Here is a 136,236-nt window from a genome sequence, read left to right on the forward strand (position 1 = left end):
CTCTACAAATTCAAGACTGTCTTAGGGGGGTAGGGGGGGTGGCCAGAGTGGCACTGGGAGGATGAGCTGTGTTACCACCGGCCTTCAATGGTCATCATTGTCCTGTACCCTGCTATCACCTCCTGTACCCCTCAATCCTCACAGAACCATCTCAGTTGGAAAAGCCCTTGAAGCTCCTCCAGCCCAACCATGACCCTCACTTTGACCCTTCCCAACTCCCCCAGATCCCTCAGCGCTGGCTCAGCCCGACTCTTCAACCCCTCCAGGGATCCCGGGGACTCCCCCCCTGCCCTGGGCAGCCCATTCCAACGCCCAACAGCCCCTTCTGCAAGGAAATCCTTCCTCAGAGCCAGCCTGACCCTGCCCTGGGCAGCTTGAGGCCATTCCCTCGGGGCCTGGCGCTGGTTCCTTGGCTCCAGAGACTCATCCCCCCTCTCTGCCCCCTCCTGGCAGGGAGTTGCAGAGGGCCAGGAGGTCTCCCCTCAGCCTCCTCTTCTCCAGACTGAACCCCCCCAGTTCCCCCAGCCGCTCCCCAGCAGACCTGTGCTCCAGACCCTGCCCCAGCTCCGTTGCCCTTCTCTGGCCACGCTCGAGTCATTCAGTGGCCTTTTTGGGGTGAGGGGCCCAAAACTGAACCCAGGAATCGAGGGGCGGCCTCACCAGTGCCGAGCCCAGGGCTCAGATCCCTTCCCTGTCCCTGCTGGCCACGCCAGTGCTGACACAAGCCAGGATGGCATTGGCCTTCTTGGCCACCTGGGCACACTGCTGGCTCCTGTTCATCCGGCTGTCAATCAACCCCTCAGGTCACTCTCTGACTGGCAAGAGAGATAGAGGCCAGACAAACTGTGGCTCTTGATACAGTCCATGTCACATTTGTTCATAGCCATGGTTAAGGATCATGCCAGTGGCTACAGGTACTGCACCTATGGGAACAAGTACGAGATTTTGAAGCTTGGGCAAGTGGGACTTTGAAGCATCTTCAAGACGACCTGCAATAGTGATGAGAAATTCATCAAGGACATACTTTGATCTCCAAACCCTAGAAAACAAGTGGAACACCCTGGAACACAAAGAGGTCTGAGATTGTGCTGAGGATGAAATATTGGACAACCTGGCAAAGTGAACAAGTTAACACGGCAATGAAACTAACGTTTGAGTGTCCTGTAAGTGAACTACCCTCATTATAATACTAAAAACCACAGACACACGGAGGTCAGAAAGATTGCTGCCCAGGTTGAGACCCTTTCCCTGAGCATGTGTAGTAGTAGAAGCATGACGTAAGCTGTATTCTAATTGTATGTTAATCACTAACCAATCAGTATCTGATAGGTGTATTTGGAAAAACCTCTGATTTTTGTGTATGTAAGAAGCACAAAAACCTGCTCTTGGTGTGCTTTATTTGTGGAAAAGTCCACTGAGCACCCAGGCCTGAATAAGTACAGTTACTCTGGTGAGCATGTGAAGGGGTGTTTATTGAGCAGCCATCCCCTGGGCGCTGCATGGGGACGCCGCCCCTTCAGCCTGGCAGAGAAGCAGCATTGTAGGACGCTTTCTTCAGGGACTCCAGGAAGAACTCCTCATTCTCTAAGTAAGCGTGGTCCTGAGAAGAAAGGGATGGATGGAAGAGGTATCAGAGAGTGCCACAGAAGGGGGCTCACAGTCCCAGGTGTCACTCATGAGGGAGGGAAGCATCCTAAACCCTCCTTCCTGCAGTGAGCAGTGGGCTGGTACCCATCTGTGGTACTCCCTGGGGTGTGGGGCTCCCCCCCCCCCCCCAAATCCCACAACATCACGCTCCAAGCAAGACCCACAGCAGAAGCCTCAAAGAGCAGCCCTGCCTGGGGAAGGACCCAGCAGGGAATCGGGGGACCGATGGGAGAGGATGGGGACACTGTGAAGCCAGAGGCCAGCAGAGCTGGCTTCTCCCACCCAGGGACAGGGCGAGAACAAGGGCAACCCCATGGAGGATGTTATCCACCAGCCTGAGACCAGCTGTGAGGATCCACCCGTCCTTGCTTCTGGCATCACTCCTCTAGGTGCCCGGGGATTCTACAAGCCCGCCCAGCCCCACAGCTCAGTAATGATCTTAGACTCCCCAGACTGTGGCTATCAGGCTCAAATCAGGCTTCACCCAGCCCTGCTCCCACCCAGAGGGTCTGAAGCCCCTTCCCACCCCAGCCTCCCACCACCTCACCTGCAGGGCTCGGAACCTCATCATCGCCAGCGTGGCACTGAGCTCAGCAGAGCTGGCCACGGCCAGGAGTTCCCTGATACCTCCCGGGCTCCCCATGGCAGGTGGAAAGCCTGGAAAAGAAGCCCGAGTGTGTGGTGCTGCCGCTGTCAGAGGAACTGCAAATGGAGACAACAAAGCATCCCTTTGGGTGCTGCCTGCATGTCCCAGCAGCAGGGTCCTCCCCACACTCCCAGTGCAAACGGGCTTTAACCCACCGGCCTCTCCCTGCCTGGCCCCTCTGCCCTCTCCTGTCACTGCCCTGGCTCAGAGCTTCGCTGAGCTCCTTCAGAAGACAAGGAGGCCAACTCCCATCTGAGGTTTATATACAGGGGAACTAAAGAGCCCCCAGGAACATCCCAAGCCTCCTGAGAAGTGGAATACAAGTGCATCTTCCACCCAGCACATCCCTCCCCACCAGCAGCAAGCACAGAGCCTTACTCAGCATGCTGGAGAAGCCACTCGCAGGGGCACTGGAGTCCCACCCTGCGGTCCGCAGCATCGTGGGGTTGTTGGGCAGCTCCTGCCGCAGCTGTTGAAGTTGGCTCCTCTGCTGAGCCATGCTCAGCCAATCCTGCCCCGTCCCGGGGAGAAAGGGAGAGAGAGATGCTGTTGGCAAAGGTTCGAGCCCTTGGCACGGTGGCCCCAGGCCCACAAGGGAAGCCAAGGGGGTATTTGCCTGGTAGAGATGCTCTTCCTGCTGCCTGAGCTGCTCCAACTGCCACTGCAGGGCCTGCAGCCTGGATTGGTGCTGGGACTCGACTCTTTGTGCCTCCTGCAGGGCTCGCTGCCCTTCCTCGTACTTCTGGGAGGAAAGCTGCAAGGCAGAGCGGCTGGGGAGGCTGGGGACAGGGACTCCCGCTGCCCTGGGGCAGGACTCCTTTGGGCACCCCCTTCCAGGACAGGCTTTCTGTCCCTGCTCTGGGGGCTGTAAAAGCCCAGCTTTGCTGCCAGCCCGTGTGCAGCTGGGAACGGCAGCGCAGATGCTCCGCTTACCTCCGTCACACTTTTCATCTTCTCCTCCTGCTGCCGGATGCGCAGCGCAGCCCCATTCACCACCTTCTGCTCCAGCTTCAGCTCCTGCCAGGCCTCGTCCAGCAGCTCTTTCTCCCTCTCCAGTTGCTCCTCCTGGGCTCTCAGCGTGTGGACCCGCATCTTCACCTCCGCCCGCTCCTAGGATGGGCACAAGGGAAACCAACGTATGACCTGCTCCATCCTGGACACTCTTGTGTCTTCCCAAGAGATGGGAAAGATCTGCCCCTGTTGAGCTTCTCGTGTGTGCCAGTCTGGGGTGCAGAGCAATACAGGTACTCCAGCAGCACCCCCACCCCCCAGCCTTGGGGAGCAGGGCCTGGCAGAGCTGGGACTGTACAGACACACACCTCCTTCCCTGGAAAGGGCTGAGCCCCTCCCCATGTTGCACATCCTACAACATGGCCAAGGCACAGCACTTTGTCAGCAGTGGAAACACCCAGACTGAAGGGTTATTTTCCACTCTGGTTGCCCTTAAAAATGCAGCTCTGCCGCACTGCCTGTGCCACATCTCCCCTCTGGACAGCCCCAGGGGGAAGCACAACTGGCTCTGCACCCATATCCATGGCACGGGCAGCTTTTCCTTAACTCACCAGGGGGGTTTCCTCTCACCAGACTCAACGGAGGCGGCTGCACCTGCTCTGGCTGACAAAGCCCTCACAGGCAGCCAACATCTCCAACAAGCTGGTGGAGCCTGTTCCTGGAACAGCCCAATTCTCACCACCCCGAGCAATGTCTCCACCTTGAACAACTCCCCTGTAGGCAGGACCCACTCTCAGCCTGCCAAGGGGGTGCTGGAGGCCATGGGAAGGGGCTCTGCTGGTACCTGGGCCAGGCTCCTGACAGGGCCCTCTCCCTGGGATTCCACGGGCAGTGCTCGGGCTGTGTCCCGCTCCTTCCTCAGGGGCTGCTGGGTGTGAAATTCAGCCCACTCAGATGTCAGCTTCTGCCACTGCCCTGCACACCTCTGCAGCACCGCCTTCTGCTCCTCCAGCAAGGTTCTCTGGAGAGCATCGCCAGAGTGGAAGAGAGAAAGCACTAAGTCCCTTTTGCTGGACCATATTTCTCCTTTAAAACTATCTCTGCCACTGAATCTCGGCCAACACCTAGAGGCTGCTTCAAGCCCCTAGCACCCGGCGTGAACCCTGCACGGAAAGCTCTGGCCCCATGCTCCTCAAGAAGCTGTAGCACCGTGCATGCACACAGCAGCCTCTCACACCCATGTGCTAGAGGGCTGCTCTGCTGGCGATTCACCGTGCAACTGGGTGTGGGACTGGGGAGGCAGAGGAAGGATGCTGCAGCCCAGCACCCAGCTCTTTCCTCCACCACACACTGCAGCGGAGCCCCGTTCGGACTCACAGAATGTGTGAAAAGCACCTGGAGAGTGCTAAGGCTTGGACAACAGGCCCAAGCCAGAGTTGACCTATAGCTGAATCCTGTATATTTGATAACTGAAAACCATTGTGCTAGTTGGTACTGTACTAAGTTATAACAACCCACTTTTGCTGATGTAAAGAGTGCTAAAGGGTTGAAATACTGAAGCTGAACAACAGGCTCTGAACTGAAGCTGCTAATTTAGCATGTAGTCATTAAGAAAGAATGTAAACTCACCAGTGAAAGATGCAGCTTAGAATATAATCAGTAGTGAGGATGAAAGGCTGAGAGAATGTATCCAACTTGCCTTTCTAGGCTGAGAACTCAAGTATTTGGCCTCCCTTGATTTCCCCCTCTGAGCCCTGGCCAGGCTTTGGGTGGAATCCAACAGGAGAATGAAACCAGAAATTTTCCACTCAAAACAAAGGCACCAGCTGTTCTGGCTTGCTGATTTTTGGTATATAAGGCTGAACCCACTCACAGCGACTGGATACCTCAGCTACGGGTGGATGCACCGCGTAGGATTTCCCACTTGCAGGGAAAGGTTCTTCAAATCCCTGCTGCACCCGGGGCTGCCCAGGGACTGCAGGTCTGGACAATGGTAATGGGTGCAAGGGGTGAGGGATCTTTCTTAATCACTGTTCTCCCCGTCACGTAGCGATGATTTGATGCATTACCCTGTATTTTCCTATTTGTTGATTTAGCTGCATTATTCTGCCTTTTCTTACTGCATGTTTTCTGTATTACTCTGTTACACTATTTAATTATCACCAGTAAAATATGCCTCCTCTTTTCACTCTGGTGTCCGAGTTTAATTGGTATCCTTAATTACCAAAACACTGCCCCACCTCACCTTCGCCCTCTCCAGCTCTGCTCGCTCCACGGAGAGCTGCTGGGTCAGGACTCGCCGCTCCTCCTTCAGCGAGTGCTGCAGCGATTCCATCCTGGAGTGCTCCGCCAACACTCTCTGTCGCTCCTGGGTTCCGACACAGAGGACAGACAGATGCCATTCACAGGCTCCAGGCCAAGCACCTCAGGAGGGCTGAGCCAGGCAGAGGGCACAGGGTGGGCTCACCTGCTCCAGCAGCAGAGTCTGCTCCCCCAGCCTGGCCTCCAGTTTAGCCACCACCTCCTGGAATCGGCGCCGCTCCTTCTCCGCCTCCCTCTTCTGCTGCAACAGGCTGTCCTGGAGCACTGGGGAGAGGCAGCAGCAGGGCCATGAGCAGCATGAAGAGGGAAGCCATGCTCTGTCCACACCAGATTCACAGAAGAACTGCATGCATCTGTGCTCATCACCTTCTGCACATCCCCAGAACACCATTTGAGAAAGACCCTGAGATGCCCAGTGACCGAGGCAGGCAAGGCTCTGCCAGCCTTGGCTCCCAGCTTCTGGCCAACTCGGAGCAACTTCTCCCTGTTTCCTGGGTATCCCCAGCCCTGGTGGGGATCCCACGGCCATTTCAATGCAAAGGAACGACAGACATACCCCTGAGCTGCTTCTCCTGCTTCTGTGCCCCCACGGCCAGCTCCTGGGAGGTGGTGTGGTGTGTGGCCTCCACCCTGTGCAAGACGTCACACAGGTCGCTGGAGAACTTCTCCATCCGCTCGATGACGCCATTCAGAGTCCTGCGGAGAGAAGCGACGGGGGGGTCACCCTGGGGGGACACGCGATGGAGAGGGGGGCATGTGGTGGGCCAAAGGTACTGGAGCGAGTGCAGTGGAGGGCAACGAGGCTGGGGAAGGGCTGGAGAATCAATCCTGTGAGGAGCCAGTGAAGGAGCTGGGAGTGTTCAGTGTGAGGAGGAGGAGGCTAAGGGGAGACCTCGTCACTCTCTACAGCTCCTGACAGGACATTGCAGAGAGGCTGGGGCTGGGCTCTGCTCACAAGCAACTGGTGACAGAACAAGAGGGAACGGCTTGAAACTGCAACAGGGGAGGGTCAGACTGGACATCAGGAAAAAACTTTTCCCAGAAAGAGTGGTCAGAGAGTGGAATAGGCTGCCCAGGGAGGGGGGAGTCCCCGCCCCTGGGGGTGTTTAAGAGCCGTTGGGATGAGCTGTGGGGGATGTGGGGTAGGGGAGAACTTTGTAGAGTCGGGCTGAGGGTTGGACTCGGTGATCCCGAGGGGCTTTTCCAACCCGAGTGATTCTGTGATTCTGTGAAAGGCCAGGCAGCCCTGCCCCGAACCTCTCTGGGACAGAGCAGAGCAGTATTCCTGCATCAGCAGAGCTCAGTGGCCCTGGCGGCAGGGGCTGGGAGAGGGGACAGCCTCTAGCGCTACAGTCCAAGGCTGGTTCCCCGTAGGACAGGGAGCACTGTGGCCAGAAACCAACGTGGGGACATGACACCGCCCATCGGTACCTGGTGTGCGAAGTGGCGCTGGTCACTGCATCAACCTCCTGGTCCTTCAGCCGCTTCAGCCGCTGGAGCTGCTCCTCATGGTCCCTGCGCAGCTCCTGCACAGACACCCTGCAGGACATGGGCAAGGAGCCCACCATGGGCTGTTACAAACCAGGGCTCCTCGGGACAGACAGTGGGCAAGAGACTTGGTCAAGGGCCTGGGAACCAGGTCCCAGGAGCTAAGCTGGCATGGGGGTCTGTCCCGGGGCATCCCACTGACAGGCATCCACATTTGGCACAGACCACAGCTAGGGGTGATGGGCTTCTCCATCAAAAACTGATTTCTCATTGACCCCAACTATGTGGACGTCAGTGACTCACTGACCTGGATAAAAGGGATTGGGGGGAGATAAAACACTGGGTTCAGCACCTTTCAAAATACAATGCATTCACTCTGAAATGACATCTCCAGCCACATCTCCCTCTGTCCAGCAGCAAATTAAATTGCCATTCCAAGTGCCACCCAACTGCCCACAACCCAGTGCTTCTGGAGTCTCCTTTCTCCTTTCACAGAATCATCTCAGTTGGAAAAGCCCTTGAAGCTCCTCCAGTCCAACCATGACCCTCACCCTGACCGTTCCCAACTCGCCCAGATCCCTCAGCGCTGGGTCAGCCCGACTCTTCAACCCCCCCCAGGGATCCCGGGGACTCCCCCCCTGCCCTGGGCAGCCCATTCCAATGCCCAACAGCCCCTTCTGCACAGAAATCCTTCCTCAGAGCCAGCCTGACCCTGCCCTGGGCAGCTTGAGGCCATTCCCTCTGGGCCTGGTGCCTGTTAGTTCATTAAAGTACTTTCATCGTGTCCCCAAACCCCTCCCCAATTCCTCTGCCATAACCAGCAGCACCAGCCCCACGCCTGCACCGCTCGTGCCACTCTCACCTCTGCAGCTCTCGCAGCCGCTCCAGCTCCTGCATGCTCCGCTGCTCCAGCGCAGCCAAGTGCTGCTGGTGCTGCGCCAGCAGCTCTGCCCGTGCCTGCTCCGCCTCCTGCCTCTGCGCCAGGAGCTGAGCCGCCAGCTGCTCCTGCTCCTGCCGCAGCCTCTGCAACCGCTGCCTGCAGGTCTCCTCCACCACCTTCACCTGGGTCCTGCCCGCAGAGGTCACGGCCAGGAAGAAGTGGTACTTTAAGGGCAATAGCCAGGCATCTCCACCCACAGCACACGTGGGGATTTCGGAGCTGGTCGGCAGCGCTGGGTGTGCGGGGAAACATGCGGGCTCTCTGCAGTCGGAGCCCTGACAGTGCCCTGGCTGGGGATGTGCTCGCCGTGGGACCAGCTTCTCCCCCACGGGACGGTGCTGGTGAGAGCAGACCCCCCCCCCGGCTCACCCGTGGGGCTCCTCTCTGCCCCCCACCAGCTCCACACCCACACGGCTCTGGGCCTGCCCACCCCAGGCAGCACCACAGCGCTCCTCCCCACCCCGGGGAGAGGGACAGGGCTGTGGGCAAGGCCCTGGCAGAGGAGGGCAGCCTGTGGGTACCTGTGGGTGCTCTCGAGGAGATCCAGGTCCTCCTGATGCCGCTGCCGGAGTCTCTCCAGGAAGTCTCTGTCCTGTGCCCGCACCAGCTCCAGCGTCCGCACCTGCCGGGCACCCGAGGAGAAGCTCCTTATGCCGCCCAGGGGACAGAGCTCCCACAGCATCACTTGCTAGCCGCAGCCTTCTCTGGACAGGCAGCTTCCTCCTCTCTGCCCCGTCCCCCCGATGCCATTGGGAGCAGGCGTGGCCTCTCCTCCTGCCCCTGGCTCACCTCTGCACCCCCGTCCAGCAGGCCATGGGGCTCACCTGGCTCTCCAGCTCTGCCACACGGGCCTGGGCGCGGAGCAGCGCTGCCTGACAGCCTGTCACATCCCCGTGGGGCTGGGCCACGGCAGCCCCCAGCCTCCTCTCATGCAGCAAGCCCAGGCCTGGGGACTCTACCTACAGGGACAGAGAGAGAAGACCCAGGTCCTTCAGGATCAGGGGCTTTGTGGTGGTGTAGAAGAATTTTAAATATAACCTCTGATATATCTGAAATAGATGTTAAGACCTAGTGAAATGTGTTCAGGACTGAGCTATCTTGTAATATCACCAAGGCAACTGAAACACTGATCAACAGGCCTGAAAAGTATTCCTAGCCTGCTTCTCGTATAGTCCCAACCCAAGGCTGGTTTAAAACCCAGTCAAGCTCATCATACAGAGACAGGTGTTTTGCTAGATTAAGAGAATCTGGTATATAGAAACTGTTTGCCCTACTAAGCTTTTAATAGAACATCTTGAAGTCTCTCAGAATTGTGTGAGATGAAAACTAGTGGAAGATGAAGAAGATGATGACCCAAAAGATGACCCTGACACTGAAGCAAGAATTGGAACAGACCGATGAGAATCCGCTGAAGCTGTAGAATATAAGGGACTTTTGAAACTGATGAAGAATTAAGAGCTGAGAGTTCATGGGAAAACACCAGAGTTTTGTACTGCATAATGTTATGTAGAATCATATCTATAGAAGGCAGTTTTTGATAGCCACTGCCACTCCCTGAGGTGCTGGCCCAACTCTGAGTTGTTAATAAAGCCGACCTAGAGATACCCACAGTCTGGCAAAATTCTTTAACTGGTGGGGCCACCAGCCCCCAAAGGCAGGCACGTTGCCTCGCCGGCAGCTATGCCCTGGCTGTGCTAACCTGCAGAGACACAGTGATGCTCTTGGGGAGGTAAAGCCCTGGGGAGAGCATCTCCTCCCAGCCTGGGAGTGATGACCCAGCCCCAGACTCCTGCAGTCCCTCCTCTACCCATCTCCAGCCCAACCATGCTGCTCCCAGGTGACACTCGGCAGCCCCTACCCCAGACACAAGTGTGCTGGGCTCTTCCTTCTCTGGGGACAGACTCAAGGATAAGACAGTGAGTCCTCTGGGAGACAGCCTGTGTCCTGCCACCAGGGCCGGACCAGGAGGCCCAGCTCAATGACAAATGGAGGCTTCGAAGACCAAGCAAGAGCTGCCCTCCCTGTCACAGGTTCCAATTCCCCTTCAGTTGTCTAGAAACAACCTCAGAGCATCTTCACCACCGTACTGGGGAAAACCAGCTGAAGAAAAAGTCCTTCGTCAGCTGGAGGCTCTGATGTCTCATTAATTGAATAGAGGGATGCCTGGGGAACTCTGTCAACACTGCTCAGGCAATGCAGGACTGTCAATGCACACGATTTACAGAGCAGCCACAGCACACACACTTTGGCCTAATACAACTCATGGCATCTCGGGGCTCTCCAAAGCCTTTGCCTCCATGGACACAGGCTCCCAGGGGTGCAAAGCGGGGCACAGCCATCCTCCTGCCCAGGGAGCATGGGCAGAGCTGGATGATGGTGAGTTAGCAGGGGAGGACTCACGATCACCACCCCGATTCTGCACCTCTCGGGGGCACAGGCCCAGCACACCTACCTGAGCCAGCGGGGCAGGGCTCTGTGTCTCTTGCTCTCCCGGGAACAAGGCTGCGGGGACTGAAAATGGAACAAGTCTGTGATTCAGACAGGCCAAGGGGAACCATTCCCTCCCAGAAGGACAAGGGCCTGGGTCTCCTCTGCAGAACGAGAAGGATCCTGCCCCACTCTGGCAGCTGGGGATGGAGGCTCAGACAGGCTTGTCCAAACCTGCACCCCTACCCCACCCCACGCACAGTGTGGGGGACTCTGCTCTGCAGAGTAAGTCTGGGGGTAAAGCATGGCTCCTCCTTCATCTCCATCAACTAGGGAGGAGGCTGGGTCCCCTCAGCCACTTTCAGCGGCCTCTGAAGCGGTGCTCAGCCTCAGCCTAGGGCAGGAGGGGGTCTGCCAGCACACAGCACTCGTGGGACGAGCATTGTGGCAGCAGGAGGGAAGAGGGAGAGAGAAGGGGCAGCACAGACTTAGGCTCACCCATTGCTCAGAGAGAGCAAGTCCCCGACAGCCCCCTGAAACCCCACAGGCACACTGCGGAGCTCAGTGTGCCCCGGCACCGTGTCCCCACTGCACCACGACACTGGCATGGTGGCATCCTGCAGCCTGGCAGCCCTCTCCAGCAACGGCTGAGCAAAGCCCACGCAGTGTTCACATGGACAAGGGTGATGCTGCAGCTCCTGGTTTTTTGGCTGGTTGTTTTTGCAGGGCCAGGGGGACCCTCTCTGCTTCCCGCTGCCCAAACCATACAACTACACGAAACGCACCCGGGGCGCTGGCGTCTCTGGAGGGATCCCCGTGTGCTGCCTCTGACGGGTGAGCTGAGGCTTGTTCCGCGGTGCCGAGCCAGGGGAGCGGTGGCCTGTGTGGGCACAGAGACACGGGTGATGCGCAGCAGTGCCGCAGCTCAGGGAGACATGCGCAGACATTCTCCTGCTCGGCCTTTCGGGGAGTTTTTAAACTTCAGAGCCACCTGCCCTCCCACTTACAGAGGTGCCAGGGCACTGTGATCCCCCCACTGGGTACCAGCCCTCCCTGTTGCCCCATCTCCCACACGCAGCTGCTTTCTGCAGGACACCCCTCCCGTGGAGGACGCCTGAAAGGCGAAGGCAGCCTTACCTGGAGCTGTCTGTGCTCACTGCCTCGGCTTGCATGGTGGCTGCCTGTGGCCGTGCTCCTGGGGAGGCTGCTGGCTGGCTACAAGCAAAAAGCATCCTATGTGGGAGAGCCAAGGAGGCGAGGAAAGACAAGATCCTCTCCCCCAACACCAGTTCCTGCCTCTGTCCCACTCAGCTGCAGCAGGAATCATCAGCCTTTTGGCTGCAGAGGAAGCAAAGACACCTCAAAACCTTCATCACTGCTCTTTCTCCTTGCTGCATCCACCCCCTTCCCCTGGGCAGCAGCAGCCCCAGCTAACACAGCCCTGCCCCTGCCACAGGGCTCTGTCTGCAATTTGCTTCCCAGTCCCCTTCAGTAGCACAAGTCTGGACCTGGGTCCGTGTCAACTCAGCTGGAGGAGGTGGTTTGCCTCAACTAGGAGGAAGAAAGGGGAATGAAAATGAAAGGGAATGAAAGGGCTCAAATGAATTTCTGACAATTATTGAGACTAAAACTGTGGTGATGTATGAAAGCTTTGCTTCTACTCTGCTTTGTTTGTTTCAAAGCTTTGCTGGTGTTCTGCTTCATTTGTTTCTCCAGGACTGCTGACTCTCCAACTGTTTCCCTTAGGCCTCTTTGTTTATGTAAGCAAGGAGCACAGGGAGAAGAAGCTCATGGGGCTGTGCTGACCCAGACAGCTCCACGGGACCCACGGCACTGTGTGCCATCCCAAGATGGCTACAGCTGGAAGGAGAGCCCAGACGTGTGATGGGACTGTGGGCTGGATCAGTGGGACAAAGCCCTGCATTCTTACCCCAATCTGAGACAAGACAGTGCTTAAAATTAATTTCTCAGATTGGAGCCTAGGGTTTCGGAGAGCTCCTGCTGGAGCAGCCACACGTGGAGCAGACGGGAGCACTGCGGCCATCAACCATGCCTTTACCTGACAGGAGAGCAGGGATTCAGCCCTTCACCTGGGGCCTCCGAGGCCTTAGCATTCCCCTCCTGGGCCTTCGCCTGCGCTTGGGCTTTTTTGCGAGATAAGGCAGCGCTCAGCCAGTCCTCCTCCTCCACCACGTCAGGTTTAGCCGCTGCCTCCTCTGCAGCCGGGAGCTGTCTGGAAGGGCCGGGCCGCCCAGCTGCGGCAGGGCTGGGGGAGCTCCCTGCAGGACCGGCCTTTGCTGGAGACGACAGCTCCAAATCCATAAAATCTTTGTCTTCCAAGCCCAGCCAGTCACCTCCAGTCCTGCAGCCCCGCACGGGGCTCTGGCTGGCTGAAGGAGAAGCTTTGGAGTGGAGCTCTGCTTTTGGTTCGCTGCTGTTCTCAGCTGAAAACCTGCTGTGAGGAGAAGCAGTCGCATCCCTGCCCGCGAGGGGACACTGGTGTGACCCTGCCCACGAGGGGACACTGGTGTGACCCTGCCCGCTCCACTGCGGGGGCAGCATGGCCAGTGGCTGGAGCTACGGACACACAGAGAGCACAATACCTCACAGGCTGCCTCCTCGCCGGCTGGCCCTTGGCTGTGGAGGCCACTGAGGGCTGGTAAGCTCCAAAGACAAAATCCAACTTGTTCCGACCCTCTTCCTTGTCTGTTCAGACAAGCGGCCTTGAGTCAGCACCCCTAGGAGCAGCCGGCTGCAAAGACACCAGCCCTCCTGCTCCCCCCCCCCCCTGCAATTCCCACTGACAGTGCTGCCTCTGGGAAAACACCACTGGAAACCTCTTGCCCAGAAATCGGTGAGCGAGGGGCCTCCTCAGGGTGGCTGGGAAAAAAATTTGTTGGGAATCAACCCACAGCCAGAGAGAACCAAAGTTACAGCTCCTGTGCAAATGCTGCCAGGCTGCCGTGAGGGCACAAAAGGCATTTCCCCTGCAAGGACAGTAGAAATCAATCTTGCTCTCCCAAGCCAACGCTGCCACCTCTGCAGCCCTTCCCAGTGACCCTGGCTGTGCTCACCCGGCTGCTTTTCGTACTTCTTCTCCAGTTTGAACTCCTGGCACTCTCCCAGGCCTGGCTCTTCCAGGATTCTGGCCACAGAGCCTCGTCCCAGCAACTCGTCCAGCTTGGCGCGGGCTGGCCGGACCTCCTCTCTGCTGGGGACACAGCGGCAGATGGGTTTCTCTCAGAGACAGGGCTGTTCCTCCTCCCACAGCCTTGCCAGCCTGCTCTGGCTCTTCTCTGGGAAACAAGGCTGCTCTTGCCCCTTTCTAGGACCCACAGGCAGACGCTCAGCATCCCCCACCCACCACGGTGGCACCATCTCAAGACACAAGCCATCCCCTCCTTTACTCCCGTCACCCCTTCACTGCCCTTACTCTTCTGCCTTCTTGCCCTGCTTTTCATCGCTTCCTGGGCCACTGCCAAGTCCCAGTGCAGCCATCAGGTCGTCACCATCATCTTCAAACATGAGCTCCTTCCTGCTCTGAACTGGGGCCACAGTGCGCAGGGGCATCTGGGCTGGGGGCGGCTCTGTGGGTGGGATCACACATGGTAGGAGGTTTGAGCTGGTCTTGTCTCTTTTTTTAATTTTTGTTTTCAACAAGAGATCAGAGCAGCCTTGCCTGCTCTTATCTCTCAGGACCATTTACAGAGTCATTTTTTAATAGCCATTTTCAGTGACCAAATCTCGTAGCAAGTGACAAAGCGGCAACATGCTACTGCCTGGTCCGTGGCCACTGATGGGACATTGCTGGGTGTCACTGACACTGGGGTTTCCAGCTCTGGCAGACACCAGCAACTTCTTCAGCTTTGCAAATTTCCACTCAGATAATTCCTCCCCGTCTTCGCCCAAAGTCCCTGTTCCATCAGCGCACCTTAGTCCTTTCCCCAACCCACCAGCTGCTACTCATGTCCAGAGTGGATTTATCAGGGTGAAAGGAGGTGCGAGGGGACTACCAGACCCACTGGCATCCTTGCTGCAGCAACAAGAGAGACAGACAAGTGCCTGTAACATGGTCACACTGCAGCTGGATCCCACCCAGAGGTGCAACTGTGCTTTGGCATGGACCAGTGATGCCCTCAGCCCCCCAAATCCTGACCCAGAACACTGGTTCTCATCTGGCAGCATGCAGAACAGGCTGGATGAGGTCCAAGGGAAGATCTGAGACTCCCAGAAAGAATTCCCAGAAAGGAAAGGTCAGTTCTGTAACCTGTAGCACACTGAAAATATTGAGCACTCAGGGAGCTGTTACCAGCTGTAACCCCACTACCAAGTTGCACTCTAAAGGGCTGTACTGGTTAACAAGAGATGCCACTAGCTGGCTTTCATTTAACATTTGGGCATCACACAAACTCATCCAGGCTGCTGATTCATTTAATACAAAGAGGACGCATCAAGCAACCCTGCTTACCTTTCTCTTTGCTCTGTTCTGTTTTTTTCCCAGAGATGCTTTTAGTGCCTGTTGGAGATGGCTTCTTGGGAGCATCCTGCTCCTCATCGGACAAAAGCCCTGACAAAGGAACATCTAAATCTGGGAATTACCCCGTAGGGGCAGAAAAGGAGAGTAATAACAGTAAAACCAAACAAAACCAAGGTTATTTAGAACAACGGTTCTGTGCTAAGGCAAACCATGTGCACATGGGGACAGGAGATCATCTCTGCCCAAAGCCATGAACGCAGATTCTGCACCTGGGATACTCTTGAGTATCTCAAAACTGGCGTGCTATAACTCTTGACCACTCTTTAGGGAATGACAAAGGGGAGGAGAAAGCCCACCTAAATCACCTAAAGCCAATTAGTGGTTTGAACAGAGCTGACCTCGATTAAAGCGCAGGCTCTGACAACCAGATCTCAGCTGTGCCAGGAAAACAGCCTGCCTCTTTGGAAGGGGGACAGAATCCCCCCCTCCCCGATACAAGGGTTTCCAAGTGCTACAGACAGGCATTAAAAACCAAAGCATGGCTGAAAAAGTAAATGCCCTCAGGAATCCTCTCCCAGCCCCACCCTGGGGAGAGCCTCCAACACTAAGCAGTCTTTGTTTTTTTTCCTTTGGTCACCTCTAAGGGATGAGGTTGGCACAGGCATCGCAGGGGTGAAGGATGCTCTATGTCATTAACCAGCCGAGCCTTTGGGTGACAGAAGAGGCAAGCTACGGGCAAAGAGCAAGGACAGAGTCCCCAGCTGCCCCCACACATCAATGTGCTAAAGGGAAGCGACATCCTACCTTCCAAGTCAAATTTCTTGTACTGTTGGGAAGCAGGGAAGGATGACAGTGGCTTCTTCTCCATCAGAGGTCCAGACTCGCCTAGAAAGAGAGGCCACAGCTCTCACAGACAAGGTACTTTGGGGATGTCCCCTTCCCACCCTGGCTGAAGGTCACTTTTCTGGTTGCAGCCCCCTAAAAGCATATCCTGTGGGACACAGTCCCCTCACGGCCCTGTGGGGTGAGAATCTCTCTGGAGGGGCCTCCTTGCAGACAGAGAAGGAGAAAAGGGCTTGGGGAATAGAAGGACAGGTTGGGGACAGGCACATCTTAAATGCAACCCCCTGGCTCTCCTTCCACGCAGACCAGGCAGATCCCTGGTCTTTGATCTGCACCAGACAACAGCCAAGTGAGGTTTGGTGGGAGGCAGCAGCGCATGGCAGTGATGTTATCACAGCATGACAAGGGATCAACCAAGGGACAACACATGGCCAGGAAGACATTCTGTGGCTGGGACAGCCCCAAAAGGACCAGGTAAAAAGATTTTAGGGAACAAATCCACTTTCCATTCCCTATCGCAGCAGAAAATACACCCTGCTCGTTTGGAACCAGGCTATGACAAGAGCAGAATCTCCTTCTTACCTTTTCCAGGAGCTAGCAGCTTCCCTGCGGTTTTCACTGCTTCTCCTGAGGAGTCACATTTCCCAGGACCTTTCATGGCTGGCTTCCCTGGCCGAGAACTGGGTCTCGATATTCCCAGCAGATCAGCTTCCAGGTTGTCCATGTCCTGCAAAGCAACAGGATGATGACAGGAGCAGGGCAAGTGCTACTCCCGCCTCAGCACTGATTCTCCCTTCAGAATTTGGTGCTGGGGGCCACGGCTGCAGCCCACGCGGGGTTCAGGTGAAGGGTATTTCTGCACTGACCTTCAGGGTCTGCAGCAGAGCTTGGGGCTCTCCGCCGGAGGCACTGGATCCCTGCGTGCCGAGGAGGGCAGAGATCAGAGACAAGCAGACTTGGGAAACTCCTCACCCCTTGCTTCCATACTCCAGCCCCTGGTTTTCCTCATTGTTTGGAATGGGAGGATACCTGCCCAGTCCCTCACTGGAAACCCCCCGTGTCTTGATTCCTTTGCTGAGATCCTACTGCCTCTGGGAGAAGCGTCAGGAACACCCAGGTGGGTGCTTCAGGTGAGGGTCCTTCCTGCGACGCTTCCCCAGAAGACACCCAGCAGGGCTGGGCTGCAGCACAACGTCCCCCCCCTGCTTTGCTCCAGCTCACCCAGGGTACCTGCAAGCCCTTCTCCCACCATCCACCCACTCCCCTGGCCCAGCTCCCCCCCAGCCATGCCAGAGAGGGGTCACCTCTTCAGCCAGACCTCATGGTTCCCCCCAATATCCCACTGCTGACTTGGCTGGGCTGACACCAGGGGCAAGCCTGGCCCCTCTCAGTCCCAGCCCTCGGGATGCCCAGTCTCTCTCCCAAAATTCAGGCTCACCTCTGCAGCTTCCACATCCTCTGCAGGGAATCTGCTGAAGAAATCCTCCTCTGCAAAGGACCTGCAACACAAGCCCCGGGGTCAGCAGCAGCTCCCGTGAGCTCGGCCAGGGCACACTGGGGACAGCCAGGCCAGGTGGTGGCAGGGGGAGGGGACTGCAGGGGCACACCGCAACAGCCACGTCGGGCGACAGAAAAGGAGGCGAAAATAGCCCAGGCATAAAAGATGGGAGTGCTGTAGATAAGCAAGCAACTCTCCTAAGGCAGAGGTACAGAAGATGTTCCAGCTCTCGCTGGAAAGCTTCAGGCTCTGGGCTCCCAGTTCCCAAAGGCATCACCGGTAACTCGCCTTCCCGGGGAGTCGCTGTCAGGGCAGGGAGCGAGGGGGAGAAGCCAAAGACGGGGCAGGTCACAAGGACCTGGGGAGCACAGAGAGATCTCCAAGAGCGAGAGGCTGTGACTGAAAGGCACTCACTTCTGGCTGGCCTGCGAGCTGGTGCCCCAGGCTCTCCCACTGCTGCCCCTGGCCAGGCAGGAAGTTCTCACAGAATTAACAGGGCTTTCGTCTGGAAACAAGACAGGGAGATGTGAGGATGATGGATATGGGCATATTCCTGACCTAGGCACCCCAAAGGGGGATTTGTTGTCTCCCCACAGGCCACAGAGGCTTTTAATCAGAGATGAACTTCACCCGGCTCCCCAAGCTGACGTCCAGTCTCTTCAATGGCCTCTGACTCTGGGAAACCCTGCTTGCTGCTTTCTCCCCGCTCACAGCTGGAGGCCCCTTGGAGATGACTGGCTGCTGCACCAGCACCTCCTACTCCCAAGAGCAGAGTAAGAGGACAAGGACACTGCCCTTTCAGCTGCAAAGAAGGTTCCTTTTACCGTCAAATCCCAGGAGGTCACCAAGCACGTCATCAACAGACTCTGAAACCAGACAAATTAAAGTGTTGAGGCAGGTGAGCTCACCATGCAGGTGCAGAAAAGCTCCCAATTGGCTTGCTCTTTTGAAATCCCCCAAGCACACAGGTTTGGTCTCAAGCACCACCAGTGTAAGGCCTTCCTAGAGAGAACTGCCAGGACTTGACCCAGTATTTTGTGGATCAAAGATTTTTCTTCACTTAGCCAGAAAGGAGATCTCTTTATCAAGGAGCCAGCGGCTTCCTATTCAGTCACTGGCCACAAGCAGCCCTTCACCTGGGAGCTCTCACCCCACAGTGTCTCAGAGTCCCTGGGCAACCCCAAAAGCGTTGCTTCAGTATCAAGGGCTGCAAGAGGCCCCCAAACAAGCACCTGGGGATTAGATGAGGCGAAGAACTGAAATCAAGGCAGATATTCTGCCCTGGATTGGGGAAAGCCATCAGGAAAGGACTGTAGGACCCCAATAAGCAAACCCACTCGCTGGAAGAGGCAGGTGAATATCTCTGGTTTGGGAATGAGATGAGGCACTCAGCTGCATCTTTCAGACAAGGACCATGAAGCATCACTGTAGCCAGGACCCCCACCCGATCCCGCTGTCCCCCTCCTCTGTCCCCATGTTCCCAGCAGAACAAAGCACCTACGGACAGCAAAAGGAACGCATGCCAGGCTACGTACCTCTTAAACCTCTCTGGGGTTTTGCAGCCTATGGAGAAAGACAAATTTCATTAGAAAATGAAGCAGGTCTGGCTTGGACCTTCTCAAAACACGGTAAAGCCAGGGGCAGGTTTCTCCAGAGCATCCCATAAGCAACAGCAAAGCCCCCCTCCTCCTGCCCACACTGTTTGGCAAATGGCACCTGAAACGCCAGGAACCACCGAGAGATTCACAACTGCAGAGCCAGCAGCGAGCAGAGCCCCTCCTGCCCGCCGGCTGGGCCGAAGCCCTCGGGGTCACTTCTGCCTCCAAACAGAGGGGCTGGAGCAGCAAATCGGGATTCCCCAGGGCTGCCTTTGCACCCCATCGCACTCACCATCGCGGCCTTCCCCTGCAACCGAGTTTAGAGATTCCTCCGGCTCCACGCTGCGGGATGCTCCGCCGCCGCTGATCACACCCGCTCCAACCCAACCCGCAGGGAAGGGGGCGCTCCTCGGCTGCCGGCCCGGCCCGGCGCTCCTCTCTTTACCTCCTCCCCTGGCGGGGCCCCTCTGCTCCTCCGCCCCGCCAAGCCGCTGGAAACAAGGCCCGAGTTGAGTCTTAACCCCCCCCCGCCTTCCCCAGAACAGTCTCGCACTGCAAAATAACCCAAGAGGGAGCAAGTCCCACCCGCCGCTGCCCCCCGGGGAGCCCCCACCTCTCCGGCCCGCTGGGCACCCACCGACGGCCCGCACCCGCTGCCCTCCCGACCCCTGATCCCCCCCGTCCCCGCCCCGTCCCTGCGGTACCCCGCGCTCTCGGCGTCCCGGGAAGGCGCCCGCAGGCCCCGGTCCCCGCGCCCGCAGGCCCAGGCCCAGGCCCAGGCACCGGCAGCACCGCGAAGCCCCGCCCGCAGCACGGCCCGGGGAAGCCGCAGGCCCCGGCTACCCCGGCCCGGCCCTTCCTCTCCCGGGGCGATGGGAAATGTAGTTCGCGGCGGGCTCGGGGGTGGGCCGGGACCTGCAGCCGCGGCCCTGCGGCTCCGCTCCACTCCCCGCCCCCCGTCGGAGCTTGCGGGGAAAGCTCGGGCGGTGCGAGGTGCCCAAAGGCTGCAGCTTCCCCCTCCCGGACACCTCGACCCCGCCGCAGCGGCCGGGCAGGAGGGCTGAGAGCAGCCGCAGGCTTGTCCCGTGTCACAGAATCACAGAATCACTCAGGTTGGAAAAGCCCCTCGGGATCACCGAGTCCAACCCTCAGCCCGACTCTACAAAGTTCTCCCCTACCCCACATCCCCCACAGCTCATCCAAACGGCCCTTAAACACCCCCAGGGATGGGGACTCCCCCCTCCCTGGGCAGCCTATTCCACTCTCTGACCACTCCTTCCGGGAAAAGTTTTTTCCTGATGCCCAGTCTGACCCTCCCCTGTTGCAGTTTCCAGCCGTTCCCTCTTGTTCTGTCACCAGTTCCCTGTGAGCAGAGCCCAGCCCCAGCCTCTCTGCAATGTCCTGTCAGGAGCTGTAGAGAGTGACGAGGTCTCCCCTCAGCCTCCTCCTCCTCACACTGAACACTCCCAGCTCCTTCAATGGCTCCTCACAGGATTGATTCTCCAGCCCTTCCCCAGCCTTGTTGCCCTCCTCTGCCCTCGCTCCAGCCCCTCGAGATCTCTCTCGGATTGAGGTGCCCAAACCTGGACACAACCCTCCAGGTGTGGCCTCACCAGTCAGAGCACAGGGGGACTGTCACCTCCCTGTCCCTGCTGGTCACACTATTTCTAATCCAAGCCAGGATGCCGTTGGCTTTCCTGGCCACCCGGGCACACTGCTGGCTCCTGTTCAGCTGCTTGTCAATGAGAACCGCCAGATCCTTCTCTCCCGGAGAGCTCCAGCCACACTCCCCAAGCCTGTGGCCATGCAGGGGGTTGTTGTGGCCCAAGGGCAGGACCTGGCACTTGGCCTTGTTGAAGCTCATCCCGTTAACATTGGCCACTGATCCAATCTACCCAAGTCTCTCTGCAGAGCCTCCCTGTCCTCATGCAGATCGACACTCCCGCTTCACTTGGTGTCATCTGCGAACTCACTGATGACACACTTTATATCCTTATCGAGATCATCAATAAAGATGTTGAACAGAAATGATCCCAACACTGAGCTCTGAGGAATAGCACTTGTGACCGGCCGCCAGCTGGATTTAGCTCCACTGACCACCCCTCTCTGGGAGCATCCAGCCAGCCAGGGCTTGAGTGCCACGGGGCCTTGGGAGTCTCCAGGTGCCCAAGAACACCCGGGGGACAGGGGGTTTGCTACACCCCCAAAACCTACCTTTAAAGACAGCAAGCTGGCTTGGGCACAAATAATCAGCCCTGCTGGGCTTTAAAGCCCTGTCTTGGTGTTTAATTGATAAAGGACAATCACAGTTGTCCTTTCCAGGCACCCAGAAGTTCCAGCAGGAGGCACATGCGGGAGGCCAAGCCCTGCAGTTACAGCTCCAGCCCAGGTCCTGGGAAGCGCCGCAGCCGCTCTGCAGTAGGAATTAGAGCCTGGGCCCAGGAAAAGCCCCCAACACCCCTCCTGACACTGCCGTGAAGCACAGCCCCGCTGGAGCAGTTCCCTGCAGCCCAGCCAGGCCTGTTCAGTCATTAATTGAACTTGAATTAGTGACCATTGCTCCAGAGGGGCAGGATTTAGCAAATGCAACCCCAGCAAGCTCTGCAGTGTGGTGCACTGGCACTGCTGGTAGATGGTTGATTGGAAATGTTACAAGTTCAGGTTACAAAAAAGCTCATATTTACCAAAGCTAGGCACAGGACAAAGCCAGTGCTGCTCCTGCCTTGTTTGCTTGTACTTAAGTTGTTTTTTCCAGAGAAGCCCTGGGGAAATGTCTGCCTTTGAGAATGTTCTAACCCACAGGCCCATCTGCTGTGGCTTTCACCATGTGTGTTGTCAGTCCTTAACCAAAAGGCAACAGTTTTAGGAGTCTATTGTCCAAATCAGACTGGAAACCACAGGTGACAGAGTGCTCCTTGCTGTACACTTCAAAAACAGTGCTGGTCACAAGTGTCATTATTGACACAGAAATCACTTATACGGGCGCAGAAGAGGCTCAACACTTACAGAAAGAGGATGCTCTTGGAGCAGACAAGGAGCTTCTGGCAGCTCACCATCCTCTTTTCCCAAAGCGGAGGTGAACCCACCGCCCCGCAGCTCCAGACCTTCATGGGAAGCCCCAGCAGTGTTGGGGTGGGTCCCCAGCGGTGGCATCCCCAGGCCCTGCAGGTCACCCTGGGACGCCTGGCTGGGAGAGCCCGTCAGGAGTGCCTGACCCCGAGGGCCTGGCTCGGGGCGCTCTGGGATGCCACCAGCCCTCCAAAACGGCCACAGCTCCCCAGGGACACGGGCACAGCGGAGGTGGCCCCACAGACCCTCCTCAGCCCATTCCTCTCTGCTCTCTCCTCCAGAACCCCCTGCTTGTGATGACGAAGACCACGGCCTTGTCCTCGCCCGGGAAGACATCAAGAAGCAGGGGCTGCTCCTGAAGGAAAGCAACAAGAAAAACTGGCAAGAAGCAGCAGGTGCTCCACGGGCCACCCGTTGTACGCTTTTTCCAGCAGGTTTCAGAGAGCAGGTCTTTGTCGTTCCTCCCAAGCCCAACAAAAGCCCGTCCGGCTCCACGGCCAGAGGCCACCACTGCCCGTTCCAGATTCATTTTAGCACGAGAACAGCTCACAGGCACAGGCTGCCCCTTCAGCCTGCAGAAAGCATCGCCACGGCCAGAGATACCTCCTATACTGTTAACAGAAATAATTATTTTATTTTTCTCTGTACCTATTGTACATAGATAGATGATAATTCATTTTTATTAATATAGCTACATATATGTTACAAATAAGTTATTTGCAGAACATTTTTTATATGGTCAGCAAGTGCTGTTATATCCCGTGAAGGAAACCTTAAAATAAGAGTGGTCCTTTAAAGCACTCTAATTATCAAGCAGCCAATTCCAGAGGTCAAAGTCAGTTTTCATGCTGCCAGGAGACTGGTTTTTAGACAGGACCCGCACTTGGCACCTGTTTAGAAGGGAAATGCAGCTCTCTTAGCTTAAGGTTCTTCTCCTGACATACAAAACCCACCCCTCCGTGCCCTCTGCAATCTTCCCCTCAACACTGACAACTTACAGTGAAAACGATTGGCACTGCATCAGTCAGACACTCTCCCAGAGCAACCTCAGTGTAAACCAAAGCCAGAGGGACCTCCGTGTCACGCCCCAACTCAATCCTCATTCGGGCAACTCTGACACAAAACGTTCCTGCTGGCAAATGCATTTGGAAACCAAGCAAGTGTAAAATGATACAAAAACCCACACTGCATGGAAAAATCCCAAAGGATTAGTGTCAGAACAGATTTGGAAGCAAGAGATTGGAAAAAACAGGAAGGCCTAACAGAAGAGTGGCTGATGCCAGTCAGTCCGTAGCACGGTGCTGAAGTAGAACGGCTGCGGGAAGGTTTTAATTACTCAAGCTTTTCATCTCCTTCCTCCACGTCTTTCAGACTGAGCACTTCCAGTGTTCCTTTCCCTTTTGTTCCGCTCCGGATCAGCTCATCAATCTCTCTGAAGCAGCCGGGGTCAATAAGGCACACCTGAAAGGTTCCACATTTCATAAGTCAAGCAGTAATCCTTGATTCTCACCAGCCCCTCTTCAAGGGCTAACAGGAATTTTCATTTTAAAAAATACATTGTTTGGTTACTGAGAAGGACTTTGCAGAGCTGATAAGCAATTTCTAAATAACTAATCTGTCCACAGAAGTTCTGCAGTTTCGTTCAGCCAGGCTGGACGTGTCCTTTGACAGTTGGGACTGCTAGATTCTAATCTGTTCTCGGGAAGATTTCTACTAACACCAAATATTGCTCTACCATAGACTAGTTTTTCAAAAACTCATTAACCACTGTCAAAATACAGGCCTGACCCACCAAATAAGTAAGAGTAACATTCCATATAGGCAGAGAAACTTATCAGTTGTAGGATTCCAGGAGAAATGGCACCGTGATGCTCCTCAGCTTGAGGCAGCGTCTCTGTATAATGGAGGAAGCTACTTTCAAGCTTCCATCAGTAGCGCTGCGTGAAATTAATAAGTGCAAACCACACCTCTGATTTAGAATCTCTGGTAAACTTGCAGTTTATCTAAACCACTGCCATTTATTAATTCATCTTCTAGTAATCTGCACAGCAGTAGCCAAACCAAGCATGAAACCCACGGACTGCTGTATTGCTTACAATCTCCAGCTGCTCATGGAAGTCTTCGCTCTCAATAACTTTAATCAGTGGCTTGAGCTTCTCTTTCAGTTTCTTGCCCTCCTTTGCTGGAAGAATAAATCGCAGCCTCATGTGAGCACGTTCGATTTGCATGGTCTCCTTTAACTGCCTGATCACTTCCAGTGCCTGCAGAGACATTAAGAGCACAGAGCATTCACACACCTGCTTCAAAAACACCACACAGCTCAACATCTCAAACCCTCTGCAGTAGCTTCAGACACATTTCTCAGTCCCCATCACCGCCACTCTGATGCAGGGAGTTTGCCATTACGCTGTTTTGACAGATCAACAAAATAAAAGCAGAGTTCTTGCTGCTTGTGATCACTTCCAATACTTCAATGAAGTGTCTGAAATAATGTTAAATAGCAGATACGCTGCAAACAACAGAAACCCACGCGGATCAGATGCAAAGCCTGATTTACTACCTCAGCTAAAATAAACGATAAAACTTGTATTTCTGTTCCACGCAGATCAGTGTTGCCGCTTTAATTTGTTTCTTTCTTTCTTTCTCCCTTCCCTGAATTGTTGGAAAACAAACCTCACGAGTTTTGGAAGCTGTTTGTACCCAGCCTTTAACTGCCAACCGGCTGAGTAATCACTCTGTGGGCTTTAGAGCACAAGGCTTTTCTGTTCCCTCCGTGACTGCCAAGAGAGAAATTACCCTTAGAGACAGCACCTCTGACCAGAAGCTGATGTTGCAAGCAAACTAACCTGCTGCTTCGTGCTCTTGTGTGGTTTGACAGAATAGTGAATGTCCTTCATGGCTCTTTCTATAAGGATTACTGTGTACGGCCTCTTGGTCTCAGGATTCACACATTTGTCAGCCACAATAGTCGCGATGTCTCTGAACATCTGCTCCAGCTGTGTGTGTCGTTCTTTGTCCGACACCTGCAGCTCCCCTTTGGATAAAATCTGTACAGTCAGAAGGAAGAAACCAGGCGATCAACATCACAGATTTAACTAAAGAGCAAAAACTCCAGTGACCTCATCCAATTTAACAATTGCTTGAAGGGTTGCTTAGAGGTGAAGTGCAGAAAAAGAATATCCGTATTCATAACGCACATCACCACGACTGACAACGCTGGAAACACTTCAGACAGGAATCCCACCACAGAAGCACTGAACTACAAAAACACAGGCGCAGATTTACTGGGATGCTCATCACCCCCAGGCCCACAGTGCATCTCCCACCGGGAAGGACAAGTCACATCTGTTCTGAACCCTGAACTGAAATGTCTCAAGTACGCAACGGTGCCCTTCTTTTCGCTGCGTCCTTAATAACATATCTCAGGTGAGAAACTCTTCAGCGCTGTTGAACCTTTTTTCCGTCTCCACGAAGTCGGTGCATGAAGCCGCGTGTGACACAGAACCCTCCCAGCTCTCCTCGGCCAGACGCATAGAGACAACGTGAGGCTGTACCACAGAGGGACCCCTCCCGGCCACCCATTCCGGAACAAATAAAAGCCCTGTCGCCCACAGCAGCACTGCCCTTCTACAGCAACTTCCCAGGAGCAAACCAAGCGGCCGCGTCTGCGTGCCCCTTACGAAAACACACGGAAAGGATTCTGCCGGCTTTTAGAGAGCCGAGCGTGTGAAACCCACCATCTTACAGATTTCTGTTTGGTCGTCCGTCCCAAACGCTTGGACCAGATCCTCCTTCTTCGCCACCTGGCCTTTGGAAACGTTGACAAACACCGTGTGCGTCTGCAGGACCTCGTCGAGATCTTTCTCGCTAGAGGCGGGGACAGGGTTAGGAACGGGCCAAGGCAGCGACGCACGCGGAGCCGCGGGCTCGGGGCTCGGAGAAACAAGCGCTGCCGCTGCCAAGGGCTGCGCCAGGGGAGCCCGGGAACTTCTGCTGCCGGAACGGGGCTGCCCGGGGCCGGGCAGCGGAACCGCACAGCGCCGCGGGCCGCTCCCCGCTCCCGGTCCGCCAGGGGCCGCCCCGACCCCGCGGGCTGCACAGCCGGGTGCCGCGCGAGCTCCCCGGCTCCGCAGCCGGGCCCGACGGGGGGCGGCTGCTCCCCGGCTTCCCCCGCAGCCGGGTCCCCCCGGGCACCCCCCGCCGCAGCCGGGCACCCCCCCCCGACCTCCCGCCGCCGCGGCCGGGTCCCCCCCGGCCTCCCCCCCCCGGCCGCCCTCGGCAGGCCCCGGCGGTGCGGCCCGTCACTCACGCCCCGCTGCGCCATCCCATGACCTTGTTGCGGTAACAGGCGATCTCGAAGCGCTTCCCGCCGCGCCGCGCCCGCACCACGGCCACGTTGGTGAGGCGGATCTGGTTGGTGGGGGTGAAGATGGACATGGCGGCGGCGGCGGCCGCCTCTGCGCCGGCGGCGGGCGGGCGGCGGCGGCGCCGGGGGGCGGGGCCGGGGGCGGTGCCTGCCCGCGCCGCCGCCCCATTGGCCGGCGCTAGGCCGGGCCCCGCCCCCCGTGGCGGCACCGAAAGGCGTCCGGAGGGAAACGGGGCGAGAGGGCGGGGGCGGCCGGAAGGGGCGGGGGGCACGTGGCCGCGGGGCCGCGTCGGTGAGGGCGGCGGGACGGGGCAGCGGGTGTGTGCGGGGCAACGGCCGCGAGGGGAGGGGCGTGTGTGAGAGGAGCGGCAGTGCGGGGGGTGTCACGGGTGGGGGCTGTGCTGGGGGGAGACCCGAGAGGGGGGGTGGCGGGGGCAGAGGGGGCGGCGGGGGCGCGTGTGAGGGCTGGAGCCGGAGCGGGGTGACGGGGAGGAGGCGGGTGCGGGGAAGAGTTAAGTGTGGCGGGGCGGGGGGCAGGCGGGCAGGCAAGTGCTGTGGGTTTTGTGTCTGAACTCTGCACATAGAAGCTCGCAAGTCTGAGGAAAACTTGTGCATTTCAGGGTTATGTCACAGACGCTCCTTCATACCCAGAGTTACCTGGATTTGAAATGTACCTGACAGCTTTCAGCACGGGTTTTGCAGATGTCAGTGTAACTCCTCTGCGTGTGGGAGATGGAATAGCAGGTGCTGCCTTGTGCGATATAATCAGTTCGAACGATTTAGGGTCCAGCTTTGATCTTTTTTGCAGGCATGTGTTGCCTCTTGTGGGGATCACTAGCAGATGAGACAGATGTGCACTCACCGGTAGTCATAATTCCTCGTTGTCCTGCCTTTTATGGGATGGCAGAGGGAGGCTGTGGAGGTGAGTGTGTCTAATGAATGTTTGCTCCCGTCTCTGCAGGTGATCTTAATTTAATTTTGCATCCATCTCCTGTTGCTTGATTTGATGGAAATCAAGGCTGAGTTTTGTTTTACAGCTTTTTTTTCCCATATGCTTCCACTTCCTTGTACAAAGTATTGCCAGAGGGCTTGAGACAGGTGCTGGATTCCTGCTGTCATTTGGATCAGGCAGATGGATTCAGCAGTTGAAGGTGAATGCCAGAACCTCTTCCTGGTAGAGCTGTAGCTATTAGGTACTTTTCCTTGGAAGAAGAGATGGATTTTTAAAGAGCTTGTGAGGGTGAAGGTATACGGTTCAGGGGGATGGTGGTGCCTTCTGAGCACTGGATCTGAGCACAGGAATTGGCACCAGGAAATCATTCAGCTAAATAAAGGAATGGGTGATAAAAGGTGAATTCCACCGTTTGTTACGAAATGTCATACTGTGTGGTGATGACTACTGGCTAGTGTCTGGGCTAGATTCTGATCTGTACTACTCTGGCTCGGAATTCAGTGTGACCCTACATTTTAAAATAAGCTTTAAGAAATATCTGCTTGGGGACTACTTGTAGCCTTAAAATCTGGATTTGTCACGGGGACAATTCACCCTTTTCCTGTGTTCAAATCTTTCTTCTTTGAACTTTGGCTATTGAAAAGACATTACAGTTCATAAACAACATTACAAGGGATCTTGAGACTTGCCTTTTCTCTGTAAGCCTTGGGAGTGCTCAATGAAAAAGAGAAAAAACAAAAAATTAATTCAAAGGTAACCTCTAGCTGTACATTCTGTCTTTGACGTGTGGTACGGTACTGGCTGCCTTGATGAGCCATTGTAAAGGGCTTTGTGACCCATGAATGAAGACTCTTATTTTTGCCCTGGGTGGTAGATGGCATATCCCTTGCTGTTCTTTAGCCTGTTGTAAATTAGTCAGTAAACAGGTAGTGAAGCAGAGCTGAGAGGTACGAGAAATTCTGGAATTCTGAATTCCCCCCGAGTGTTGCGCTTCCTCTTTATTTGCAGCCTCCTCTTGTCCACATCTGCTGTTGGAGATGATCAGGGCTGAGCCTGCAGCAGTCCAGCCCATCTGCCTGCTCTTTCTCACTAAAGTTGTGCAGCGTTTCTCAGGTATGTTTCTCCTGTGCATTTTTTGAAGGTTCTTGCCAGGCACATAACACAGTTGAGCAGAAGTCCACAAATCAATGCACAGAGTAATTATCTGCTGATGGTAATTGCTGGGAGAAGCATGGAGGAGGTGGCCTGTTGATGTCATTGCTGTATCCAAGGAGAGAGCAGCACCACGATGTCCTGTGGGAGTGCAGCATCTGTTGCTAAATAAAGATGTTGTTTGAATAAGGTGTTTTGGGGTGCAGCGAAGGTGTCCCTGTTCTGCCAGACAAACCCTGCAGGTCGGTCGTTCCGCAGGCGGCTGGCAGTGAGCCTGCCCACACGCAGCCTCCACTCAAACCTCCCCATTTGCTGTGGCTGCCCAGTGCTCAGTGTGGTTCGTCAGTGGCTCTCAACTGCAGAAGCATCCACCCTGGCCTCGGTCGGTGTGCTGTCCCGGGGGGTGAGGGGCAGCACTGGTTATGGACCGTGGGAGCTGCTTTTTCTTTCCCGTTATGAGATGAGCCACAGTTTTGTTTTCTTTCCTGACACTTGGGCTGCCAAAGCAGGCAAATACCGACCTTCCGTTGTTCATGTCAGAGCTGATATTCTGCCGTCCCTCTTCTGCCGTTGGTTGCAGAGGCCTGGCACAAGGTGGGATGGCGTTTTGCTGGGTGCTGTGGAAGTGCAGACGAGATGGAGCCTCTCTAAAAGCTTTCTCAGCACAAGAGCGTGGCGTTAGGGAATGGAAGGAGCATTATCTCAGCTCTGCAGAAGGAGCTGGGTGCTGTAACATGGCATTAACCTGTTTTTGTATTCCACAGAGTACTTACACCTGTGCCAAACCACGCTGGGAGTTTTTCCTGTCATGGCACAGTTAAGCTTTGTCATGAGGAAATGATGTTCCTCTTGCCACTGGCCTGGCTGGAGCCTCAGTGCCAGCGGGTCATGGGAAGGCGTGTGTGCCTGCATCTGTGCCTGCAAGTGCTCCCCGTGTGGGGGCTCATTCTGACCCGGGTCACTGAGGCTGGTCCCTGTGAGGGCCAGCGCTAGCGGAACAGCAGTGGGCTGGTGGTTTTTAGGAGGGGGGTGTTACACATCATCTGCTGTAAACCAGCGAGCAGGAGACCCAGGTGTGAAGCACGAGGCTTTGCTGGAAAGGCAGCTTGTGTGGTTGTGTGTATGGAAGTGTGCTTTGTGCCCCTTGAGAAGGTGAAGCTCGGAGTCATTTCTGACTCTTCTTTGGCCTGTACTTTTGGGAAATGGGGCTTTGGGTCCTGAGGGCCGTTCTGCAGGGCTCTTGGACATCTGTCTCAGTCTGTTTCCCTGAGGGACTGGTTTACATTATCTTACAGTCAATGAGGATTGATTATGGTGGAAACCAGGCAATTTCCTTGTGACTTTAATAACATATTCTTATGATGATCTTGTGCCTCTCATCTAATAGTTCTGCAAAGCTGGTTGATGTCTCTCACTGAATGGGCTACAGACCAAAACTGTTAATTTGGGTGCTTGGAAGACTTGTGTGTAGCTCCCACTCTGGCAGAGGGCAGGTGGGGAAGGGGCAGATAGGGACTGTGCCACGCAGCTCTGCAGTTAGCACTGACTTCTGCTGGGGATGAGCTTTGCCAAAACGGTCTTCCTGGGAAGACTAACCCAGGTGGGGAGTTGTTCTTAGTTTCTGTGTTCAGGACCTGGAGCACATCAGGGTGGCTGCAGGTTGAAGATTTTGAGTTACAGAAACTTACTCTAAGCTGGTTTTGCCAGCGTGGTGCTGGGAAGGCAGTTTCCTTCTAAAGCCTTTCCTGCAAATCAAACGTTTGGGATTTTCTCCGGCAGAGGGAGCTTGGTTTTATTGATCACCAAACACACGTACACTTTTGCCTTTCCTGTCCTGTCGCAGCTCACAAGGATATACGACGCGCATCAAAATAAACGTCCGTGCTGGCAGCTGGTTTGTTCTTGCCCATTTCAACCGGGGTGTAACTCCCTGCAGCACCGTTTTCTGATGCACTGACATTTCCAGAGGTGTCTCTAGGGAGCAAGGAGATGCCTCTAGGTATTTGAAACAAGCTGGCAGCTCCCAGGAGAGGTGTACCGAGGGGTACAGGTGTGCAGCTGTTTTTGCCAAAATCCTCCTCACGCTGTGTCTGGTGGGGCTTGGGGGGCTCCCCCGGCTGGGCAGGTTGCAGCTGCCATAGCGCCGGCGATGGGAAGGAGAGCGGGGATCTCCCCTGCACGCCCTGCCTTCGGCTGCCCGGAGAGCTCGGGAACTGATTCGGAGTTCACCTGTTCCGTGCCCCAGTGATGGTTCCCTGGGTGCGAGGAGCTGGGCTCCACCGACTGCCACAGCCTGGGCTGTCCCCAGTGCACCGAGGGGCTGCGATGGTGCCACGCGCACGGCGGGGCTGAAGGGCCGAGGCAGGAGCACCAGCTCCATGCAGGGCCAGAAGGCAAAGCTCAGCCAGCACGCCCAGGAGCTGTGCACCATCATCACCGCACAAGGTGCTCCCCTTTGGGCTTTGTGGGGACAGCCCGGGTGGGTGTGGGCTCTCAGGCCCCCCATGGTCCTGTCTAGTACCAACGGCACCTTCGTGTCCTCCAGAGCAAGACAGGAAGGTTTTCCTGCTCACTTGCTCATGGGGGTTCCCGGCTTCCCTCTAGGTGTTGTTTTACTTGTACCTTCTGGTTGATGGACGGGCACTGAGACCTGCTGCTGGTTGTGGTTGTTCCCTCAATGATTCCAGGACACTTCTGTCAAGGCCCGGGGCATGCAGAGGCTGCAGTCCCTGGTGCAGTGTGTGGCCATCCTGCCCCCGACAGCCACAGCCTTGACAAGGATGACGAGGTGCTTGCGTGGGGGCTCCATCCCTGCGGTGGTCTTTGGGGACCTGCACAGGGCTCTCCCAGGTGGCCCATCTCAAGCTGTCCTCCCAGCTGGGAGGGTGGAGGTGGCCCCAGGGAAGAGGCATGGAGCAGCTCAGCCCCAAGTGGCACTGGGTGCTGCAGGGTGTCCCCCCTAAAGGGATGTGGGAGTGGAGCACCCCTGGGCTTGGAACACCCCCCTCCCTGCAGCAGTTAACCCAGGGTGTCTTTCACAGACTGTTGTGAAGGTCAGAAACCTTCTGGAGAAAACCATGGTGGATGATCCCCAGAACCTGAAGATTTCCTTGGAGAACACAGAGTAGGAGAGCACAGCGGGGGACACATTCCCCAGTGACTGTCCCAGCCCCTGCCCACAGGGGGTTCTGAGTGTCCTCACCTGTTTCCCACTGCCCCAGCAGACCCCGACCCAGGAGTTGCCTCCAGACCTTGGGGCTGACGTTGGCTGTCGAACGACGACAACTGGTGGGGTGGTAAGTACTGAGGGGCCCTCGTCTTCAAAATCTCCTTTGCTAGTTGTGAGGAAGAACCAGTGCCTGGCTATGCCTGTGGCCTCCTCTGATGGGATGCTCTTGGAGCAGACAAGGAGCTTCTGGCAGCTCACCATCCTCTTTTCCCAAAGCGGAGGTGAACCCACCGCCCCGCAGCTCCAGACCTTCATGGGAAGCCCCAGCAGTGTTGGGGTGGGTCCCCAGCGGTGGCATCCCCAGGCCCTGCAGGTCACCCTGGGACGCCTGGCTGGGAGAGCCCGTCAGGAGTGCCTGACCCCGAGGGCCTGGCTCGGGGCGCTCTGGGATGCCACCAGCCCTCCAAAACGGCCACAGCTCCCCAGGGACACGGGCACAGCGGAGGTGGCCCCACAGACCCTCCCCAGCCCGCTCCTCTCTGCTCTCTCCTCCAGACCCCCCTGCTTCTGATGACAAAGACCACGGCCTTGTCCTCGCCCGGGAAGACATCAAGAAGCAGGGGCTGCTCCTGAAGGAAAGCAGCAAGAAAAACTGGCAAGAAGCAGCAGGTGCTCCATGGACCACCCGTTGTACGCTTTTTCCAGCAGGTTTCAGAGAGCAGGTCTTTGTCGTTCCTCCCAAGCCCAACAAAAGCCCGTCCGGCTCCACGGCCAGAGGCCACCACTGCCCGTTCCAGATTCATTTTAGGACGAGAACAGCTCACAGGCACAGGCTGCCCCTTCAGCCTGCAGAAAGCATCGCCACGGCCAGAGATACCTCCTATACTGTTAACAGAAATAATTATTTTATTTCTCTCTGTACCTATCATACATAGATAGATGATAATTCATTTTTATTAATGTAGCTACACATATGTTACAAATAAGTTATTTGCAGAACATCTTTTCTATGGTCAGCAAGTGCTGTTATATCCCGTGAAGGAAACCTTAAAATAAGAGTGGTCCTTTAAAGCACTCTAATTATCAAGCAGCCAATTCCAGAGGTCAAAGTCAGTTTTCATGCTGCCAGGAGACTGGTTTTTAGACAGGACCCGCACTTGGCACCTGTTTAGAAGGGAAATGCAGCTCTCTTAGCTTAAGGTTCTTCTCCTGACATACAAAACCCACCCCTCCGTGCCCTCTGCAATCCTCCCTATGGAGGGGCACACCCATGGCTGCAAAGGCAGCCCCCCGCCTGCCCAGGGGCGCGCCCCAGTCCCCTGTGCCCCTTCTCTGTGCACTGTAGGTTCTCCCCACATTCTGCCTCCCATCCCTCTGATCCTAAATATCAACAACGACTGTGCTCGCCTCTGCTGGCACTCACACCCTCCCCTTTTCCCTGGCCCTGCCCAGGTGTCCCCCCGTCCCTTCCTCTTCACCCCCGACCCCAGTCAGCTCTCTTCCCCTCTGCAGGGTTTTGCTCCCATCTGTTCCTGCCCGTCTCTGCTCAGACCCTGGAGCACTGCGGCCAGCTCGGGGGTCCCCAGCACAGGGCAGGCAGGAACCTGTTGGAGCGGGTCCAGAGGCGGCCACCGAAATGGTCCGAGGGCTGGAAGAGCTCTGCTAGGGAGACAGGTTGCCGTGTGGGGCGCTGCCAGCCCCATCCACCGCCTGCTGCACTTTCTGCCCCGGCTGTGGGGGGGAGCTGGGGCAGGAAGCCACCCCCATGGGATCCCTCCATCCTTTGCCAGCGCTGTCTCAGTCCCACCTTGCTCCTTCCTCCGTTTCACAAGGATGCTGAAGCCTACCTGTGGCTAGTGATGCCAGCCCAGGGTATTTGTCTGGCCCAAAATCACCACTGCAGACATCAACCCTCTTAGCATCAACATGGAGATGTCAAATGTTTGTGCTTCCTTGGCTGGAAGCAGTTCTCACCGCAGAGGCTGGGATGCGTGAACCTGCCTCTTCCCACATCCCACCCTCGCAGCTCCCAGCACTCCCAGACAGACCCCCATGTTGGTGGCCCTGCCCGCATCTCCCTTCCCAGAACAGCCAACAGAGCCTCTTGGTTTGGCCCCAAACTGGCTGATTTAGCCTGGGTCCCCTTCTCCCTTCATCCTCAGGTCCTCCTCCAGCTTCCTGCACCAAACACACTCACATCCCTACAACTTCACAGGGGTGCACAGACACCCCACACTGGTTGCCACAACTGCTCGGCTCGCCCCCCGCGCTGCCCGCAGAGCAGAGCTGTTGCCTGCAGCCCCACTCCCTGCTGCTGGTCCCACTCCCACGCCAGGCAAGGAGCAAGCGTGTGGGCACAGAGGACAGGGATGGGCCCAGCAGAGCACGAGGGGCTGCTGAGCTGAAATGGGGTGTCCGGGGTCTGGGAGGGGCCAGGTGAGGATGCTCAGGGTGATTAAGGCGTCAGGGACAGGGATGGCTATGGGAGGGGCGTGGGGGGGATTCTGAGGTGTCTGGGGATGTGCTTCCCCCAGCACCCCACCCCAGCCACGCGGGGGGACAGGTACAGCCCCGTGCCAGGCACATGACGGCTGCTGCTGGGGGTCACGGTGGGGGACCCGGGATCAGCCCAACCCGCTGCCCTGGGCTGGGCCCAGACCTGCACGAGTGCCGGTGCCCTCCCAAACCGCTGCCCCCACTCCTGGGCACCCCCAGTCGCTGCCATCCCCAGCCAGGCACAGCAGGGCTGGGCTGTGCCAGGATCTGCTGCTTCACAGCAGGGTTTGGGGACCCCAGGGAGAGCTGTGGGCCCCCACCCTGTGCCAGGCTGGAGAGTCCAGCAGGGCTGTGTGGAGGAGAAGAGGGTGCTGGGCGGTGGTGGGGGGCAGAAGGGAAGGTATCAGGGTGCAGGGGGAAGGAGAGGGGAGTGCAGGGGGAGGATAACAGGGTGCAGGGGAGGAGGATGGGCTGCAGCGTAGGTCAGCAGGGTTGGGGGGCGATAGCCCGGTACAGGGCTGCAGGGGGAGAGCAGAGGGCAGAGTGGGGGTAATTTTCTTACAAGAGCTAATGGCCTCAAGCTGCTCCAGAGAAGGGTTAGACTGGATATTGGGAAGTATTTCCAGGGGATCCAGCCCCTGGCCCCATGTACCGGCCTCTGAGTCAGGGACCGGGAGCCCTGGGACAGTCAGAAACACACGCGGAGCCCAGGAGCCCTGCGCCTCCTCGTCACCGAGTTTCATTCTCTCTCCCCCGAGAGTGAGACCTTCCACACATACTCACTCCCTGTTTCTCTGGGGAGTTGAACTGTATTTTTCCCGCAGTTTTGCCACTTCAGTTGCACTATTGGGTGTTTCTTTTGTTACGATTTCCGGGGCGGCATCAGCTCCCCCATCGTACAGAAACTCCCTTCTCATCAGTGGGAGCCACTTGAGGAGACACTTGAGGATTGATTCTCTGGTTTCAAGCTTTATCTGCTCCATCCCCCCCCAGGGGTAATGCCCAGCTACTTCTCTGTTAATCGTTTGGCATTGCTGAGGTAAACGAGAGCCCCCCCATCACTGCACCATCCTCTTTCCACATCCCGGCTAATTCCGAGCTCAACTCTCGCTCCCAAACAAACGCGTTTCCCAACTGCCTTTGGCCCCTCTTGGTGGTTCCCTCCGCCCGCAGCTGCTTCTCCCGCTCAGTTTTTAATTTGGCTTGGAAGCTCTTCACCAGCCCTTGTAAAGGTTCATTTTTCTCCTGCTCAGCCCGTTTCACTCCACGTTTATCTCTTTGTGCTGCTGTCAGCGCTGCTCCCAAAACACCCCAAACCGCAGCTTTTCCTTTGCCAGGTCTCCACCCGTTTTCTCTTTCTCCAGATCCTTTATTCCCTCTGCAACAGTGAACGGGCATCGCCAGGTCAACTCTGCCCAGGCTCTCCTTGCGGGTTGGGCAAGATTTACCTGTTCACAGCAGCTCTCGCAAAGGGGAGCGGCCAGATCGGGCTGAACCCGGGAAGCCACGATCATTTGCCGGAGGATTCGAGCTCAGCCCTTCTCCCTGCCCCAGCTCAGTCGATAGCCCTTTCCCTTCTACATTCCCCTCAACGACCGACTCGGGGAATCCCACTTCTGACACCAAAATTCTTGTTCCCTGCTGTGGGTTATGACAGGGGCGGGGGTGAATCTTTTGAGCCCCCCCAGAGCATGTGGCTGGTGGAAGAGCCGGTCTCAGCTCGGCAGAGCCGCGGGGCGGGTCGGGGCACCCCAAGGACCGAGGAGCGACTGTGCTGGTGATAACCCCGTGGGTATGGATGAAGCACTTTGGCCATGAGACTGTTTTCCTAATAACCCATCAACGCACAACCGGTGGCAGTTCAATTAGCCATGAATATATGTAGGAAAGAGAGCGAGAGCAGAAAGAGGAAGAGAGGCGGGGGGATGGGGACAGGGGCAATCAACACCTCGGCTCCTGCATCGTGGCCGAGCACCCAGCTCGGTCTGTAACGCGTGTGTCGACAGACACACCCCTGGGCTGTTGCCTTTACATATTTTTTCTCACACCTGTGCAGTCGGTTGTTCCAGAAGTTTCTGCGTTTCTCTGGCTTCTCCCTGTGCAGTGACCAAGTTCTGTCTCTGGGCAACAACAGGAGGGAGGGGGAGAGCACAGGCCACCACCACCCCCTCCCCGCAGAGCTGCTCTGTTCTCCCCACAGAACATCCCCCTGGAACAGCCTCTTACCAACAGCTTCTTGTTCATGAGCAGCCTGTGACACTGGTAAAGCCCAACGGGGGTAACTGGGCATTGGTCCTTGGAGGGGAGGTCCAGCCATGCCGAGTGCCCGTGGTGTCTCCCAGCAGGGCTCAGCCCACCGCGGGGGGCACAAGGGTGCCCGGGGAGGGCAATTCCATCCCCTGGCTCGGGGTCCCCGCTCTGCCCCCCCGTTCCCATCACGGCCCCAACACCAGCAGCACCCAGGGCCACGGGACCCCAAGGCAGCACGTGGGAGGGGGACGAGCCAGTCGCAGGCAGGGGGGACCTCATCTTTGTGTCCCCCCATCCCCAGAGCTGGGTCCTACGGGGCTCTCCCCCCCACCCCAACCTGGGTGCCCCTCAATGTCCATTTTGAGCTTTTGCCAGGAACCAGGAGCAAGAGGCCCCAGGGCCGGCGACCGTCAGCCCCCGCCCTCGCCTGCCCGGGGCCGTGGGTGCCCACTGCCCGTGTGGAAGTGACTGCAGACAAGCTGGGTCAGCCGTATTTATTGAGAACAGTTGTGGAGGGATAAAAATATTTCCACTAGCTCTATAAGAATTTATAAACCTATACTCTGCTTATCCTTTAATAAATGCCTCTATGACCGTCATGCGAAGGTAGGTACTTCTGTAAGAAAATAGCGAGATTAAAAAAAGGAAAGCGCTAACGCACCCTGCAGGGCCCTGCCCACGGGCTCCCTGCCCACGGGAGCCGAGGGACCCCCCGGCTGGCACGGGGACACGGGTGGCACATGCAGAGGCTGCCCCAGCACCCTGCAGCACCCACCCTGAGCCTCAGGCAGATGCAGCCCCCGTCAGTGAAGCCGCCCGCACGCAAACCCCCTCACCCAGGGGTGACCCCACCCGGGGGACCCCTGCTCGGGTGGCCCTGCCGGAGAGAGGAGGAGTCCCCATGCCAGCGAGCTCCCAGTGACCCCACTGCTCCCAGTTCTGCCTCCACCTGCAGCCTCGCTGCCCCCTTTCATCTTTCCCCATACTCGGGGTGGTGGTGGGGGGGGGGAAGCGAGGCGGTAAGGGGGGGTCGGGTCCATCTCCCCATGGATGCCCTGCAGCCGCTGGCCGGGGTGTGGGCCAGGACTGGTCCCAGGGACCAGCAGCGATGCTTTGCCAGGAAGTGACACAGATGGGGACACCCTGGGGGGACACAGAGACACGACGCAGTGCTCTGCAGGGCAGTGACACGGACGGGGACAGCCTGGGGGGGACAGGGAGACACAACATACTATTCTGCAGGAAAGCAACATGGATGGGGACAGCCTGGGGGGGACAGGCTGCAGTGATCTGCAGGGCAGCAACATCATGGGGAATCGTGGGGACACGCAGCAGGGCTTTGCTGGGAAGCAACAGGGATGGGGACACAGTGATGCTCTGCCAGGAATCAGCAGGGACAGCTTGGGAACACCCAGGGACACCACAGACAAGCAACTGGCACCAGGGGCTGAAATGCCAGTGAGGGATGATGCTGTTGCTGGGAGTCAGGAAGCTCGGTGCGGGCAGGACAGTCATTATTGCTTTACAGGGTACAGAGGCCGGCAACCCAGCCTCTGCTTTGGGGTTCAAGGGATTTTCTCCGGGGACTGTGATTCCATGGTCCTCCCCACAGCCCGGGGACATGGGGCGCTCCTACGGGGCAAAGCTCGTTGGGGACAGGGTCCCTGCTGATGACACAGGGCTGGGCACCGCCAAGCTTCAGTCCCTCCTCGCACTGGTGCTGTCACGGAGGGAGCCAAGGGTCTGTCACTCTGGCCCAGGTGGGGGTTGCCCCTCCATCCCCTGCGTCCCCAGGAGCTGCTGTCCCTCTGTGCCAGCCAGGGCCAGCAGTGAGCAACCCTGTCCCCTGCAGCAGGGCAGCTGGGGGTTTGGGGGACAGGGTTGGGGGCTGGGACTGACCCCCCACTTCTTTCTTCCCTTAAGCCAGGGCCAAGCTGAGTGTAAAAGCTGTAAGCAGGCAGACCGAGGTGACACAGGGACAAGGGACACGTGGAGAGCAGGCTGGCTGGTGGCCCTCCCCAGAGCTGCAAGGGAAGCAGGGAAAGCCAAAGCTCGGGGGACAAAGCCCAGGCTGGGTGCCCTGTCCCCTCGCTGTCCCCGTGGGACGGGCGCTGGCCGCTTGAATAAGGCGATGCCGCAGCAGCTTAAGGTGGCAGGTGCAGTGTTGGTACCGAGTCTCACAGCGGGGCTGGGGCAGGATGGAGCGTGATGTAAACATTTCTGATCTGGGGCGGGAGGAGGAGGAGGAAGAGGAAGGAGCTAGTGCGAGTCCTTCATCTGCTTCTGGATCTTCTGGAGCATCTCCTGCATCCGCCGCAGCTGGGAGGGAGCAGAGCAGGATCACGGTGGTGTGGTGGCACCCCCCAGCCGGCCCAGCTCCCTTGAAAGTGTATTTGGAACAAGCAGCCCAAGCAGACTGGGATCACCAAGAGCTTGGGGGGACCCTTCTGGTGCCCCTCCAACACCTTCTCACTCTGGCCTGAGGAGCAGCAGCTGCTGGGATGCTGCAGGAAGGGTGGCCCCTCGCTGTGCCACCGCTGGGGCTGGGGACATGGGGGGGGGGGGGGGGGGATCGGGGGGGGGGCACAGCCCTCCCCCACACTCACCTCCTCGTCCTTCTCGCGGATGAGCTTCTCTGTCTCAGCGTCTGGCACCGGGGGGATGACAGGGATGGGGAAATCCGTCCCACTTTCCCGTGTCAGTTTGCTGCAGGCAGAGAGAGGAGGTGAGGATGCTGCCACAGCCCTCCCGCCCCCCCCCAGGGGACATCCCCTCATGGGTGCTGCAGCTCACGGGTGTTGCATCCCAAACCTCGCAGACACCCACCACCTGCCTGCACAGACCCTGAGCCCCACTCAGGCCCTTTTCCTGGCAGTGGGGTACATGAACAGCTCCAGGCAAGTCCCCAAACCTCGGCCCCCGCGAGCTGCTGCTAACAAGTTTGGGGGACGCAGGAGGCACCACCACAGCACAGAGAGCCAGGGACCCTCCCAGGCACAGAGCCTTGCCTGGGTGCTTCAAGCTGGACTCAGGCTCTCCTCACCCAGTATTTTCTCTGCTGCTTTACAACATCTTAAATTTAGCATCTCCCTTCCACAGCCACAGGTCTGCTGCAGGAGGGGCTCCCCAGGCACCCCTCTGCCCAGCCAGCCCCAGGGATGCTCGGCACCCCTTTTCCCAAGCATCAGCTTCCTCTCAAGCCCATCCCTGGTGGAGAAGGGAGCTGCAGGCATCCCCCTGGGGTCACCCCACTGCGCAGGACCGTGGCCAGTCAAATCGATGGCTTCTCCCACACCAATGGCAATGGGGAGGGACAAGCTGTCCCAGCCAGGGCCCTGAGGATGCCACGTGCTACCCCAGCGGGTGACGACATGGCTGGGACACTGCCAACGTGGCTGGCAGGAGTCACACATGTCACCACGTGCCACCGCCACGTGCCACCGCCATTGCAGCCCCTCCGCATGCAAAGGACGATGGACATGGCAGGTGGGCTGGGCCACCTCTGCCCTGCGGGCTCCCATTGTGCTGAGGGGGGCTGTGCCAGCATGCCACGGCAAGGGATGGGTTTGGACACATTTTGAGCTGCTTTGGAAGTCCCTGCCCGTTGTCACGGCTCCTCGCCATGGGGGAACCCGGGATGGGGCACATCAAGCTCCTTCCATCCTTGACAGCAAGACAAGGCTTGAGCCAGGCACCAACAACGGCGCAAGCAGCTTCACCAGCCCAGAAAAACCTGCCTTCCTAGAAAAGGCAGCAGGCCTGCCTACCGCTGCCTCCTGTACCCCAAAATCACATCCTCTGGGGGGGCAGCAGGATGGGGGTGCCGGCCTGCAGCCCTTCCCTTGGGCAGCCTTTGGCTGGGAAAAGCTTGGTGCCACCAAGCAGTGACACGTCCCCCCAACCCCGCCTTGCCTGGGTGATCCAGGGCCGTGCCACCGGCACACGGCATCCTCCCGGCACCGCTGGTGGTGCCGGCACCCCAAGGGCAACTTGTGTGGGCAACGGGTGGGTGGCCACGGGGCCAGCTCTCCCCAAGAGCAGCTGCCTGGCCCTTGCGCGGGCACAGAAGGACCAAGACAGCGTTGGGTACCAGCAAGTGCTTTATATAGGGGCCAGGGGGACAAGCAGGGGGAGGAGGGTGGCGGGGGCCCAGCGCGGCCCCAGCCGGATCCTGGCTCAGTCGGCGGAGCAGTCGGCGCAGCACAGCCTCAGCGTGGAGGGATGCCGCCTTCTCCGGTGGCACGTGTGGAGAGACCAGCTCAGAGGCGCCTGGAGACGCCGCCAGCCCCCTCCACCAGTGCCATTGCTTTGGCCCTCCATCACCCACAGAGCTCTGTTCAGCTCCAGCCCCCCGGCTGGAGGGTCCCAGCAGGGACCCTGCTTTGGGGGCCTTCCCCCAACATCCTGTGGTGGCTAAAGGGGGTGTGAGTGCTGTGAATCTGGCTAGTATTGGGGGCAGAGCCCCAGCACCGGCTGCTTGCTTGGCTCCTGCTCCAGCCCTGGAGCCTGCAGGGACAGACAGTCCCCCCTCACTGCCAGAGCATCCACCCCCGAGTCCCAGGGAGATGCAGGGTCGCCCCTTGCTGCTGGAGCATCACTTCCCAGCCAGCCCCAGGGGGACGCAGGGTTCCCTCCACTGCTGGAGCATTTCCCCCTGCCCTGCCAGGCAGCCCCAGCCCTGGGGGGACACAGGGTCCCCATCAGTGCTTGAGCATCCCCCCCCCCCCCCCCCCGCCCCACCCCAGCCAGGCCAGTGGAACACAGGGTTCCCCCCACTGCTGGAGCATTGTCCCCAAGACAGACCCAGCCTGGGGGGAAGCACCCTCCCCCTCAGCCAGCCCTAGCCCAACAGCACAGGAAGGGCCCCCCACTGCACTGGGGCACCCCACCACGCTGCCATGGCTTCCTTGCCCAGCCCACCACAATGCCTGGCACGGACCCACCTAGAATCCCAACCCCCAAAGATCACCCCTTGCAATGGGCTGGCGTCACCCCAGAGAGGAGACGCTCCCCCACCGCCCCCCCCCCCCCGCCCCCAGCCTGTCAACCCGCTCGCGGCCCGTACTTGCGGTTCCTCTCCTTCACGACCATGCGGGTCATGCTCTGGATGCACTGCGTGCGGTAGTTCTCATAGTGGGTTTCCCGCGTCACGTCCTTCAGGTCCTGCATGTGGGTCCTCACCAGCATCGTCCGCAGCTTCACGAAGTCGCAGTGGGATGGGTTCTCCACTGCAGGGGAGCCCAGCATCAGGGGGCTACAGCCAGCCCCCCACATCCCCCTAAGCCCCTCCAGGCTGAGGTGGGGCTCGCAATGTCCCCGTCACCCCAGGGCTGGTGGGATACTGGTGACACAGCCCAGCATTACCTTCCACGATGCCCCAGGGGTAGAGGCGCCCACGGACACGCCGCCCTTTGGCCTCCACAACCGTGTTGCTGCCAATGATGGCAAAGGGGATGCTCTCCTGTGAGAGGACAGCAGGGGTTAGCAGGGCTGGAGCCTGCCTGCCGTGGCCCACGTCCCTCCAGAAACATCCCCTCAGCTGTATCCAGCACTCATTTGCCGAGATGCCCAGGAGCCCTGGCTATGGAGAGCCCCCAGTGTCACATCAGCAGTTTCTCCACACCAGCCCCATCCCACCAAGCTGCAGGTGGCACCTTTGGGGTCTTGGTGACTTGCCTGGTTAGTGCAATATGTACCAACCCCACCATGCTGGGGCTGCTGGAGGGCTTGTGTGGCCCCAAAGAGTCCCAAGGGTACCCCAGGATGATATGTCCTCCCAGCCATGGGGCTCTGCTCTCCCAAGGATGGAGCTGAAGGAGCCTGACCCTTCACAGAGTTGACCTTTAAAGGTCCTTTCCAATCCAAGCAAGTTTTATGACCCACCTTCAGCGCCTGGTCCTGCAGCTTGAACTCCTCATCCTCATCCGAGTCGCACTCAGGGAACTGGTAGATGCGGATGCCATAGTGGTCGATCTCCTCCCGGATCTGGAGGCAGACAGCACCACTGAGGGCAGGGCTCCGGCCCTTGGAAAGGGGGTGGGAAGTGTCCCTCCAGGACCCACAAAAGCCTGTCCTCCCTAGACTAGATGTCATGGAGGCCCCCTGCCCCAGACCATTCCAACTCCCAGCTGAGCACCAGGGAGATGTGTCCTTGGTGGCCACGTGGGCAACATGGCCCTCTACAGTTCTGCGAGCATGGAGGATGCTGCATGGCAAAGCCCGGGCAGGGGCTTAGAGAGAGCCCCCAGGGCACCCCCATCCCCAGAGACCTGCTGGGATGGCTCCAGGCTGGGCCAATCTCCCCTTACCTTGTTCTTCATGCGCTCCACCTCAGTGGGGGTCAGGGTGTCAGCCTTGGCCAGCACCGGCACGATGTTCACCCGCTGGTGCAGGGCTCTCATGAACTCCACGTCCAGGGGCCGGAGGCTGCGGGGGGAGCCTGCTGAGCACCATCCCACCAAGCCCCTTCCCCAGCCTCCCCCATCCCAGCAGCACAGGCAGGGGGTGCCTGTACCCGTGGCCGAAGGGCGAGATGAAGTAGATGCAGCAGTGGACACGGTTGTCCTGGATGTTCTTCCGGTTGAGGCCACTTTCATCGCGGAAATACTGCTCAAACTGCTGGTCGATGTAGTCAGCCACTGGCTTCCAACTGCGGGGACAGGGAGGTGACTGTCAGAGTCCCCCTGTGGGACCCTCAGGCTTCCTCTGGACTCTCAGCTCAACACCTCCCATGGCTCAGCATCGTAGCCCAGCAGCCATGGGGCCCCCACCCTCAGAGCTGCTAGCACCCACGGTGATGCTGCCTGGCCCCGGGGAGACCCCCCACCCCACCATGGGACACACCACTCAGTGTTGTTGACGGCATCACCGAAGCCTGGCGTGTCCACAATGGTCAGGCGCAGCTTGACACCCTTCTCCTCGATGTCCACCACGTGTTTGGTGATCTCCACCGTTTGTGTGATGCGCTCTGCAGCGGCAAGAGACACGGCAACGGCGGCGAGAGAAAATGGGGGTGACACAGGGAGATGCTGCAGCCCCCGGGTGTCACCCCCACCCTGGGGGGCTGGGGTGGCTTCGCAAGATCAGCCCCAATGCGTGCCTGGGTCCAGTGCCGAGAGATGATGCCCCACGTTGTGGCCCCCCACATCCACTGGATGCACACCCACCCCTCGGGCTGTGCCACCGCCACCCCGCGACAGCCCGGCTCGGGCAGCATGGGGGTCTGCTGGGAACAGGCATCGCTGCAGGAGTATTTTTGGCTCCCTGCACCCCCACGTGTGACCCCCCCAGCTCTGGGACTGCACATGCCCCGTTACCCCCAGGACCCCTCCATGTCCTTTCATCCCCGAGGATGGCCACATGCGTTTTGGCTTTTGCTCCAAACGACGGAAACAAACCAAACAACCGCCTCCAACCCCTGGGGATTCGGGCAAGTTTGGGCAGTTTTCATTCAAAAACTGGCTGCAGCTGAACCGGCGCTGTGCCGACTGACCCCAACTGTCCGCAGCCTCCCAGATTTGCTGTGGTTCCAGCCGATGCCCAACAAGCTGAGGCTTGTTTTCCCGGCAGGGACAAAGCCCCTGTGGGGGGTCCCCATGCTGGGCAGGGGGGTTCTCTGCTGCCTTGGAGCAGTCCCCAGCGCTGGCAGGCAGCTGGCAGCGCACTGCACGTGGCTCCAGAGACCAGAGGAGCCTGGCCGGTCAGGGACAGGGGCTGTAGCCCCCCCAGGAGTGGCATAGGGCTCTGCCACCCCCCTGGGACACTCAGGACACGCCATCACTGGGACCATCGTGCCCCCCTCACCTTCAGCGTTCAGCAGCTTGCGGTCTCTGTACATGTCCGTCAGGAAGAGGCTGTTGACCAGGGTGGACTTGCCCAGCCCAGATTCCCCTGGGACAGGGGGAACGAGGGTGAGGAAGGTGCAGCTGGTGCCCACCCTGCTCCATGGCTTTTGGGATCCGGAGTGGGGTCAGCAAACCCCGTGCCAGGCTCAGCCCCACCCTGTACCTGCCACCATGAGGGTGAAATCAAAGCCCTTCTTCACCGACTTCCGATGGACCTGGTTGGGCAGCGTGGCGAAGCCCACGTACTCCTTGTCATCCTGTGGGCAGAGGGGATGTGGGACAGCGAACACCATCATCCCACCCACCCCCCATCCTGGCAGGCCACCCCCTCCCCCCTGCCCCGAGCACTGTGGGATGTGGCCATGCCTGCACAGCCCCTTGGCTTCAGAGGATGGGAACATCCTCCACCGTGACTCCTGCAGCCCCTCGCCCCGTGTCCCCCCTCCCCACGGAGGCATCTGCACCTCAGAGGAGTCATAGGGGTCCAGCTGCCCCCAGGGGCTCCGTGGGCGGTTGGGGCTGGGGGGCGGAGGGGCGGCGATGTGCTGCTGAAAATCCGAGGGTCGAGACCGGGAGAAGATCCGGGCGTCCCTCTCGTCAGCGGCTTCGTCAGGGGGGACCCTGCCCACGCCGCAGAGGGGGTGGCGGGGCTCTCGCCGGCTCTCCAGGGGCTCCACCTTCCTGGGGCTGTCAGCCGGTGGGCAATCCCGCAGGAGCTGGGTCAGTTCAGCCTCCTCCGAGTCCTCCTTCAGGAAATGCTTTATCTGGGGACCAAGGGGAGGACGTGACACCAATGGTGGCAGTGTCAGCCCAAGGCAGCGTCACCCGACTCGGTATCACGATCCCCCAAGCTGCAGCAACCAGACACATGCACCCCAAGGATGGCAGGGGCAGGAGGAGAGGGGGGACATGACCACGCCAGGGGACCAGCCACCACCCTGGGGAAAGCCATGGGGACAGTCACAGGGACAGCCATGGGGACAGTCACAGGGACAGCCATGGGGACAGCCACGGTCCCACACACCCCAGGCGCTTACAACTTGTGGCTTGGGGACAGCAGCCAGCTCCTGGCACTCCAGGGGACAGGGACCTTCCCCCTGAGCACCCTGCTGCTCCTCAGGGTCTTCTTGGGTAGCCAGGACCCCCACACACCCCATGGCCTGGTGGGAGGACGGGGAGGAGGGTGTCAGGGAGGAGTGAGGCACACCAAGAAGAGATGAACAGCAGCAGTGGAGGAGCTGGCAGTGGGGCCAGACCCAGGGGGGAGGCAGATGGTGGGCAGCGGTCTGCCTTTGCCCCCCCTGCCCACCCAGTCACAGGGTCTCAGCACAGGTGATGGCACAAGGGCCTCCCATCCCTGCAGTCCCAGGGGAGAGCCAGGGCAGGGGACCTGACCCACGGCCACCATGTGCTAAGAGCTCGGGGGCAAGGGGACACTCGTGCAAAGGGGCCATGCTCAGGCACACAGCAGGACCCCGACACCCTCTTGCCCCAACTCTGCCCATCCTGCAGCCGGTGCAGGCAGCAGCCCCAGGCGGGGGCCAGGGTGGAGACCAGGCGCAGCAGCCCCCGAGCTGGTGGCCCCGTGGGGCTGGAAAGAGGAACGGGGACGCCGGGACTGGGACGGCTCCACATCCTGTTTACAAGCACTGGCGGGAGGAGACGCGTTCCCAAGGGCACGTCCGGCAGCAGCTCTGCGGGCCCAAGTCCTCCTGCCAGCAGGCACCAGGGTCCCCAATGCCCCTCCACGGCAACTGCCCAGACACTCCAGCCCCATGGGCAGGGAGACCCCCAAATGGGGGTCACATAGGGTCTGGGGGAGCCCCCAAACCTGCAGGCTCACACCTGGGGATCAGTGCCCCCCCCCTCCCCAGAGCAGTGCCCCGAGGCAAGAGCCCTCCATGGGGACACGTGTCCTCCCTGGTCCCGTGTCCCTGCTCCATCTGCAGGGAGGGCGGCCGTGCCGGCGGCAAGGCGAGATGCACTGAATTAGTGGGCTGGAAACAAGGTCATGGCGCTGCTGGGGCTGAGCACTCACACGCCTGCCCCCCGCTCCCCAGTGCCCCTGCAGCCACCAGCACAGAGGGGGCCATGCTGCCAGGCTGGGGGGGCACCAGGTGCCCCCATGGCAGGGGCTGCAGGGCCCCCGTGCTCCCCTCTTCCCCAGCAGGTCAACAGAGCTCAGCGGGTCTGTGTGACTGCAGCATCCTCTTCCTCACTGACCTTGACCTGGGGGGGCTCAGCACCAGCCCCCACCGCAGCGCAGCCCGGCTAGCAGCCACACAGGGATGGGAGATGATGCCATCACCACCAAACACTCCCAGCCCTGCTGCTGCTCCATCCCTTGGGGCTCCCCTTCATCCCCCACCCCAGAGAAGCCAGTGGCTTCGTCGATGCCAGCAGCAAGCACAGCCCCCAGCAAGGCCATCCTGGGAGCAGAGCATCAGCTGCGGCACCTCCTCGCAGCAGCAGGGTGCTGCGGGTCCCCCAGCCCCATCTGTCCCCTCTCCCGCCCCACCAGGGAGGGATGCTGCCCCCGTACCTCTTGTCCAGGCTGCAGCTCGGGGCAGGTGGCCATGGCAGAGCCGACATCGCCCGTGGGCGCAAGAGGATGGCGAGTGGCACCGGCTGCGCCGAGGGATGGGGAGCAGCATTAGCATAACTCCGCCCTGGGCAGGCACTGTGGCCTGGGCGCCCACAGCACCCAGCAGCCAGTCACAGCCCCTGCAGGTGCTCCGGGACAGAACCAGTGCAGGGGGCACAGGACGGGAGAGGGAGCCCTAGGGCAGAGCCAAACCCAGCTCCTGGCCGGTTGTCAAAATGTCAAGGACAAGCAAAGCACCACTTGCCAAGGAAGTGATAAGGCAGGTCCTGGGGTGCTGCATGACCACCATCACCACCAGCAGCCCCCCTGGGCTGAGCACACAACTTGGCTACAGCCCTGGAGGACATTCAGCCCTCTTGAAACACCTCCATCCCAGGACAAAACCGCCTCCATCCCAGGACAAAAACTGCCTCCATCCCGGTGCACACCAGATCCTCTCCCACACCCCACCCTGGAGCACCCTGCAGCCACCCTGGCAGGCCCCCCCCCAGCCTCTTTGAGGGGAGAAACCCAGTTTTCCACAAAAGACCATTTGAAAACTCAACACTTTTGCACCTGACAATTAAAGCTTCCCCACATGGCTACAAGTTTCTGCTCCGGCTGAGCCTGATGGGTCCAGCCGGGAAAGACCCAACCTCAGGCTGGGAGAAGCAAGAATGATGCCCACCACAGGCGTCCCTGGCAGGCGCTCCTGCTTCAGCTTCCCTGGCTCATCCTTAGGGAGGCAAAGGGTTAATGGTGCCCCAGGAGGAGCCTGGATGGCAGCAAGGGTGCCTGAGCTGTCACTGCCAGGGGTCTCCAGGGACAGTGATTCACCTTGATGCATGTCTAGATGTATCAGAGCAGCTCAGGCACGGAGCCGGGGTCACTCGGCCGTGGAAGGACTGCATCCACAAGGAAAGCACTAAAAAGCCCCGGAGCATCGACTGGAGCAGGGACAGGTGCAATGAACCGTGAGCCTGCCAGTATCCTTGAATCCCAGCCCCACTCCGAAACCCAGCACCAGCTCTCCTCCCACCCAGCTTTGAGGCCACCCCGTGCCAGACACCCCGATGTCCCCACCTGGCCTCAGGCGCCCCGGCTCAGCCCAGTCCCAGGGCAGCAATGCCACTATCCCCACACCTCCCTGAAGGAGCTCCCCGATGGCTTTTCATCCCCTTTCCCACTCCATCACAGGCTGCAGCACCCCACCAGCCTGCCCAGGCTCTGCACCCCACCAGTTGGTGACCCTCGCCCCCCAAAACCCCGGTGCCGCACAGCTCTCCCACAATACCCACCGCTTTACAACCGTCCCACCCCGCGCTCCCGGCAGGAGCAGGAGCGGGGATTTACTTCAGTGAGAGCCTGGGGCTGTGCCGGTGCCCCTGTAAGCGGATTACACGCCCAGCTGCGCGTGAGACAGTGCTCAGTGCCAGGGCTGTCACCGGCCCAGCAGCTCCAGCGAGGTGGCACACACGCCGCCTTGTCCCCACCTGTCATGCGGCATCACACTTTCCCCGTGCAGTGACAGCCGAGGGCCGTGGCAGAGCAGGGCACGGGGCCAGTGGGCAAAGCCTGAGCTGGGAAAGCCCTCGGCTGCCTGTTGGCATCTTTCTGCCTGTCACCACATTCCCACGGGATGTGTTTTCCCAGCCTGTTCCTGTGGGGAAAGGAAGGGAACATCCCAGGGAGGTGCTGTCCCTGCAGCCAGGCCGGCCGAAACATCCCCAGCCCACCCAAAGGTGACACCGATGTGCCACCCATGGCACAGCACGCACGGCCCCACTGCAGCACGATGGCTGAGCATCCCAGGCACAAACACCCCGTCCCAAAGGCACCAGCTCCGCCTGGGACAAGGGCACGGTGGCCCCTGTCAAAGCCCAGCTCTGCTGGGACCAGCCTGGCTGTTCCCCAGGGCAGCCAGCACCTGGGCTGCACCTGCTCTGACCTGCCTCCAGATGCCCGGGGTGCTCCCGCTGGCGCGCTGTAGTCAGAGTTTCTTACTCCCAGCTCTCCCACCCTGTCAGCAGCACCCCAGTGAGGAAACTGAGTCTAACAGCAGCTTTAAGAGGGGCAGGGTGCTGGGCACCCCGTGGACGCAGAGGCACCAGTCCCCACTCTGGGCACGGGAGAGCATGCAGGACGAGAGTCTTTCCAACATGTCCCTCAGCGCAGCAGCTCCAGCCCCTTTCCTGCAGGGAATTCTCCAGCTTGCAGGACCTGCGGGTGCCGGCGTGGGGATCCCGGGATGGGATCACACATGGTGGCTCCCTGCGAGCTGGAAGTGACAGCAAGGCCTGTCCAGACTGGAAACAAGGCAGCATCTCAGCACGTGGGGACAGGCGAGAGGATCCAGCCCACTAAGAGCCACGAGCAGAGGTCGAGGGCGACCGTTGCTCATCCTGCTTCTTCGAGAAAGCCGTGCACCACTTTGGGGACAGAGGGACGTGGCACCAGTGTCGGGGGCCACCAGCTCCACCTCTGTGAGTCCTTCTGGCTGCATCCACACCCAGCTGCAGTCCCAGCTCACCCCACGAGCACGGACGAGGGAGCCCAGCTCCCCTCCCGTACCCAGCTGCGGCTGCCGTCCTCCCCCTGCGAAGTTCCCAAGCCTGGATCTGTCCGTCCCCAAAGCCACGGCCGGGAGCCTTTCGGGAAGGCGCTCGCCAGCGCCGGTTGCGACACGCTCCGCCAAGCCGCCCTCCTATCTGGTTTCGCTGCTCCGGAGGAATGTGCCGGTCCCGTTCCCACGGCGGCTGCCGGGGAAGGACGGCCGCGATGGTCCCCACCAAGGGCACTTGTCCCAGTGGCCGCAACCCTGGTGCCACGTGAGCCACGGCCACAACCCTCCATCTCCATCCCCACCCTGGGCATGGCCAGAGCCTCGAGGTCCCCGCGGGGACGTGGCCCTGGCGAGTGGCTCCTGGGGACCTGCCGCCCGCCCAAGCGGGACGAGCGGTGCGGGACGGGCTCCCGCCGAGCCGGGAAGGCCGTTGGCGGCTCCGGACCCTGCCGGGAGCTGCAGAGACGGCCCCAAAACGCAGCGAGGCTCCAGGCGTGCGCGACGGTCCCCGCAGGAGGGCCCGGGCAGCCCGGCAGCGCCGCCAGCACCGCAGCCCGGGGGACCTGCCAACACCACGGCTGGGCGACCGCTGCTCCCCTGGGAGCCGCCCGAGAGGAGACACCCCCTCCCCGCCCCAGCCCTCCCCACGCAGGGACACCCCGGGGGTGCCGCAGCTCGCGGGGGACACGCGGGTACCGCTCGGAGGGCAGCGCCGCCGCGATGCCACGGTGAGGGGCGGCGGGCAGCCGGTCCCACTGCGACCCCCCACCCGTTCCCCCCAGGGCTGGTCCCGGGACGCTGCCCGCCGGGACCGGGCAGGTGCTGCCGCGCTGCCTGTGTGTCCCCCCCCTCCCCTCCCAGCCCCGCTGCGGCACCGCCGGCCCCGGCCCGCTCCGCCCCCGCCGCCCCGTCACCTTCACGGAGGGCACCGGGATGCGGGAGCGGGCCCGGCCCCCGGGTACGGCCCGGCCCGGCCTCCCCTGGCCTTACCATGGCTGCGGCGCCGGGCGCCGTCCGGTAGCGGCGGCTGCCGATCGGCACGGCCGGGCCCCGCCGCCGGGATTAGCAGAAATAGCAGCGGGCGGGGGCGGGGGCGGCCCGGGGCGGGGCGGGCGGCGGGCGGGGCGGGGGCGGCCGCTCCGCGCCACCGGCACCGCGCACCGGCACCGGGACACCTGCCCGGGGACAGGGCACCGGCACCGGGCACCGGGACACCTGCCCGGGGACAGGGCACCGGCACCGGGCACCGGGACACCTGCCCGAGGACAGGGCACCGAGCACCGGAACACCCTCCCGGGGACAGGGCACCGGCACCGGGACGCCTGCCCGGGGACAGGGCACCGGCACCGGGCACCGGGACACCTGCCCGGGGACAGGGCACCGAGCACCGCGCACCGGAACACCCTCCCGGGGACAGGGCACCGCGCACCGGAACACCCTCCCGGGGACAGGGCACCGGCACCGGGACGCCTGCCCGGGGACAGGGCACCGGCACCGGGACACCTGCCCGGGGACAGGGCACCGGCACCGGGCACCGGGACGCCTGCCCGGGGACAGGGCACCGGGCACCGCGCACCGGGACACCTGCCCGGGGACAGGGCACCGGCACCGGGACGCCTGCCCGGGGACAGGGCACCGGCACCGGGACACCTGCCCGAGGACAGGGCACCGGGACACCTGCCCGTGGACAGGGCACCGGGCACCGGGACACCTGCCCGGGGACAGGGCACCGGCACCGGGCACCGGGACGCCTGCCCGGGGACAGGGCACCGGCACCGGGCACCGGGACGCCTGCCCGGGGACAGGGCACCGGGACACCTGCCCGGGGACAGGGCACCGGCACCGGGCACCGGGACACCTGCCCGGGGACAGGGCACCGGGCACCGCGCACCGGGACACCTGCCCGGGGACAGGGCACTGGGCACCGGGGACGGGGCACCAGTACCCGGTACAGGGAACTGGGCACCGGGCGAGGGCCCCAGCCCCAGGAGCAGGCTCTGGGGTCAAGGCCCCGGCACTGGGTGCTGGTGCAGGTGAGCGGGGACGGCGCCAGGCCCGGGGAGTGGCCTCCCAGCTGCGGGCACCAGTACGTCGCTGGGCAGGTACCACGTATTGGGCAGGAGGCGCCGGGCACCAGTCGCCGCACACCAGTCACTGGTGTTGGGAGCACTGGGCACCTGGCACTGGGTACCAGTTAGCTGGTGTTGGGTACTGGAACCATGTACCAGGTACCGAGCATCAGGTCAGTGCACTGGCACCAGACATCAGGCACCACGGGCCAGGGCACAGGGCACCGGGTCCCAGTCCCTCCCAGTGCTCCCCCTCCCAGAGCTGATGCCGGGACATCCTGCCTTGGCTCGGCTGCGGCTGGCTGGAAACCTGGCAGAGGAACCAGCAACCCCAGGGGCTGCGTCCCTGTCCCCGTCCCCATCCTACGCCAAGGGGTCACAGCCCCTTCCCAGGGTGTCCCCAGCCCCAGGCCGCTGCTTTCAGAGGCAGCGAGTGCCAGCGGAAGGCAGGGGAGGACGCTGGCACAGGCGGCCGGGGCAACGTGCAGCGCTTCTGTTCCTGGCCATGAAAGGGGCCGGGGGGGTCTTGGCTGGCAGCGGCTGTTCCCCACGGCGAGCAGCTGGCAGAGGCTCAGCCATCCCCAAATTTTAGCCTCCTGGTCCAGCCACCCACCAGGGCCACGTCGTCTCTCCAAAACACACCCCATGCTGGGGGGCAGCAAGGCCACCCGCACCCCCAGAGCATCCCTCTCATGGGTGGCTCCTCCCTGCCTCAGTTTCCCCACCCATAAAACAAAGCCTGTCATAATTTCCCAGCAGGGAAAGCCGGCTCTAGCCCTACTCAGATTCCCACAGAGGCTGGGTGGCTCCACAGGGACCGTCTCAGCCTTGTCCCCAACCTTGTCACCACCTTGGGCCTTGTCCCTCACCACGTCACAGGGCCAGGCTGCGGCCAGGTGACTTCACATTCCCATTATTCCCATAAATAACAGACGGAGGCTCAACGCAGTGTGGGGGAGCTCCAGCAGCCACCTGGCCCCGGCCATCTGGGGTGACCGGGCAGCCTGGCAGCCCTTCCCCAACCACTGCCGGCCAAAGGGCTGAGGCAGCGCTGCAGGCAGGGGCAGGCAGGTGAGGGGGGCTGTTTGCATCTCTAATCCCCGCAGGGAGTGCTTTCCTCGGAGATTACCAGGGATTACTGGCTCGGGTGCCCCAGGAGCTCAGCCCCGTCTCTCCCTGCCCTTCAAGGAGCAGCGCTGAGTCCCACGGCGGGCAGGAGGGCAGGCTGAGCACTGCTGTGATGAGCTAGGTGTTCTCAACCATGCTGGCAGGCACAGCCTGGAGTAGCCTCCGGCTTGCCATGGTCTCGTTCCAGTAGCCCAGTGCCCATTGGGGCTGGCAAACTGCAGCCCAGGCTTTAACTAGAGCATTAAAAGCTGAAGGGATCAGCTGTAGATGCAAGGGGCTGCATGTTTCTTGGCCAGGGGATGACGCAAGGGGAGCCAGGGTGACGCCGAGGGAGCCTGGCGCTGCTCGAGAGGTCCCCGAGGTCCCTGAGGCACCCCCTCTCCCTTGGCCCGGCTGGCAGCAGCGTTATCAGGGCACAGCCCAGCACGGCCCGGCGGGGCTGGGAAGCCGCTGTGATCCGCTACTGGGGACCAGAGCTCTATAATTACCAGGGGAGGCTGAGTTATTTTGGGAAGTGGCTATGCAGCTGCCAAAGCTTTTATTCCTCCAAACCAAAACAAGATGGGAAGAGCCCAGCCCAGGATGCTGCATCCGGCGGGCACAGGGAGGTTAACCCCTTTGCCTCCTCACTGCCTGCACCCGGGGGACTGCCTGCTCCCCCCTGTCTGCACCCAACATTGCCCCAGCATCAGGGCTGGGTGTCAGGGGTTTGGGTTGCACTGGGGGGTGGATTTAAATAAGGGGTTCGGGGGAGGAAGATTTGTGGTTGCAGAGGCCAGAGGGTGTCTGCCAGGCACGAGATGGGACTGGGGGGTCAGCCCCGACCTTGGCTGCTGGCAGGTTCAGAGGCCACATATTCGGATGCTTTTCTGCATCCACCGTGAGAACCACTATTTTTAGCTCTTTCTGTTGCAACGGGTCCAGTTTTTGGGCCTTCCCAGCACAGAGGCTGGGGTGAGGAATGCCAGGCAGAGCGGAGCACCTCGCCACTGCTCCAAATAAAATGTCCCAGAGGACAAAGCCCCAAAGAGCCCCAAGAGCCACCCTGAATGGTGGGCAGAGGTGACAGCCGGGCAGGGAGACTGCGCTTTCCAGTTTCTGAAGAAGCCAAACAGTCTCCAAGCTGCAGATAAACTAACTTCCCAGCTCGGAGAGGATGACCCACATCATGCACCCTAGAGTCCCCCACCCCGAGATCTGCCCAGACATCCTGAGGATGAGGTCCAGGTGGGCTGAGGGTCTGTGCTCAGGGTGGCACCCCAAAAAACTGGGGTTTGATTCCTGCCTTTTGCCTTCTTTCCCTTGATCTGAGCCTGGAAGGTCTGCCTGTGCCTGGGTCGCTCCCTGTAGGGCAACCAATAGCCCCCAAACACATGTTCTGGGGTGCCCCAAATTCTAAATCCACATGCCAGGGTCTCCCAGCCCCCAAAGCCATGTAGCAGGGTCATCCCATCCTTGCTCCAGGCCCCCCAGGCTGTCTCTCTCCAGGCAGCTCCAGTCCCTGATCAGGGTAGGGGGGACCTGGGAGCTGTCAGGGGCCATGTTCCCCTGTGCCAGCGCCAGCCCCTCGGAGGGGGACAGGTCAGCTCCATGGGATGGTGGCACAGCAGTGGGGACAGTCACAGCCATCCAAACCCACAAGCCCAAGAGGTCCCACCCTTAGGCCAGGCCACACAGGCCTCCTGCCTGCCCCACCACACCCCAGCTGAGCCCTCCCACAACTCATCACATGTCACCAGCCCCAGCAAATCTTTTGCAAAAGATTCACCAGCCAGTGCTGCCCATCTCCAGTTCCAGACTGGGGAACCTGGTGGCACTGGGGAATTGGGAGCTCCCCAGTGTCACCCAGAGCTCCCACCCCACAGCCCCAGCCCATCACTTACTTCCTCCTCTGGAGCCGCGACCAGGAAGGGGTTTGCATTGGAGCCGGTGGAGGACGGCAGCAGGACTGAGGAGAAACAAATTTTCTCATCAGAAGCAGCTGAGGTTTTCCAGGGCCGCCCCGCTAAGCCCTGGCTGTGTCTCCTCCCACCCAGGACCACCAGCTGGGTCAGGGAGGGGACCCGCACGTCCCCAGTTGGCAGAGAGGGGCAGGGACAGGTGTGTGATCCGGGAAGGCAGCAATACTGCAGCGAAGCATGGGAGAGCCATAGCCCCAGTGCTGTGTTTAAAGATGCTGTGTTTACGTAGACCCTACAAAAACCACTGGCAAGCGAGGCGACAATGTGGGGCCCACTGGATTCCCCTGCATGGCTTTGCTCAGCCACAGGACATTGGCATGCCTTGCATCACCCCGTTTGTGGGGAGACAGGGAGCTGGAGCAATGGCCCCTTCTTCCCATCCCCACACCCAGCACCCCCGTCCCACACACTCCGGCAAGAGGGGAAACTGAGGCAGGCAGGTATCGACCTGCCAGCATTGGCCTCGGCACCCTGCATGGATTTCTGGGGTCTGGATTCACCCTGTGGAGCCACAAGGTCCCAGTGACCTGGCAACATGTGGGACACAAGGAGGTGGATCCTGTCCCAGCCCAGGCTGCTGGGGGGGGAACACGGGGCTGTGACAGTGACACCTCTCTGCCCAAATCACCGAAGGAGGCCTTGAGCTGCTCCTGGGCTGTGTGAAGTCCCCAGTCTTGAGCTGGAAGGATGGATGCTGCATCCAGGGGACAAAGAGTGGCTCTGGCGACAGCGCCAACCATGACAGACCCTGCAGAACCAGGCACTGGGGGTAGGACAGGAGAGATCTCAGGACATCTCTAGTCCAGGCTCTGGCTCAAGGAAGGGATGGGCAGAGCCACAGAAACACTGGTGAAAAGGGCTCCAGAGGTCCCCGCTCCCACCAGAAGACCCTCCAGTGTGGGCAAGCCTTCCTGCGGCTGAGGATGGGGACCGGTCCCCGCATCCCTCTGGAGCTCCATTTCCTGGCCAGACCCCAGTGACCCCTTTCCAGTTCCCCATGTCCCTGTGGAGCTGGGCACCCTGGTGGGATCCCAGCAACCCTTCTCCAGCTCCAGACATCCCTATGGAGCTGTGTGCCCCAGCCACACCCCATCCCAGCCACCTCCTCTCTTTGCCCATTTCAAGCCTGGCGAGGACCCCGCTGCCTGTTACTCTGCCTGGAGGCAGCTGCTGTCCCCGGGGCAGGGTCCCTGCAGCACCAGTGCTCACCCTGCTGAGATGCTGGGGGAAGCTGTGTTCTCCTTCCCACCCGATCCCCCAAACTTACCCATGAATGTGATAAACCTCGTGACATGTCCCCATCATCACAGCCAGAGCTGGAGCTCTCGGTCTGGGCCTCGTGGACAGTGGGGGAGGCTCTGCTGAGCCGCACCAGCTTGGCCATGTCCTTGCTGGAGCCACCACTGCCTTTGGCCACCACCTTGGTGGCACTTGGCTGCTGGCCTGCCCGTGGGGATGTGGGACATGGGGACATCTGTCTCCTCTCCTGCAGCAAGGGCCACCATGCTGAGCTGGGGCTGAGCTTGGGCAGAGCCCTGCCAGGGATGTCCCTGGGAACCACCTCAGGTGGGGACAGAGCAGGCCCCTGGAGGGGACAGGGGGCATGGGGGGCAGCTCTCGGTGGCCTACAGCTTGGTCTGGGTGTCCTTCTCCCTCCTGGGAGGTGACAGCCGGGGGGGACAGCCAGGTGCTGGGAGTGGGGCTGCTGAGCCCCTCACGCTGGTGTCAGGCCTCGCTGAGGGGGGCTGCAGGGGCGAGGAGCCCTGCCAGGCTGCCACTGGCTGGACAGGGGGCTAGTGAGGGGCCGGGTGCCGCACACGCCGGTAGCCGGATTCGGGCAGAGGGTGTGCACATCTCAGGGGGTTTTGGGCAGGTGACAGCTGCGGTGTGGGGCCACCCGGGCTGTGCCGGGGCCACACCCCTGTCTGATGGCTCCCAGATGGTGGGATGAGCCACTGGTCACAGGGGTGACAGAGTGGCCACCACTTTTGCCCTGTCACAGCCAGCTGCTGGCTCTCCCCCTGCCTGGCCCGGTGGCAGTGGCCACACCAGGCACATCTCTCTCTACAGCTCCATCCAGCTGGGCAAAGGGCTGGCGGGGGGTTGAGGGTTCTGTGGGGACTGGGGGCTCCCGCTGCTGGCTGGGGCCTCCCTGGGGTCCTGCTCTTCCGTGGTGGCAGGGGTTGATGACCATGGTGTTTCTCAGGGGTGGTGGCTGCAGCAGGTTCCCCCCACCACGCTGATGTTCCTGGGGAGCGATGGTGTCCTGCTCCCAGAGCAAAGAACTGTTGTGCTGCGATGGCACCACGACACTGGCAGAGTGTTTGTCCCTGTCCCTTCACCGGGGTGAGGTGGGACAGGCAGTCAGACGAAGGAGCCACTCTGGGGGAAGGGGAATGGAGCCACCAGCACCTCCCCAACTCCCCCTGGTCCTTCCCACACCAAGGCTGAGCATCCCGGGGGCAATAAACTGTGAAGTTTTCCTGGCAGGGGGCGTCCAGCCTAGATCCTGGGACCCCTTTGGGCTGTGCTGTCTCCTCCCCTCCTCACCCAGCTGCAGCATGCCTGGGGACATCCTCAGGGACATCCCCTGGTCCCTTCCCCATCACCCCCCCCCCCCCCCGTGAGCTCCTTGGGGTCCAGGTTTTCTCTAGCCAAGGCTCAAACTTCCCCCCGAGGATGGAGATCCCCCACCTCGGGGACCTTCATTTGGGTTAGGAAGGTGATGAGGACAGGACAGCATGGGACGGCCATGGGCCACCACAGCATGGGGCACAGGTCACCTCGCTGGTCCCTGGGGCTTGTTTGACACTGAAGGCAAAGCTGCTCCACGGCGCAGAGGGTTCTGCAGCTCCGTAACCCGCCTGTCACCACCGTGGGCTCTGCCATTGTGTGTGGTGACAGTGGGCACAACCAGGCAGGGAATGGCCACGGGACTTGGGGGGGGGGCCCGGCTAGGCAGCGCAGACAGAGAAGCGCATCAGCCCCAGGGCTGGGGAGGGGACCCACGATGGGGTGGAAACAGCACCAAGTGGGCAACAGCGCTGCCACCGCGGGGGTGACCAAGCCGGAGGATGCCACCAAGGCTGGTACCACCGCACCACCCTGAGCAGAGGGACCGTCCCCTCCTGCATCAGTTTCCCCAAGAGCTCCCAGCCCCCCCAGGGGAGGCGAGCGATTCCCAAGCAGGCCGGGCAGCGAGCAGGGAAGGATTTATTGACTCACGGCTCGGGGTACATCACAGTTTGAGCTCCCTTCCCGCCTCCAGAGAGGACATCGCCTTGGACTTCCCGGGCAAAAGTGCGCGGAGAGGCTTCACAGTTTCATCCCTTTGGGAAAGCAGAACCGAGGCAGTGACAAATGGCAAACGCTACATTGTATGAAAAAATAATACAAACTCTTCTCTTTAAATATCTTACAGAAAAATGAACCTGAATAAAGAGCATGAAAAGCACCGCGTGGCGCAAACCCCCCCAACCACCCCTAGTCAAGGGGACCAAGACGAGCCGCATCCCCGCATCCCCCTGGACCACCCGTTATCGTGTCCCCAGGGATGTGCAGTCACAGGACACGGGCAGCAGGGACGTGGGGGGGGCAGGGACCACTATGTGCCTGTCCCCACGCCATGGGGGTGTCACCCCCCCCTCCACGGACCCTTCACTCGGCCAGGGGTGCTGGCAGCCCCCTGAGCCCAGGCTGCCGGCAGAAGCAGCGTGAGAGGGTCCAGCTGAGGACGAGGGCGTTGCTACGAGGCTGCCCCTGGGACTCACGCTCCCCTAGGGGGGGTGGGGGGCAGTGCACCCCCCCCACCCCCCCAAAAGGAGCCAGGGTGTCCCTCCTGTGTTGCAGTGCAAGTTCACGGAAAGCCAAGGCACCGCCGCGAGGCCGCGGCTCTGTACGGGGGAGCCCACGGGGCTCGTGCGGGTGCGGCGGCTGCGCAGCCCCCGGGCGTGCAAAGGCGAAGCGAGCCGGGGTGGTGGGGGGACGGGGGGACATGGGGACACGAGGACTGTCCCCGCGGTGTGGCCGGCTGGGCTTGTCCTGGGGGTAAGAGCTACGGCGTAGAGGGGGGGAGGATTCACAGGGGCCGTGCAGCCTCAGGGAGAGCCAGCTCCCAGGGACAGTGCAGGCAGCAGTGCGGGCAGCAGCGTGGGCAGCCCGTGCAGGGACAGGGTGGGGGGACTCATCCGGGGAGCCCCAGGGATCCAGCCCCGGGTGTGGTGGCAGCTGGAGAAGATGCTGGCGGCGGGTGCAGCTCCTTCTCCTGCGGCTTCAGAAGGGGTGAGGTGGTGGAATAGGGGGGGAGGGGGGGTGTGTCTATCGGGGGGGCGCGGGCAGCCCGCCCTCCGCCCGCCGGTGCGTCTCCCCGAAGGTTCGGTCCAGTTGCTCCAGTTGGGAGCTCAGCGGCAGGTGGATCTCCAGGTGCATGCGGAGGGTTTCCAGCCACTGCTCCAGCTTGCTGAAGGACGGCCTGAGCGAGAAGGGGGGACACATGGCAGCTCTGCTGGCACCATGTCATTCCCCCCCCAATCCCCCCACCAGCACCCTGGGAAGGAAGGGGAGGGGTGGTCCCAACAACTCACCGCTTCTCAGGGTCCAGGTCGCAGCAGCAGACAGCGATGGGGAAGAAGCTGGGGGGGCAGGTGGGGGGGCAGTAGCGGTCCAGGAAGCCCCTGACGTTGAGGCCGAAGTCGGTGGTGCGGGGCAGGTAGTCGGGGTCGGCACTCACCCGGCCGATGATCTGGGGGAGAGTGGGAGGGATGTGCAGGCTCAGCCCCAAAGGAGCCCCCCAACCTCAAGAGGGGACCCCAAACACAATGAGGACCCCAACCCCAAGGGGGAGACCCCAACCCCAACAGTACTTGCCTCGCACAGGACAATGCCAAAGGAGAAGATGTCCACCTTCTCATCATAGCTCCTCCCTGTGGGGACAGATGGCTCAGGCCATGTCACACACCCTGTTCCTGCCCCACCAAGTGTCCCCTGCCTGGGGGCAGAGCCCTGGCTGGCCACATCCCCCCTCCCAGCACCACAGCCAGGCTCACCATTGATCATCTCCGGGGCCATCCAGTATGGGTTCCCCACCACCGTGTACCGCTTCTTGCGGTCTGGTTTCTTCAGGTTCTTGAGATGTTCAGGCTGGTTCTTCTCATCCACCATCAGCCGTGCCAGCCCAAAATCAGCCACCACCACGCTCTTGTTCTGGGTGGATGGAGAGGGGTGAGGCACGGGGGGAGCCTCGCAGGGGGCTGGGAACCCACTCAGGCTGGGGGAGAACACCACTGAGGTGGGACTCACCTCCCGCACAAGGCAGTTGTGAGAGTTGAGGTCACGGTGGATGATGTTCATGGAGTGGAGGTAGGCCTGGGGGAAGGATGGGCTGAGCACAGGGGGCACCCCCACCCCACAGTCCCCCACCCACCAGCACCCAGAATCACAGAATCATCTTGGCTGGAGGAACATCCTCCAGCCCAACCACGAACCTCGCCCTGACCGTTCCCAACTCCACCAGATCCCTCAGCGCTGGGTCAGCCCGACTCTTCAACCCCTCCAGGGATCCCGGGGACTCCCCCCCTGCCCTGGGCAGCCCATTCCAACGCCCAACAGCCCCTTCTGCACAGAAATCCTTCCTCAGAGCCAGCCTGACCCTGCCCTGGGCAGCTTGAGGCCATTCCCTCGGGGCCTGGCGCTGGCTCCTTGGCTCCAGAGACTCATCCCCCCTCTCTGCCCCCTCCTGGCAGGGAGTTGCAGAGGGCCAGGAGGTCTCTGCTCAGCCTCCTCTTCTCCAGACTGAACCCCCCCAGTTCCCCCAGCCGCTCCCCAGCAGACCTGTGCTCCAGACCCTGCCCCAGCTCCGTTGCCCTTCTCTGGCCACGCTCGAGTCATTCAATGGCCTTTTTGGGGTGAGGGGCCCAAAACTGAACCCACTCATCGAGGGGCGGCCTCACCAGTGCCGAGCCCAGGGCTCAGATCCCTTCTCTGTCCATCCAACCCATCCCACCCATCCATCCCCTGGTGGCACCCACCATGCCAGCGGCGATGTCCTTGGCGAAGCTGACCCGCTGGCTCCAGGGGTAGTGGCTGTCCTGAGGCAGGAGGGGGGATTCGCCAGAGAAGAGAAAAGAGAGGGGTGCCCCTGCCCCACCACGGCAGTGTGGTGGTGAGGGGCCGACCTGCCCCCCAGTGCTCACCATGCTCTTGATGAGGCTCCTCAAGGTGCCCCCCTTGATGTACTCCGTGATGAAGTTGAGCCTCTTCTCTTTGTACAGCACCCCGATGAACTTCAGCACGTTGGGGTGCTCCAGGCAGCGCATCACCTTCACCTGCAGGACCCCCCCCGTGCCTGTGACACCCCCAGGCACTCAGCACCCACCCGGACAGACCTGCTGCTCACGTATTCTCCATCGAACAGGCAGGGATGCCTGCACCCCGTGGTGCCTGGCCACCCCCCACTCCAAGCGTCGTGCCCGGCATCCCACATCAGGCTGGGGGACAGGATTGGACAGCCCCACCCCTCGTTTCCCCCTCCCCCCCCCAAACCAGGGAGATTAAAGAAAATGGACACTCACCTCTTTGAGGAAGGTCCTCTGCGTCTCCTCATCGAAGCGGATCAGCTCCTTCATGACCATCACCTCGCCCGTCTCCCGATGCGTCACCTGGCAGGAGCGCAGGGACTGAGCCACCATCTCCCCGCTACCACCCCACCCCCGGGAAGACAACACCGCCCCCTCCATCCCAGAGAGCTGAAACCCCGACGCTCTTGACACCTGTGACTCCCAGCCCCACCTTGATGGCCTGGCCGAAGCAGCCCTTGCCCAGCACCTCGCCGTGGATCAGGTCGGAGGGGCGGAAGATGCGATGGGCGCGGGAGACGACACGCAACGACTCGGAGCGACCGATGTCCTTGCGCTGGGATGCGGGTGAGCCCACCGAGCCGGAGCCCGGAGACTTGTCCGTGCTGCAGCTCCTCCTGCGGGACAGACAGACAGACAGACAGAGGGTCAAGCCCAAGGAGGGACCCTGATGGGAGAGGCAGGTGAGCTGGTGGCCTTACGTGACAGTCCGCTGGCGCATGGTGCCAGGGTCCCCGCAGGGCGGGGGGGCCGGGGAGCACAGGGGGCTGCACGGGGCGGGTAGAGGGCTGGAGGCAAGCCCTGACTCGCGGGCAAGGGGCTCGTGGGGGTCGTGCTCAATGGTCAGCTGGAGCAGGCGGCTGGTCTCCTGGATCAGCAGGTCGATCTGGGGCAGAAAATGATGGTAGGGGTGGTTTGGGGGGCAACCCAAGCAGGGGGGCTGGCTTGGGGTTACCCCAGGGGGAGCGTACCTCATCCAGGGGGACGTGGCCGATGGGGGTGCCGTTGATCTCCAGGATGCGGTCGCCCACATGGATGGAGTTCTTCATGTCGGGGCTGATGCAGTCTGGATCCACCCTGCAGGGCCGGCAGGCAGCGGGGGTCAGCACCCCAGCCCTGGCACTGTCACGGGTGGGGATGTGCTGGGGCACCGCCCACGAGCCAGCCCCAGCCAATGGGGACAGGCTGTCACGTCACCCACGCATCACCTCTGAGATGGGGACATGCCGTCACGGTACCCACGAGTCACCCCCCAGTGAGATGGTGACGTGCAGGCGAGCTGCCCATGAGCCACCCCTGCTAGACAGGGACACGCACGCTGCCCACGGGCCACCCTACCAGCTGGGGACACGTGGGTGAGCTGCCCACGGGTGACCCCCGCTAGCTGGGGACAGGCAGGTGAGCTGCCCACGAGTCACTCCTGTTGGATGGGGACACCCTTGCCTGACGGGGACATGCTGTCATGGTACCCACAAGTCACCCCTCTGGGAAGGCGACACGCAGTCACAGGAGCCACGAGTTACCCTGCTCGATGGAGACACGCAGGCATGTTGCCCACGAGTCACTCCTGGATGGGGACATGCTGGCACAGTAGCACAAGCCACCCCGTGCAGATGGGGACACGCCAGCACGTACCCACAGCCCACCCTGGCAGATAAGGCAACACCAGCACATCACCCCCAAGCCACCCCAATGGCTGGGGACAGTCCCCACTGACATGCCACCACTGTCCCTACCGGCCACCCCTTGCCACACGGGCCCAACCTCTCGCCCTCCCACCACAAAAAGTCTCTGTGGGGTGGATCCCACCAGCAGAAAGGGGTGTGGGATGCCCCCAGTCCCAGGGAGAGGGGCCACGGACGCACTCTCGGACGCGGACGGTGCAGGGGTGCTCGGTGCCGCAGCCCTGGTCGATGGAGACGGAGAAGCCGCGCTTGCCGTCAGAGCAGGCGGGGATGGAGACGAGCGTGACAGTGTGCGGGATGCGGGAAGCCGGAGAATCTGGCAGGATCTGCTCGATGACCGGTGTCACCACCATCTGGTAGTAGCAGTGCCCGCTGCAGGGCCGAGAGGAGGCAGGTGGGTGGGGGGTGCCAGGGGACACACGTGTGTGTGTGTGTGTGTGTGTCCCCCACCCCGCTGGGACGTACCAGTAGAGCTTGGAGCGCTCCACCAGCGCGTAGGTGTCCCCGTCCCCGATGAACGTGCGGCAGTTGAGGCAGCTGAAGCACTCGGGGTGGTATTTCTGCTCCCCAGCCACCTGCGGGCAGATGCCATCAGCCCCGGGGATCCAAGTGTCAGGGGCACCGGGTGTGGGTGCTGGGAGCACCCATGGGTGCCCCAGGGCCAAAGGAAGGGCAGGGTGAGCCATGGCATGGGGGAGGACGGTCATGCCACCGGGCTGGGGATGGCTGCAGGGACATCTCCCCATCGCCCTGAGCCTCCCCCCGGTATCCCCCAGCCCCAACACAGGGGCAAGACCCCTAAAATGCAGAGGACCCCCCTGCCACCCCCCGAGAGCTCAGCCTGTGCTGGGGGTCTGCAACACCTGCCCACCTCACCCCCTTTCCAGGGAGCTCAGCCCCCAGGACCCCCCCCCAGCACTCACCATGACCAGCCCCTTGGTGATCTGCTCGGAGCAGCCGTGGCAGAGCTCCCCGAAACGCGCCCAGTAATCCTTCTTGCAGTAGAGGCGCCCATCCTTCTCGTAGTACTGGTGGGACAGGGAGGCCCCACACTCACAGCACCTGCAGCAGGGGACGGGGACCTGCTTGTCACCCTGTCCCCATCGTCACCCCAGGGTGCAGCCAGTGCCCGGCCACCCCTCAATTCTCCGGGCAAGCTGCTTCCCCTGTTTCCTACCCTCCTGCAGGGCCCCCGCATCCACGTGTCACCACCTCCAGGGTGGCAGCAAGTGGCTCCGGGGGTGCCAGCGCGGGCTGGTGGCGTGGGGACGGGTGGGGCAGGGATAGGCATGGGGAGGGAGGTGCCACGGCCATGCCAGCCCGGGCACGGACACCCAGAGGGACGTGCTGGCCCAGTGACGGATGTGCCACCCTGGCACGGACAGACAGAGGGACACGCCAGCGCGGTCCCAGACAAAGAGGGACGCGCCACCCTGGTGACGGCTGTGCCAGCTTTGGGGGTGCAACACCCTGTGTGCTGCGAACAGGGTGCAGGGGGAGGCACTGCAGTGTGGGGTGCAGGGAGCTGCGCCGGGACTGAGACGGGGGGGCGCAGGGGATTGGGGGGCGCAGGGGGATATGGGGGGCGCAGGGGGATATGGGGGGGCGCAGGGGGATATGGGGGGGCGCAGGGGGTGCAGCAGGGTCTGTGAATTTTGGGGGTGCACAGGCAGGTGCTGGGTGATGGGATGCCGCAGGGGGTGCCGCAGCCCGCCCCCAGCCGTGGGCACGCGGGTGGAACACCGACCAGGCGTGACGTCACGGCGCGGAATTTCCCCACCCCATGACGTCACCGCGCGAGGACTCCGCCGCCCCGATTGCACCGCCCGAAGCCACCCTCGGGGGGGGGGGGGGGGGGGGGGCGGTGGCCAATGGAGGGGCGGCCCCGCCCCCTTAACCCCTGCCTGCCCACGGCGCCTCGACGGGGCGGGCGCATCGCCCCTCCTCCCACGCGTGACGGGGCTGGGGCGCACGGCGGCGCGCGGGGCGGGAGGGGCAGAAGGGCTTCGCGCGGCGAGCCCCGGGCCGCCGGAAGTCCGTCTCCGGGGGGGGGCCCGGATCCAGCGGCGGCCCCCGCAGTGGTTTTACTGGGACCGACGGCCCAGGGCGTGGGGAGCCGAGCTGGGGGGGACACACAGACAGACACAGGCAGAGCACCCCGGGGGTGCGGGGGGTGCAGAGCCCGGCCCAACCCACTCCCACTCACTTGGCTCCGGCGCTCAGGACGTGGCTCTTCCTCAGCACCGCCGCCAGCATCCTCCCCGGGACTGGGGGGACCGCCTGGGTCCCCCGTCGCTCTCGGCACCCCAAGTCCCACAGGTCACCCACCAGGTCCCAGCTACCCCTTGAGCCCCCTGCCCCGGGACGTTCCTCCTCCTCCTCGGCGGCTCCCACCGCTCAGGCGGCCGGGAGGGCGCGAGTGAAAGAGGAAACAGGGAGGGTGGGAGGGAGCCGGGTGACATCAGCCCCGCGCGCCCCGTCACTGTCACTGGGCAGGAAGGGACAGCGGGGTACAGGCAGCAGAGCCCTGCGCCAGGCTCAGCATCACCGGGTGAGCCCTGCCGGCACCCCGCTGCCTGCACCGCCCCACGGGCACCCAGACCCGCAGCCACGCTCCCGTGAGCATCCAGGTGCGTGTGACTGCCACGCCGTGGTTGGAACGGGGCGGGGGGGTCTGCTGTCCCCGCGGAGCATCCCCGCGTCCCCGATGCCACCCCTGCCGGACCGCGGGCTCCTACCGGAAGCAGTCGGCGTGCCAGTCTGCGCCCAGCGCCTGCAGGTACTGCCCATCGTAGATGCCCTGCCTGCAGCTCGCACACACCGGCAGGTCGGTCCCTGGACGGAGGCAGGGGACACAAGGGGGACAGGGTTGTCACCCTGCCAGCCAGCCCCAGCACCCCCGCAGCAGCACCCTCTGTCCCGGCTGATGAATTCCACACACCCCCCTCCTGCCAGCTCCCACTCATCGATCCCGTAACGGGGACAAGGTCGCGGTGTTAGTGTCCCCAGGGTTGGGGACAGGGCAGGGGCTCAGCGCAGCGGTGCCAGCCGGGGCCCACGTTGCGCCAGGCCACCTCCAGAGGCCCTGTCCCCCGGGAAAACTGCCCTGACCGTGTCTGCCCATGTCACCGGGGGGGGTGCTGGATGGACACAGGGAGGCTGGGGTGTATGGGGGGGGGGGGTGCAAGGGGGTAGCATTGGGGACCCACGGGTGTCCCATGGGAGGTGCTGGAAGGGGTGCAGGGTTCAGCCAGCACAGGGGTGATGGCAAGGGGGGGAGCTGAGGACACAGCAGGGTGCTGAGCAGCAGGACGGATGTTTGGGGTGCACAGAGATGTGGGGGATGGCGGGGGGGCAGGCGCTTGCAGCTGGGGGGGCAGGAGGGGAGGGATGGAGGCACACACTGAGCTGCGGGAGGGATGATGGAGGTGAAGGGGCAGAGCATGCAGGGGGGGTGAAGGGGTGTAGGGAGGGATGCAGGCTGGATTTGAGGTGAAGGGGGAGATTTTGGGGTACAGAGGGATGCAGGCTGGAAAGGGAGTGCAGTGAGGGTTGTGGGGGTATGCAGGCTGGAAGCGGGGTGCAGTGGGGGCTGCAGGGGGGATGTAAGGGTGCAGGATGGGTGCAGGGAGGGATGCAGCGATGCAGGATGGGTGCACAAACTGCGGGGGGGTGAAGGGGTGCATGATGGGGGCAGGGGTGCAGAAGGGATGCAGGTGGGATGAAGGGGGCAGGATGGAAGGGGTGTAAACGAGGAATATTCAGTGGGACATAAAGTATATGGGGGGACACAGAGGGGTGCAGGATGGGTGCTGGGGTGTGCAGGGTGCATGGAGGGGCACAGAGGGGTGCGGGATGGGTACTGGGGGATGCAGGGCGCGTAGGGGAGCACAGAGGGGTGCAGGATGGGTACTGGGGGATGCAGGGCGCGTAGGGGGGCACAGAGGGGTGCGGGACAGGTGCTGGGGGATGCAGCGTGCATGGGCTAACACTGAGGGGTGTCGGATGGGTGCTGGGGTGTGCAGGGTGCATGGAGAGACACAGGGGTGCCGGACGGGTGCTGAGGGATTGAGGGTGTGTGGGGGGACACAGGTGCAGGATGGGTGCAGGGACACAGAAGGTGCTGGGGGATGTGGCGTGGATGGGGCACAGGAGCAGTGCAGCGATACAGGGGGGTGCAGAGTGGGTCGCTGCAGGATGGAAGGGGGTTCGGGCACACGCAGGGGGTGCAAGGGGAAATACGGAGGTGCAGGGGGGGAGGTGAGGGATGCAGGGAGGCTGCAGAGGTACTGGGGGTGCAGGGAGGGATGAGGGGTCTGGGGGGTGCAGTGTGGATGGGAAGGACATTAGGGGTGTGGGGGTGCAGGGAAGGAGGCAGGAGGAGTAGGGGGGCATATTGGGGTGCAGGGAGGGAGGTGCAGGGTGTTTGTCGGGTGCAGGGAGGGACGTAGGCTGGATGTGGGGTGCAGGCTGGATGGGGTGCAGGAGGGGGACATGGGGTGTGCAGGGGGAGATGTGGGAGTGTGGGGGGTGCAGAAGTGGGATGTGGGGGTACGGGGGGATTCAGGCTGGAAGAAGGATGCATGGGGGATGCAGGGGGTGATATGGGCTGGACGAGGGGTGCAGGGGGTATGCTGGCTGGACGTGGGATACAGAGGGGGATGCTGGGGGGTGCAGAGGGGGGTGCAGGGGGTATGCTGGCTGGACGTGGGATACAGAGGGGGATGCTGGGGGGTGCAGAGGGGGATGCAGGGGTGCAGGGGGCCTGCGGGGAGGATGCAGTCTGCATGAGGGGCGCCAGGAGGGATGCGGGGGGGCTGCAGGCTGCCTGAGGGGCATCGCGGGGCCCCAGTGGCGGCGGAAGCGCTGAGTCAGACGGGGAGGGGGGTGGTCCGGGGGAGGAGGGGGGGGTCACGCACCTTCGTCCTCTCCCATAGGCTCGTCCCTCCAGGTGCAGCACAGCAGCATCAACCTCATGCAGCCGCGCTGCCCGGCGCCGCGCCAGGCCAGGCCCTGCCCTCTCTCTCCCTCCTTGCCTCCTCCCTCCCTCGTTCGCCCGCCCCTCGCCCCGGCCCCGGCCCCGGCCCCGGCCCCGGCCCTGCCGCTGCGGCTCCGGCGGGCGGGCGGGGACGGCCGGGCGCGAGCACGGCGCCGGCGCGGCCGCCGGGGCGGGGCGGGGCCGCGGCCGGGGGGCGGGGCGAGGGGCGGGGCGTGGTCGCGAGGGGCGGGGCGGGGCCGAGGGGTGTCTCCGGGGGCGGGGCACGGGAGCCCCAGCAACACCCCCGCTGTCACCTGGGTCACGCCATGGGCACGGGCGGCACCGGGGAGGGGGGGCTTGGATGTCCCCCGCGTCCCCCCGGATCTGTCCTCGGGCTGTCACCAAGGGCCGGGACATGGATGTCCGCCTCACCCCTCAAGTTGTCACCATGGGACAGGGCACAGACTCCCCCCTGGGTCCCGGGATTGTCACCGTGGAACATGGACATCCCAGTCCTCCCCCAGGCTGTCACATTGGGACAGAACATGGATGTCCCCGTCACCCCTGGGGCTGTCACTGTGGGACAGGGCATGGCCACCCCCGAGGGCCCCGGACCGTCCCCTCGCCCACCCGCTGTGTCCCAGGGCTGTGACCACGCAGCGGGGGGCACACGGCACCCCCGCACCAAGGACCCAGCACGTCCCCACGGCACAGGACACGGGGCAGTGCCACCCTGCTGGGCTGGGCCACCCGTCACTGCCACCACCACGGGGCAAGGGGGGGGGACACACGACACGGACATGGGATGGAGCCGGAGTCCTTTAAAAACTTGTCCTTTATTAGTCTGTCGGAAGCGAGTCCCTCTGTATGGGGCGTCCCACCCAGTTATAGCAAAGTGAGTAACATGAAGGGACCGAGCCCCTCCTGCCCGCGGCCCCCCCCCGGCCGAGGGGAGCACGGGGACCGGGGGGGGCCCCCGGGCCGACGGGGACATCCCTCCCCATGCAGGCCCCCGTTGTCGGGACCCCCTTCCCTCCCTCCAATGTGAGGTGCCCCTCATCCTGCCGCCCCCTCCCCGCCACGGGGTCAGCTCTGGGACTTGGGGGGGGGTGACACCCCAAGACCCCCCCCTAAATCCCGCAGGGAGCGATAGCACCAAGGGGGACGGCTGCTCCCCGCAGTTTATTCCGCGCTCCCTGCCGGGACGGAGAGGGCTGGTGGGGGGACAGGCGCTGCCGGAGGCGCGGGGCCCCTCCTGGGAATGTGGGGCCGGGGATGGCCCCGGCATGGTGGAGGGGGGGTGTCCGGGGTTTCGGGGAGGGGGGGGTGTCTCAGCTTTGCTTGGGATTTACATTCTGGACCATGCAGTAGCACCAAAGTTCATGAGGTCATCGGTGACGGTGGCGGTTACTTCCGCTTCCTCCCGCAGTACTTCCCTTGTGCGCAGCCCACGCCGCCTGGGAGGGGGGGATGCACAGGGTGAGCCCCACCTGCACCCCCAGAGCCCCTCGGGGGGTGGCGGGGAGAGGGGCAGGGGGTGCAGGAGCCGGCCCCGGCGAGACGGGGGGTCACCCGGCAGCAGCGCTCACCTCTAAAGCCCAGGGCACCGAGGGCTCCTCCGAAGGTCTTGGGGGGCTTCCCTGCGGGGGAGAGACAGAGCAGGGTGAGTGGGACCCCCACCCCGCTTGGCTGCTGGCTGCAGGGGGGGATATGCCACCCCCCCCAAAGAATAAATGCCCTGCTTGGGGGATGGACACTCACCACCAAATCCCAGCTGGCCGGCGACCCCACCTGAAAGGAGAGTGAAGCCCTCAGCACCCACCGGGCACCCGCACTGCTCTGGTCTGCCCCCCCAGCCGAGCACCCCCCAGCTCAGCCCAGCCCCCTGGGTCCGTCCCCGGGCCGTGGCCATGTCCCCGTGGGCTGTGCGTGTCCCCATGAGCCGGGCAGGCACCGAGAGGTGCCCCGGGTGCGTGCCAAGGTGCGGAGCTGCGGATGGTACCTGGAAATATCGGTGACACACCAAAGCCAGGAACTCCAGCCCCTGAGGAAAAAGCAAGAGCCGGTGACAGCCTGTGACAGCAGTGCCACCCCAACCCTGCCTGGCTGGGGACACCCTGACTGGGGACCCTTGCTCACTGCAGGGACAGGAACTGCTGCAAACCCCCCTGTTGCCACCATGTCACCCGCCTGGATTTGAGGTGCTCTCCCAGGTAGTGGCATGCCCATTGGGGGATGGCAGCAGGGTGGGGACAGCAAGCCAGGCAAGCGTGGCATGCTAGGGGACACAGTCCCACCCCAGCCCCAAACGGCAGCATTCACCTGGCTGCAGCCCCCCAACACCAAAACCTGTGGGATGGGAGAGCCCTGGGGAGGGCGGGGAGTGTGGGGACAGGGATGGGGACAGGGATGGGGGTCACCCCTCCATGCCCCCTGGCTGGAGCAGCCCCTGTTCCTTACCTGGCTTGGGAGGTTTCCCAACAGCTCCTGGGTATAAGATCCCTGTGTCAGAGAGGGGCGTCAGTGTAGCCCCCACTGGGGGTTGCTGCCCCCAGGGCTGCAGCCAGACCCTGCACTCAGCCCAGAGGGTCCCCAGGCAGGGACCTGCATCTCTGCATGTTGGGGACATGGTACAGTACCGTCCACTGTCCCCACGGCACAGGCAGCGCAGGCGCTATGGCCCTCGGTACCTGCTCGGCGATGGCATTCCTTTCCGATCACACCCCGGAGCAGGGCAGGTGGCAGACACAAGATGGGACACAGGGCACAGAGACAGTGTGGGGTGGGACCACGCCGTGGGACCGGGAGGGGACAAAAGTGACCCTGCATCCCATACAAGCCCTCTCCTTGTCGGCACTCTGCCAGCACACCACTGCCACTCTGCTCCCTGCACCCCGGCCCTGCGCAGCCCCGATGCCAGGGGCCAGCATCACTCACCAGCACCGAGCCCACCAACTCCAAGACCACCGAGTCCAAGGCCGCCGACTCCAAGGCCACCTATGATGGGGGTCCCGGGTGAGCACCAGTGGGGACGGGCAGCATCTGATCTGCTCCTCACCCAGCCCCATGTGTGCCCATCCTCCCTCAGGCAGCCCTGCTCCCCCCATGCCCTTGGGGAGCATCCCCCTGCCTGGCAGGATCTGCCTGGGCTCAGCTCCTGCCAGCACCCACCTGGGATGCCGCCAACCCCTGGGACTCCAGCTCCAGGAACGCCTGCCAGAGAGAGACCGTTAATCCCTGTCCCCCCACAGCCTGATACCCCCCAGCCAGTATTTGACCCTGTGGGGTGGCCCCTGCCACCCATCCTGGGTGTCCACAGCACCCGTCTCATAGCACCCAGAGCAAGAAGACCCAGAGGGGGCTCACCCCCAGCATGATGCACTGCTGCAGGCAATGCAGAGCAGGAGAAAAATGTCCCCGAGTTCCAGGGAGGAGGCGCAGGTGGCTCTTCACACCCATGGGTGACAGCACACCACCTCCTATGCCTGGACCACCCTATGCTGGGGCACAGGGGATGTGAAGCAAGGCCAGCACACCGACAGCCACACAGGGGGGGTGCCCAGTGATGGTCCAAGGTGGACCTAGGGCAGGGTGGCAGGGATACGTACCGAATTTGGGAGGTTTAGCACCAGGCTGCACCCCTACTTGGGGGATGCCTGCAAAGTGAATGAGGACACCACAGTTAGGACAGTCACCCCTGCATCTCTCCCCCATGCCACCATTCCCCATCCCACCTGCAGCCCCCCTTGCCACCCCTCCACGTGGCTCGGTTGCTTTAGCATCCCTGGCCACTGCTGTCCCCAAGCACGTCCCCAAGCGGGGTGTGAAGCAGCATGTACCTGCACCGGGGAGGATGCCAGTACCGGGTACCCCCACACCCGGCACCAACCCAGGCACGCCGCCGACACCGGGTGTCACTCCTGGCACTCCGGCAACGCCAGGGACCCCACCTGGCACCCCGACCCCAGCACCTGCGGAGAGAGGGGGTGAGGCAGCGTGGGGGTGATCTCCGTGTGATCCCCATACTCCGTAGGATGATGTGCCCGTCATGGGGTGCCCACCCCTGAAGCCCCCCAGCTCCCCCTGGCCCAGTCTGTGCCACACCAGGGCTCATGGGGACACCCCAGCTGCCCACTGGGTGCACAGGGATGCTGGCCGTGGGCTCAGCCACAAGCAATGGGCTTCTCCAGCCAACTCACCGAATTTGGCTGCCTTCGCTGCTGCTTTTGCTGCTGCAGCTGGACCTCCGACACCTGAGTGGAGACATCAAGATGGGGGTCAGTGTCCCTGGGGGGCAGAGTCCTTCCCTCACATCTTATCTGCATCCCCCAAGGGATGGCCATGAATTGATAGAGACCACCAAGGTTCTCCTCAGGTCTGGCCTGCCCCAGGCCTGCCCCTGCACCAGCCAGGCTGCCACTTCCACCCCGCTTCCTCCTCCTCACCTGGGACACCTCCAATGCCAGGGGCCAGGCCACCCACTCCAGGAGCCAGGCCACCTACGCCAGGAGCAAGGCCACCCACACCGGGAGCTAGACCACCTACACCAGGAGCCAGGCCACCTACACCAGGAGCCAGGCCACCTGCTCCTGCAAGGAGACAGGAAAGGATTGGAACTTCAGCTCAGGAACAGAGGTGGTGGAGGAAGACAGCTGAAAAGGCATGGCAGGGTGGGGCAGGCGGATGGGTGCAGGATGGCTGGGTGGGTGGGGGGAGGGAGGGATGGAGATGGATGGATGGATGGATGGACGGATGGATGGATGGACGGATGGATGGATGGATGGATGGATGGATGGACAGATGGATGCATGGATGCATGGATGCATGGATGGTGAGATGGATGAATGGATGGAGGTGCGGATGGATGGACAGACGAGTGGGCAGATAGATACTGAGGTGGCTGGTTGGCTGGTGGATGTGGATGGGTTGGTAGAAGGGATGAGATGGATGAGAAGGTGTATGGATGGTGAACCTAGGACCCTCCATGCAGACCAACTGTCTGGAGAGCAGCCTGTGACACAGCCAGGACCTCATCCCACACACAGCCCTGCAGAGAGGTCATCCCTCACCCGACCCACCGGGACGCTGTGCAGTGCCAGGCCTCAGCCCCGAAGAAGGGAGCAGCTTAGGGTGGGGAAGTGGCAGGAGACAGGACAGGGGGGATAACCCCAGAGAGATCGCAGCTTACCGAATTTGGCTGCTTTGGCGGCTGCTTTGGCAGCAGCGGCGGCTCCTGGAACTCCGACTCCTGGGGGAGAGGGGGAGCATGAGGGGCAGCGATGGGCCATGGTGGCCACACCAGCACCCCTCAGCCAGCACCGCTGGGGACAGCCCGAGCATCCCTTAGACACCATCTCACCTGGTATGCCTGCGACCCCACCGGGCACCAGACCGGGCACGCCAACACCGGGCACACCAACTCCAGGCACGCCGACACCGGGCACACCGACACCGGGAACGCCAACACCGGGAACACCAACACCAGGCACGCCGACACCGGGCACACCGACTCCGGGCACGCCGACACCGGGCACGCGCCCTGCTCCTGCAGAGGGGTTCAGGGATGTGGCCCAGCAGGCCGGCGCTGTAGACAGGGTCCTGCTGACCTCCCCACCACCCACAGCGCCAGGGGTGCCCATTTGCCAGCATCCCTCCTCCCTCCCTGGGGAAGGAGGATGGTGACTTACCATACGCTGCAGCTTTTGCTGCAGCCTTCGCTGCAGCCGCCGCAGCTCCTGGGCCACCCACTGCAGGGACAGAAGGGAGAGAGTCAGGGGACCAGGGAGGCCATCACCACCCATTGGCTCATGCCAGTCCATCTGCTCACCTCCGACACCGGGCACCACACCAGGAACTCCGGCCACACCGGGCACACCGGGCACACCAGGGACACCAGCAACACCAGGGACGCCAGGAACACCAGGGACACCAGGAACACCAGGAACACCAGGAACACCAGGGACGCCAGGAACACCAGGAACACCGCCAATGCCGGGAACACCGACACCAGCTCCTGCAGGCAAGAAGAGGGGAGAAGTTACACCTCATTGCAGCAACAGTTGAAAGGTAGGATCTCGTCATAGGTCTGCTCCTGTTGTGCCACAGTGAGGAGAGCATCCCATTGCCTTGTCCCAGGAGAGACACACAGTGGTGCAAGGGACTGGTCCCATGTCTCCCAAGAGGCCCCCGTGAGGATGGTGAATCTGCTGTTGTAAAAGAGAGGCTGGGAAGTCACCAGCGCAGGGGACCATGATGATCCTTGTCATCACAGAGGGCTCCAGATGGTCCTCATCACGGGGACAGCAAGCCTTGCAGCCAAACAGGCCATGGAGGAGAAGTAGCTGGTGGTCGCTAGTAGCTGCCTAGAAGGGCTGGGTTCTCTGGGCACTGGCCAGACTGGGAAGCAGCCCAGGGCAGTGACAGCCTTGACCTGCTGACACTCTTTAGTGCCACGTGGACAAGCATCAGGTCACTTCTGGAAGGGCTGAGTGCCAGAGTTGTCCTCATGGCCCCCTGTTTGGCAGATGCCTGGCACCCCAGCAGAGCACACACCCATTAACTTGTCACTGCCAAGCTTCTCCCTAAATCCCACCCTCCCCTGGGCACGTGGTGGGAGTTTTTACTACATGATGCAGATGAAAATGGAAAAAGTGTCCAGCAACAGTTTAGCCCTCAAAGGAAAGCTGCCATCGAGCGTGGCTGCTCCCAGGGGACTCCCAGCACTTTGCAGTGATAATGCAGAAGGTCCTGGGACCTGGCCATGTACCCTCTGACACTGTCTTTTGCAGCAGCACAGGTATCCCCCAGCCCTGCATGGAGTCTCGGGGTCACTTCTGCCTGCTCTCTGCTCCCGGACTCCCAGCTTCCCTGCTGCGTGGCCATGTCCCTCAGCCCCTCTGGGCTCCTCTTCACTCGAGCTCCCTTGGGGTGGTTATGCCTGCTGGACACCTGGGTCCTGCTAGACCAAGTCAGATGTACTTGCTGGGTCCCACCAGGCTTTTGGAAGGCAGTGACCCTAGGCAGGGGCCCCTCTGCCAGGGATCTCTGCCCACCCAGGCAGCGAGGTTGAGCCTGCAGGCACCAGACCCTTGATCAGGTCTGCTGTTAGAGAAAACAGATTTGATAGAAAACCCAAGAATTCATATGAGGTCCAAAGACATGAGCTTGGTCTCATCTGTTCACCTCCATGAAGTCTGCAGAAACCGCAGAGGGAGAGAAGGTCCTGCCCTGGGGATGAAGCCAAGCCTGGACGCAGCAGCTGGGAGCCAGGCTGGGCACATCCCTTCCCCGTAAGGAGCCATCGGGAGTGATCCCTGGGAGAGAACTGCCTGCCTGGGGGCACCCCAAGTGCCAGGGGTGGTGAGGGTCAGCAGGGCTCCCCAGGGAGCTGCTGGGGAGTTCCTCACACTGCACAGACGTACCATATTTAGCTGCCTTTGCTGCTGCTGCTGCTGCTGGTGCACCGACTCCTAGGGACAAGGGAGAGAGGGACCCTCAGCCACCAGCACTCACACCCCTCACAGAGCTGAGCACTGGGGACAGGGCTCCTGAGAACAGTCACCTGCCACCCCGGGAACACCTCCAACACCGGGCACCAAGCCGGGGACACCGCCAACGCCGGGCACGAGGCCTGGAACACCTCCAACCCCAGGCAGCACCCCTGGACCTGGAGGAAAGCAGAGCAGTCAGACCAAACACTCCATGTCACTGCGGGGGACATGGTCTCCCCTGGTGTCACCGGAGGCTCTGGGGCACCTGGCTTTGAGGTGGGCTCTCCACACCTCCCAAACCAGACACTCAGGGGACCTGGGACACACTCAGGATTGGGATTCTCAGCTCCCTACACCCAACCCAGGGGTCTGGAGCCCACCCGGCCACCCAGGAGCTTGGGGACCCTCAAGGTCCCTCAGGGCTATGGTTGCAAATCCCATTTCCTCCCAGGGCTGACCTGTTTCCTCTGAAAGCTCCAATGAGCAGCTGTTTGCTACTTGCTCTTCTCCCACAAAACAGCCAACAAGGGGAGCAGCAAAGGTGACATCGGCATCACCAAGCGCACCACCCCACTAATGAATGACGGCTCATTACAGACACCGTCTCCTCAGCCACCCCACCGGAGCCCGGCCCAGCAAAACCACATCTCCTGCGGAGAAACCACGCATGATGGGGATGTACTGCCCTGTGTGGGGCTGCTGCACTGCGAGGTGGCCAGCCAGTCCCCCAGCCACCACCAAAAAACCTCCGTTCTGCAAACCAGGCTTTGCTACACCCAAGCCCAGCTTCCCAGCAGGCTGCTGGAAGCTGCCCCTAAGGAGGTAAAGCCCCTCTGCACCCCTGGGGGCTGGGGGGTTCACACCTTGCAAAGCTGCTGACTCAGCAGAGTGGCTTCCCCTTGCCCTAAGCCCCAGCAGGCAGCAGCTGGAACCGAGGCAGGGGCCCGGGGCTGGGAGAGCACCCCAGGAGATGGGGCAGGGGGCGGTGGAGCAGGCGGTGAAGCCTGGCACCAGTGCATGGCTCTTCTGCGCCCCGAGAGTGAACCCGGCCCCACAGGCAGCTGCCGGATCTGTCCAAGCAGCAGGGCACTAACTCACCGAAAGCTCCTGCCTTTGCCGCTGCCTTCGCTGCTGCCGCTGCCGCTGCCGGCCCTCCAACTGCCAGGGTAAGGGAGAGAGTCAGGGGTGCGGGACAGGGGGAGGCGACCTCCCTGAGCCCCAGGGCCTCGCCCCTCCATCGCCTCACCTCCGGCTCCTGGGACAACGCCGACACCTGGTACCACTCCGCCAACGCCTGGGACGACGCCAGCCCCGGGCAGGACACCAGCTCCTGCCGCAGGGGAGAAGGGGATCGTCAGCTCAGTGATGCAGGGGCACAAACAGCATCCCCCTGGCCTTGGAGGGAGGGAGCAATTGCCCCACTGAGGAGGTGGGTGATGGATGTGCCCATGGCGGGTGACTCACCATATTTTGCTGCTGCTTTCGCTGCCGCCGCCTGTGCTCCAACCCCTGGGGAAGGACATGGGCAGCCACTGAGATCCCAAGGCCATTCCCACCTCAGCTCCCCCATCCCGCAGGGACCCTGGGGACCAGCCCCTCCTGCCAGCATCTGCCCCCTTCTCCTTTGGGAGGTGATGCACCTCTCCAGGATGTCCTTGGGGTGACACTGCCACCCTGAGGCCACCAGACAGCCAGGCAGTGCCCAACATCCCATCCGAGAACCGGCAAGGTGACCGGGGTGCAGGTACCCCTGCCATGCCCGTGCCAGTCCCCCATCCTGGGGCTGCCTGGGAAGGGAGCGTACCTGTCCCGGTGGGGTACCCTGCCTTTCCTGCCCCGATGCCGGCTCCTATCCCGCCGGGCCCAAAGCCTGCAATTACAAACAGAAAGGCAAAACCTTGTCAGGCACTGGGCCTAGGAAGGGGGAAGAGGCAGATGGAGCAGCTCCCTCAGCCCAAAGGATCTCCCCCCACTGGCATCGTGGGATGTGGGGGGGATCCCAAGAGCCAGCTGCCCCCCAGTTGAAGTGCCAGTTCAACTATCCCTGCCTGGAGCTGGCTGCGGCTCAGGATGTGTCCTAGCAGAGAGCCAGCCAACCGACCGCTACCGGTGCCGCGGCACGCCTGCGGATCAACGGCTCCCAGCCCCGCTGCGGGATGCCAGGAGAGCTGGGTTTCTCCCAGCCAAGTCAGCAGGTGTCACAGTAGGACAAGGCACAGGTCCCTCGAGGGAGCACCTCGCCCTGGGAGCAGGACGCCCCTCACACAGCCCCGAGGGTCGGTGGCCATGAGGCCACGGCAGCAGCCGGTGGAGCTGTGAGGAGCTACGACCGCGGAGCGAGGGCTACGAGCACTCACCGTAGGGCAGCTTACCAGTGCTGTAGGGCAATCCATAGCCACCTGGAGAGGAGAGAAGGTGGCGGGTTAGCACCTGGCTGCCGGTGGCTGTGCCCCTTCTGCCCCGCGGTGTAGCCCCTCTCTACCAGCTGGCTGCGTGGCACCAGCCCTCGGGGGTCCTTCCATCGGGATAGTAAATCCTCCAGCATACAACTCCCTGTGATGGAGCCGGCCCGGGAGATGCTCTTCTCCATCACCTTGGGAGCAGCAGCTTCAAAATGAGCCACTCACTCAGCCCCATGTCGAAGGCTGTGGTGCCCAAAGCCAGTTTTGCAGGAGTCTCTCATAACCCCACTTCAGTGGGGGGTCCCCCGGGAGCCCTGCGGCAAGAAATGTACCCAGCTGGCTGCACCACGGCCAGCTCCAAATGCAAGATTTTAATTGGAATCAGGGCTTGGGAGCCTCCACAGGAACATGACCTCGTTAGAAGGGCGGCATGAAGGGATGGGGAGGGATTACGAGTGGGAACGTCGCAGCCAGGGAAATGTCTTCTTGTGAAAGAGCAGGATCCCACCGCTCTGGACGGCACAGGGATGCCCGTGACTCGGTGGGGACCGTGCACTTGGGAGCCAGCAGGACCGAGCTCCTATCACTGCTGGCAGCAGCCTGAGGAGGGGTGATGGGCTGCCACATCCTCGATGGGGACACCTCAAGCAGCATGTAGAATGAGGGTTTCTCACACACCAAGCCCTCCTGCCAGAGCGGGTTGCGGGCAGGGCAGGGACATGGCTGCCTGAAGCCAGGATGGGATTGCTCATGGCAAAGCACCTCCTTGAGCACGGGACACCATCCCCTCCCGCCTGCCAGCATGTGGGAACCAGATTTCCCTCCACGCTGCCAGGATGTCCCATCGTGTCCCAGACCAGCGCTGTGCTGCTGGAAGGCAGAGGCTTTCCAGGCTGTGGTGGCCATGAGCTGTGCTGGGTGTCCCCCACCTTGGGGACCGCCACTGTCCATCCCAGGGCACCTCATCAGCACCTTGCTCACCCCAAAGCTGTGGAAGGGTCTGGCACTGGGTGACACACATGGAGGTGACTCCAAGGGTCAAGCACGCAAGCCCTTGGGTCTCTGAAGGTTTTGCTGGCTCCAAGCCCAACTCCCCACCAACCCCAGCCAGATGTGAGAGCAGCCCCCACCCTGGGGCTTTGCGCACCCATCCTGCACCAGCCTGGGGATGCCACAAGCACTGCCAGGGGAGCTCAGGGCTGGCAGGCGCTCTGGCTGGCAGGGAAAGGGCTTTGCACAGACCAATGCCACCCCAGCACGGCCGGGCACTGGGGAGCAGTCCCCATCTCTACAGCATTGGGTAGGACCCTCATTTTAGCCACAGCTTCAGGTTGAGCCTTGAGCAAGTGAGGTGACCCCGGGGCCACCTCCTGAGCAGGGACAGCACAGAGCAGGAGCTGGCTAGGGCATTTGGAGCAAATCATCCAAAAAGGCGACTTTCTACTGAAAATATTATTTTCCCCACTATTCCCTCACTCCCTCTTGACCCCAATCTACCACAGCTGGGACAAGGTGCAGGGGACCCAGGGACATGTGGAAGCCCCAGGTCCACCCGCAGCATCAAAGCAAGAGGCTCGACAGCCAGCCCAGTGTGTCCCCCTGCTGCCAGCACCAAGCCCTCAGAGGTGACAAACTGGCATCCCCCTGTGTCCCAGGAAGGACTGGGGTGCCAGGCAGGACCCAGCAGCTGAAACCACAGCTGGGGACACCACCACTGTGCTTCTGGTCCCCTCAAGAGCCGAGATGCACAGACGGGCGTCTCTGGCCAAGGGGATGGGTGTCCTGCCCTGATTTATTTAACGAAGGCTCCCCATAAAGTGGGTCAGCCGTCAGCAGCGTCCTGTCCGGGCTGTGGGCCACTGGCAGGGCTGCCGCAGGAAGGAGCCAGGCACGGCTGCGCCATGTGCCGGTGGTTTTCTCTCCACACCGGGCACCCCATGAAAGGCGGCCTGGGGCTGGGCTGCGGCCGGGAGGCCAGACAGTATCCAATGGCAGCGGGGCCAAGTCACCCTAACGAGCGTAACTCTGCCTCCGCGAGAGGAAGCTGGAGCGGGCCAAGTATTTCTGCCGCCGTTTGCGGCGACGGGCCCTGGCGGGGGAGAGCTGGCAGAGCTGCCGGCGCTGGCACTCGTGCCGGGGTGGGACCTGCTGCCTGGGGGTGGGCTCCCCCCGCCAAGACTTTCCTGCCTGTAGCAACTTGTTTCAGCGAGTGGGAAAATGCCTGTGACTCTACTTGCTCCCCAGTACCCCAGGGATGCAGGTCCCTGCTTAGATCTGGCTGCCCTCCTACTCTGGGATGCTCTTGGGGCCAGTAAGCTGGCAGCATGGCCCCTGGAGGACACGGGACACAGTACTGGCTGCCTGGCACTGCCCATCCTGCCGCTGTCCCTGTGTGGGCACAGCCAGCTGTGGACAGACAGAGCTGGCACCCAGCACAGGGCCGGGAGATAGAGGTCCCCGGAGCAGCCCAGCCTGGGAAAGGTGTGCTGAGCCCCAGGCTTCCCTGGGCCGGGCTGAGCCTCATCTGGGATGGCAATGGGGAGGGAGACCTGCCGGGAGCTCCATCCCCACTGCCTGCCTGGTGTTGGTGGCCTTGGCTAGAGCTCCTTGAGCCGGGACATTTGGCCCAGGTGAATGCCCAGTGATGCCTGGCACAACCCCAGGAGCCACAGAAAGCAGACAGTCCCTGAAAGGGCTGTGTCTCATGCCAGGAGGAGCTGGCAGGGATGACCTGGAGTGGCCTGGCCCAAAGCAAGTCCCCAGAACATGCTCTTTCCTACCTTACAACAGCTGGAGAGAGGCACGGCATCATCCTCATGGGCTGGGGACAAGACTAGCAGCAGCGTCCAGCCAGCTGCCCAGGGGGCTGCGATACGCAGGGCTGCTGCTGGATTCACCTGCCCAGAACCCCTTGCTCTGTCCTGATGTCCCAGAGCCAGCACTGGTGCTGCCAGGTCCAAGGGACCTGGGGCTACCACGGCTCAGCCCTGGGGAGCGGCGGGTCCTTCTCCTGACACTGCTGGGGGTCCTTCACCCCCAGTCCCGTTGGCTGTGTCAGCTTACCTGGGAGCTTAGGAGCTTTGATGGGATACCCCAGAGGGACACCGGGCTGCTGACCTCCAAAACCTCCCAGTCCTGCAAAGCCAACAGCAGACTCTCACCTGGAGCCCGCGCCTAGGCTGCCACCAGTCCTTTCGGGAGGGGAGCGCCCCAGGCTACCCCGGGAGAGAAGAGCAGGTGGTTTTGAAAGCCCTGAGGCATCTTCTGGTGTGTGGAGGCCATGACTGTGATGAACAGGCTTGGGAAGGAAGAGAAGGATGGGCGAGAGAGACAAGACACTCACCAGGGATTCCTGCGAAGGCTCCTGCTCCTAGGCAGAAACACAAAGGCACCCATGTGAACCTCAAGGCTGGTCCTCAGGGTCCAAACTAGTCTGTGTGGGCTGAGTTGGAGGTTGGCTTCGCTTGCCCATGTGCCCTGTGAGGCTGCAGCCCCAAAGGATGGGCTGAAGCCAGCCCCAGCAGATGGGGATGAGGGCAGAGCCTGAACCAGCCCCGGACCTGCCCTCCACTGTGGTGTCCCCAGGGGATGGAGGGGACCTACCTGGACCTTTAGGCTTGACTCCAGCACCAGTGGGTACCCCGGGCAGCACCCCTACACCAGGGAAGCGGACACCTGCGGCAGAGACCGGAGGGGCTGGGTGAGCACGGTGGGGCATTGTAGCATTGCTGGTACCCAGCTCCGAGCTCCCTGTCACCCATCTCTAGGTCAGCACTAGCCCTTGTACCCAGGGACAGGGTAACCTCATCCCCTGGGGGCTTTCTGGGACCCTCCTGTTCCAACCTCCCCGCATCCCCTGGGCAGAGCTGCCAGGGAAGGGTCTGCTCCAGCTCTGAGGCTGCCTGTGCTTTTGGGAGTGGGGGGTGGTGGTGGTGATGTAAGGGAGTGGGCTGCCCATGCAGGAGCCTGTGGTGCCTGCAGAGTACATGGCACCATGAGAGGGTCCCACTCGTGACAGCAAAGCCCCAGCCCATGCCATGGTATAGCCAGGCCCAGGCCTTGCTCTCCACCCTGCTCATGTGCAGTGATTTTGTGCAAGCTGGGGGGCTTTGGGGAGCGGGAGGGGGGTCCTGCTCACTGAGCTCCGATCCTCCAGGGGCAACAGGCAGCACTTTGACCTTGCAGTCGTTTGGGCTGGGTTTTTGGTTTGGGGTTTGGTTTGTTGTTGTTTTTTTTTTTTGGTTTGCTTGGTTCTTTCCCCTTTTACAAATGTCTTTCATTATAACTCACGCATTTTCTGACATGGAAAAGACATTCCTGACCAGCAACACACTTCTCCTTCTGACAATGTCGAAACATCTTGTTTTCACAAGTTTTCCTTCCCCAAATTACTTTGCAGTGAGGAATTCCTCACCCCCCCCACCCCCCCCCCAGGCCTGCCACCTCCTCTCCCTCCTTCCCACGCTGCCTTTGGCTGGGCCAGCCGGCCCTGCCTGCTCCGTGCCAGCTCCTCTCCCGGTGCTGATGCCGCCTGCTCCCGCAGAGCTTGGCACAAGACCCCTGGAGACGCTGGGTCCCCCCGCCTTTGGCATGGTGGAAATGTCACTACGGCCCCAGTGAAAGGGTTTGGAAACTGCAGGCAGCAGGGATGGGGCAGGCAGGGAGTTATTTAGGCAAGCGGGCAGCCTCCTGCAGGGCAGGGTGCTCTGCCTGCATGGGCAGGGAAGGCAGCAGAGGTGTTATAGTGCCCAGGGTGCAGCTGGCCACAAGGCTCTCCACTCAAACCAGGGTGCTGGCACCGTGTGGGGACATTCTCAGAGGTCAGGGAGATGCTGGAAGAGGGGGGAAACCTCTGGAGGTTGAGATGCTGCCGGGGGCGGGGGGGGGCGGGACACGACGACGGACCCTCAGCTCACCTGCACCAGGGAGCACACCGCCCGGGAAAGCTCCAGGAATTCCAGCGCCTACCAGGCAAGAGAAAGGCAGGGATGAGCACCCAGACGGAGCCCTTCCCCGCCCCGGCCCACGGCTTTGGGGCCGTGCACCTACCTGGTACTTTGGGGGGTTTCCCCGCCGCGCCAACCCCGGGCTGCACCCCGCCCGGTACCACTCCACCTGCAGGCAGCAGAGACCCCTGAGCCCCAGGCACCAGCTCCTGCCCACCCTGGCAGGCATGGGGACGGGTCTGCCCCCGGCTTATCTATGCTGGGGACGAAGGGTATTTCCTACCTGCAGAGACCCCGAGGCCACCAGGACCACCAACTCCACCCACGCCACCAATGCCAGCACCTAGGGGCATTGGGAAGAGGAGTACCAGTGTGAGATGCCACTGCTGGGCTACGGGTGGCTGGAGCGGTGCCAAAAGAAGGGACAAGCTCAGGATGGCTCTTGGAGAGGCAAAGGGGACACCCTGAGTCAGTACCAGGGATGGGTCCTGCAGACCTGGGCACAGAGACCAGGCAGCCCAGTGCTCTCTGCTGCTGGGGGTTTAGGTTTGGCCAATGCCCCTTTCCCGGCACACCAAGACATGCCAGGGTCCCTCCAAATTGGTGGAAATCCTCGCGAGAGCAGCATCCCCAGCTCCACAGGAAATCTCACCTAACCCAGGCTCCCAGGAGTCCCCGAGCGCTGCTCGAGCCCCAGCGTTGTCTTGCCCAACCTTGTTGCCTGACCCAGCATCGTACCAGACACCCCCAGCACTCACCAGCTTTTGCAGCAGCCTTGAGCGCAGCGGCAGAGGCAGCACCTGGGAAGACACCCCCGGGGTAGACACCTCCGGGAAAGAGACCTCCAGCACCTGCAGGGAGGAGAATAATCAGCATGAGCATCCCCAAAAAGCAGCCAGCAAGAAGGTGTCCTGCCCTCACGCCGGCCACGGTGGGCGAAGGGGGTGGGGGGCTGGGGGGGGCTGCACGGCAGTGCTGGGGGCTGGCGTTAGGCTGGGCAAGGCGGTGGTTAGCGGGCACTGCCCTGTCCTGCGTTGGCTGCTCCCTGCATCCCCCCCCACACCTGCTCCCATCTACACCCCCCCACCCCGTCACTAGCTGTGCCACCACCACCCAGGTGTCACCGGCTTGCTGCACACACTGGGGCCCCCGCGGCCCCGGGCGGGCACTGTCCCTCTGCTGCAGACCCCCGTGGGGACCCCAGGTCCCTCCTCGCCTGTCACTGCTTGGGGTCACCCAGTTGATGCCGTGATGTTGGGAGACCACAGGGCTGCCTGTTGGTGGCTGCTGGTCCCTCAGGTGTTGCAAGGGTGCCCAGCCCAGACGGGACCCACCAGGCTACGGAGAGCACCCCGTGGGGACAAGCCACTTGCTAAGTGGGTCTCTGGGGACAATTGTCCTGGAACACCCGGAGCAGGGGTGGCCAGTGGTCTGTGCTCACCTGGCTGCAGACCAAGTGGGCCGAGTCCCCCGAGGCCTCCGACCCCTGGAAAGAGAAGTGGGGTGAGGTGTGTGTGTGGGGGGGATGGCCAGGGCCAGAGGACCAAGAGTGTTCTGCCTGTCCTATCCACGTGGGACAGGAGCGTGCCCCAGGGACGGGCACAGGGACAGGTGACAAATGTGCCTGTCAGCACCCGGATCCCCCATCCCATCCCTTTCTGCCTTGCCCACCCCCCACCCTGCCAGGCCACGAGGGGACAGAGCCGAAATGTTTATGGCTGAGGAATGAGTCCCTCCGGCTCCGGCCAGCGCTGCCTTCCAACATCTGGGGCTAATCAGCCCTCGCTCCCTCCAGGCGCAAATTCCACTGCCTTTGGCTCAGGGTGCGGACACCGCTCCGGCTGGGGCTTCGCGGCCGCGCCGCGTTTGGTTTTAATTACACCGAAATAAAGGGCCTTGTTTTTCTTTCCACGAGTTGAAATCTGAGTAAACGGAGGTTGCCGGCCCCCGCCTCGGGCTGGCGCTCCCGCTGCGCAGACGGGCTGGCTCGGGGGGCCGGGGGGTGCAGTGTGCCCCTGCCCTGAGGCACAGCGGGTACTCCTGGGGCAGGCAGGGAGGCGAGACCCAGATCTCTGCCTAAAAGAGCATCTCTCCCTGGGCCTTGACGGGCACGGGGCATCTCTGTTAGCACCAGATTTGCCCCCTGCACATTCTGTCCCTCTGTCCCAGCAGCTCCCAGACGTGCCCTACCACCCCCCAGGTTTGGTGCCCTCGGGCTGTGCATCCTCCTGCCAGCATCTCATCTCTCTCCTGGTGATGTCCCCTCTTGCCCCCTCATTTCTAGGCCAGACAAGCCCCAGCGTGGGCTGCAGGAGCCCCAGCAGAAGCTGCTCAGCCACGAACGCAGGCAGGCGGAGGTGCTGCCAGCTTCCCCCAGACACCAGCTCCCAGCAGGGCTGAGCGAGCGTTACTCGACTTTGCATCTTCCCGAGGAGCTCTGGCACAGGTTTGCAGGCAGCAAGCACCCCAAAAGGGTGGTCCGTGGGGGCTGGAGGCGAGTGGGCAGTGTGCCAAAGCAGGGGCCGAGGGAGGAAGGCTCTCTGCAGCTGTGGGGGCTTGGCAAGGGTTAGTGTGGCAGGGCAGGGCAGAAAGCGCCGGCTGCTGCGTGCCTTGGCCATGGGGGTGCCCACAGTGGGGGGGTCCCCTTGGCCACATGGAAGAAACATGAGGGCAACAGGCGTTGGGCAATATCCTGGCCACTGGCATGGCTGGAGGTGGTGAGACAGCCAAGGAAAGGCTTCTTACCTGGTTTAAGAGGTTTTCCTCCAGCCCCGAGTCCTAGGGTAGAGTGTGTGGAGAGGGGTCAGAGCCATCCTGAGCATCCCCCAAGGGGGGACACTGTGTGGGACTGGGCCAGCCCCATGGCAGACCCTCTGCCTGACACCAGGCAGCTCTGCTGGGCGCACTGCCCCCCTCCCCATCGCGGCACACCCTGGGCAAAGGGGTCCCAGCACTCACCTGCTCCCAAACCTCCAACCCCAGCACCTGTAAGCAATGGCACAGTCTTAGCACCCATCCCTGTGAGCACCCACCACCCACCCACCCATGACAGGGTCCATGGGGGGACAGAGAGGGTCACAAGGGTGTAAGGAGATGGGGCATCTCCCCTGGGATGTCCCCAAGATTTTGGCTGAGATGCTGGGGACAGGCTGTGACCTCTGAGCACCTCTTGTGGCCAGGCCAGGGTTTAGGTGCCAGCCCTGGGCTAGTGCCACCCAGTCCTGTCCCCATGCCATGGGGCTGGCACTGAGGCTGCCACCCAGGGCTGAGCTGTCACAGTGTACCCATGTCCCCTGACCCCAGATGGCAGGTCCCCGGACCTCTGTGCTGGCTCAGAGGCACCTGGGGATCCCACAGGCACCTGCCCCATCCCTGCAAACAAGGTGATGCTCCCCGCCAACACTGCCTGGACCCCCTTACCTGGGAAAAAGCCTCCTCCTGGGACCCCCCCTCCTGGAATAGCACCAGGGACCCCTGCAAGAGAAGAGACCGTCATTGAAATCCCACCCAGGGATCCAAGTGTATCCTGTGGGGAGGGGAGGGGGGCACCTTCTGTGATGGGGAGCTGCTCTCTGTGGAGGGGGTGGGATGCAGAGTTCCGGGGCGAGGGCTCAAGGGCAGGTCCCTGCCTTTCCTTTCACACCTCAGCTTCCCCAGGGTGACAGTGGTGACAGGAGGTGCCCCAGACAGAAGCTGGGGAGGGCATCTTGGTGGAGGGGTCAGCAGGACTTTGTCGTGCATGGGAGGGAGGGACATGGGGCTGGTACGGAGCAGGGCTGGCTGGTGTCCAGCCCTGCTTCCCAAAACCTGCCCTGTAACACAGCCAGTGCCGTCTCCATCACCTCCAGCTTCACGTGGCTCTGGAGGGACTGATCTACTCGTGGTCATACATGAAGGGGCAAGACTGTCCCAGTTCATCCCCACAGCCCACCCTGGTCCCTGATCATGCTGGGCTGGCCTGCCCCATGCCCATGCTGCCTGCCCTGCCTTGCCCTTCCTGCTGAGCTGCCAGCAGGAGTAGTCAGCTCAGGCCAGCAGGACTGGGGTGTCGGACTGGGGGGACTGTGCTGAGACCCACTGAAACCACCTGCATCCCTCTGCCCATTTCTGTGAAGCTGAGATAAGCCCCCAGGTCCCACTGCTTTCCAGGGTGCCTGGAGATCGTGCTCAGGGGTCATCCTCAGGCACCAGAGCAACGTTTTTGGCTGGTTTGGACCATGGCAAAGGTCTATGTCCTGCAGACCACCAGGCAACCATCCCCTGGGTGGTCCTCCCTGCTCCCTCGGGGTGGTGCAGGAGGTGGAGGCTTGCAGGTGGGTTGGCAGCACAAGAAGATTGCAATGCAGAGGGATGCTCTGCTGCTGGCTGGAGCGTGTTTCTGGCACTGGGGAGGGTTCTTACCGTGGGGGTCTGCAGTGGGATTTGCAGGTTGGCTGACAGGGCTTGCAGTGAGGCTGACAGGAGGATTTGGGGGTTGCCAGAGGCAAATCGCCTTGGCCAGCACCCCTGTGGAAAGCTGCACCCAGCTCTCCTGCCTGCCCTGGGCAGCGGGGATGGAGCTCAGGGTGGATGGGCACTGGAGACCCTGCAGTGCCATGGCTGGGACCACTGGACCTGCTGTCCTGCTCCGAGGCTGTAGTGGCCTCCCCAGCACCCCAGCCAGGGTTGGAGGGACCCAGCACCCCCAGGAACTGGGTGTATGCAGTGTCACAGCCCTGGCAACACCACCGCAGGCTGGGCAGTGTCTGGGGGCTGGGCAGGCAGCCAGCGCAGGCAGGTGGCAGAGCTGGCACACCACGGGGGGGGGGGGCACATCTCTTCACCATCTCAGATGTGGTGCAACATGACGTGACGAGGGTGACCCCTGGGCCCTGCTCACATATGTCCCCCACCACCCAGAGCACCTGGGAGGGACCCCCAGCCCAGCCACAGAGACCCGGCGCCAGGATGCACCCACACGTGTCAGGACACACACACACTCACGCAAGAGGGGTGTCAGGGGGACACACACCGGCAGGACACACACCCACAAACCCATCGGGATGCACACGCTGTGCCAGGACCTGTCACACAGCCCCAAAGATCCCTGTGCCCCCCCAAGCCACCTCCCAGGGCCTTGCAGGGGACAGAGGGCCAAATCTGGCCCTGGGGCAGCTGACATCCCTTGGAGCGGAGGGCACACGCGCTCGGACATTGCTCCGGCCGGCCGGCTCACCCCTCTGGCACAGCACAGCCTGGCCCGGCTGTCGGCCAGGGGTTTACGGAGCGGCTCATTTTCCCGGCACATTCCCCCACCCACACCCCCCCCGAGCTTGGGAAAACAAATCTCAACTTCTTGCATGTTTCCAAACAAACTCCGAGCACCCACACAGTGCCTGTCCTCCCCCACCCACCCTGCTGGGAGGGGACATCCCACCCCACTGGTGGCGAGAGCCAGAGGGATGGCCAGAATCCACCCCAGGACCCCCACGCCTGGTACCAGCAATTGTCCCCCACCAAGCAGGAGAGTCCCTGCTGTGCTCAGCCCCCGGGGTGCCCCCCAGTCTCAGCTCCCTGTGGCTAGGCAAGGTCCCTGGTGCCGGGGTGATGCTGGACAATCTGGGGATCTGGGCTGAGCTTCCCCACCCCTCTGTGCCCCTGTGCCAGCGCTGCCCGGCACAGACCCCTGGTGAAGGTGGGCCAAGGCAGGAGGGCTCACAGCCTTCCCAGGGTGCGTGGGGACCCTAGCAAGGTCCAGGTGACACGGCCCACAGCCATCATTGTAACCTTCCTGGGTGCTGCGGACGCTGGCAGGGCGTCCCACCATGGTGTCACTGTCGCTGCCCCCTCCTCAGGCATCCCCCAGGCACCATCCCAGAGGCAAGGTGTTGTCTCATCCTGGTGCCTCCTGGCAGGTCTGAGCTTTTTAGAAGATTACAGGGGGTGTGCCAGTTCATCAACCATCTCCATGCCCAGGCAGGAGCCTGGATGGCTGGGGGGCAGCAGGATGGCCGGGGTGGGGATGCCATATGGCTCTGGGGAGCCAAGGCTTTTTCTCAGGAGCATCTCAGGAGGCTGTTCCCCCTTTGCTGCTCTCTCGGACCAGCTCTGCCACCAAACACAGCCAGCTCTGCACTCGAAGCTCTTCTACAAGCTGCCTTGGTGCTGGCAGAGCCGTGCGCTTCCCGGTGGGAGGCAGTGACCATAGCCCAGCTCAGGGTCTGCTCCCCGGTGCGGGCACTGCCAGGGGGCACAGGGGTCTCTGACCTGCTCAGCTCTCCAGCTGAGGACCAGCCTCAAGCAGCCCAGTTCAACCCAGCATCACCAGTCCCAGCAGCAGCAGCACCACTCTGGCCCGGGTGATGACAGCAGCGCACACGCTTGGCACCGGCTACACCGTGGGCTCCCCGAGGCTGCACTGGCTTACGGCAATCGCTCTCTGGCTGGTCTCTGTCCTTCCCCGGCCCCATCCTTCCCCAGCCTCTGCGGCAGGAGCCCACACCCCAGCTCAGGGTCTGTCCAGACCCCCCTTTGGCCTCTCCATCCCACATTCCCCTGGCACATCGCGGAAGGGGAAACTGAGTCACCAGCCTCCCAGCACTGAAGGAGCCCTGTGCTGCTCTGCCCCTGGCCTGAGCCTGGCAGGACTCTGGGCTGGTTTCTGCTCTCTCCCAGCTTGTCTCCCTGGCCGGGGCTGGCTGCAAGCCTGCAGAACGTGGGGCTGGCCCCCAGCACCCACCCTGGGCATGTCTTCTCAAGCCAGGGGCAGGAGAATTTGCACCCACACGTGCAGCCCCAGCTGTGGTAGGGTTTGACCCTGGAGGTGCTCAGGATCTGGTGTGGAACCTGGACTTTTTTTTCCATAGCTCTGTACCTCAGGCCACTCTTTGCAATATCTGCACTATTCCATTACCTCTGCTGTTTCAGACTGACCACTGTTTCTTTCATCTGCACCATTTCTACCTGCACCACTGCTTGCAGCTTTCTTTACAAGCCAGAAATACAGATGTTTTCTCTATTCAATAGCTTTTCAGACTGACACCAGCCTGGACAGCCCACTGCAGGACACGAGCTCACACCCTCGCCGAGCAGCCAAACCTCGTCCCTCGCCGCCCTCCCTGCACCCGTGGGCGATGGCTCCCGGAGGAGGCTCAGCACATAACCACCGCAGATATTTCCCCTCTTCCCTCACGCCGCTGTTTTCTTTTTCTTGGAAGAATCGGTTTTGGAAACATGCAGTCTCCAAGCAACTTCGAAGCTGTGTTGCATCCCAGCCTGAGCACGCTGGTAGCAGCTTGGGAGGGAGCAGGGGGGCTTGCTGTTGAGAGCCTGGCTCCTCTCCAGCCCCCACGAGGCTTCAGCTTTCATCTCGGAGCGCTGGCAGACAAGCTGCACCCTGCAAGTTGTTTGCAGAGGGAGCAGCCCCAGCAGGCCGGTTCCTCAGGGAGGTGCCCGGCTGGGAAGGGGAGATGCCATCCCAGCTCCACAACTGGGACTACTGTCCCTGGGGCACCCTGGGGACTCTGGGTGTCCTTGGAGGGTCTCCACAGTACCCAGGCTGGGATGCCAGCACACCCTGTGCCAGCCTCTGCATCCACCCAAGCTGCCCAGAGCCTGCAGGGCTGAGGTCCCCCCGGGATCCCTCTGGTCCCCCTCTGGGGGTGTCAGTGCCAGGGGTTCCCCTGTGCTCCAGCTCTGGAAACACTGAGGGATGGAGGGAAGCACTGAGGGACAGATGCCCCACTCCAAATGCTGGGACACGCTGCACTTTGCACCTTTTAGGGAAACATCAGCTTCCCCATGCAGCAGCCTGGATCCGGCTGTGCACATCCCCACAGTGCCCAGTACAACTCTGCTCCCCCGGGGGGGGGCAGAGCAGCAGGGACTGATCCTAACCCGCTGCTGTGAGCTTCCCGAGTACCACTGGCTGCTGCAAGCCCAGGGCTCAGCCCCTTGGCACCGCTCTGAGGGGACAGACTGTGTGTGCAAGGGGCTGCCCCTTTTACCCCTCAACCCTGGGATCTCTCAAGGGTCCATTTCCTGCCAGGCTGGTTTGGAGCTGGACTGGAAGTGGGTGCTGGAGGATGCTGCCCTGAGCCTGCTCCAGGTTGGGTGCACCCCGCAGCACCCTGGCATCCCCCTCACAGCTGCCTCTGTCCCAGCTCAGTCCCCGAGGGCTGGCGGAGCATGGCTGAGCCTGCCCGGTGCCAGGCAGCACACCAGGCTGCAGAGACACTGTTTGCTCCTCCAGGGGAAAGTGTACTCCAGTGTCCTCATCAGCACAGGGAGTATCTCCAGGGCCAGGGACACCTTCTCTGTGAGCCACTTCCCAAAACAGCAAACACTGCTGGAGACTGAGCCGGGGACTGGAGCGGGGCCAACAGCCCCAAACTGCTCAAAATTTACTGCAGGATCTCACCCAGAGGCCAAAGTCCTCCTGAGACTGTCCTAGCTGGGGAGCAAAGTCACTGTGGTTCAGCAAGTCAGCACAGAGCATCCCTGCCAGAGATGGGGAGTGCCCAGGACGAGCTGCATCCCATCAAGCACCTTGACCTGAGCTGTAGCTCAGGACCAGGCACTGACAGAGGCTCAGCTTTACAGGCAGCTGCCTGGCTTGGCACCACTCTGGGGTCACGCTGCCTGCACAGCCAGGCTCCAACCAGCCCAAGCTCGGGGTCCCAGGAGCCCACCCCAGCGGGGCAGGGCAGGGAGCTGCAGGGCACGGGCAGATGGAGCTGCTGGCTGCCGAGCCCCGAGGGCTCTGCCCTGGGCAAGGGGGTGCCCAGCCTGCAGTTGCCTGGTGCCACTCACAGCCCTGGCACTGCCCTCCCCTGCCCAAGGGACCCTGCCCTTTCCCCTCTGGCCCTTGGTCCTCCCTGGCCAAGAAGCCTCATTGCATGCTCTCCATGGCACGGGGTGCCCACCGCCAGGCTCTGCGGAGGTGGCTGTCCCATCCCTGACCGAGCTGTCCCCACCTCGCAAACCTTTGCCCAGTTTGGCCACCGCAGCGGGCCATAAATCTGTGCTCAGAGCTGTTCTCCCCACCTCCGTGCGTGCTCATGGCCTGACCACGAGACGCGAGCCGTGCTGCGGGCAGGCACCTGCTGCGCTGGCGGCTGTGGCTCGGTCACGCTGTGCCGTGGGACGCTCGCCACTGCGCTGCCTTCGCCTCCCGCCCTGGCAGCGGGTTTGCTGCACGTGTGTGTGTGCGTGTGCTGGAGTGTCACCCAGCCCGGGCCGCTGCCCGGCCAGTGAGCCATCACCCCTGACATGAGCTGGTGGATGGACCCGACGCTGGTGACACCAGTGCGAGGAGGACGGTGTGGGGGCCACCCCAGGCACCCAGAACCTGTGATTCGGGTGGGTTGAACTGCTCTACAGCTGCAGGAGCCCAGCGTGCTCTGTCGCGGCCACACACTGCGCAGCAGCTCGCACACATCAACTGCGGGATGCACATGCAGCCCCCCACTGTCCCTCCAGCTCACACCGCCATCGCACCGGGAGGGGGGACAGGTCCCAGCTCCCTCAGCCCCTCGCACCTGTAACCCTCACGGGAGCTTGGCAGCCACCCCCGGCTGCCCCTGCCCTGCACCCTGCCTGCGTGTCCCCAAGCCTCCTGTGTCCCCAAGCCCCTCGTGTCCCCAAGCCCCTTGCCAGGATGCAGCACCTCGCTCAAAGCCTCCCACCCCGACAAGTGCTTCACACGGCGGCGGTGCCACTCCCGGGCTGCCCTGTGTCACCATCCTTGGTGACACCCCGCCCCAGCCGGGCATGGCACATGCCACCCACCGGGCTGGGGGGCAAAGAGCCCTCTGGGAAGTGGCACCCAGGGCGCTGCCCTCCCACCCCCGGGGATGTCCCCAAGGCAGGGCAGGGAGGCTGCCTGTCCCTGCTTGGGGACACGCAGCTGGGGCAGGCGTGGGGCTGCCCGGGGGGCTGAGGGGGGGACAGCGAGCAGAGCCCCAGTGCCAGTGGAGGGTCCCTGCAGAGCCGAGGAAAAGCGTTGGCCGGGGCTAAGAGGAAGGAGCCTTTTCTTTCCTTACCTCCTTGGTGAGAAGCCGGGAGGATGGAGAAGAGGAGGAGGACTCCGGGAAGGAGGGGTGCAGCTGCCTGCTTTGCCATCTCTTGAAGCAATGCCCCCGTGCTCCCGCAGGCAGTGTGTTTTATCCCAGAGCTGCTTAATTGTTGCTTCCAAGGATGCGAGGGGAAGGGGAGGGGGGGTTGGAAGGAGGGAGGGGAAAAGGAGAGGGAGAAGGGGGGAGAGAGGCACAGGACACTACGTCATGAGGAAAGGGCAAACACACGCAAGCCTCTCCAGCCGATTGGGCTGGCTTGTTCGGTTTTTTTGGTGTGGTGGTTTTTTTTCCTTTTCCCCTTTCTTTTTAAAAAAAAAATAATAAAAAAAATTCCTCTCCCTCGCCGCTCTCTCCAATCCGGGCGCGCCTCTGCCAAAAAAGCTGAAAGGGGGGGACCTGCCAAGGGGACGGGGGGGGGGGCGGGTGTCAGGGGAGGGGCTGCGCCCACCCTGATGGGCCACCGCGTCCCCGGGTGGCACCGGGGGTTGGGTGCCCCGGGTGGAAGCGGGGGGGTGGCACATCCCGGGTGGCAGCGGGCAGAAGGGGAGATGGGGGGCAGGTGGGGACCGGCCGGGCAAAGGGGTGTCCGGGGGTGCAAGCGGGGTGTTAAACGAGGAGCCGCTCCCGGGTGCCGCGGGGTGCGGGGGGGCCCCGCTCCCGGTCGGGCCCCACCGGCGGTGGCCGTTAGGTGGCGGGCGCGGGGTGTCCGGCCGGCGGCCGGAGGGTGAAACCGGGCGGTTTGCAGAAAAATGTCCTGCCTGGACCCAGGAGCGGAGCCCCCTGCCCGGCCCCGGGGTGTCCTGGGGACACGCAGCGCCCAGCCGGGCCGGCCGTGGCTAGTGATGGCCACCGCGTCCCCCAGCCACCTCCAGAGCCCGGTGCCGGGGAGGGCAGGGGGCGCCTTGCAGCGGAGCTGCCCCGCTCCCCTCTTTGCAGCCCCGGTTCATCCGGGGCCACGCGGGCTCCAGCCCCCCCATCCCCTCCCAGTGCAAAACCAGGTGCTGGCGCAAACCCAGGCCCTGCCTGTCCCTGGCCACCCCCTCCCCCTTCCCATGGGGTGTCTCTGGACAAGTGTCGGGGGGCAGCCGGGGCGGGCAGCGGATTAAACAGGGGGAATGGAGAGCCAAGAGCTCAAATCCCCCTCTCCCCACAGCCCGCAGCCGTGGCCACGCTCGGGCGCTGGGCACAACCGCCGCAGGACTGAGCCAGGGGCCTCCTCTCTCTGCCAGGAGCCGAAACACCGCTCGTCCCCCCGTACCCTGCTCCCTGTGACCCCCCCCAATCCTCTGCCCAGGGAGAGAAAGCACGTGCGAGGAAACACCCTGTCTGCACCCCCTTCCTGCTGGGCTCCCTGTGAGAGGGCCCCCCCACCCCATTCCCCGCTCCTTCCACGGCTGCGGAAATTGGCAGCAAATTATCAGCAAATCCACCCAGTTCCTCTCCGCCTGCGAGAGGTGCGAAGTCCCAAACCTGGACGCCCACTTAAAGAAGTGTGAGCTAAATCCATGCTCAGGACAGTCCCTCCGGAGCCCGGCTGTCTGGCTTATCTCAGCTCCCACTTTATTTTAGGGAAAGTGCTGATGGCTACAGCCGCAGGAAATCCAGGAGGTGGAAATTACGGAGCGTTTTGCCCTCCACACCCGGCTCTGAGACATGTCAAAGAGATGCAGGGGGGTAACACACCGTGCAGGAGCCACTTGGTGGACTATGATGGTTCTTGATTTTCTGTTCACTTGCGTCCTTGCAAAAGGTGGAGGAGGGCTGGGCGGCACAGAGCACCCCACGATGTAGAGGGGGTGAGCACTGGAGGGGGCAGAGCAGCTGGGCTGGCCTGTCGGTCCGCCCGGCTGGCGTTGCTGAATGACGTAATGCTTGAGCGAAAACACACTCGGTCATTAAACACGAGCTCTCTGCTAGCGAGAAGCAACACGGGAGCAGATGGATGCAGGGACGAGCAGCTTTGCAGTGGTTCCAGCAGCCTGAGGGCTGCGATGTGGCCTGCAGGGATGCAGACCCCCGGTCAGGGCAGCCCAGGGGTCCGGGTGATGCATCCTTCATGCAAGGTGTCTGCATCGTGTCTGCAAAACATGCTGGGAAAGTGGACTTGCTGGGAATCGTAACTGGGGCAGCTGGCTGTCTCTAGCAGCTTCCATCTCTTGCCAGTGAAACGGCTCTGACTTTTGAAAGCATGTTTTGTACCTAGAAAGAATAGACACGAGGCAAGATCTCCCCGCCCCTGGCACTTGTGCCGGGGAACAGGATCCAAGCCCTTTGTGATTTGGCCAGGGCAGAGCCGAGTGTTTTGTGAGCTGCCCGCGGGGAAGGGCTGGGAGCGTTCCCCGAAGTTTGCAAAGTGTCGGGGAAAAGCTGTGCAATTTGGCCTGTGCTGGGAAGGCACGGTTATAGGTACAGTCTGTCGAGAAAGGGGGAAGGTGGAAAACAGTTCCTGCAGCGGGGCTCACGTGGAAAAGAGGGGGTTTGCTGCATGGTGCAATATCTGGGTGAGAAAACCTGCTACAAGGGCCAGAGCAAGAGTCCCTGGGGCTGCATCCAGGACCTGCCAGTACCAGCATGGAGGCGGGTGAGGGGTTGGGGGCTTTGCTGGAGCTGTGGAAGCTCCAGAGAGGACGTTTCCTGCAGCCGGTCCCCAGTGAGGGTCACATCGTGGTGGCTGGTAGGTGTAGGTCACATGTGGTTCCCCTAAATTCTGACATAGTTGCTGGGGGAGATGCCAAACATCTTTACCCTGCTGTTGAACACACCAAGAGCTGTCCCGGGGGTAATACTGACATGGAAAACACAGAAGTAAACACCCCTTTGCCATAGCTACGGAGGAGCCCCGCACCTGCCCCCCCCCCGGGACCCGAATCCTGCTCCGCACTGTTGACGGCGTTGTCATAGGAAACAGCGCTCGCTAACGGGGTGTGACGGGTCTTTACGGTGCCTGTGCCGGTACGCACAGGATGCGCTCAAAGGAAAGGTATGTGTGAGGGGCAGATCACAGAAACACCGGTGGAAGAGGCCCGCCGAGGTGTCCAGCTCCAGTGCTGGCTCCCAGCAGCACTGCCCACTGCCACCAGTGCCAGCTCAGGGCAATCTCGGCTGCAAATCCTCCAAGGATGGGGGTCCCCCAGCTCTCTGGGGACTGTCCTGGGGCCATACCACCCTCTTGGGGAAGAAATTTTCTTGATCTGGACCTATGATGTGTTCACAGCTGGGGATATCATGAAATGCCCAGGGCAGCCTCCATGGGAATCCCTGCCCTGCTCATGAGGGAAGAAGTGGAGGAGACGTGTCGCGTGGATGATGATGGAGAAGGAGCCCAGTGCTCTGTGTCTGGATGCAGACATCCTGTCGAGCTGGAGGAGAAAGGATTGCTCACCCCAGAGTAGATCACCGTGAGCAGGGCACATCACATTTGTGTCCTGTGGCTGCATTTCTGCAAGGGACCAGCCACGGCAGCTGGTAGAGATGCAACCGCAGGGACTGAGGTGCAGGGAGAGCTTGGGGACACAGCGGAGCCACTGCAGGTCCTTGCTGCTGCCATACATCGACATGGAGGTTGGAATAAAGTGGCCTTGACATGGTCTCAGGGAACCTGATGCTGATATGTGGGTTTGGTCCAGCAAGCCAGACTGTGGAACAAAATTTTCATTTCACCTGCCTGTCCCTCTGCTGAGCAAGTGCCTCGTGTTTGGCCATGGTGTCTTCCAGGAAGGCAGTGCAGTCTTCATCTAAAGCACCAAGGGACAGGGAAGCTGCCTCTTCCCATGGTTGAGTATCCTTATGTTTTCCTGCCTTGGTTCACCAGCTGTTAATTGCTAACTAGCAGGTTATCACCCCTGTAGATGCTACAAAAAGAAAGCTCCAAACTAAAGAGGCTGTCTGAAGAGACGCCTGTAAGTCTGCCTGCTACAGCATCCCAGAGAAATGCCTTCCAGGGCATGGGGCAGGCAGAGGAGGCATGGATGGGGCTCTGTAGTACCTGGGAATTAAGTCAAGTCTCTGCTCAGTCTTATTTTTGGCAAGTGAAACCTTCAGGCTTGTCAAGTCCCTCATTCAGAGGTATTTTCATCAGCCCACAGTTGTCTCTGTGGCTCACTCCTGAACCAGCTCTGACATTTGCAGACAGGTCCAAGCAATGGGCAGCAGGAAGGTGAACAGCCACCACCTAGCATGTGCCTGTGGCTGTAGCTCCAGTGTTTTCTGGCCAGAAACCTGGATAACTCCTGCCCATCAATGGGCACACTGGGGACAGCCAGGCAGGAGGGCACCAGTGGGAGGCCAGGGTGGAGCGTGTGCTTGGGCTGGTTCATGGTGGGACGTCTGGAGCAGGGGAACATCACCCTCCCTGCTCACATCAGCCACCCAAGAGTCACAGCTTTGGTCTCAAGACTGGGCCAGATGGGTGGCTGTTAAAACATAGACACCCTTTTTGAGGACCACTGGATACTCTGACCGCAGGCTGGGGATGGGGTCTCCATCTCTGACTCCCACATGCATCCCACTGCATCAGCCCCGCATGTTCCCTGGGGGAACATTCACACTCCGCGTGCAGCCCACACCGCAGCCCCATGGCCCATCTGGCACCCAGTGCAGCAAGGGAGCCATCCTGTCCCTGGCACGAGGCTGGAAGCCACTGCAAAGGGAGACCTGTTTCAGCGTCATGGGCAGGATCTTCTCAGCTATCCCCACATACAGCCAGTGCTGGGAAGTTTCTCAAAGCACAAGAGGAGTTGCCAGGACCCCAGGGGCTGTCCGGGGATGGCAGGGGCTGACGCAGCCTCTCCTTGCCAGCTGCTGATCACTGGTAGGTCCCACGGTATTGGGTTTGGTTGAGTAACTAATGTGACCCCAGCCATACCCCGCCTGATCTCAGCTTTCCATTAGCTCTTCTTTATCTTGCAGTTGCTTCCTGCTGTTGTTATGGCAAGAGGTTTTTGCCAACACAGGGATGCTGCTCAGTGGGACCAGTGCTGGAGCTGCATCCACATGTGGTGGTGGGATGCTCTTGGCATATCCGACAGAAACAGCGTCATTCTCCCACAGCCACGGAGGGACCTCCTCGAGATCTCTTGGGAATATTTGTCATTGGAGTCCCCTCAGGGAGAGAAGGGGAGACACCATCCCCAGCCTCTACATCTAACCCAGGTTCCTGTTTTCTGCCATGCATGAAAAAACAGGTGATGTTTGTGATAGTGCCTTCCCTGCAGGCTTTGCCTCTCGTTCTCATTCTCTTCCTTTCCCCTGTGGGTAACCAGTCCTCCTTGTGCTAAGACATGTGGATGTGCAGCACCTGTGAGGCTTGGATTGTGTTGGGAGCAGTGTAGCCTGGGGACAGTGGTGGTGGGATCTCCATACTTGGACATGTTCAAAACATGCCTGGACAAGGCTCTGAGAAACCTGACCCATCTTTGGAGTGCTAACTTGCTCAGGGGCTGGGCTGGAGACCTCCAGACATCCCTCCCAACCTAAATCCTGCCATGATTTATATTGAACTCTCTTTGGTATTTATGTAGTTCTGGGAAGCCTTCAGTGATGTATCATTGAATCGTTATAATCTGATGCTGGCCAAGGAGGGATTTAGTGGTCCTGGCTCCATACATCTCATTCACATTGTCCTTCTCAAGGACAGCTGAACATCTGCTGCTGATAGGTAATTCCAGGCCGTGGTGTAGCCCCGCTCCCAGCTCGGGCATGAAACCTCTTCCCTGCCTGCCTCCATCCCCACTGCCTCGGAACTTCGGTCAGATCTTTCAAGTGGCTGGTTTTGTCCTTATCCAGGCTGTTTGTGAGCTTTCCAAGTGTTGATTAAAAGGTACCATCACTGCAAAACGTGCTGTGCCTGGGTGGATGTAACTTTCAGCAACTGAAACACAGTGTTTACTGGAACGCACCACGGTCGTTCTCAGTCAGGACTGATTCCCTGCCAGATGTCAGCTCTGACCCCCAGCAGTTTCAGCAGTAGAGCCGCTTAAAAATTGGAAGATTGTTTTGTATTCTTGAAAGAAAAAAAAAAAAAAAAGGGTATGTTTATTATGGAGATATTGCTTTTCACTGCCTGCATACTCTGAAATGGCCAAAGTGTATTCAAAGAGACTTTCAAATCGCCTTTGTGCAGAGACCAGGGCTGGAAAATATCAACCCAGAAGGGGAAAACTGAAGCAAGTTGTGGGCAACTGAGCACAGAGATGTAACTGGTAATACTCAGCCAGAACATGAACTTTAGACACTGCCTATGCTACAGTTTGTGTCTGTAGCACAGAGGGGCCCTAAGGAAAAGGCGGTGGAGCTCTATTATCTCGCAGCCAGATCCTTGTGGTGTTGAGGGGAAACATATAGCAGGCAGGGCTGGGCTGCCTCCCTCCCCTCCCAATGCACCCTGCAAATGCCAGTCGATGGCTCCCAGAGCCCTGATAATCCCAAGCATGAGTCAGAGCCCAAAAATCAGCACAGCTTCAAATTAAGAATTTTTTTTTTTTTTAAAAAGCACATACTGGGTATGGTTTCTTGCGTTCTGCTTTTTAAGCCATAAGGTTTATGCCTCCAGCTTTTCTATGCATCCAGAAGGGCTTAGCATTTTTCTTTCAGCAAAGTGAAATCTGAGTCTCCCCCAGGCGCATGAGTCCAGGGGATGGAGATTAAAAAACCTGCAAGGCGAGTGATGCATTCACTAGTGGTGACAAGGCTGTGGATGCACAGAGGCAGTGCAGGGCCCTGGGGATGTCCTTTCCCAGAACGTCCCCTTGCAGAGAACGGTCACTCCCCACAGACGATGGAGGACACTGGCCCGTCCTGCTTCGAGGTGGCTGGGAGGGACCAGCTCAGCCGTGGGTTGACCTTGAGATAAATTCCCTGTGCCAAAACTCTTGTCAAGGAGGGGATTTGATTCAGCAGTAATCTCCAGTCTGACTCCCAAAGAGGCACCACATGTGCGATTAAAAGCCCCTCAATCCTGAGATCTGGCATTTCATTATCTCCCTGTTGGGAAATGCCAAAAATCCTCCAAAAAGCTAAAAAGGTGCTTTCCAGCAGGGCTGCATCTGGTTACATACATGCAGACTAGGTCCCTCTGCCACACTCCCTTGGCTGCCCAGGGACCTGCTGCTTCCCCACAGAGGGTTTCCCCGTTATTTTTCACCTTGGGAAAGCACCCGCTGCTGCGCAGGGTGGTCACCCACAGCTGGTCCAGCTCTGCCCCGGCAACTGGAAATGTGACTGGGGATAAATGGCTCTAACAAAATAACGCGGCAAGGAACCCGGAGAAATAATGGGGGTGGTTGTGGGTCTGTGCGAGAGCTGTGTTGGGGGATTTCCACAGTGCTACAGGTATGGCGACAGGAGGAGAGGGCAGAGGGGACCGGGGAGTGGGCTGGGAAGGTGGCTGGACCAAGACAAGGAGGACTGGAGCAGGGCTTGTGGCCAGCAGCCAACTAACATGACCTGCAAATGAGGGAGACCCAACTGACACTGCTGGTTGGGTGTCCTCAGCAGCAAAGGGGTCATCGATGCAGGAGAGATTTAGGGGGTCAAGGAGGGTGGAGGAACCAGGCACCAAAATCAGGGGAAAGATGGAAAAGGGAGCACCATGGAGGGATGAGAGGGATGGGTGGCCCAATGTTGCAAAGCAGCGACCAAGGAGGAGGTACCAGTCAGGTCCAAGATGGAACAGTGAAGAGGAGAGATCAAACACCATGAGGGATGAAAGGGTTCAGCACTTAGAGCTGGGAACTGAGGGAACGAGGAGGGCTGATACCTTGTGACAGGAAGACAGCGTGCCAGAGACAGCAGAGGGGTCAGGGTCTGAGCAAGGGATGGTGACAGCAAGGTGGAGGTGATGGTGGGAAGGTGGTCCAGAAGTTCCTGCATGAGCTGAGCTGGGGTTAGAGACATCAGGGATGGGAGCTGTGGCAGGGCAGAGGAGATATGGAGGTTCGTGGTGGGATCAGGGGCACGTTTCATCCCAGCAGCAGGCAGGACTTCCTCATACCTCCTGCGGCTCCTCCAGAGCTACATCCCTGCAAGACTCTTCCAGTGCATTCCTGGCCATCTCCATCCCCTTCTTCCTGAGTTGATGCTGTTATTTCTTTCTCCCAGAGCAGAGCAGCAGCAGCAACCTGCAGATCTGTCTGCAGCAGATCCTCCTATAGACAGGCTCTGCCCATTCCAGCCTGGCCGCCTTTCCTCATCACTGTGGGGCACTCGGCCAGCAATGGTCCCCGCTCTTCTCCAGCCAGTGACCATGCTGGAAACATCCTTCTTGACATGCCCCCAGCCCATGTTTCCCTCTGAGTGTCATCTCTGTGGGACAGGATGGGAAGGGGGACCCCAGCTGGTTTGCCATCAGCCTGCAGACCCCCACGTCTCCAGAACACCGCAGATGCCTGGCACAGTCAGGAGGGATCATGTTGTGGAGCTGTCCCTATAACTCTCCCAGGGATGTGTGAGGGCTAATCCAGAGCCTCTTCTTGCTACCTCCTCCTGGAGATGGAGGCAAGAAACCCAGCTAGACCCCTGTTTTGGAGTGACAGGCTGGGAAGAGCCCTTGGGCAGCATGTATTGCATTTCTGGGGCTGTTTGACTGAATTGCTCCTCTCTTGCCAACAAGCCCCACTATAGGTCTTGGCTTCCCAGGGGAAGTCATGACTTTGTCCGTTTGTTGGGGTTTGGCTCCCCTCCTGAAAAGCCCTGTGAGCCACTGCCCAGACCTGGCAGACCTCAGCATCCTTCGGTTCCCATCGGCCTGTCTGGGCTGAGGAGCGAGCCCCAAAACACAGCCCCCCGGGAGGGATCAGCCGTTCACCGTGCAGTCTGGCAGCAAGCTCCAGAACAAGTGAAGCCCTGGCCCTCCACCAACGCACGCTGTTTCCTCCCGGCAGGCTGGCCAAAAGGAGTCAGATGAGGACATGAGAGGAGCTGGGAGTGCAGGCAGGCTTAGGGAAGTGGAGGGTAACGGAGGGCACCAGTCTGGGTTGGGTGGCTGGACAGTGCTGGGGACAAGCCTCACCAAAAGGGAATGGGAGTTGATGCCAGTGGGTCCTGCTGCCAACCACGCAGCTCATCTCCTCCAGGTTTTGGGATGTCTCTGCTTCGTTCCTTTGCCAGGGTCTACCAGCAGCTCCTGGTGTTTGGTGCTTTTCTCTAGAGCCAGAACTTCCTTACTTTCAGATACAAACAATGCATTACCTCCAAATTCTCCCTCTGCTCAAGGTCACAACCATCACTAAATTTTCCTTCCAGCCTCAAAGTCTCACTTGTCTCTTCGAGCAATGGTGTCTCCATCCCTCAAGTCTGTTATTCCTGCCGAGCCAACAGGGGTTTCACTGTCCTCGTCTGTTTGATTCCCAGGAGCAGGATCTGAAAAGAGAAAATTCTTCCTGTCACATACTCCTGCAAGCTGGCATTTGAAACGCCCGCTCCCCATCATGGGATTGCCCTGACGCATGCTGAAAACAGGGGCTGTTTACCTCAGGGACATACATGGATGAAGCTCTTGAATGATGTTCAAGTTCACCTCTGCTCTGCCACCCAGATCTCATTGCCCACAGTAATGCTTCAGCTTAACTCTGCCAATTAAGACGTCATTTGTAACTAGCACATGGATAATATTTCAATTTAATTAATACTTCTTTTACTGCAGAACGTTGCCTGCAGCCAGGCAAACTGCTTGCTGAAGAGATTCCAGACAAAAAATATTGATGAAATATTTCACCAAAATTGGGGGGATTTTTCATTCTAGCATGGAAGTGGGTTATATTTCATGGCTGAACAAATAAAGCAAACCCAGCCATTGCATTTCAGACTGAAACAGGGATTTCATCCTGAATCCAGATTATTAGGGATTTAGTTTTGATGTCAGGGATGGAAATCGCAGAAATACTGTTTTTAGATAAAACATATACATCAGGCTTTTAACTCTGCTGGAAATGCTGAGGGTGTTTCCCAGTCCCAGAGGTGTCCTGGTTCCAGGTCTGGGGAGCCCCAGCCTGAGCAGGTGAAAGAATGGTGAGTTCTGTGTGGGTTCAGGAACGCCCCCACCAGCCCCACACATGCAGACGTGATGGGTGAGAGGCCACCTGCAGCAGATGCTATGGGGTCGAGGTCACGCCCCTGCTGTCACATGTTAATCCAGCTGGATGCAAAGAGCATCCAAATGTGAAAGCGAAGAGCAAAGTCCCGGTGAAATGAGACTAAAGAAGAAAAAGCCATACTGCAAACTTCCCTGGGGACTAGTGCATGAGAACATCCTCTGTATCAATGTCATCTTCATCAGACAGAGGTTTTCAGATGGGACTTTTGAGGGCAAATATTTAATCTGGCAAATGGCTGGCCAAGCCACCCCAGACACGCAGCATCAGGAGCAGGGAGTGCCCTTGGGCAAAGGCATCTTCCCCCCGAGCTGAGCGGCTGCGCTGACGATGCACCCTGCCATCTCTGCTGTAGCTGCTTTTCCTCGCAGCACTTCACAACTCAGCACTCTTGAGTTAATTAGAGAACCATATGCCCCTTTCTCACACATCATAAAAGCGCGTGTTTAAAGCCGGGTGATAAAAGGGAGCATTAGTCTGGGTCACTGCGAGGCTCTGATCTCAGCTCGGCTCCGCACATGGACTCGCTCTCCTGGACTGCTCTCCGACCAGGTGGAAACGATGTTTGAGTCCATCTGAACTCGCTTTCCTGCCAGCTTGCTTGAGAGACTACCAAGTATTTTACAGCTCTCTCCCAGGCATGGTTTGTTCTCTTACACCCTCCTACAGCCTGCCTGTCCCTGCTTAACTCTCCTAGCTCCCTCCCACTCCGGGTGCTGAGTTTCAGCCTCCCAGAGGAAAGTTGGGACCTCGCCTGACATCAGCTCGTGGCAGCGGTCATCAGGTCTGTCCCTGGTTTTGGTCTTCAGATGGCTTCAGGCTCTTCCAGATGGCCGTGGACCTTGCAGCCTGCTTTCCCCCAGGGCACGCAGGGTGCAGGGCACATCCCCAAGCAAAGGCTTTGAGCATGTCGTGGGGCAATGTGGGAGCGTGGAGCATTGACCCCATGGAGGTGGCTGGTCCAGCTGCTCTTGTGCCTGCCACTGTATATATCCAGAGATCTCCTCTTTCCTTCCCTTTGCCTTGAGGACACATTTCTCTCCCATCCTAGTGTGCAAGGCAGAATAACATTCCAGATGTTTTATGTTAAAAACTCCCTTTTTCGTCTTTCCGCTTTCTTTAAAGAGTCTCAGACGGGGAGGTGAGGACCCTGTCTGCTCTGGTGAGGACCACCTAATCTGATCAGGTCCCTTTTGGCACAAGGCGTATCCAAGCTGCCATCAACCCAAAATTTGAACACGAGCTGGAACACAGCCCTTAGCAAGGAACTGTGGGGGCTGTGCATGTCTGATGAGCAGGAGAGCTATGGAGCAGCAGAAAGAGAGCCTGCTGCATCCTGCAAGCCGATGTGGCTGCCCCAAGAAGCTCAGACTTGTGTACAATCACTGGTATTCGAGACCACGTGTCCCAAGGAGGTCACCGGGGATGGGGACCCAGCAGCCACCTGCACAGGGATCTGAACTGGCAAAAATCCTCCCAGCGGTGCGTCTGCTTCTCCCCAAGGAAATGTGTGTGCTGGCCCAGCTGCAGCAGGCTGAACGGCAGGGCCACCTTGGGAAAGGTCCACCACAGGTGAAATGCTGGGGTTTCAACCCCAAGCCCCAAATTAAGGCTGACATGTGGGTGATTCCCACAGCCCTTCACAAAGGGGGGCGAGTTTGCCTTTAGGCTTCCCCCCAGGGTGGTGCCGGCCTGGCAGACAGAGCCGTTGGGTAAAGGAGCCCCAGGGGTCCCACACTGAGTAACCAAGGGTCAGGTGTCCCACTGAGGGATAACAGCTGGGACCCCTTGCAGGAGGGGCAGTGTCTGTGTGTGAGGGGGATGCCCTGTGCAGAGTTCCCTGTTGGGGAAGGACCTCCCGCCTCCCTGGGACTGGGCTCCACTCAGGTCTGGCTTTGTAAACGTGGGCTGTGTAGAGATTCAGTGTGTGGCTTCCTTGGTCTTATGTGTTTGGCTTGTTGACTCAGTTGTCTCCCGTCCCTTCTCTGGGAGACTGCATGTCACCATTTATTCCACCCATTGTTGGTCGTGCGGTGTTGTTGTTGGGGTCAGTGGGATTGATGTCGATTATGTATAATCTGACTGACTTGTTTGTACCCCCAGCGCTCACCCATGTACTGACCCTTTTGTATCAAATACAATTTGGTTATTGGTTCATCTTTATGCTGGCTGTGTCTTTTATGCTAGGCCTGATAACTGGGAAAACAACAGGTCATGTAGGCCCTGTCCTCTGAGCAAGCTCTGAAGAATGGGGAGATAGGAACCACCTGCTGGTCCACACACCAGGAACCTGGGCTTGGAGGGTGGAGATAGTGCTGAGGAGAGCATGTTCAGTGGCTGAAGAGAGGGAAAGTCACTGAATCACAGACTGGTTGAGGTTGGCAGGGACCTCTGTAGGTCATCTTGTCCAACTGCCTGTTCAAGTGGGGTCACCTAGAGCAAGTTGCCCATGGACCATGTCCATCCGACTGTGCCCATGACTTGGAACACCTCCAGGTCCTATTGCTAAGATGGATAGTGGAGACAAGCCATAGCCTGGGGTGCTTCAGAAAAGCCAGGACAACATCCTCTGGTGGAGCTAATCCTCCTGGCCCTGTGTGGGGCTCCAGCAATTTTCTTGCCTGTAAGCCCATGGCACTGTGACTTCCCTTTGCTGTATTAAGATGACAACCAGTGTTTGGAAGAACATCCTCAGTACTGGTCTGCTGGGGAAGGACTGTGGACAGGGGGAGACTTCACCCTGTGCCCTCCTCCAGGAGCAGGGTCAGTGACAGCGCCAGTCCTGCTGAGAAGGTGTGCAGACATATGAGGAGCCAAGCAGAGCCCCAGTATGCTCCCGGTGCCATTGCAACCCCTTTTGATGTGGATTTCTGAGTCTCCAGGGCCAGTGTTGTCCCCAGCCCCAGCACAGCAAAGGAGGCTTGGGGAGAGCTGTACACTACGTCCCTGCCCAGTCAGGCACCCGGCATGCTCCTTGGCTCTGGGACAGCCCTGGCTTGCTCTGCCTGCCCAGCATTCCTGGGACCTGACTGCAGAGAAGGCAAGGAGGTTGAGCTGTGAGCAGTGAGCCCCGTGTTATTTTTGCTGTGCTCACAGCCTTGCCCTGCGTTCTTGTTTCCTTGTGCTATGTTTAGACAACTTTGCAGGACACACTTGCTCTCATTCCAAAGCCATCTTTTTTCTGCATGACTCTGAAGCCTGACAAGAGAGGGGCAGGCGAAAGCCAAGGCAAGGTGCCAGGGTCTGTGTGCCTGAGCCAGGAAGACAACACGAGCAACATTGATGTTGGACTTCCCTGGGCTTAGCAGGGTCGGCTTGATCCTCTCTCAGTGGATTTGGGTGGATAATCATTGTCTCACACACGGCATTGCCAGGGCTCAGGGCATCCTGTCATGATCTGCTGGATGGAGCTCTGCAGGACAGGGAGACCGTGGCCACCCCACCTCCCTTGCTTTGGATGCACCCTTGGAAGAGCGAGGTGGAGAGCCCAGGGGCACATCTCTCCCAAGCCCTTACATGGGGGCTCTGCCAAACTCATGTCTGCCCCATGAGCATCACTGCAGCTTTGCGTTCAGGTGTCTGGCTCTCCTCACTTGCTGAGGCCTGGGAAAGTGGGGTCACCTTTCAGGGAGACAAGCATTAAACGTTCCCCTTCCTCCTCTGGCTCTGGCAGCTGAGCACTGGTTCTGTGGTGCCTAAGTGGGGAGATTATTAAGTGAATATGAACATCCTTGAGTCTAATCCACACGCAAATGCAAAGTTAAATTGAAACCAGAAGATGGCTTTAGCAGCACAGTTTATAGCCATTAACCCTTGGGTGACATGAACTGGACTCCCCCTGCAGTGCCAGGAGAAGGTGGCATACCCGAAACTCCAAGCATGGCCTGAGGAGTAGGACATCCAGAGGACATCTGGGGCCACAGCTGTCATCTGTGCTGCATCTTCACCTGCCAAGCCCTGTGCCCAAACCCAGGCGTACACCAGGACAAGGTCAGGTCACTGGTGTGCAGAGCTTGGGGTCAGCAGCATCCCAGGAGGGCCCCCAGCCCTGTGCATGCCCTGGGATGGTCTCACTGTGCACCCAGAGGGGTTCCCTGCTGCCCTGCACCCAGTGGAGCCCCTTTGGAGATGTGCAGATCTTTTTGGAGGAACTGGCAGGAAAACCTATGCCCCAGATAGAAGTTCTGGCACACCTTGCTACAAACATTTTTTGTCAGATCCACAGGGACACTGCTCCTCTGTCCAGCCTGGCCATAGCAAGTGCTGGCCCTCAGAGGAGGCACTCAGTGGTGGTGCCACATTTTGACCCCGAGGGTGCAGAAACCTGCAGAGATGGGAAGCGGGACAGACAAGGCAAATTGCAAAGTGGCCCTGGCCATGAAAGAAGGGGAGAGAAGTGAGGAGGGCAGATGGAGAGGTCACGGTGAGCAAGGGCAGAGTGCTTGGCTGTGCCCAAGGAGGGACCCATTGGACAACCATGGGTTTCCAGTGTGAAGGCAGAGCCACATCAGCTTGTGCTCATCTACCTGCTGCCACGGGTTGTGCCTGTCTGTCCCTCCTTACCTCTCTTCTTCGCTCGCCTCCTCCTCCTCCTCCTCCCCTACAGTTCCCTGCCCTCTTATCTTTCACTCTATCTCTCATGCGCTTCTCCAGCCATCCCTTCTCCAGTCTGCTGCCTGTTGTCACCCCAGTGCCCTGTCACCAGAGCCAAGCTGGGACCACGCCGTGGGGTTCCCCCTCTCTAGCACATCCTCCCAGTCTTTGCAAATGCCTCTTTGAATCCCGAAAACCTTCTTGGGTCTGGGATTTCTCCGAGACTCCCAGCTACCCATGCTTTCCCTGCCACGCTCATGCCAGCAGCCCGTGGCTGCACAAAAGGCTTGGCAGGAGGCAGGGTGACCTAAGAGACGTGGAGTGTGTCCGAGCGCACGGGTCTTGGGGCAGCGTGTTCCAGGGAGTGCAGGCAGCTGCCAGCAGGAGTGAAGGTGCATGAGGGGAAGGCTTAGGACATGGTTGGCAGAGTCGTGGCCACCCCTGCTCCAACAACCACAGAAATATGTAAATGAGAAAGTCAGCCCCTTATTTATGAGACTTCACGATTCATTTTTCATTTGGGGAATGTGAACGAACGAAAATATGAAATATTTCTCTGATGACACAGTTTCCACCCAAAAGCACATTCCTTGGAGGCGATGTGCATGTGCACAGGGGCCACATGGGACCAAGCCTGGACCCTGGTACAAGCTCCTCTTCACGAAGGGGTGGAAGCTGTGGGGCCAAGTCCTAATGGCAGAGCTGTGGTGAGAAAGCAGTAAGGGTCTTGCTAAACTGAAAAACCCTGCTGGGGTGCTGGAAGGGACAGAGCTGAGAGCAGGGAACAGAGCTAAGCTGAGCCTGGTCCAAGGGGAAGGGGAGCAGATTGCACCTCCTGGTCCTCCTCCTTTACAACTAGAGCAAGGATTCAGCCTCCTGCTGCACACTGAAAAGAGATTTCCTCCTCCCAACATTTACAAAATACTCACTCCTGGCAGTGCCTGAATTTCCCAAGGATGTGTCAGTATCCCTGTTTATTGCCTTAACAGTTAAAATTCATTACTGGCTGGCTCCTTCAGAATGGCTCTCCAGGTCAGTGTTTCCATGACCTCTATGAGCCCCTGGGAAATCCAACACTACTAAAATCTATAGTATCTATGGATTTAGCATCCATACTATAAAGACAAGGATCTCATGGGCCAGACCTTGCTGCCTCCCAGCCGCATCAGCCTCTCATAAACCCAGCACGGTCCATGTTATGGGCCTCCCTATTACCACCACAATCCTGGAAGGTCTGTTCTGGCCCTTACCTTCTCCTAGCCTGGAAGCAGTAGAGAGGTGTCCTCTACCAACTTGAAGCCTTCTGTGCCCCTTCCACCAGCTTCCTCCAGCTGCCACAGAGCCCACACATCTGGTGCCATGTGGAGTCCAATCCCCCCTCCAACTTCTGCAACAAGCCATGCTCCTCCAGTCCCCTGAGTCTTGGCGATGAACGATCTCTTTCCTGGTGGCCCCATCCATGTCTGCTGGATTGTAGAGCTGTTGGCTTAAATTACATCTTCCCTGATGAGCTCGCACAATCCCCTGGTACAATTCATAGCTTTTTCCCTCTGTCCTGACTTCTCTTGTACCTGCTTGTGTCTCACAGCCACGTGCAATTAGCCAGCATCCCAAATGCTGCTCCTCTGTCCTAGCCTTTCCCCTAATTGGTTCCCCTAACTGAGAAAATAACCTATATTTAAAATCCTTCCTGCTAGTCCTACAGTGCAGGATTTTGTCCTTTGCACCACACAGTGTGTCCTCCCCTTACAGAACTTGCTGTCCCGAGAAAGCCTCCTCACAGGGACAGGGGTGGGAGGCTCTCAGGGCTCCAGGGAAACATGTCTCAGGGCTGGGTGTAGCTGAGGAGTTCCCCTCCCTTGCTGGCCCTCTCCAGCCCACACTGACCTATTCCCACAGGTGCTGTGTTGAGCTGGAGCCAATCCTTCCTGTAGGACTGGGGTAGGTGGGTTTTCCTGGTCTGAGAACACTGCTGGATTTGGTTTCCTGGGGACACCACCATGAGCCACCCTTTGATGGGTGCACCATTGACCTCACAAGAAATGCAATGCATTTAGGATGGGGGCCATCCCGAGATTACCTTTAATCTCCACTCTTCTCCCTGCATACCAACTCCTTGTATTTATTGATTTAGCTAGAGATGTCTTTTGCTATTTGTTTGAACTGTCTTTGCAAGGTTCAGCTCAGCTTGACTTCTGGCAATTCTCATTGATGCTGGGCCTCAGACCCACTTTTCCCTGAAGATCACCCTGGTCTCCTTAATATCTGTTTATTCTCACTGTGATTTTTGGTGGGCAAGCCACTATTTCAAGGGGTATCAAATGGTTTTCACCTTTGCCTTGAAAACCCTGTTGTCCTCCGGCACATTCAGCCTCTGAGCGCTTCAGTTCAGTTGACTTCAGTGACTGGGTCCCTAAACTTCTCCCAATACAGGGAAGAGAAATACTCCATCTGAACTGCTAATCTGGCAGAAGTTTGTTTTAGATGAAACCTATGTGGTCAACGTGCATGTTCTGTGACCGACTTTTCTATTGTATCTCCCCAACAGCAAAGACCAAATCTAAAATAGTAAAATCAGGGACCATCTGTCAGCTGCCACGTCCCAGAATAGCCAGTAGCATTTGCTCTCCAATCTATATCTGGAAGTGAAAGACTCCCAGTGTGACAGTGAGATTTATGAGCAGTAATGATTAAGGGGCATATTCAGACTGCTTGCTCCGGTACCTAAAAAGGACTTGAGCACAACTGACATGAATAGCCCCGCAGCTGGGCTGGGCTTCTGCTCCACAGACCTGCGTTAGGAGAAGTATGGCTCTCTGCCCCAGCTCCTCAGGGATGGAGACAAGGACCCCATCCCAACCACCCCATTTCCTCCACAGTGGTTGCAGCAGCTCTAGCGTAGAAAGCCTCTGAGTTGGCTAGAAATACTTGAGCACCACTGTGCTCATGCAATGCTTCAGCCTACAGCTCCTTTTTATGAGCTGCAGATCCCAGTCTGGAGGCAGCCACAGTGTTCTGGAGGTGCCAGTTTCTCTACAAAGCCCTGGAGATATTTCTCTTTCTCCCAAAGCAAAGCCTGCAGCCAAGTCAGTCAAACCTCAACCACATCAATCCTCAAAGCCCTTTCATCTGAGCAGGTTTCTGGCATATCCACACTGTTGTATGATGTTTCTTCATGGCACTTCCCATCATTGGGGGATCACTCTGTGCCCCTCATTCATCCCCAGGGCACCTCCCTTCACCACAGCCATGTCCCACACCAGATGTCCTGTGATGAACTATGTCAGCTCACACACATCTCTCCATGGTTTTGGCCTCAGCTGTATTGCTTGATGAGCCCAGAATTGTCCTCCCATTAACCTGAGTGCCTGCTCAGCCTCTCATCCCCTTGAGCTGGGTGCTGGGTTGACCATGTTTGCTGTGAGCAGAAACCTGTGAGCATGAGGTGGTGACACCAGTCAGGCAGAATCAAGGGGGTTTGCACCTTCACTAATCTGTGCCATGCCAAGATTAGCTCTTGGTGGGACTTGGTGTGGTGTTTGGGTTGGGGTGACTATAAGACAGTGACATGTCTTATGCTCACTGAGTTCGTAGGGGCTAGAGCATACAATGCATGAGGGGAGGCTGAGGGAAGTGGTTTCTTCAGCTAAGGGACTATCTAATTGCGGTCTTCAACTGCCTAATGAGTTACGAAGACAAAGTCAGACTCTTCTCAGAGGTGTGTGGAAAAGGATCCAGGGGCAACCGGCAGAAGTTGCAGCAAGAGAAAATCCAGTGTAATGTGAAGGAAAAGATTTTCACAGTGAGGGTGAAAATCCTCCTTGCAGATGTTCACAACTGGCCTGGACAAAACCCAAAGCCACCTGGTCTCTTCTTGGAGCTAGCCCGGCTCCAAGGAGAGGGTTGGATGGGAGGCACCAGAGATCCCTCCCAGCCTGCAGCTCTGTGCCATACTACAATGTCCTGCGTACTTTGGTGAGCAACATGAGGTCTCAGCTTTCATTCCAATTAATGGAGCTTTTTTCCCCAAATATAAACAGTCTGCTCTTTTCAGGAAAATCTGCCGGCCTCTCTTCGGAGCCAGGGAGCCACATTGCCGGTTATAGCCCGGCCATTGATTTACTGGTATGACTACGGCCAAGTTGGACGGCATCTCTGTGCCGAGATCCAGCATCCTTGAAATGCAGGAGAAACCCAGTCTATCAGCTGGTCCATCTCATCCTTATCCAGCACAGGGCCTTCGCAGTCATCGGTGTAATAAGCTTTCAGATGAAAGCCACTGGGAGAGTGCATCCATCATTGTTAGCCTGATTAAAGCTAATTCACAACACATCAGCTTTCTAGAGATTGTGTCTTTTTCTCCGCCTCACTTCCTGTTTGCAAGCCGATTGCAGCAGTCTTTAATTAATTGTGGCTTGAAATTATTTAGGCACTTCTCAGGGAATAAATCTTCCCAGACTGAACAGGGTGTATTGCAGCGAAGGCACAACCCAGAGGAGGGGAGAGAGGAATGTCTCCCTGGGCAGGGTTGTGTCTTTGTCCGAAAGCACTTGCCCTGCTCTTGGTCAGTGCCAAGGCCTGGGGCTGACCCCCATCCTTCGCGCGGTTTGGAGCTGAGCACTCCTGTTCCTTCGCTGTTCCAAGGGCTGATCTCTCGCTCGTGAACAGCCAGTACAAAGCGTCTGCAGCCGAATCCTGATCGGCCCATGGAATCCAAGTGAATTTTCCTTGGGAATTACTTTCACTACTTGCTCTGCTGTTGCTGTCAGAGGGCCATGAGAAGTGATTGCCATAATGATGGTTGAAATCCAGTTTCCCTTCTAAGCCTTTTTTAATGTTATTTAGAGCTCAAATCAACTCTTTTTTGGTTGAAAGTTTCCACTCTTGGGCTCAAGCCAAAAGCAGATTTTTCAAGAAATTGGAACCGACTGGGTTCAGTCATTTCTGAGTCACACACATGGAAAAATACACATTTCCCCCTCGCGCTCCACGGAGACACATTGGACATGTACGACTCAAAACCAGCTGGAGCAAGAGACTTCAGACTTGGCTTGTTTGAGAGTCCACACCGAGGTGTAAAAATCAAGCCAGGTTTGGAGAAGCTCGCATTGGCATTTTTACACTTCCCTCCCCAAAAGGACTGTTGACTGGTGCGCAAGGGGCAAGAAGACGCGCTGTTCTCTCCCCTGTTGCTTTACATTGCTTTCTCCAATGGGATAATCCCGAGGGATTAGCATTTAAAGTAATGAATGTTTAAAGTTAGCAAGAGAAGAATTTCAGCAATGTTCAATTCTTCCTAAGCCCCTTAAATGGAGCCGAGATGAGGGGGCCTCGAACAGGGAGACATCAGTCAGCTTCAGAAGTCAAGTGGAGTAAACACAAGTAATAATCCCTTCCTCGGTCTAGGACAAACACGGGGGGGACTCTGACACCCCAAACATCCAAGTGGCTTGGATGTCGTTGTTCTAACCAGCCCCACTGCAGACCAAGGTGGTGGGGCACAGTTTGCTCCAGAGCATTTGCTCCAGAGCAGCCCCAAGGGTTTTGTGTGACTTTCTTGAGACTGAAGTGTGGCAGAGGCAGGAACAGAAGCCAACTACTTTAACCACAGAACCCTTCTTTCTTCCCTTAATGAATTATGTCGAGACCACACAAATCTTGTTGCTGGAAACTTCTGCCTTCCCCTCCTCAGCTACCTGAGTTTCTGGACATGGGATGAGCAGTCACCACAGAACACCGAAGGTAGCTGCTGGGACAAGGGAGCACGCTTGTCCAGATGTTTGGTGAGTGGTTGCCACCAGACCTGCACTTTTGTGCTTGAGCTGTCAGCTGGGGGGTCAGTCTCCATCCCCACCCCACAGGCATGGGGCATCTCCAGGTCTGGGGCTGTGCCAGCGGACTTTCTCTAAGGAGATGGCCAAGGGAGACTCTAGGTTCAAGGATTTCCCAAGAGGCCATTCTCTGGGGGGAGGTGCCTGTGCTCAGGGTGCCCAGGAGCTCAGGGAGCAGCAGGAGGGCTGTGGCCAGGCTGAAGACCCATTGCCTGTCCTGGTACCCCCAGCTCTGTGCTCTGGGTGTTATGGAGCAGGGAGGTGCCTGCGCACAAGGAGCACAGCAATCACCAGGGAGCAGAACCACGATAAGCTGGGTCTTTCACACCCTTCCCTGCCAAGGAAAGGTGGAAGTGGGAGGGAGAGGCCAGGAGGTGGAAGGGGCTGGGAGAGGAAACCAGCTGCATGAGTCACAGCCATGGCCTGCAACTGGTGGGCAGGACACCCACAGGAAACGCCGTTTCCCCTGGATAAGGTGCAGAGGACAAGCTGGCACCAGCCCATGGGCACAGGTTGTCCCCAGCACTGCTGGGTGTAGGGCACGTGTACAAGCGGCAGAGCTGGATGGAGAAGGTGGCAGAGTTTTGCCCAGCACCACTGGACATAATGTGCTGCACCAGAGGTAGTGGGTTCCGCTGTGCCGTGGGACCCCTCTTACTACTGACATCTTGTGCTGGGCTGGGTTTGGTGCCCAGCTCTGAGACTGCTCAGGTGCCTGTAGTGGGAGGAATATATCGTGGCTGGTCAGCTTTCCACCTGGGCTGAGCATACATGGGGTGCACATGCATGCTGAGCTGAAGGGCTTTGAGCAGCCAACCCTACCACTACAGACAAGATAATGAGTAGCCTGCTCCTCCCTCTCCCTGCAAAACTCACACAGAAGGCCAGTACCACCAGCACCCTGGGTGCTGGTCCAGACCATGACTTTGCTCATCTGCTGCGACTTCATCTGTTTAAATGGGCACAGATGTTCCTGCAGCATCCCTCCCACCCCTCAGCAGACCTATGGCCAGAGGATGCTTCCAGCACTGGTCATTGGCCTGGCGCAGCTTGCACACTAAGAATCTGGGCAACCTGAGGCTCTTCCCACATGTGCCCTGGTTTGGGCAAGCAGAAAGGCTAGAGTGATGTCCCAGCAGAGGTGGCGAAAGGACAGTGTCTTCTCACTTCCAGAAAACATATCCTATAAAATGATGGAGCTGGTGTCTCAGAGCAGGTTGTGTAATTCTTGCCAAGTGGGTCACCCCAGGATTGATCCCAGAGAAGCCCTGGAGAATGGCACACGGGCAGTTCTGATATGGAATGAGAGCAGGACAGGCTATGCACTGGGATTCTTCCAGCCCCTCTGTCCTGGACAGGCATCTCCTCTGAGGTCTGGGGTCACACAGGGGACCAGCAAGCTGTGGACACCACCTGACCGAGTCCCTTCTGGTGGTGACAAGTGTCCTGAGTGAGCAGATGTGGGAGGCACAGAAATATCCCAGACACCACAGCACATGGGGCTGATCTGGGGCTGGCCCTGCCTTGTAAAGACTTTGCTTTCCCAACAAGCTCCCATGAGCTGGAGAGTGGCCTCGGGCCACTGCGTAGGTCATGCCTGGAATAGGGATAGAAATCCAGGCTTTGACATCAGCAAAGGGGTAGAGGCAGGCAGGCAGGCAGACAACTGGGAGCAGTGCACGGTGCCAGCGCAGCGACCCTCGACATGTGGGGTCAGCCATCACTCTCCCAGCCCACCTCTCTGCCCAGCCCATCACCTCCCGTGGGTAATGGCACCCCCCGGGCCGGGAGAGGGACCCCGTCCCAGCTCCTGGGGCAAGGAGAAGCGGTGATGAAAGATAAATGTATGCAGAGCAGAGAAGATGGAGGGGCAACAGGCAGCCTGGCCCAGTTGGGAGGGGCACAGAACCGGTGCCCATGCTGATGCCCAGGAATGCCCACAGGATCTGGGGGAGATGGCACGGGGTCCAGGGGGGCTTCTGGGTGCTCTGCCATCCTGCCCTGCCCCAGCTCAGGGGCCAGGCACTTCCACACTCTCAGAGCCGTGCCGGCCGCTTTGCTCAGATAGCTTTTCCTGGTGTTTAACCTGATTTTCCCCCACTATAACTTAAGCCCATTTGATATCCTGTCTGCCACGAGCTGGGAGAACAGACTGTTCCCTTCCCCTCTGTAGCTGTTTTATGTCTTTGAAAGGACCGGCACATCTGCCCTTGCCAAGGCTCTGCGAACCCCATCCCGATCCCCAGAGCCGCTCACCCCATAGACCAATGCTCTCTCCCCTCCCTTTCTTGCCATGCCACGGGCAGCAGGCAGCAGGCAGTGGGCAGCGGGCAGCAGGCAGCACAGGCAGTGCAGGCAATGCCCTGGCAACTGTCCCGCCGTGCAGCCTCACAGACAGCAGAACCCGGTGTGGGTGCTCACAGTCACGCACACACACCAGGAAGGGCACAGAGGGCATCTTCTGGAGAACACTCCAAAGCACGTCATCTAATGAGATGAAATGTCTTGAATTCCCCACGGCTGCCAAGACCAGGCTGGGATTGTGCATGCCACAAGAAGCTGAAATCTCTGGCTCCCGCACACACGGCAGGTCTCAGACTGGTGTCCGGCAGTGCCAGGCACAGGCACCCCAGTGGGATGCAGGGAAGGATGCTGGGGAAAGATGCTAAACCCAACAGCCCTGCAGGAGTGGCTCCTAAATAAAAAAGATAGCCTGGAAACTGTGTGTCAAAAGCTGTCTGACTTCCAGGCAAATGATGGAGCTGGGCACAGCGGCAGGGATGTCCCCGTGCCACTGGCTGCATCCCCGCTCGCTGGCCTCCCTGCCGCGGTGCCAGGGGACAGGGCCGGGGCGGAGGTGAAGCTGGGCCAGGCTGGGGCCGGGCAGGGGGAACTGTGCAGGCATGGTCCTTATGGCTTTTGGTCTTTTTCCACCAAAGGGTTTTGGGGTGGGGGGTGTTTTATATCTAGATTTTTTTGGAAGGGTTTTGGTTTGATTTCCTCCTCCGCCAAGCACTAAGCGATCGCTCTTTCCCCCCTTGGCAGGAGCTGCCTGTCTCGTGGTGTTGACCTTGGCTGGGCTTTCTCTGAGGCTGGAGCGGACTCACACCATAAATTCCCTGTCTTCTAGGAATCTAGCATGGGAAAGAAAAGAAACACGAAAGAGAAATGTGGATTAAAATATTTTGCATCTTAGCACAGAACAAAGGGGGGTTGGCATCAAGCAGCCAGATGACTTCTCTGAATGGAGAGGTGTTGCATGCGCAGCCGGGGAATCGGCAGGTTCAGGTGCTGTGAGTGCTGGCACCTCGTGGCACTCATCCCCGACTGCAGGGCACGCAGGGACAGGAGCTGCCTGTGCCAAGGGAGAGCCCTGGCAGGGCATGGCACGGTCCTTGAGCACGCACAAGGATGAGCACTGAGCCCGCCGGGGTTTGGGGCAGCGGGACAAGCGGGCCATGGTGCATGGTGTGGGATGTTGACCCGGGAGCAAGGCTGAAGCTTTTGTAGGAGAGGGGAGTGCTTCTGGGCAAGGGCAGGGCTCTTCCCTTGCCACCACCCGAGGTGGCCCACTGTGCAGAGCACACCTGTCCCCAGCGCTGCGAGCTTCCCTTGGCAGTGCCCTGGCCAGCGTTTGCCATAGCTGCATGGCTTCGAGGGTGGTTTAAGCCACCTTGCCCAGCCCCGGCGCAGAAACGCTGGCAACAGAGCACTGAGGTGAAGCAGCAGACACCAAGTGGGCCAAACCCCGGTTGCTTTCACAAGCAGGCGAGATACAGCACAGCCCCTAATTGAATCCAGCAGAGCTGCCTCAGACAGACAAAACACAGCAGTGACTCAGAGCACCAGGCTGAGCAGACACAACCGTCCCAGCGCCCAGGGAGATGGGCTAACACCCTGGGGTGGGGGGATCACCTAGCACAGCACAGTGATACTGTCCCATGGATGCCCAGGCTGTGGAGGAGAGGGGATCCCTGTGTGCAAGAAGAGTTGGGACAAGCCCTGAGCTTTGGATGTCCAGGGTGTGCAGAAGCCCAGATGAGCTGGGGATGCGATGACACCAGGGTGATGGGCGCTGTGGAGCAAGACACCCACCAGTGCTGATGGTATTGCCAAAGCCCCATGGTGCACAGAGCTGCACAAAGCCAGAGCAGTCTTGAAGCTGGACATTGAAGCCGAGGATACCTGAGCAGCTTGGGACAGGGTCTCAGGGTGCCTGAGTGCCCCCCGAGTACAGCTGTGTCTCCCCGCATGGAGGGTCAGGACTCCTGAACCCTGACAGGGCTCGCAGAGCCCACTGTCAGGCTGGTGCAAGGGGAAGGAGTGTCTGGTGTCTCAAAAACCCAGCTATGATCCTTTCCCACCCTGCTCTCAGTTGCCTGGGCTGGATATTAGCTGAAGTACATCATGCAGGCATGGAACAGGGACGTTTAAAGGTCCTCCAGGGAAGGAAGGACACAGTCACAGGTCGCTGGCAGCTTGAGAACTGGCAGGAGATAAAATCTTTCTTTAATATTTCCACACAGGAGATAAAATCTTTCTGTGTATCACTGTGCCTGGGAACTCTGCAGAGCAGTAAACCCAAGACAGGCAGGGCCCATCCTAAAGAGAGGTCCCTGCGGGTTCTGAAAGAGATGACGTTATGGGGACGGGAGTGTGCCGTGCTTGGGTAGCAGGTTTACATCTTATGTGTTCTGGGAACGCCAAAGCACCATTTATTTGACACTTTAAAAGGGCCTCATTTCTCAGAACTGTAACCTGCTTTAAGCCCAACCAGCTGGAAGGAGGCCCTGAGTCCCCCGAGTGTGAGCGATACTTTTAATCTCTTTTAAAACACTTTACTACAGCCATCACAACTGCCCAGCCGAGAGCATTGGTGGAGCTCGTTCCTGCTTCCCCTGAGCTTCAAGGGATGGGGAAGGGACAAGCTGTTAAAATAAACCAGAGTGTCCAGATCAGCTGGGAGGAAAGAGGAAATTGATAAGAAATGTGAAGCAATAGGGTCACACGGAGAAAGCCATGAGTGGCAAAGCTGGGTGGGGATCCCCTCAGTGACATGTCATGAAAGGATGTGCCTGGGACCACCCAGGGAGGCACAGGTCCCTCCTTGGGGCTTGTGGGTGAAAGCTGGCTGCTTGCACCTGGTGTTCACATCGTGCATCAGCCGTCACGGGGGGCAATGACCTGCTCTCCACTCCCACCACTCATCTGGAGGGGTTCAGCAGCAGGGACTGGAGCAGGATGTCTTCCCACCATGCCTGGGGAGCACTTGCAATGGGGAAGGGTGATTATGGGAAGCCTGAGAAACACTGAGAATTTGAAAGGGTTGATGGCCCAGAGAAAGTGAGTGGTAGCTCTGTGAGCCTGACCCAGCACAAGTAGGGTGAGGATTGGCTGCAGGGTTTCTCTGCCAGCGTGCATGGTTCTCGCCCCACCTTTGTGTCACTGATGGCTGAGAAAGACAACGGTGCTGGTAGTGATACCCCTAGGGACAAATCAGTACATGGGGCGGTGGCATCCCTGCCAAAAACCTGCTGAGAGCCACTAATGCAGTGCAACCACCTCACTCCTGATCCAGCCTTAGACAGGGAACGGCTGAGAGGCAGCCCAGCATGGGGGCAGTGGGACTTGTGGGTGGCTGCCCTCACCGAGGCTTTTATCAACGTCCCACCAGAACACGGTGGGAGGAGAGGAAAGGAGCACGTGGAATAGCAGAACATCAGTCCTGGGAAAAGGGCTTGGAGGGGGATAATTTGAGAGTGCAGCCCCAGCACTCAGGCAGTGCTGCCACAGGGTGTATCAGGTGGTGAAAGGCTGTGGGAGCCCCCTGAGTCAGCACATCGAGGGACGGTGAAAGGAGATTTGATCCCAGAACACGTGGGGAAGGGAAACAAGATATCAGAGGCTCTGGGCACAGCAAAACTGTGATGGGAGGAGGGAGTTAGAGGACAAGACGGGACAAGGAGAGTGGGAGATGATGTGCAAGGTGCCCTTGAGCATCACCCTCACAAGGCTGTGCAGAGACCAGCCCTCAGCCCCTCCTGAGCGTCAGCTACATCAGCCACGAGATCTGCCCGCAGCATCACCCTCACAGGCAGCACGACTGGGACTCGCACACCTATTCTTTCTCTCTCTCTCTACTTTCCAAAGTCTGATTTCCCAAGGGCAGCCTCTACAGCCATGGAGCTGGGCGGCACAGGAGGGAGGAGAGCAGTCCCATAAGAGGGTGGCCAGGCCACCGCTCCCAGCCCAGCCGTGGCAGGGTGTCTATGTCCTCATGCACTGGGCTGCAGCCGCCGGTCAAATGCCGGCCCGGGAAGCACTCCTGAGGGACCCATTCCCATACCCTGCTACCACAGGCAACCGCTCGGGTAATCCTCCTCATAAATTTTTCAAGCTCCATCTTGAAACCAGTCAGGCTATTTGCAGCACTGGCCGGGTGCCAGGGTTTCTAGTTCACCAGAAATGTCGTGTTTGTTTGTTTTTTTAATCTGGGCCAGGGCCAAACTGGATCCGCACCAGCGTTTGGTTTTTTTTTGAAGTTTCCGGTGAACCACAAGCTTCTCAGCCCCACAGCTGCTCAGCGAATTGACATGCCTGTCAGCTTCACGGCTCACACCAGCAACGAGCGTGGTAGGATCTCGACTGCAATGGCATCTGGGGCTCTGAGCATCATCCCACTGACGCTCCCAGGTGACCCTGCCAGGCACCCACTTAGGCTGGTCCCGCCAAGGGGCTCCCCTTCCATCGATGCCCCAATGGCACAGATGCAGCAGGATTTTTGACAAGGCTGTTAGGCTGAAGGTTTCTGCTGACATGCAGGTTTTGCCCCTACTTGACCCCAGGAGAGGCTGTCGGAGAGTTGCTTTTTGCGAGGAGGGGATCATCCCTCTTGCTCGCAGCGTAATCATGTTCACGGCCAGCTGATAGCCATCTGCTTCTCTGCCAGCACTGTCCTCTAGCCTAAATAGCTCTTATCCCTCCTGCTGTTTACTCCCAGATGTATTTATAGACCAACTCTCTCCCAGCCTTCATTTTCCTAGACTAAACAAGCCAAGAGCTTTCAGGCTTCTCTCATAAAACCAGCTCTCCTCTCACCCGCCCATTCCACCTCTTCCTGTGCTGAGCTCTTCATCACACCCGTGGATGAGCAAAGCTGGGACCGGGGCAGCTCTCGGCAGTGCACCCACTCATGGGTACAAGCCAGTCTCCCTGTGAACACCCCACCAACAGGGTTTGTCTTTTCTGTGGCCACATTGTTGACTCATGTGTTCCCAGACTGCTCTTCCATTTCTGTTTTGATTTTCATGGACACCTTTGGGCATGCTGAGCAGACACCTGACCTTGCCCTAACATTTTGCCCAGCCCAGCCTTTCCAGAAGGCTATTTTGCTCTTTCTCTGTGTCCATGATGCTTTCCCATTTGACACCCCAGCAAATTTCATTAGCAAGGATGGTCTCAGGATCAGTTTCAGCCTCTGCTTTCAAGCCATAGCTCATCTTTCAGCACACCTTCTTGCTGTCTTCCCTTGTTCAGTTCCTCACCATCCAACAGTCCAACCTCTGTCCCAATTTCCCCACCTTTCCACTCCATTTCCATGCAGCTGTTTCCCATGCACTTTGCCAAATGAAGGGCAGATGGACAAATCCTGGCAGCAACCTCAGGCAGATGCAATGAGCACGTCACTGTGGCGCTGCAGGGGAGCACTGGCAGCCTCTGGGATCGGGCTGTCCTGGAGGCTCAAAGGGAGAGCAGGCATCTCTGTGTCTTGCTTCCAGCGTGGACTGATGGAGGAGGTCTAGCTCCCAGTCACTAATGCAGACACCAGGCTCCCAACAGTGGGGGACTGATTCCCAGTATCCAGTGGTGAGTGTTGGCTGGAAGGAGACTGATGCCTCTGGTCCAACCTACCCACACAGCTGACCCTGTCCTGGAGCACGGGAGGAGTGGGGACTTGGGCTGTTTTAAGGGGGTGAAGAGGAGGACAAGGGCACCAGTAAAATACCCCTCAGGGCTTAGGCAGTGCCTTTATCAGCTGTTATAGCCCAGATCCTATAGCCAGACACTCGCAAGATGCATTTTTAAAGGAGATCTGCTCCTGGTGTAATCAGAGGCTCAGTTTAGGGCTGCTGAAGGCTCAGGGTATCACACACTGCTGCATCACTCTCTTGCCAGGGAAACCCACACGGCAGAGGTCTTCTTGCCCCAGAGAGAGACAGACAGCCAAAAAGCACCTGCAGGTGCCACAGGCACTCAAAAGTGCACCAGAGGGTCTCCCCACCACCATGAAATGCCTGTGGCTCTCCAAAAGCCAGAGTTGACTTTTGAAGCCAAAACATTTCTGCCCAGCACAGGGTGGTGGTAGCGTGGACTTCATACCGACAGCAAAAACAAGGTCACTATCTGGCCTGAGATGATGCAGTAGCCCAAGGCACAAATGTGATTTAAGGGAGCTCACTGTGAGTGAGAGGGATACTGTCCCAACAAGCAACGATGTTTTCTGGGTCTCAGGAAGAGCCAGTTTCCTAAATCTGAGAACAATTACAAGCAAGATTGTCTTGGAGGAAAAATTTAAACAGAACAAAATGAGAACGATGGCTGGGAATCATTCAGAAATACTTTCCGAAGAGCCCGAGTTTTGGCCAGAGGCAGCGGTGCAGAGCCTGAACAACTTCGAGACCCATCAGACCTCCCCAGACTGGCAGCACATCCCTCTCCCCCTGGCTAGAGACCTTGGCAGCTGTCCTGCAATGGTGCCCATCTGGATCACTGTCTGCTTTCTAGGAAAAGTGGCTCACAGGAGCAACAGCCAGCAGGTCTTTGCCCTCAAGGTCTCACCAAAATGGTCAGTTTTCATCCCCCCAAGCCTTCCTGCACAGGGACCAGCTCTGCAGCACAGAGAGTGCTTCCCCAGACAAGTTTTGCTCAGCCCTTCCTCCATGTCCTCAGGCTTGGGCAAAGCCCTGCTCTTCATTAGGAGAAATAGCCACAGCAGGGGATTTGTTTTCTCTTGTGCTTTGCCATCCTTTTTCTCAGCCCCAGGCTCTGTCTGTGCTCCTGTTTGCAGAGCCTCCATCTCCTGGGGAGCCCCAAGAGACTTGTGCCCCACAGGCAGTTGGAACCTGGACCGGTCTGGGACAGTGGGGCACCAGGCTGGGACCGCCCAGGGTGTCCCACCTGGTCAGGTGGTTCACAGCAGAGCTGACCCATCCCCAGGGACACTTGACAGCCACCCGGTGTCACCTTTGCTGACAACCCAGCCCCACCACTGCAGGATGATCCCCAACACTCGGTGGGATGGGCATACAGATGCAACCTCACCCAACGGTAGCAGGCAGATCTGTGAGCTGAAGACACAAACAGAGCAAACAGAGGTCCTGTTCCAGAGGGGAAAAAAATATTTTTATCAATTAGAACCATATTCTGAAAGAAAAACAAGCAAAGCCATCAGGTCTGGGGATGATGGGAAGAAGTCAGCTCACCCAGGCCCAGCTGGGCCATGGGAGCAGCACCCAGGTAAGGCCATGTGGTGGGCACTGGGGAAGATGAAACTGCTCTGCATTTCATTTCGACCCCTGTCACCTGTATGAGACAGCTCTGGGTTACCCCGAGCCTGGTGGAGGCAGGGGCAGCATGATGCCAGTGGGCATCCAGCTGCAGTCCCCGGGCACAGGGGCTGTGTCAGGCAGAGCCTGTGTGAGCTTAGACAGAAAAGCCCTCATTTGCTTTGCCAAAAATATTTATTTTGTTAGGAAAAATCCAGAATGTCTTAACTTTACCCAGGCAATATAAGCTTTTTACTCATAAAATTGAATTAATTTCTATTAAAGTATAAAAATGAAAGGAATGAATTGAGAAGAGTTTGGACCCCTAAAGAGATGCTGTCAGACTTTGGTTTCTCCAAAAGCAGATTCTGTCTCAGGCCAGACTCAAACAACCTATCGGAGGCCACTGAGCTGCCTGTGCATGAACAACCCTGCCTCTGCTGTTCTCTGTAGCAGTGGCCATGTCCTTGCATCCAGTTCCTCCACCCATCACTGCTGCAAGCCCACAGGAGTGACTGGGTTTTCTTACACCCAGATCTCCTCTGCAGGGAGAGGGAGCTCAGGAACCCAAGATGTAATGGTGATGGCCAAGCGTTTCCCTCCCAGCGATGGTGCCATGGCACAGGAATGGCTGCAGGGAGCTCTGGTTGCTGCTCAGAGGCAGCAGATGGTGGCTGCCAGCACTGCAACGCTGTCAGTCATCCCCCTACCCAGGTGCAGGAGTGGGGGGTTGCTTCTTGGCCAGCCATCCACAATGGTCCCTTCCCAGTGCTGCTTCCAGGAGGCCTCAAGAGAACTCTTCCTTCTGGAGGCTGATGGGATTTGGGTAGGGGTGCTGGGGGTCCCAGCCCAGCCTTGTGCACCCAGCCTGGGTGGATCAGAGAGGTCAAAGGCTCCAGAGCACCCTCTTTCTATCTTTCCATGGGGACAGCAGTGCTGACAACTGAGCCTGGAAATCCCTTTCCACAGGAGCTTGACCATCAGTTGCACAGCTGTAACATTTGCTGCCCATGTGTGCTCCTCCAAGGCTTGTCCTCCCTTCGCAGACGTGGATCAGACACTTGTAGGGGAGAGACACCAGAACAAATGTAAACAGGAAAAAAAGCTGCAAAGATCTGTCTCTCACTCAGCTGCTCTATAGGGATATGATTTATTTCGAGTACCTAAATGCAGGTTGACATTCTGATGACACAAGGTTAATCTTAGCTAGAGGCTTGTAGCACTGGTGCCAAGCTTTGATAGTGTCCCAGCAGACTGAAGCAGTTGTGCCAATATCCAGCTCAACTCAGTACAGGAAAGTCTGAATGTTTGATCTAAGCCCCTCTCTATACCTCCCTCAGCATGTCGTGCTCCAAATCCTCGTTCTTGGTTGAAAAGCAAAACTCTGCTCCTCCGTGATCAATGCCAGGCGTTGTATAGCTGATCTCCTCTGCTCTTGGCGAGACCCAGAGTCTGAGCTCTGAAGTGACAGGCTGTGCACTAAGGCAAGTCAGAAAACAACTTTGAAAACCACTATGGTGGTTTTTCTGATCTCCTCAAACACCTCCTTGTTACTTGCAGGTTGGAAGTTTCCAGCCAGGAACATAGACCCATTTTTCTTTTCTTCCCCTCCACTGCTCATGGCCATAAAAATCAAGTGTCTAGGATCTGTATTCATTGCACTTTTCCATTTCCACCCGCAGCTTTTCCAAACCTCTTCACCTCTGGAAGAGCTACAGAAGCAGCAAAAGGAAAACTGAAACTCAGGAACGCACCACTGTGCAGCTGTGCCAAGCATGAGGACTTCTGAAATGTCAGCGGGACAGAGGAAAAAGCCCCTTCTGAGCTGTTTAGAGAGAAGCAGATAGTCTTTCCCGCAAGAATCAGCTGTGTGACTCTGACTTGCAGCCAGATCAAGCCCTCGGTCCCACAGCTCAAGGATGCTGACCCCCCTGTGCCTCTGCTTTGGGCAGAGGGAGCCATGGTATCCTCCACATAGTATCATCCACTGGTTTTTAGAGGATGAAGGGGTGGCTACTGACTCCATCCCAGGGCAGATTCCCAGCCTTGTGTCTGTCAGGACTGGTATGGACAGGAACAGCTCTGCCTGTGGAGAAGGAGCTGCTTGGGGATGGATGAGATCCACCCCAGGCTGGCAAAGGGGTGTCAGGGGGATGGAAGTAGAGGGAGAGGCTCTTTGTGCCTGAAACTGGAGATTGAAAAAGTGAAGCAGAGAGCACTTCAGAAGACCACATCTTCCCTGGGCTCTGAGCACCACCTCTGCACCCCCTGAATCCACACTCTGCCACCCCTCAAGCCCAGGCTCCACTAAGGACATCCCTGGAGGAGCCCATTCCCGTGCTGAGCCAGGGCCAGTCTATACTCGCAGTGGTCCTGCTGTCCTGGGGGTGCTGGTGTGGTGCCACAGGGCAGAGATCAGCTCAGTGCTGCACACCCGCAAGCCTGGGTAGGTTCTTTGCACACAGAGCTGAGGAGACCTGGAGGGGTGAAGGCTGCAGCTCGAGTCTCGGCACAGCAGGAGACCTTTGCAACACATCTGGCCACATCCATGGGTCAGAGAAGTCCTGTGGGACTTGGGAGAGGGGACGGCAGTTCTGTGCTGCACTTACAAGCCGAGTGTGGTCGAGCCAGGGTGCGAGAGCCTCAGGAACCTCATGGCATGTATTACAGATGGACGCGTCCCAGGTTAAACATGCGCCATATGGGCTTGCATCAGCACTGAGGGCTTTTCAAAGAGCGTCCCGTTCGCTGTAACCAGCCTGGAGGCTGATGTTATCCAGATGATACTGTTGTCTTTGGAAAGGCTCCTAAACACTTGAAAAACACCTTCAGCCATACTCCAACACAGCAGAGCAGGACTGAGATTAGAAATTGCACTTGACAGTGTTCAATCTGTCCAATGGGAGCAAAACCAGATCCAGTTCACGTCTCTGCAATTACACACCTCCCTTCCATAGAAGAAGTGCTTTCTCTTTCATCTTACATCACGGCTATGCACATTTTATTCCTGCTTAAGCCTCAGCTGTAGGGCTCTTGAGAGTATTTCAATGCAATCTCAAACTATTCTGGACAGATGTTGCACAAACTAATTTCAAAACAGTGGTGGTCCTGATCATGACTAGCCCAGAGTTTAATACTGTTGGATTCTGGGTATCCCACTGGGAAGCATACAGATGTCTCGGACTAAGGATTTTGAATTATACTGCACCAAATCCATGAAGGCAGTGCTGATAAGGCCATGTGCTTGTGTCAATACAGTAAAAGAAAGCACTTCACAGTAAAAATGGGAGCACTGGCTTGGTTACGTGTAGGTTACAGAAAGATAGAGAGGTTGGGGAGGCGGATGGTACCTTTGAGATCATCCATCTGAAACGGAGACACAGTACCCTCTGAGGACATCACTAATCACTGAAGACCTGGCCCCCAGTAATGCAACTGGCTGAGGATCGGCACGGTTATTTCTAGTTCATAGTCCGTATCCCAAAATGCAATGGAAACTACTTGTTTCTCCAACCTTAATTTTTATTGGATGCCTGCAGAGTTGTCGCTGAACATCATTGCACTTGGAGCTGTTTGCTGAGGGCCCCTGCTTCAGAGATGACACTGCCTGTAAGGAGACATCCAACAATAAGAGAGCCTAAGATGTCTGAGAACCTTGTTCAGCTCCATCACTGTCTTCACCCCATGGCCTTAAAGTTTCTCAGCAAGACTAAGGTGCATACAATATTTAGACTTTGAAACTCTCTGGTAGACGGAAGCCTCAAGCATGGACAATCTTCATGCTGATCTTGAAGCTGGACTTTGTAAGAACTTGCTAACCTGCAAGCGAGAGCTCAGAAATTCCCCTACAAATCCTGCCAGCATTCTGATGTACTTTCCAGAAAGGGCTGCAGGGTCCTCATCTGTCCTCTGAGCACAGAGGTGGCTTTTCCTCTATGCAAAGGGGACTGTCCTTCGCCAGAGAGATGCCCCTGATGCTACAGATCTCCTAGGACACAGTGCACAAGGCTTTGGCCAGAGGTTTGAGATCAGCTCTGGGCAGAGAGAGTGCTAGCTCACTCCTAAACCCTCCTCACTGGTATTTCTGAGCTTCTTCAGTGTTTCGGTACAGACTGGTAGCTATAAGCTCCTGCTTATGATCCCTGTGCACACTACATGTGGGTAGAAAGAAGGGCAAGCTCTGGAGACGGAGCAGAGATCACAGACTCCAGGGAACATCCCACCTCTCCAGACACACACTGACAAGTCTCCTGGAGCTCATCACTGGTCTCTTTGCCAGGACAACCATGCGGAGATGGAGGCACAGAGCTGCTCGACTGCATCTGCTGGAAGGAGAAGAGGGAAGAGGCTGAGGCAGCACCATGAGAATCCAGAGACCACTGGGGTGCTGGGAGGGAGGGAGGGAGGGAGAAGCAGCCCAGAGAGGATGAAACTTTAGAGACCCGTACAGCAAACTAGAGGCTGTTGAGTGACCACAAGGAGTACTGGAGGGAATTCAGGTCTCTGAGCCCAAAAATTAATTACGACCCCAAAACCAAAGCTGAGAGAGATGGCTAAGGAGTCCTAGCTTACACTTACAAAAGCAATCAGATTTTTCCAACCTGGAGGATGCACCTGGATGGCACTACCAGTCCTCAGTAGAAATGACCATGGCATGGCAGAGCAGTTTGCAAACATCAGGTGACAGCACCAGGTGCACAGGCATCCAACGAAGTATATTCATGCAGCAAATACAGGATACATCAAATGCAAGATGTAGGGTGAAGGGTCATGTGTATCTGGCATCATGTGCAAACCTAAATGCACTACTCTGCTCTTGCATAGAGATGTTCTGCTTCTATGAGACAAAGCTATCTCTCAAGGCTGAATCATAAAGAAAGGGGAAAAAATAAAAAGAGGCAAGGCAAGAAAAGGCAAAGCAAAGCAAAGGCAAGGAAAGGCAAGGAAAAGAAGAGGCAAGGAAAGGTGAGAGGAGAGGAGAGGAGAGGAGAGGAGAGGAGAGGAGAGGAGAGGAGAGGAGAGGAGAGGAGAGGAGAGAAGAAAAAAGAAAAAAAAGAAAAAAGAAAGGAAAGGAAAGGAAAGGAAAGGAAAGGAAAGGAAAGGAAAGGAAAGGAAAGGCAAGGAAAGGAAAGGAAAGGAAAGGAAAGGAAAGGAAAGGAAAGGAAAGGAAAGGAAAGGAAAGGAAAGGAAAGGAAAGGAAAGGAAAGGAAAGGAAAGGAAAGGAAAAGAAAAACGAAAAGAAAAGAAAAAAAAGAAAAGAAAGGAAAAGAAAAGAAAAGAAAAGAAAAGAAAAGAAAAGAAAAGAAAAGAAAAGAAAAGAAAAGAAAAGAAAAGAAAAGAAAAGAAAAGAAAAGAAAAGAAAAGAAAAGAAAAGAAAAGAAAAGAAAAGAAAAGAAAAGAGAAAAGAAGAAAAGAAAAATGAAAAGAAGAAAAGAAAAGAAAAGAAAAGAAAAGAAAAGAAAAGAAAAGAAAAGAAAAGAAAAGAAAAGAAAAGAAAAGAAAAGAAAAGAAAAGAAAAGAAAAGAAAAGAAAAGAAAAGAAAAGAAAAGAAAAGAAAAGAAAAGAAAAGAAAAGAAAAGAAAAGAAAAGAAAAGAAAAAAGAGAAAAGAAATGAAACTCCAAACAAGGTCTCCTCGGAGAGAGGAAAATCTTGCAGAGAGGGGTTCGTTGTGGACACCGTGGAGCAGCAGTCCATGTAGGGACTGGGATACCCTTTGATTGGTGATGAACTGTCTGCCTATAAGGCAAACCTTGGTGTGCAGGTTTTGTAAAGCTGCAGAAAGGAACTCGCTGGAAAAAACACGTCATCATGGGCACAACCATGTCACTGCTGGATGGGAGCGCAATCCTTCAGTGGCTGCATGGGAGACAGAGGCAACATGGAAAAGCTCGTTCTGGAGACTGTTTTGGGAATCATTTTGGGGGGAATATGGCAGCGTGGGACCGTGCTGACCTTCAGATGGGTACAGCAGGGCTCCACACATCTGCGCCAGGCATCCAGCCTCTCTGCTGGCTCCTGGGGAGAGGGGAGGGTTGGGCCTCTCTTCAGTGTCCTTTTTGTGAGGAGAGGGACAGGGCTGTAGAAGCTTAGGAAATGATCAGCAACATATAATTTTAGAAAATACTGTTTTTCTTTCATAAGAGCATCTAAAAATGTCCCTCTGGCACTCTGGCAGATCTGACAGAGGAACCAGCTGGCAAGAGGGAAATGCTAGATAGCAAAGCACTGCAGAGCGGGGCTGTGCAACATGCAAAAAGAAAAGGCTCTTTAGTCTGTGATTAAATTTGGTGTGAAAATGGCATGTTCTCTGTGCCTGGCAGGACAGATGGTTTAGAGCAAGTGGCAGGGGTCAGATGTTCCTGTGTAGGACGTTTCATCTGGATCCTCACCGGTTCCCCTGGACAAAGCCCAAGACTTCCTGCATGTGTGCTCTTAATGCCTTATCTGGGAGGTACTTCCCGGGACTCCCTGGGGCTATGCTGTGCATCCAAAACATTTCTCAAAAAGATACTGCAAATATTTGAGATACTGAAGGCAGTGGAGTTCACAGGGATAGTATTATACTACAGGGAAAAATGCCAGAAGAACAGAACCAGAGTCCTGGAAAGCTCTGGGAGGGAGTTACAACAGGAAAATACTCCACATTAAAGAAAGAACATAGGAGAAAAAGTGGTTGAAGAAAGGTTAGGTCTCAGCCACCCCAGGAGCTGTCTGAGCTGCCCACAGACCGTGACTGCTGTCCCAGTGCCATGCAGATGGCATCACTTTGTCTCCCATCCCTGCATCAGTCCAAGCCAGCAATGTTTTCTGAAACAGCTGGCGAGTCCCAGACCAAATTCAGATCATTCCCACTGCGAAAAGTACAGAAGTGGATGACATCACTCACTGGGGACAGGCCCCCAGCACGGTTCTGGGGTGCACCCTTACAAGAAAGCCCGGGCTCTGTGGCACAGCGGCACAGCCATCCTGCCCACCCCTCCGCCCGGAGCCACACTGGGGGTTCAAGATTTGAACTAGCCAGAGGGCATGGACTGCCCTTTCAGGCTAACACAGAAACCTGAGAAAGTCTCTGTGCTGGCTTCAGCACTGTAGGGAGAAGTGAGGGGGAAAGGAACTTTAAACATGGAAGCGGATGCATTCCCTGGCACGGGCAGACATGCCCTGCTGCAGCAGAAACCATGCAGGCGGTGAAACTCCAACCTGTTAACTCTGCACAAGTATGGCAGCATGCGAGGAGGGCACTTACAGGCAGGAGTCCTTGCAGAGATCCCAAGCTGTCTCTGCTTGGAAGTAGGATGAGCCTCAAGAAGGACAGGGACCCACTGGCCTGGTTCACCAGGGCTGTAGAATAAAATATCAAATAATGCAAGACATCAAATGCTAGAAGCTGTCAAACAAAACAAATGAGGACAGTATTTCCAGAAATTAGAGACACTATCCAGCGCTGGCATCAAGACGTTTGTATAATTAATGACACACTAGTTCTCAATTATCATTACTGCAATCCAGAAATAGCATTATTAGAGACTACGACGCCCAGTCATGTAATGGCGTGTATAAAAGCTGCACTCTCTAGACATGACATACCTACTGTGCTGGCGACAAATAATGAACCGTAATTCCCTGTTAGGAGCTCAAGTTTCTGTGGAGACCAGGCTAATGATCCTCAGCCTAATGAGGTCATGGAAAACACTGTCAAATACTCGAGTGGAGGCTTGACATACCTTCAGATACCTGAGCCATCCCATCCGGATCCCATTCAGTGTTGCTAAATTCCTGGAGAACTGCCTTGAAACTGCAGCCATCACCCACAGAGGCTGAGAAACAGATGATCTGGCTACAAAACCACTGCAGCTGAAACCTGGGGAGCCTCACGAACCCCACAGAGAAAGCCAGCAGAAGGCATGTGCTGTGGGAGACAGCTCCACCGGCCTCTGCAGACACTGTGTTTGGGAAGCATTGAGCAGGACTCTGCAGAGGTGACTCCCTGCAACACCTGGGAGATGTGATCTGTGGTCCTCATGGGTCGGGGTAGACCAGAATTTTCAGTTGCACCCCTGGGAGTAGGACAGCCAGGAGGACGGACCCAACGTGCACCAGCTGCTGCAGTGTCCTACTTCAAGGGAAATTGTCCTGGTGGTGTGGTGGATCTCCATCCAACTCCTCCCAGACTTTTTCCTCTAATGGTTGCTAGCTGCTGTTAGATTAAAGGCTGCTCTAAGATCCAGTGAAAACATGTCCACTCCTCTGCAGAGATGCCTAAGGAATGTCCTGTCCTCCTTCCATCTCCCGGTCTCCAAAACCCTCCATGAAAGAGGGCAATGAGCCCTCTCTGCCATGGGAGACCTCCCTCTGGAGCTCATTCCCATTCCCAGAGCACAGGGCATGCTGTAAGAAAGCAAAAAGTAGTAAAAATTAGTCCCTTAAACAGGGAGAGTGGCAGTGGGGACCTGAGGAGGATGCAGTTGAGCAGCACTGGGGCTGTAAGGACTTGGCATTCTGCGGCACTGTCCTAGCCCTGCTGGGAAGCCCAGCAGGAGTAGGGCAGGCTCCAGCCACCCCACCGGGCTAGAGGCATTGCGAAATGGCACCATGTGGCAAGATGCCGGAGGCAGCTGCCTTTCCTGGCTGCAGTGTCCTCCTGCATCAGTCAGAGGCATCTGGGCTTGTCCAGGAGGCAATGGGGGGGGGGTGTCTCATGGGCCACAGTGGAGGGTGGAGGGATCCTGTCCAGCTGCTGTGTTTCTGAGAGCCAGCTTGGGCGAGCCAGGGGCTGAGCTATCAGGGCAGCTGGCAGCTCCCAGGTTCAGCACAGGGATCATGCACACCCTGAATGTGTTAGCTCAGTATGGGGCCAAGAGAAAGACCAGAGCCAGAACACTGGGACAGCAGTGTCCTCCCATTTCCCTGCAGAATGGTGATGCTGGAGGGGAGCAAGGGTGGAGGCTGGGGCAGGAAAGCATCTAGAGCCAACATCCCCCCATCCTGAGGGCTGCCAGGCACCTGAGATGCGTGGGAGCAGAGGTGCATGTCAGGGAAACGGACAAGACATGCACCCCAGGGCTGGGGCTGGCCGCTCACCATGTGCCAAGATGTGACAAGACCCCGGGGTCCAAAGGGGTTCTCTGTGCACACCACTGTCCTTGAGTGCCTCCACCGGTGCCGAGCTGTGCCAGGCATGTTGCCGACAGCGCCACGTTAAGCCCTCATTATGTCTGCTTGTCTAAGTTTAATGGGTTGTGACGGAGCCCTTTGGAGATATCTAAATAATCTCTGCTAATGGATCCCATCTGTTCTTCCCCGAGCACCAGAGACGCTGCCGTCAAGCCCAGTCCAGCTGCCTGGGCACCTGCCCAGCAAGCACTGGATACCCCTTGTCAGAGAGATCTGTCTGCCATGTGCCCCCTCCCCATGCTTCCTCTTCCTCACAGCAGAGACCGGACAGTGGCCACCAGCCCCAGGTCCATGCTGGGGAGGGGGGACATCTGGCAGGAGTGCTATGCCGAGGGGTGAGCAGTGCTGTGGCAAGGGGCTGCAGGAAAGGCTGCAGGTTGCTCCATTACTGTGGGACCTTGGTTTCCCTTTTTTTGCTCTGACTTAGCCATGGTAGCATCTCTTCAGCGCTCATCACCATGAATGGGAAATGGAGTGAAGGTCCAGTGCCCATGTCAAGGCTGTGAACAGCTTGATGGGTCCTGGCCAGGGTGTGCCAGGATAGGACCAGCCTGTGGAGATGGCTTAGCCGTGGACATCCAGGAACATCGGTGGGGAGCTGGTCAGGGAGAACCCCCAAGGTCCTGGGCAAAGGACAAGACTTCCCCAGCAGCAGGAGAGAGCAGGAGGTGAGTTTCAAAGCAGAAAGTTGGCTTTAGGAGGAAGGCCCAAGCTCCAACGAGTTTTACTAACAGGTGGCAGAGCCTCCAATGATGCAAAATCCGCATGGGATACAAGAGGGGGCTGGAAAGAGAGAGGACACGTGGCAGCACACGAGCAGAGCGGCATGAGAAACACAACACAGCACAGAACGACCACAGGAGCTCAGTGTGGTGGGGTATGAGCCGTGGCCCCCCGCCTGACACAGCAGTGTCACCCCGCCATGGCACAGAGGCGTGTGACCTGCCTCCTGACATAGCACAGTGTTGTCCTGCCTGTCACAACATGGGGTGACCCATGGCTTCATGCCTGGTGTGGGGGGGTCCAAGGGGCCTGACTCCCATAGGGAAGAGTTGAAGGTAGAGCTGTGTGCCCTCTCAGCTGTCACGGCAGGGTTAACCAGCAGATACTGCACAGAGCTGTGGCGAGGAATGATCCCTCGATTTTCCATTATCCAGCAGGCCCTCTGTCATGCCGGAGCTATTTATGAGGATCTTCCCAAACCAGCACTTGCGTGCTCCAGCCGTAAATCACCAGAGATGATATCTGAGTATCATCACCATGCATGAGATTGCACTTCTGCCAAGTCCCAGCTGCAAAGGAAGCCGTTCCCTCCCCCCTGTACACACAAACATCCCTTGGCTGCTGGGATGTCCAGGGAACAGCTGCCCCAGCACCCTCCAGGGCACCAGTGGATGGGTTGGTGGAGCTGTTGTCCAGCTCCCCATGGGCAACATCCCTCCTGAAGAGGTCTTAGGAGCTCGTGGACCTCTCATGGAGGAGCTCTCCATGGTCTTGGGCACTCACTGCACTTCAGCAGGGACGACCTTGGCCACCCATGCGAGGAGCACAGGCCACCATGAACAGTGATGCTGCTGGGCACAGCCCAACAAATGGGCACGCTGCACGTCCTGCCCGTCCCCAACCTTGGCAGCGGCAGTGAGTTGGTCCCTCCTGGCCCACATGGGCAAAGATGTGGTTCAGGAGGAGGATTGCTTGGTGCTGTGCTCCCCAAACCCCCAGGGAGATGCAGGCACAGGGCTGAGCAACCCATGGCCTCTCCTGCCTGGCACGGTGGTGCTGTGGGGGAAGCAGGTAGGGCCCAAGGCCTTGGGGCAGCTGGAGGGCTGGTGGAAAATGGGAGGGGGGGGGGGCAAGGGGAAGGGGCTGGTGGTCTTGCCAGAACTGGCTCACAGGAGAGGCTGTCCTTGTTCCCTTGTGGTTTTAGGAGGGATGTGAGACCCCTGCCCCAGATCTGGGATTGTAAAATGAGGGGTGTTGCTTCAGGTGTATCTCCTTAAGCTCCAAGAACTGCAAGGCGCAGGGGTGGCGTGACCTCCAAAGCACCTGAGGATGGCCTGGCCCCACCGCAGCAAACACAAGATCATCTCCTTTCACTCTCACCAAATACACATTGTCCCTTCCCCAGGACAGTGGTACCTCCTCCTCCTCCTCCTCCTTTCTACATGCTCAGCTCCCAGGGCCACCTCAAGACCATGGTCACCTGGAGATGTTACTATTGGGCATGGGTCCGTGCCACAGCCAAAGGCCAAGGGCACCCACAGCTTCACAGCTGCATGGCACAAGCACACACAGAGGTGGGGATCTAACTATGGTCCCACATCAAGACAATCTGGCCATCAGTCTCCTTGCTGGGGTCTTTCCCCCAGTGTCCTGGCTAACTGTGGCTTTCCTGAGGCATCCTCTCTCATTCCTCCTCATGCTGTCCTCAGTGGGACTGTCCCTGCTCTTCTGCAGGTAGGCACAGTTTCTGCATCACCCAGCCATCCTCATCAATGTCTTTTCATGATATTCACCCATGCCCAGCTTGTTACATCAGTTTTTCTGGAGCTTCTGGAATGAGAAATTTCTCAGAATGGGGAAACCTCTGAGCTGCTTGACTATATTTGTGCCTCCTGGGGGACAGCACTGTACCCTAGAGCTCCCCACTCCCTCCCAGGTATGCTGGTAGCTGGGCTGTCCAAGATGCTGGCTCCAGCCCCTGCCCCACCTGGGGCTCTGAGGCAGGATTTCCACACTCTGCTGCCCTGCTTGTCTGTCTCCAGGCTGGAAATCCCAACCACTGCAGCAGAGTGCGTAGGCTCTTTCCTGCCCAGCTCCACTTGGAGTTCAGCCCTCCCATCTTCTAGGCCTTCATCCAGCAAAGCACTTAAGTGCACACTCCTCCCTAAGTGAAATCAGTGGGACCACTCATGCACTTAACTCCGTGGCAGGGATCACCAGGCCCACTGGCTTATGTATTTCCATGCCAGACTCCAAGTCCTGCTCCTTGTCTACATGATCATCAAGGTCCTGATTTCTTATTTTATGTAATTTTTTCTTCAGCCAGACCCATGAACACAGGGAAGGTGCAGGACCTGGCTATGGGGCTGAGCACTGAGAAGCTCACTATATCTTTACTTGCTCCTAGTCAGGCCTGTGTATTATGTACCCACGTCCAGGGAAGTCTTCCCCTGCAGTATCGCCAGGCAAGCAAGGCAGCTTCCTTGCAGGGCTACTTTCTGCCTTGTTTCTGTCTTCTCCAGGTGGCTGCAGCTCTCCAAGACACACAGCTTCTCTCCATCTCCCAGCACAGCATGCCCTGCCTGATCACGTTTGTGGATAAGAGCTCAGCTTGTCCCCAGAGCTTCTCGCTCCCCGTCTCTGCTGCCATTTGGACCTGGGACGTTGTGCCCCAGCAGCATGCTTTTCACACATGTGTTGCTATTTCCCTAGAAGCTGGTGAAAGAGAAGAGCCAAGATGCTGTAGTCACAGCATCACTGAAGCCCATAAATATCACGCTTGCCCCATTTGCAACGCGGACAAGAAAGGAGCTGTGACACAGTCCAGCCCAATTTATCCTTCCGACACTCAGATTGTGGAACATGCTCCTACTTTCTGCCAGATGTTTCGAGGTCTGCTTCATGTATTGTTTATTTCTTGAGCTGATGAGCCGACGAGTCCACAGGCACTAGTCTCTGGACGCGTGTCTTTATGCTCAGCACAGCTTCTTGAAACCCTTGAGTCAATGCTTTCAGATGAGCTTGTTTGGAAAGTGTTAGGAAAGCAAGGGAAAAATACTGTCCTAGAGATTGCATCCTTTGCCAGAAACCTCGGAGCGAGGTCACCAGGCACAGTAAATGGGGCCGACTGTTGTGTTTGTACAATGCTTTGGACACACATCTTGCTGCGCCAACACAGTGCGGTTTTGCTCTCTTTGCAGTGAAGGAAGTGACGCTGCATCTGACGGGAAGTACCCTTGTATCCCCACGCAGGCACCCTCTCCCAGTACTGTCTGTGGGGAGAGTGTTTCCAGCTAGCTTCACCAAGGCTGAAACTAATGTGGAAACATCTTTTTTTTTTTTTCCAAATTAAAATTGAGATGTTCTGAATTAAATGAGTTAGCATGACATTAGCCTTAAGTGGTTCAGCATGCTGGCAAGAAGAAGAGCCTGGCACTGGGCAGCAGCAGTCCTTCTTCCCCATGGTTTTCCTGCTCCTTTCATTCAGCCACGGCCTCGCAGATGCTCCCAATGCTGGTCTGGTGCTCAGACCCTCTGGCTGCCTTGCTGTGCATAGCAAGCAGGTGAGTTAGAAACATCTGTGCACCAGGAGCTGCAGGGACCATGCCAGGGAACTTCTGGTTGCCAAGAAGCCCAAGGTAGCCTCATTCTTGTTTTTCCATTGTTACTAATCCCCTTCCATTGCTACTCTGACAGATCTGCAAGTTTATCTGCAGGATAAATCCAGGAGGCCACATGGAAATGGTAGGGGGTGAGCAGACAGGGGCATCACTTCTGGGCTGGTGCAGGTGAACTGATGTGTGCAGCATGAGACCCCGACCTGCCCGCGGGGAGGAGAGACCCCTCTCCCTGTCTTGGGAAGGTGGGGAGCAAAACATGTGAGCAAAGTGCATGTGGGGCCAAGCGCTGCATCACAGGCAAACCACAAGTGT

At 59.0% G+C, this 136,236-nt stretch overlaps 5 protein-coding genes and 1 long non-coding RNA gene across 31 annotated transcripts; 1 reads left to right on the forward strand and 5 right to left on the reverse strand.

Moving 5' to 3' along the window:
* Positions 1-1,396: 1,396 nt before the first annotated feature.
* On the reverse strand, positions 1,397-19,676 carry LOC141968295 (fas-binding factor 1 homolog). Of its 6 annotated transcripts, none has more exons than XM_074922828.1 (30): positions 19,542-19,676; positions 19,130-19,328; positions 18,775-18,802; positions 18,064-18,105; positions 17,654-17,744; positions 17,180-17,240; positions 16,608-16,658; positions 16,324-16,468; positions 15,703-15,783; positions 14,890-15,009; positions 13,855-14,008; positions 13,496-13,632; positions 13,025-13,127; positions 12,481-12,876; positions 11,559-11,636; positions 11,207-11,301; positions 10,447-10,505; positions 8,819-8,953; positions 8,516-8,616; positions 7,917-8,123; positions 6,998-7,105; positions 6,123-6,262; positions 5,712-5,830; positions 5,490-5,612; positions 4,089-4,265; positions 3,227-3,403; positions 2,910-3,047; positions 2,672-2,804; positions 2,195-2,304; positions 1,397-1,600 (listed from the first exon to the last, which is right to left on the reverse strand). In XM_074922828.1, exons 2-30 carry the CDS (start codon positions 19,130-19,132, stop codon positions 1,517-1,519), a joined length of 3,396 nt encoding a protein of 1,131 aa, XP_074778929.1. In that variant the 5' UTR covers positions 19,133-19,328; positions 19,542-19,676; the 3' UTR covers positions 1,397-1,516. The 6 variants fall into 6 exon arrangements, with proteins under 6 accessions (XP_074778929.1, XP_074778925.1, XP_074778927.1 ...); XM_074922824.1 differs by having other exon boundaries at positions 1,398-1,600; positions 2,195-2,349; positions 8,819-8,949; positions 10,443-10,505; positions 13,496-13,629; XM_074922826.1 differs by having other exon boundaries at positions 1,399-1,600; positions 2,195-2,349; positions 8,819-8,949; positions 10,443-10,505; positions 14,890-15,003.
* Positions 19,677-22,192: 2,516 nt separating this feature from the next.
* LOC141968406 (ribosome maturation protein SBDS) lies at positions 22,193-26,398 on the reverse strand. Its single transcript, XM_074923033.1, has 5 exons — positions 26,216-26,398; positions 25,644-25,773; positions 24,753-24,953; positions 24,003-24,167; positions 22,193-23,367 (listed from the first exon to the last, which is right to left on the reverse strand). Exons 1-5 carry the CDS (start codon positions 26,341-26,343, stop codon positions 23,239-23,241), a joined length of 753 nt encoding a protein of 250 aa, XP_074779134.1. The 5' UTR covers positions 26,344-26,398; the 3' UTR covers positions 22,193-23,238.
* A 161-nt stretch (positions 26,399-26,559) lies between these two features.
* On the forward strand, positions 26,560-32,544 carry LOC141968258 (uncharacterized). Of its 4 annotated transcripts, none has more exons than XR_012634829.1 (6): positions 26,560-26,590; positions 27,081-27,194; positions 27,310-27,423; positions 28,233-28,337; positions 31,418-31,672; positions 32,101-32,544. It is a non-coding gene; the product is annotated as an uncharacterized LOC141968258 (long non-coding RNA). The 4 variants fall into 4 exon arrangements; XR_012634830.1 differs by having other exon boundaries at positions 27,348-27,423; XR_012634828.1 differs by lacking the exon at positions 27,310-27,423.
* A 4,204-nt stretch (positions 32,545-36,748) lies between these two features.
* SEPTIN4 (septin 4) lies at positions 36,749-50,383 on the reverse strand. 5 transcript variants are annotated; one of them, XM_074923140.1, is made up of 14 exons: positions 50,273-50,335; positions 46,678-46,763; positions 45,173-45,295; positions 44,600-44,899; positions 44,299-44,392; positions 44,095-44,181; positions 43,135-43,258; positions 42,806-42,940; positions 42,600-42,717; positions 42,175-42,276; positions 41,656-41,752; positions 41,357-41,519; positions 38,898-38,997; positions 36,749-38,610 (listed from the first exon to the last, which is right to left on the reverse strand). In XM_074923140.1, the coding sequence occupies exons 2-14, from the start codon at positions 46,711-46,713 to the stop codon at positions 38,551-38,553; spliced, it is 1,539 nt and encodes a 512-aa protein (XP_074779241.1). In that variant the 5' UTR covers positions 46,714-46,763; positions 50,273-50,335; the 3' UTR covers positions 36,749-38,550. The 5 variants fall into 5 exon arrangements, with proteins under 5 accessions (XP_074779241.1, XP_074779244.1, XP_074779245.1 ...); XM_074923143.1 differs by lacking the exon at positions 45,173-45,295 and having other exon boundaries at positions 36,751-38,610; XM_074923142.1 differs by lacking the exons at positions 36,749-38,610; positions 38,898-38,997 and adding an exon at positions 40,384-40,519.
* Positions 50,384-54,362: 3,979 nt separating this feature from the next.
* Positions 54,363-67,534, reverse strand: LIMK1 (LIM domain kinase 1). Of its 2 annotated transcripts, XM_074923138.1 has the most exons (17): positions 67,398-67,534; positions 65,217-65,313; positions 63,402-63,540; positions 62,944-63,053; positions 62,659-62,850; positions 61,765-61,870; positions 61,495-61,679; positions 61,227-61,410; positions 61,010-61,096; positions 60,632-60,763; positions 60,467-60,526; positions 59,739-59,804; positions 59,486-59,642; positions 59,307-59,362; positions 59,024-59,181; positions 57,666-58,911; positions 54,363-54,427 (listed from the first exon to the last, which is right to left on the reverse strand). In XM_074923138.1, the coding sequence occupies exons 1-16, from the start codon at positions 67,453-67,455 to the stop codon at positions 58,758-58,760; spliced, it is 1,941 nt and encodes a 646-aa protein (XP_074779239.1). In that variant the 5' UTR covers positions 67,456-67,534; the 3' UTR covers positions 54,363-54,427; positions 57,666-58,757. The 2 variants fall into 2 exon arrangements, with proteins under 2 accessions (XP_074779239.1, XP_074779240.1); XM_074923139.1 differs by lacking the exons at positions 65,217-65,313; positions 67,398-67,534 and adding an exon at positions 64,685-65,167.
* A 747-nt stretch (positions 67,535-68,281) lies between these two features.
* ELN (elastin) lies at positions 68,282-92,528 on the reverse strand. Of its 13 annotated transcripts, none has more exons than XM_074922986.1 (34): positions 92,317-92,528; positions 85,715-85,768; positions 85,253-85,279; positions 85,040-85,072; positions 83,736-83,780; positions 83,053-83,145; positions 82,578-82,637; positions 82,398-82,463; positions 82,265-82,312; positions 80,952-81,023; positions 80,692-80,718; positions 80,412-80,483; positions 77,304-77,345; positions 76,751-76,816; positions 76,411-76,455; positions 76,193-76,276; positions 76,045-76,104; positions 75,018-75,122; positions 74,878-74,925; positions 73,284-73,469; positions 73,144-73,203; positions 72,816-73,001; positions 72,645-72,704; positions 71,902-72,045; positions 71,656-71,709; positions 71,296-71,427; positions 71,065-71,112; positions 70,628-70,669; positions 70,394-70,453; positions 69,917-69,943; positions 69,459-69,500; positions 69,218-69,247; positions 69,046-69,096; positions 68,282-68,913 (listed from the first exon to the last, which is right to left on the reverse strand). In XM_074922986.1, the coding sequence occupies exons 1-34, from the start codon at positions 92,393-92,395 to the stop codon at positions 68,864-68,866; spliced, it is 2,298 nt and encodes a 765-aa protein (XP_074779087.1). In that variant the 5' UTR covers positions 92,396-92,528; the 3' UTR covers positions 68,282-68,863. The 13 variants fall into 13 exon arrangements, with proteins under 13 accessions (XP_074779087.1, XP_074779086.1, XP_074779088.1 ...); XM_074922985.1 differs by having other exon boundaries at positions 69,917-69,958; XM_074922987.1 differs by lacking the exon at positions 85,040-85,072 and having other exon boundaries at positions 69,917-69,958.
* Positions 92,529-136,236: the final 43,708 nt, after the last annotated feature.

Source organism: Athene noctua, chromosome 19 (genome assembly GCF_965140245.1).
Source record: "Athene noctua chromosome 19, bAthNoc1.hap1.1, whole genome shotgun sequence".
Taxonomy (NCBI): domain Eukaryota; kingdom Metazoa; phylum Chordata; class Aves; order Strigiformes; family Strigidae; genus Athene; species Athene noctua.

What these genes read in the sequence shown, in the direction of transcription:
- LOC141968295 (XM_074922822.1), bottom strand. An exon ending in GCTGCTAGCTCCTGGAAAAG is followed by an intron (nt 15,784 to 16,323) that starts GTAAGAAGGAGA and finishes CTCTCTTTCTAG; the next exon opens with GCGAGTCTGGACCTCTGATG. An exon ending in CAGAGACGCCAGCGCCCCGG is followed by an intron (nt 10,506 to 11,206) that starts GTGCGTTTCGTG and finishes TTCCATTTTCAG; the next exon opens with TCCCCGCAGCCTTGTTCCCG.
- LOC141968406 (XM_074923033.1), bottom strand. Translation starts at nt 26,343, where the DNA reads ATGTCCATCTTCACCCCCACCAACCAGATCCGCCTCACCAACGTGGCC. An exon ending in ATGGGATGGCGCAGCGGGGC is followed by an intron (nt 25,774 to 26,215) that starts GTGAGTGACGGG and finishes CCCCGCCTCTAG; the next exon opens with CGAGAAAGATCTCGACGAGG. An exon ending in ACAAGAGCACGAAGCAGCAG is followed by an intron (nt 24,168 to 24,752) that starts GTTAGTTTGCTT and finishes ATGTCTCTGCAG; the next exon opens with GCACTGGAAGTGATCAGGCA.
- SEPTIN4 (XM_074923140.1), bottom strand. Translation starts at nt 46,713, where the DNA reads ATGGCCACCTGCCCCGAGCTGCAGCCTGGACAAGAG. An exon ending in GCCGTCAACAACACTGAGTG is followed by an intron (nt 42,941 to 43,134) that starts GTGTGTCCCATG and finishes CTGTCCCCGCAG; the next exon opens with TTGGAAGCCAGTGGCTGACT. An exon ending in ATCTCGCCCTTCGGCCACGG is followed by an intron (nt 42,718 to 42,805) that starts GTACAGGCACCC and finishes CTCCCCCCGCAG; the next exon opens with CCTCCGGCCCCTGGACGTGG.
- LIMK1 (XM_074923138.1), bottom strand. Translation starts at nt 67,455, where the DNA reads ATGAGGTTGATGCTGCTGTGCTGCACCTGGAGGGACGAGCCTATGGGA. An exon ending in TGGCACGCCGACTGCTTCCG is followed by an intron (nt 63,541 to 65,216) that starts GTAGGAGCCCGC and finishes CCCCTGCTGCAG; the next exon opens with GTGCTGTGAGTGTGGGGCCT. An exon ending in ATGCGCCAGCGGACTGTCAC is followed by an intron (nt 61,411 to 61,494) that starts GTAAGGCCACCA and finishes TCTGTCCCGCAG; the next exon opens with GAGGAGCTGCAGCACGGACA.
- ELN (XM_074922985.1), bottom strand. Translation starts at nt 92,395, where the DNA reads ATGGCAAAGCAGGCAGCTGCACCCCTCCTTCCCGGAGTCCTCCTCCTC. An exon ending in AGGAAAACCTCTTAAACCAG is followed by an intron (nt 83,781 to 85,039) that starts GTAAGAAGCCTT and finishes TTCTCTTTCCAG; the next exon opens with GGGTCGGAGGCCTCGGGGGA. An exon ending in AGGGGTTGGCGGCATCCCAG is followed by an intron (nt 70,454 to 70,627) that starts GTGGGTGCTGGC and finishes CCCCCATCATAG; the next exon opens with GTGGCCTTGGAGTCGGCGGC.